The sequence below is a fragment of the Salvelinus namaycush genome, chromosome 16, assembly GCF_016432855.1.
Source record: "Salvelinus namaycush isolate Seneca chromosome 16, SaNama_1.0, whole genome shotgun sequence".
Lineage (NCBI taxonomy): Eukaryota > Metazoa > Chordata > Actinopteri > Salmoniformes > Salmonidae > Salvelinus > Salvelinus namaycush.
Genome location: NC_052322.1, coordinates 5,964,025 through 6,108,203, shown reverse-complemented (window position 1 = coordinate 6,108,203; position 144,179 = coordinate 5,964,025). Strand labels below are relative to the sequence as shown.

Sequence of the window (144,179 nt, the reverse complement as noted above, 5' to 3'; positions counted from 1 at the left end):
ACTATGACAGACAAAATGAGAAAAAAAAATCCAGAAAATCACATTGTAGGATTTTTAATGAATTTATTTGCAAATTATGGTGGAAAATAAGTATTTGGTCAATAACAAAAGTTTATCTCAATACTTTGTTATATACCCTTTGTTGGCAATGACAGAGGTCAAACGTTTTCTGTAAGTCTTCACAAGGTTTTCACACACTGTTGCTGGTATTTTGGCCCATTCCTCCATGCAGATCTCCTCTAGAGCAGTGATGTTTTGCAGCTGTTGCTGGGCAACACGGACTTTCAACTCCCTCCAAAGATTTTCTATGGGGTTGAGATCTGGAGACTGGCTAGGCCACTCCAGGACCTTGAAATGCTTCTTAATGCACTCCTTCGTTGCCCGGGCGGTGTGTTTGGGATCATTGTCATGCTGAAAGACCCAGCCACGTTTCATCTTCAATGCCCTTGCTGATGGAAGGAGGTTTTCACTCAAAATCTCACGATACATGGCCCCATTCATTCTTTCCTTTACACGGATCAGTCGTCCTGGTCCCTTTGCAGAAAAACAGCCCCAAAGCATGATGTTTCCACCCCCATGCTTCACAGTAGGTATGGTGTTCTTTGGATGCAACTCAGCATTCTTTGTCCTCCAAACACGACGAGTTGAGTTTTTACCAAAAAGTTCTATTTTGGATTCATCTGACCATATGACATTCTCCCAATCTTCTTCTGGATCATCCAAATGCTCTCTAGCAAACTTCAGACGGGCCTGGACATGTACTGGCTTAAGCAGGGGGACACGTCTGGCACTGCAGGATTTGAGTCCCTGGCGGCGTAGTGTGTTACTGATGGTAGGCTTTGTTACTTTGGTCCCAGCTCTCTGCAGGTCATTCACTAGATCCCCCCGTGTGGTTCTGGGATTTTTGCTCACCGTTCTTGTGATCATTTTGACCCCACGGGGTGAGATCTTGCGTGGAGCCCCAGATCGAGGGAGATTATCAGTGGTCTTGTATGTCTTCCATTTCCTAATAATTGCTCCCACAGTTGATTTATTCAAACCAAGCTGCTTACCTATTGCAGATTCAGTCTTCCCAGCCTGGTGCAGGTCTACAATTTTGTTTCTGGTGTCCTTTGACAGCTCTTTGGTCTTGGCCATAGTGGAGTTTGGAGTGTGACTGTTTGAGGTTGTGGACAGGTGTCTTTTATACTGATAACAAGTTCAAACAGGTGCCATTAATACAGGTAACGAGTGGAGGAGCCTCTTAAAGAAGAAGTTACAGGTCTGTGAGAGCCAGAAATCTTGCTTGTTTGTAGGTGACCAAATACTTATTTTCCACCATAATTTGCAAATAAATTCATTAAAAATCCTACAATGTGATTTTCTGGATTTTTTTTCTCTCACTTTGTCTGTCATAGTTGAAGTGTACCTATGATGAAAATTACAGGCCTCTCTCATCTTTTTAAGTGGGAGAACTTGCACAATTGGTGGCTGACTAAATACTTTTTTTGCCCCACTGTATAATGAGCATCATCAACAGGGGGAACGTATTAGGTGTACGCTAATAAGCTGTAAAAATAAATGTTCAATTTCTTAGACTTGTTCATATAGGAAAATGTGTTCATAAGAAGGGCCTGAGATCAAAGTCAATATTCAGACCACTAGGGGTCAATGTTTTTAGACAGGATATCCAGTAAGCCTCCCTTTGTAGTAGTATCAAATGTAGGGCCTCTTGTCATTTTAAACAAACAACGATTTATAAAGGGTTTATAGAGCATTCATATAGTCTTCATAAGCACTACATAGGCTACGTCTTTCACAAATCATGTATAAGGCCTAAGCAAAGTCATATGAATGATATAAAATGTCCTTCTGGTGATTTGCCAAATATGACAGTGACACATGCCTTTTTGTGAACCTTTTATACCATAAACAATTGCCTATGAATGATTTCTGAAGCCTCTATATAGGCCTAATTTGATTATTTTTAAATGACTTTGTTATAGCGAGCAAGGACAACTAACACCATCGATCATAGTTAACGAGTTTTAATGTAATTCCGCCTTTGACACACATATACCACAGGTGTCATAAACCATCACTCAAAACCCCATCAATACATCTTCCTTTTTTTTCTTTATATATTATAATTTTTTATACAAATGTACACATTTCATCAACAAGCAATGTCAATTCACAAATATCAATTCATCTCTGTTTTCAAATAGTCAATCATGAACATATCGAAACCAAAACCCAACAACTCAACGAGTCAGTCTTTGGTCCATTAAACATCACCACTGAATATTCAATCTTTCTAGGGGCCTGCTGGCCCTCTCAGACCTGCGTAGGGTCTTAGGCACTGTGTCCGAAGCTTCTGTCACATCCCCACTTGTTCTCGTTTCTTTTTCCTGTGTGTCCAGTGGCAGTATGCCGGTGTCCTCAAACGTCTCCTGTGTTCTCAAAAGATGTTGTCTACTGCGCCGATACACAGCCCCATCTTCTGACTGTATATGACCGAGGCGCAACCTCCAATACTGTAGCCTTTCTATCCCATGAATCCGGACCCCGAATTCGAACCACATCCTGAGCTGCCAAGGGTAACAACACTCTAGCAGTTTTGTCATAGTATCATTTTTGTCTTGCCTTCAGCTGTATCATTTTTTGTCTTGCCTTCACAGCATAAAGTGCAGTCATTCAGGTAGAAACTTGGCAGCCTGGAACGCAACTTGCGTCCCATTTTTAAGATTTCTGCAGGTGACCGGCCACATTCCAAGGGAGCTGCTCTGTAAGACAATAAAGCCACGTATGGATCAGTCCCACTGTGTGCTGCCTTTTTTAACAGTCTTCATGATTTGCACACCTTTTTCAGCCTTTCCATTACTTTTAGGATATAGCAGACGAGAGGTTAAATGTCTGAACTCACAATGCTCTGCAAACACCTTAAACTTAGGTGCAATACCAGAAATCACCACTAGGGGAATCCCATGCCTAGCAACATTTACATTTACATTTAAGTCATTTAGCAGACGCTCTTATCCAGAGCGACTTACAAATTGGTGCATTCACCTTATGATATCCAGTGGAACAGCCACTTTACAATAGTGCATCTAAATCTTTTAGGGGGGAGGGGGGGGTTAGAAGGATTACTTTATCCTATCCTAGGTATTCCTTAAAGAGGTGGGGTTTCAGGTGTCTCCGGAAGGTGGTGATTGACTCCGCTGACCTGGCGTCGTGAGGGAGTTTGTTCCACCATTGGGGTGCCAGAGCAGCGAACAGTTTTGACTGGGCTGAGCGGGAACTGTACTTCCTCAGAGGTAGGGAGGCGAGCAGGCCAGAGGTGGATGAACGCAGTGCCCTTGTTTGGGTGTAGGGCCTGATCAGAGCCTGAAGGTACGGAGGTGCCGTTCCCCTCACAGCTCCGTAGGCAAGCACCATGGTCTTGTAGCGGATGGGAGCTTCAACTGGAAGCCAGTGGAGAGAGCGGAGGAGCGGGGTGACGTGAGAGAACTTGGGAAGGTTGAACACCAGACGGGCTGAAGTGCAAAATGACAGTCTTTGCTGTTGTGCTGGACAAGAGTGGAATTTCAGGGTAATTTGACAAGTAGTCGATAGTCAACAAATAGTCCTTACCATTGCAGTGAAATAAGTCGACTCCAACCTTCTCCCAGGCTGTGGTGGGTACCTCTCCCATAACCATGGGCTCATTGGGCTGTCCATAATGAAATTTGAGACGTGTCACAATTTCCCACCATTTGCTCAATGTCAGAATTTATATTTGGCCAGTAAAGGGACTCTCTGGCCCTTCTCTTACATGTCTCAGCTCCCAGATGTCCTTCATGTAATCTCTTCAGCTTCTCCCTACGCATTGAAGTAGGTATCACCATTCTGTTATTCTTCAACAGCACACCATTGACCCCTGACAGCTCTGCGCATAGTGGGACGTATTGCTTACAAGAGCCTTTTTGCCAGCCATTTTCCAGATTATGGATTACCTTGCAAAGAATGGGATCTGTTGTGATCTCTCAGCTATTCTCCTTAGTTGTTGCTCCGAAACAGGAAGTGACTCCATGACCATATCCACATGCAAGGCAACCTCCTCCATAGACTCCTGATTGAAGCTGATTTGGGCCACCACTGGTGGAGCCCTTGAGAGGGCGTCTGCTTCGCAGCATTAGTCAAAGAATGGGTTGCATAAGCCACAGGCTTCCACACACCTTGCTGCTCCTGAAGCAGCACTGCTCCAATGCCATCTTTGGAGGCGTCCGTGGACACCTTAGTAAGCCTGTCAGGTTAAAACAAGTTAGCACTGGCTCTTCAGCCAAAATGTTCTTTACATTGTTCCACTCTATTTCATGTTCTCTGTTCCACAATAACTATGTCTTGTCCTGGAGGAGTGTCCTTAAGTTCACTTTTTTAGCTGACAGATTTGGTCCAAACTTCCCCAAATAATTGACCATACCCAAAACACGCTGAATGCCTTTCCTATGTGTGGGATTAGCCATCTCCCTCGCCGCTTTGACCTTTGCATGATCAGGCTGCACACCCTCTGTGATTTCCTTCACACAGAACTGACATTTAAGCCTGATTTAGCTTCAAACCATGCTTCTGAACCCTCTGCAGAGTCTTTTCCAACCGTTCATTGTGTTCCTGAATAGTGGACCCCCAGACCACAAAATCATCCACATACACTCGAACTCCCTCTAACCCCTCAATGACACTTTCCATGGTCTTGTGAAGTCAGGGGCAGAACTTATGCCAAAAGGTAACCTCTTAAAGGAATATCTTCCAATAGGGGTATTGACTGTACAAAGCTAGGTGCTGGCTGCATCCAACCTCATCTGCCAGAATCCATTTGAAGCATCCAACCTGGAGAAATCATTTGCGCCAGCCATTTCACACAATATCTCCTCCCTTCTGAAAATGCTCCCTTTTGATACATTTATTAAGGTCCTTGGGGTCCATACAGACTCTCAGATCTCCATTCCTTTTCCAAACACACACCATGGAATTGACCCAGTCTGTTGGCTCCTCTGTTTTCACGTGCACATCGAGTTTCACCATTCTTACCAACTCCTTCTTTAGATCCTTCCGTAGTGGCACCGGAACTCTGCGTGGTGCATGATTCACTGGCTTGGCATTCTCTGTGAGGGTAATAGAGCGAATGAGAGGCAATGCTCCAAATCCTGTGAACACATCCGAATATCTTTGCGCAATCTCCTCACCATTTGGATTACTTGTCACCCGTTGAACACTGTGCAGCCAGTCAAAGTCATTAATGGTGTACACTCGCTTAACCAGTCCCAACGACTCACATGCTGTATCCCCCAAAAGAGAATCATGCCCCTCTGGTACAATCACAAACATAAGTGTGTGGCTTCTTGTTTTCCCCTTTACAGTTAGCCGACACAAACCTTTAGTCTCAATTGCTTGGCCATTGTACGCTTTGAGAGCCACAGCCTTTTGCATGATGGCTGGTTTGTGATTTAACTCATGAAAATCCCTCATATTCATTAGGTTGGCTTTAGCTCCTGTATCCAGCTTTAAGGTCAAAATTGTACCATTGACTACTAGTGGTACAACCCAGTGGTCACTAGCTACAGTATGGACCTGTGATGGTTCTTGCCTGTCCTCCATGCAATCCACAGTGCACACAAACAATTCACTTTGTTCATTCTTCTCCTTTTCAATGATGTGAACATTTTGTCTCCAATACTTGTCCTCTGCAAAACCTCCTTTTTTCCCTTGCACTTGTAGCACAATTTCCCAAACCAGGACACCTCCTGGTCTGGTGCCACACCTGATACAATCATGTTGCTTGTGAATCCTTTGATGAAAGTCATATTGCTTGTGGCTCCTTTGCTCATAGCGCCCCCTTGTGTCTTTCTCTACAAAATCCAATTGCCTATGAATGATTTCTGAAGCATCTATATAGGCCTAATTTTAAATAGTTAAATTTGTATTCTTTGTAAATGGCTTACACGAGCTTGTTAGCTCCCTCCATAATTGCCTGATAATTGCCTGATCAGGAGGAGTCAGAAGAGGTGGGTTCCAGGGTGGCCTCGTGAATGTCAAGTGTTCTTCTGTTCTGTCCCAACATTTTAGAAAAAGAGTGCCATAGAACAATGCAGGCTATTAGTCAGTTACTGTATCCTTGTAGGAATGTCTGTAGTTGCTGACATCAAATCTAAATAGCAAATTATTCTATGAGCCATTCTGAGTGAGCCATTCTCAAAGGCTATTTCTAAATATTTCCAGACTTTTCTGGAATTTCTTACACTTATTACTGTCAAGTGGGGAAGCGACTTTTAGCTTTTACACCACAAACCTCTGGAATGCCGTACCACGCCATACCAGGGACCTTTTCACACAAAGTGAAGATTCACCTCTTTAGTTTGGCTTGTAATTAGCCTGGCTAGCTTTTGTCTTTCTTTTTAACATCTTTGTCACTCCCGTGTTTGTGCTTGTCTCCACCCCTCTACAGCTGTCGCCCATCTTCCCTGTTATCCATTCTGCCTGCCTTGAGCCTGCCTGTCTGCCGTTCTGTACCTTTCGTACTCTGCTCTGGACTACTGACCTCTGCCTGCCCTTGACCTGTCGTTTGCCTGCCCCCCTGTTTTTGTAGTAAACTTTTGTTACTTCGAAACTGTCTGCATCTGGGTCTTCTCCTGAGCCTTCACAATCTTATTCCTATGTGTTTGTATTCATTTTTGTCATTCTATGCTGCTTTTGTTTGACATTTCTTTGTAATTTTATATATTCTTTATTATAGTTATTTATAATAATAGTTGTGGTCTGTATGACATTTTACAAATAAAGTGTATTATTCAATAGCAAATATACGTTAAGGCACATCTCTATCATATTCAAGTTTTTCTATATCTTTTTTGGCTGATGTGTATGTCAATTGCCTTATCTTTAGTCTGTAGCAGCACCAAGAGACATTTCTATCCAAAAATATTTATTCTATCTTATTTTAACAAATCAAATTGTATTTGCCACATGCTTCGTAAACAAGTGTAGACTAACAGTGAAATGCTTACTTACAGACCCTCCCCAACAATGCAGAGAGAAAGAAAATAGAGAAATAATAGAAAAGTAAAACACATAATAACAAAAGTAATAATAAATACACAATGAGTATTGATAACTTGGCTATATACACAGTGTACCAGTACCGAGTTGATGTACAGGGGTACGAGGTAATTGAGGTAGGTATGTACTTATAACTAATAATAAAGTGACTAGACAACAGGATAGATAATAAACAGTAGCAGCAGTGTATGAGGAGTCAAAGTTAGTGCAAAAAGGGTCAAGGCAGATAGTTAACCAAATAGCTACCCGGACTAACTATTTAGAAGTCTTATGGCTTGGGGGAGGAAGCTGTTCAGGCTCCTGTTGGTTCCAGACTTGGTGAATCAGTACCGCTTGCCGTGCGGTAGCAAAGAGAACAATCTATGGCTTGAGTGGTCTTTGACAATTTTTAGGGCCTTCCACTGACACCGCCTGGTATAGAGGTCCTGGATGGCAGGGAGTTCGGCCCCAGCGTCTTATCGTCAGCAAACTTAACGATGGTGTTGGAGTCAAAAATGGCCACGCAGTCATAGGGTGAACAGGAGGGGAAAAAGCATGCACGCCTGAGATAAGATATACTTTATTAGTCCATACCGGATAGAAATTTGGCTTCTGCTTTTTATCCAACCCCCCCAGATATAGCCACACATTAGGTTGGAGAAGAGAGCACCTGCAGTGCAGCGCCCAATGAGCAGATTAGGGGTTAAGTTCCTTGCTTAAGGGAACATCGGCAATAGGTGGCACCCTGGACATTCACCTAGATTTTTGCCCCCTTCAGCAGTGGGGGATTAGTGTCCCACCGGATTAGTGTCCCACTCCTTGAAAGCGGCAGCTCTTACCTACAGTATATCAGTGCGGATGTTGCCTGTAATCCATGGCTTCTGGCTGGGATATGTACATACGGTCATTGCTGGGATGACGTCGTAGACGCACTTATTAATGAAGCCGGTGACTGATGTGGTGTCCTCAATGCCATCGAATGAAGCCTGAGCGCAAGAGCCCCAAACTACCCCAATCCTTTGTCATGTTAATGCCCTGCTGGCACTGTTTGAGTACTGGTTGATGTGTGAAGAGCTTGTTGTTAATGGCCAGGCCCTGTTGTCCCACACAAAGAAAGGCTTTAAAGTGAACCTCCAGTCTCATTTTCACCTAATTTAAGATCTGATTTACTTAGCAAAGGCTGATAACAGGGAAGGAGGTCTCCCCACTCAGGGAGGGGAGAAACCGTTAGGCTTGCGGAAGATTGTGTAACATGTTGCAGGATATGATAAGCAATGTATGTGTTGGAGAAAAGTTTTAAACAGCATTGACAGTGTTAGAGAGGAGGAGGGGCATTTATAAGACCAAATGTGAGGTATAAAAGGCTATGTGCATTGTATGATTTTTAGCGCTCTCGCGAATAAACTTCCTGATTATTGTAGGCTGGGACTCTGTCTGTTTCACTCAACTAGAATCTTACAAATTCCGGTTTGCAGACTAAGCAGTTGAATTGAAGTTCAGTTTATGAACATTGATAACATAATTCTCGTAACAGAATGATACCTTGTGCAGTAAGGCAAGAAACAGGGCATACCTTTTTTTGGCGACTTTTTCAAATCATAGTCGCACACCTCATCTATCCTAGCCCATAGGCCTATATGTTTGAATAAGGTTTGTATCACAACTAAAGTGGCCAAATTACTTCTTAAAATTAAGCACATTAATCTGCTTTATAACCCGCTGTAGAGCCTAAGTGGCATACATAAGCTGCGCCCGAGTTTCAAGTTTGGGGAAGAACATTTTCACCATAAAAAGGCACCTTTATAATAAAGCATTACATGCATCATCACATTTGCCGTCACGTTCGAGAACATTCGCACTTATCGCCTACTGCCGTGTGCGCATTTCTGTGGTTATAATGTGAAAAAATAGCCGAATAGCTTATCAACATTTTAAGCTAAACGATCAGTCCTCATTGCTTTTCAAATTTTGGGGATGCGTGGTTGTATTAATCTGGGATCTATATCGCGTCCCACAACAGTCCCAGAGTATGTTTGGAATATTTATTTCTTACACAGAAGGACAAGTTGACCAATAGAATAGGTCAACTTTTGTACTATGCGGGATAGTAGATTGACATAAGCTAGTGCTTTTGCTGTTCGTTGGGCCCACTCATCTTGTTGGCTGAGGATAAGTAGGCTAAATGTGGACAGTTCTTACATCTCCAATATGCGCCTTGGAATTCAATAAGAGGGACGGGCGCAGTTGCCTCCCAGATGTGTCTGTCTTCATTCACTTGTAGCCTACTTCTTAGCTGAAATGCCTGTGAGAAGGACCCAATCACTTGAAGGCATTGGCTACATCTGAGAGAGCCATGTGAGTTAGAGGTGCTTCGGAGCACGGCAGCAGGGAGAAGGAGATTATAATTAGCCTATTATATTCAGCCCAAGGGCACAACGGCCACTTTGGCCGCAAAAGGCGTGGATTTTTTAGGGGGCGTTACGGCCACACAAGGGGGATGACACCGGGAAATTCGATGCCTGGTGAGAATATTATCAAGTGCTTGTCAAATTGTGAATGAGAGACTGATGAAGTGTGTGCAGCTTGCGACCTTTTTTCAAATCATCATTAGAGTCCCATCATGCAGCCTTAGAATGTATTTAACATCAAAACATAGCCCAACGTTTGTATCACAACTAATTAAGTGATAATGCCCTCGAAGCCGGTGTTTGGAGGATATATTGGCATGCCAATATATCCTCCAAACACCGGCTTCGAGGACATTATCACTTTTAAACAATGGGTTATCAACATATTCAAATAATGATTGACATATTTTTATTAAAATGCAAATTAATTACTTAAAAATCATACAATGTGATTTTCTGGATTTTTGTTTTAGATTCCGTCTCTCACAGTTGAAGTGTACCTATGATAAAAAATTACAGACCTCTACATGCTTTGTAAGTAGGAAAACCTGCAAAATCGGCAGTGTATCAAATACTTGTGCTCCCCACTGTATATGTAATAGTGCCAGACATGCACACAAACATATACAGTTGACATTGCTGTTATGATTTTAGTTGTCCTTGATGTCCTTTGTTTTAAATTGATTATTAAAAAAAAAAAATGCATTGTTTGCTGTTTTCTTCTGTCTTTTCCTTTTGTCTCTCTAGTTCATTCTCTTGGTTGTTGGTGCTTTGGGGGGTTCTTGGGGGTGGGGAATGGAATTAATTGTATTTTTTTTTTTTCCTGGGGAGTGTGGGAGGGGTCTCGAATGGTTGAGGGACAGCTATTGGGGAACTGTGGGGGGATCTTGGAGGGTTCGAGTTCACGTTTTTTGGCCTGGTGGTAGATTGGTCAGCATGCCTTTGAGCAAGGCATTGACCCTGGATGCTTCTGTTTGTCGCTCTGAATGGGAATCTGTTAGATGACTGGTATGATGTAGTTATTGAGCGGCTTCACTGCAAGTATATTGTATGTTTCGAATATTCAATAAATAAATAAAAAAATCTCTTAGTGCTTTATATTACCTAAAGTTCTCTGCCCTCTTGGGAACCACAACCGGAAAAGAGCTCTACCTTCATTCTCCCAACTTCCTGGAAAACAGTAAGTCAAAGGCTGGTCGTTTGAAAAGGGTTGATGACTGTGCTAACACTCCACATGCAAACATGGACAGGAGAGAGACCACAATGGTCATATAATGAAAGCATCACCTTGCATCACAATCTGGTTTTGAAAGCCATTTTTGCCCTCAGTCATATTTCCCCCATGCTTAGCTATTCGTATTTCTAAGCTACACTCATGGTTTTATATGAGGAATTATTCCAAAAGCTATGTAAACGTTAGACGTTTTAGTAAGGGGTGTCATTTCAACCTCTCCAAAGTGTCCGAATGAATTCCACTGCTATTACACATTGAATAAGCATAAAAGATCCCACATTAATAAGAACTATTTCAAATAAAAATTATGAAAACAGATACACATTATACATTTTACCGGGCCTGACTCTTGCGATACAATCATACCCTGCAGTCCCCTTCATTCTCCTCATCCTTCTGTGGGTCACTCATGTGAAGAGTACTCTTGCGATACAATCATACCCTGCAGTCCCCTTCATTCTCCTCATCCTTCTGTGGGTCACTCATGTGAAGAGTACGGTTGATGGCAAAGAAAAGGTTTTCACTTATGATGGAGGTGGGGAACTTGAATCGGTAGGGCGGAGACTTGCTCCACTAGTCAACTAGTCTTATACCTTCGCCAGTCCCATGTACAGCACCAGGGAAATGTACGATAGCATGTCGCCCATCGTGACGTTTCCAGTGCATCTTCTTTCACACAGGATATAGGCTACACAGGACAGGACACTGCTATACTGTAAATACAAAACAAAAAGAAGCAGACTATAACTATATAAAAAAAATACTAAATACATATAGTAAACTATCGATTTTTTATTTTCTAAAATGGAATCCAATCCTTCTAGAAAAGTTTTTTCTCTGCCCCTGTCATAGGTCATTCCCACCGTGTTTTAAATGTATTTATTTAAGTAGGCAAGTCAGTTAAGAACAAATTCTTATTTACAATGACGGCCTACCCCGGCCAAAACTGGACGACGCTGGGCCAATTGTGCGCCGCCCTATGGGACTCCCAATCACAGCCGGATGTGATGCAGCCTGAATTCTAAACAGGTACTGCGGTGACGTTTTAGACCACTGCGCCACTCGAGAGCCCATCTGTGTCTGACTCACTAATAATTTCCTTCAAAGCCTCTTTCTCAGTATACCTGGCTTAAAAAAATGACAAAAACAACACACTGTTGGTGTGCAAAGATATAGTCACTGAGTGGACATTTGATGTTCTAATTCAGCCATACATCATTGGAGAACATTGACAATAGGCTACTTTTGTTCGTAAGAACCTAACGATTCATGTAGCTCTAGTTTAAACACAGACCAAATTGAAACTTACCTTGTAAAATGTTTGTGGTTTAGTGAAAACAAAGTATAAAATGAACTCATTGACTCTCTGGGCTGTGAATCGATATTGATAAGTCACAGGCCAACAGATAACATATCCTTATCATCTGTGGAGTCTACACTTTCAACACATACCAACGTTGTTCAAGATTTGTATAGTTTTAGCTGTATAGTTTTAGCTTCTCCACACCAACAGACCGTCAGTCTCAGCTATCTTGAAATGGGCTCGTGAGTGTGGCCTGCCCTTTTATGGTTTAATGCCCATATATGGTACTAAGTCGCACCAAAGATTGTATGGTTTATCTCGAAATCTAAGATCCCCAGCTTTCAGGAGACACCCTGTATTCACGAATAGGGGCTACTGTTCTCATTTTGGCGACATTGAATTAAAAAATATATATCAAAGTCCCCTATTTAGGGAATCCTACATTTGAAGAAGTTTTTAATGAATACACGTGGGTTCCCCTTGAATAACTAAAGCCCCCATGCAGTGTTTGTAATTTTTTTTCCAAAATCATCAATGTCTAATAAATGAGTGTTTATTTGATGAAAATAACTCCAAAATATATTTTGTATCATTTATTTCCCTGAGTCTACTTTGGTCATTGAAATGCTCAGTTGGATCATGTGGGCGTTAGGAAAAAAATATGGAGATTTACATACAAAGCCCTGATTGGCTGATAGGATGGTCTAGAGCACAACCTCTTACCCAGATGGTCAGTTATTGGTCTATTATAATCAGATCATATAATGTGAAATCGTGATGTGGGCCAAAATTTCCATCCCACTTTCACAGGCTGAAATTCCAGGCATTTTTTTAAACAGATCTTACACAAAAAGGGCATTACCATCATTTCCACAATTTCAGTGTTATTTCGACCTCATAGTGTAAAACACATTTTTTTAATTAATAAGAAAATCACTTTTAATTGCACTGCCCCTTTAAGTAGTACTAACTGTACGGTTGTCACCATTCTCAATTTCCCATGGCTCTTTGATAACCTGCTTTATGTCAAATGTGGTACAGCTTGGAAAATAAACAAATGTGACTCCAAAAGGCTGACAACATAAGGCTGTTTGTTTTTAACATTAGCCTACAGTTCTCAATAAATTAAGTCTGCTTCACGTTTTGTTTGCTTGATATGATACTTCTGAGTATCACAATGCTGGTATATGGTTACAACCCTAGTACCAAGTCCCCTTTAGTTCCAGTCAGGGGTGTAGGAGCGACTCTGACATTTTGCTACAGGAATCCAGATTTAATGTTGTTGAAAAACAGCTTTTAAATGCTAATTTCTAGTGAATTTTTTGAAAGGGATACAAACAAATTTGAACTTCCATATGGGCAAATTTAAATTTATATATGGGCAAACTGATGTTGCCAACTACTTTTAATTATTTTTTCATTGGAACGATTAGCAAACTTAGGCATGCCAGCAACAAATGCTGACACTACACATCCAAGTATATTTTATGAAAGAGAAACATTGTAATTTTGAAATCAGTAAAGTGAGTGTGGATGAGGTAAAAAAATTGTTGTATATCAACAATGACAAACCACCAGGGTCATCTTGGATGGAAAATTACTGAGGATAATAGCGGACGATATTGCCACTCCTATATGTCATAACTTCAATTTAAGGCTACTAGAAAGTGTGTGCCACCAGGCCTGGAGGGAAGCAAAAGTAATTCCGCTACCTAAGAATAGTAAAGCCCCCTTCACTGTCTCAAATAGCTGACCAATCAGTCTGTTACTAACCTGTAGTAAACTTCTGGAAAAAATTGTGTTTGACCAGATACAATGCTATTTTACAGTAAACAAATTGACAAATTTTCAGCACGCTTATAGGGAAGGACATTCAACAAGCACAGCACTTACACAAATGACTGATGATTGGCTGAGAGAAATTGATGATAAAAAGATTGTGGGGGCTGTTTTGTTAGACTTCAGTGCGGTCAAAGTCTGCTGCTGTGTATTGACTACAGTTTGCTGCTCCTTTACACTTTCAACCATCTCAGTAACGCACCTTTCAACAGTTCTGGCAGACACAGGCATGTCTTTTATCTTTGAGATGATTGTGTCTGTTAGGCAATCCATCAAATAAGGCCTGCGAACTACTGAGGAAAGCCTCCTTGATATATTCCCCATCAGTAAATGGTTTTCCATGTTTAGCAATGCACTGTGCAACTTTGTAGCTCACCTATAGGGGCGGGCTCCTGAGTGGTGCAGCGGTCTACGGCACAGCATCTCAGTGCTAGAGGCGTCACTACAGACCCTGGTTCAATTCCAGGCTGTAACACAACCGTCTGTGATTGGGAGTCCCATAGGGCGGAGCACAATTGGCCCAGCGTCGTTAGGGTTTGTCCGGGTAGGCTGTCATTGTAAATAAGAATTTGTTCTTAACTCACTTGCCTGGTAAAATAAATTAAAAGAAAAACCTCTGTAGCTTTTGTCATACCTGGACACTGCCTTATTGATTCCTTCAGCCTTGTCCTCATCCTTGAAGTTTTTCTCATGTCTCGTTTCAAAATAATGCTGTACACTTCATGTCCGACAAACAACAGTTTTACAACAGAGAGCACAAACAGACCAGTCCTTCAGCAAAACAAACCCATATTCCTTTGTCCAAGAGGCAATAAATGAGCGGACACCTGCCTTATTTTTTCTTTGCTGATGACCTTTTGCTCCCTGAACTTTTTTAAATAACAAAAGAAGGCTTACTAGCTGTTAGCCATGTGAAAACGAATCTCTCATCTTCAGTGCTGCCTTGGTTTTGAATTTGGCGGGAGAGGCGAGGGGGGGTTATCTTGCGCTGAACTAATAATATGAAACTGCAGCAAAATCATGAAAGCCCATTGGCTAATCAGGATTGATATACCTTGGGAACTACAACGTTACAGTGAATACCAATGCAGTTTCGAAACCAATGCCTGCAATTTCAATTATTTTCTCCAGTTTTAAAAAATTATAATTATCGGCAAAAAAAAAAGTGAGATAATAAACGTCCAGCAAAGGCTTAGCACGCCACACCAAAAAATAATACAAAAAATTTAAAACATTTTACTAGGAAGAATTTCACTCTGATGAATTTAAAGACAGCTAGTTTGCCAGGGGTGGTGTGCAGGCAGTTGCAGAGAACCTACTTACAGTCCTTTACACTACAGAGAAAATCAATGTGATACATTTTTAGAGACATCTAAGCTTTCAAAGTCCTTTACACTCCTTTGAAAAAAACGATGTCTATTTTATTTTCTCTCTTCTTGACTGGAGGCACATCCATTGCCAACTTGCTGCCCCTATGATGAAGACTAAGACGGTGATTGTGCAAGTAATTCTGAAGCTAGCAAGTATTCTTGGCGTCAAAACAGTCACTATTAGTTTTTCACACAGCCAGAACTACCCAGCTTTAGCTAGTTAGATAAAACCTGTAAAGCCAACTAGCTACTAGCAAAGAGAAAGTTTTAGTTGCTCACGTTCGTTCTAACATATCAAAGTTTATTCTCCTTCATACAGGTTTTACTTAAACTTACTTTGTTGTTACCAACAACAATTACTTTACCCGGTGCAGTGAGTAATGATGGGGGTGCTACACACACTGCCAGACTGCTTGTAACAAATGAGAGTGACAATGAAGCATTTAGTGGGGGCGGGGGGAAGTGACACATTCCAGCAGCGGAGGCCTTTTCAAATAAGAGTCCCTCAACGAATCTGGGGATTCATTTTTCTAAATAAAATTCTTGCAGATTATTATTTGTATTATTGGGGGGAATCGTTTTACCTGGTTTTAACATGGGCATGTCTACCAGGGGCATGTCTACACTTTCCCCCCCGGCTCCTACGCCCTTGTTTCTGGTCAGACCTTGAAGTTACGACTTACCAGCTGGTATATGGGTGTAAAACAAATGGGCCTACATTTCCCTACTTACAGGAACTTATTCAAATACCATATGTAGCATCTAGCCTAACCGGTATGGAGACGTGAGGAGAATCATTGTTGTACTGTAATTTATGGTAATCTATCGCATCATTTAATGAGTGTGTGTGGATTGTGCTGGGCTAGGTCTCTGTCTGCCCACACGCCTCAGAGTGTGGTGCTGGTGGATGAAACGTACACATACCGGACTGTCACTGCGCTGTGGGGGTGGAGGATGGGGGTGGGGGGTGGGGGGTGGGGGGGGGGGGGGTGGAGAGGGAGGACATTCAGCCACCCTGAAAGAGCTGTTTGTACCCAAGGCATCCCTGCAGAAACTCCTTCACCCACCCAATAGTACTGGCCATCAGAGTCAGTCCACCCCATGTATGTCCAGAGTCTCCTGTCTGCACATCTTTGAGGGGGAAGAAATGAAAGCTTGTTATGGCCACAAAACCCCAGCTCATTGTGATCTGGTTGAGAGCTCCTGCTTCAATACTGAGACGCACAAGTTAAGGTCCAGAATTGTGTCCAACCACAGGTAAGATTACTGCATTAAACTTGCTTGAAAATAACATGATTAATAATGTCAATGATAAACAAAATGATGAGACATGCAGTCAGGACAGTGCTTTGAGATTGACTGACATTTTAAAGATACAGTATGTTTCCAGTGATACGTGCATAGGGCTAGTACAGGGGTTCCCAATTATTTTTGGCCTGCAACCCTGTTTTGATGTTTCTTTCAAATTGCACCATGTAAAAAAAGGGGTGCAATCACCATGTAAAAAAAGGGGTGTAATCAACGGCCAATGTTAACTTTTTCAATTGGGGCTATGACAGTCTATTACAAATCAGTTTGACAGTACTTCAATCTAAGGGAAGTATAGTTTGAAGTGACGGAAATTCATGTATTGGGAAGTTCACAAAGTCATAGGCAATCATTGTATATGATATTCTGTGTGTAGAAAATAAAATCATTATTAACCAGGTTTCCATCCAACCTTTATATGTGAGTAAAGTACATGTCGAATAAAAAAATGTCACGTCAGGCTCGATGGAAACAGAACATTTATCGGTAACCTTTCCATATGTCGACAAAACAAAATACGCTAGACGAGGTGCAATGTTTTTGTGTTAGTGAAGCTAATTATGCGAGAAATGTTGGTGGAAACGCTTTTATGCGCAAATATTGATATAATAACCATGATATTGAAGTTGACTTGCAGTGGTGTAAAGTACTTAAGTAAAAATACTTTAAAGTACTACTTAAGTAGTTTTTGGTGGTATCTGTACTTTACTTTACTATTTAAATTGTAACTACTTTTACTTCACTACATTCCTAAAGAAAATAATGTACTTTTTACTCCATTCATTTTCCCTGACACCCAAAAGTACTCATTACCTTTTGAATGCTTAGCAGGACAGGAAAATAGTCAGATTCATGCACTTATCAAGAGAACATCCCTGGTCATCCTACTAACTCTGATCTGGTGGACTCACTAAATACACATGCTTCCTTTGTAAATTATGTCTGAGTGTTGGAGTGTGGCCCTGGCTATCCGTAAAAATGAAATAAAAAAAAAGGTAAATGGTGCCGTCTGGTTTTCTTAATACAAGGAATTTGAAATGATTTATACTTTTACTTTTGATACTTAAGTATATTTTAGCAATTACATTTACTTTGATACTTTAAGTATATTTAAAACCAAAAACTTTTTGACTTTTACTCAAGTTGTATTTTACTGGGTGACTTTCACTTTTTCTTGAGTCATTTTCTATTAAGGTATCTTGACTTTTACTTGAGCACTTTTCCACCACTGTTAACTTGGAGTCACGCGATGACTTTGTATGGTCGTCCCACTACGACTTGTCTGGAAAGCATGCAGTTTATTAGGCTACAGATTAAATCAATTATGATGAACTTCACAGAGTGGTGAAAGTAAGTTCACAGAGTGGTGAAAGTAAGTGGATGAGCTTGATGCTCATTTCCAATAAAATATTGAGGGCCTTATTCTGGTGACATGATCATCAATGCTTGGCTGCTGTCATGAAAAGGTATTTTATGACATCTAGCGGCTACCAGAGGTTACTGATGTAACCCCGGTTCTACGAACCAAGTGCATTTTTTATTGCCCCTACACTCACTTCTTGAATGACCAATGGCCCCACACACTACGCTTCGGTATTTTTCTGCTACCCCTGCAATATCCATGCTGATAACTGGTTTCCAACCTGCCATCAAAGCAGACGTACCCATTCTATCAATATACTCACATACCCAAGCTGTGTTCAAATACCCATACTAATATACCATATACTACATGCTTGATGAGTATATACTTCATACTATATACTATTAGTTCATTTTAGTATATTGTAAACAAACGATAACCTTTCAGTTGAGCATTACATGTCTACTGGAAGTTGATGCTGTTGCTATGCAGCCTCTTGCTAGCTTGTTAGCATAACAAATTACTAGTTAGACATTTTACGACTTTGTGTGTTTTGGAAATTCGGACTGTTTAGAGCACACACTGCCCGCTCTGGCCAAGGAGCAGGGTTGATCCAAGTTCTCTGACCTCACAAAGGCAGTCAAGCACCCAAGCTAACTGGCTAAAGTTGGCTAATTTGCTTGCTACTTCCAGACACAAATACATTTCTGGGGGGAATGGCCCTAGCCCTCACCCTCCGATCCAACAGGTCCCAGACGTGCTCAATGAGATTGAGATCCAGGTTCTTCGCTGGCCATGGCAGAACACTGACATTCCTGTCTTGCAGGAAATCATGCACAGAATGAGCAGTATGGCTGGTGGCATTGTCATGCTGGAGGGACATGTCAGGATGAGCCTGCAGGAAGGGTACCACATGAGGGAGGAGGATGTCTTCCCTGTAATGCACAGCATTGAGATTGCCTGCAATAACAACAAGCTCAGTCCGATGATGTTGTGACACACCGCCCCAGACTATGACAGACCCTCCACCTCCAAATCGATCCCACTCCAGAGTACAGGCCTCGATGTAACGCTCATTCCTTCGACGATAAACGCGAATCCGACCATCACTCCTGGTGAGACAAAACCGCGACTCGTCAGTGAAGAGCACTTTTTGCCAGTCCTGTCTGGTCCAGCGACAGTAGGTTTGTGCCCGTAAGCGACGTTGTTGCCGGTGATGTCTGGTGAGGACCTGCCTTACAACAGGCCTACAAGCCCTCAGTCCAGCCTTTCTCAGCCTATTGCGGACAGTCTGAGCACTGATGGAGGGATTGTGCGTTCCTGGTGTAACTCGGGCAGTTGTTGTTGCCATCCTGTACCTGTCCCGCAGGTGTGATGTTCGGATGTACCGATCCTGTGCAGGTGTTGTTACACGTGGTCTACCACTGTGAGGACGATCAGCTGTCCGTCCTGTCTCCCTGTGGCGCTGTCTTAGTCGTCTCACAGTACGGACATTGCAATTTATTGCCCTGTGTAACGGCAGTCTAGCTCTTCCTCCTCCTCGGACGAGGAGAGGAGAGAAGGATCGGAGGACCAATGTGCAGCGTGGTAATTTTCCATGAATTTAATTAACACAAAGACAAGATACTGACAAACTAATACAACACACCAAACGACTGTGAAGCTACAAACGAACGTGCAATACACAAACTACTAACGTTAGACATAGACACTATACAAAATAACAAACAAACTAACCGTCACAGTCCTGTGTGGCACAAACACTGACACAGGAAACAACCACCCACAATCCCCAACACAAAACAAGCCACCTATATATGATTCTCAATCAGAGACAACGATTGACAGCTGTCTCTGATTGAGAACCATATTAGGCTGAACACAGAAACAGACGAACTAGACACACAACATAGAATTCCCACCCAGCTCACGTCCTGACCAACACTAAACAAGCAAAACACATAAGAACTCTGGTCAGGACGTTACACCCTGGCCACATCTGCAGTCCTCATGCCTCCTTGCAGCATGCCTAAGTCACGTTCACACAGATGAGCAGGGACCCTGGGCATCTTTCTTTTGGTGTTTTTCAGAGTCAGTAGAAAGGCCTCTTTAGTGTCCTAAGTTTTCATAACTGTGACCTTAATTGCCTACCGTCTGTAAGCTGTTAGTGTCTTAACGACTGTTCCACAGGTGCATGTTCATTAATTGTTTATGGTTCATTGAACAAGCATGGGAAACAGTGTTTAAACCCTTTACTATGAAGATCTGTGAAGTTATTTGTATTTTTATGAATTATCTTTGAAAGATAGGGTCCTGAAAAAGGGACGTTTCTTTTTTTGCTGAGTTTTGTATGGTTAGTGCGGTTATGCTGAGTACATTTACGAAACTTGGTTCTGTCGGGTTTTTCTCCTCTGCCTATAGAACGGTGACATCAAAACACTGATATCGATTTTTCTATTGTGTTATTGACTGTGCTTTTGTTTATCCCATGTGTAACTCGGTGTTGTTTTGTGTCGCGCTGCTTTTCTTTGTCTTGGCCAGGTTGCAGTTGTAAATGAGAACTTGTTCTCAACTGCCCTACCTGGTTAAATAAAGTTTTTTTTTTTTTGAGCCTTAGACTTTCATTTCATGTCATTGTGCCAACTCACAATAGCATCTGAATTCTTTATTAGATTTGAATTTTCCATCAGCAGGGAAATGCTGCCGAATTTTATCCAGAAATAAAAACAATTCTCCCCATATTCTAGCCGAATTGGTAGAATATGCTTGCTCTTCTTTTAGTGCCTCTATGGCTTTGCTATAGTTGACCTCTTCCTGGCTGTGGCCTGTGTTTAGATTTACTCACTCACTGCTCTAATATATGCCAATTTAACCATTATCTAAAGTAGTGATACACACTTCCCTGGAGAGTAGTTATGGTTCTTGTGCCTTTTAATTGGTAACGGTTTTGATACCTTGTATTAGAACCAATACTAGAACGTCTTCTAGTTAACTACTGGAGAATGTGTGTTCCTTTATTCAGTCACACAGTGCAGCCAGTCGGGCTGATAGGGTCCATCGTCCGTCCATAATATACATCTCTCGTTAATACACACTCTGGAAACAAAAACAGACACACAAAACAAACAGTATTTGGTTAGGAATGTCTTCCTTTCTAATTTGAAAACAGTAATTTCTCCTCCATAAAATGTTTTTTTAATTACTCTATGTAATTTTAAATGTTGTACCCACATGGTAGTTCCTCCTATGCACATTTTCGTGTAGGGTTTAACTTTATAGCTGGTTTCCCAATCATAACCAACTGTTTTACCAGTACACTGATTACTAATTACTCTTTTACAATGTTTATATTTTTGTATATTTTTCCGTTATTTAAAAAAAAAAGTTTTTTAAATGTACCTGTAGGAATATTTGTATTTTTTCTCAGGATTGTGCCCTGGAATCACATAGCTTTTAACTGTGTCATATCATCCCATGGCTGTTTCTCTGCTTCAACAGAGAAACACAACCCCTGTCTCTAAACAGGATACTTCTGCTTCAACAAAAAGATGCCAATCGGAGATGTCCCCTGCTCCTACAGGGTCACCCTGCTTCAACAGGGGTCTAGGACTTTCCCCATTCAGAAATAACTCTGCTAGCACAAAGTTTCTAACTCGGGGTGTCTTTGCTACAACAAATACATCATGTGCACAGCCTGATCTTAGAACAGGATTTTCTATGATGTTTAAAAGAAAATCAGTCTCACCCTGAATTTCTCTTATCTGTCCGGAATGACATATCTACTGACTGACACTCCCGGCAGGTCCAAGGTGGGTCCCCCTCTGCTCCGTTTTAGTCCGAGTGTGTGGTACCCTGAGCCACATCTAACGGAGCCCCTGCGCACAGTTTAACCTAGGTCTCTTGGGAGCAATCTGCAAGCGGAGTTAGCATCCCACCACTGTCACTAATTTGTCGTGGAATATCTAATCCAAGGGAAGAGAGACTGCAGATTCTTTCAAACACTTTATCATGAGATTTGCAAAAATGGAGAATCAACTACCCACTCAACAGCGCATAGTTGAAAAGCTCAACAAACAGTGCCGGTTCAATGCCTTTATAGAGAAAATACATACAACCCCTTTCTGTATTCGTGGCAGTCAGAAGATAGTGTATAAAAGGTAATTCGTTGTCTGTGTAAACTTAAGATAGGACAAGGTTGATAGCCCGAGGGCTCAGCCGTCTACCTGCATTCACAACAACAAACACTATAATGTACTCCTTTCTGCAAGGTTCCATACATGTGACTTTCTGTAGATAGTAAACCCACTGGATTTCACATGCTGCGGTCGCACCCAAACATCTCTTAGCTGTAAGCCCAGTCTTATGACTAAGTGACACCAAGACAAGTTTGTATCAAGTTAGAAAAAACACTAGCATATAACAAGAGACTATTCTTTAAGCAGTAAAACACGGGATAGCATGACTAATTATGCAATTTTACACGACAGCACCCACTTTTATAAAATAAGAGATTGCTTCTTCTATGCAAACGAAAGATGCCCAACGATTGAACAGAGCAGTAGCTGAGTTTAAGTGCCATTCTGGGACTTTGGCTAATACAGCTTTTTAAAAATGTTGTGGTAACATTCTGATATCGAGTATCATGATGGTATCGAGTATCATGATATTAAACCTGGTATCGAAGTCAGAATTTTGGTATCGTGACTCCACTACAAAGACGATCATCAACATCACCCAACAGTTATACCTACAGTCATCCTGCAGAGTAATACACAATGGACACCTCACTGATAGCTTCCCCGTAAACACAGAAGTTTGACATGGCTGCCTGTGGTTCCCCCTTCTCTTTCCAATGGCAGTCAACTGGATAATGAAGGAAACCACCACAGGAGAAAACCTTGGATCCTCTGGTCCCAATTAGCAGACCGAGACATTGTTGACAACATAGTTCACATAAAACATTTGCAGAACAAGATGTACTGGAGGAAGTGACAGGAAGTGATATTATCAAATCAATTCTCTATGTGTAATTTAATTATGCGATTAAACTAATCATTAAACTACTTTAATCAATTAGGATGCCAGGGCACCACGGAAAATATGTTTATAGAGTGTCAATTTCCCGAATATAACTCTTCAGATATTGTCAAAACAGTCACTTATTAATGTATTATTATTTTCAAAACAGTGCTTATTAATATATTATAATTACCTCATCAGTTCTCATTACTGAATGTCGCAAACCCTTGGATATCAGCACGAACCCTAGCATAAATTATGAATAAGTGTCACGTTCCTGACCTATTGTTCCTTTTTCTTTTATTTGTTTAGTTGGTCAGGGCGTGAGTTGGGGTGGGTTGTCTTTGTGTGTTTTTGTATTGTCTAGGGTGTTGTATGGTTTAGGGGGTTAAGTAGAGTAGATGGTTTAGTGTTCAGTGTAGGTGTCTAGGAAAGTCTATGGTTGCCTGAATTGGTTCTCAATTAGAGACAGCTGGTTATTGTTGTCTCTGATTGGGAGCCATATTTAAGGCAGCCATAGGCTTTAGCTGTTGTGGGTAATTGTCTATGTGTAGTGTTTGTGTCAGCACTATTTATATGTATAGCTTCACGGTCGTCAGTTTGTTATTTTGTTAGTTTTTGTATAGTTGTTCGTTTCTTGTTTTTTCTCTCTTCTATAATAAAAGAAGATGTATTTTGCACACGCTGCGCCTTGGTCCTCTCTCTCTTGTCAAGACGATCGTGACAGAATTACCCACCAATCTAGGACCAAGCGGCGTGTCAAGCGGCAACAGGACCCACCTACACAGGATTCATGGACATGGGAGGAGATACTGGATGGTAAGGGACCTTGGGCACAACCGGGAGAATATCGCCTCCCTCGTGAAGAGCTGGAGGCAGCTAAAGCCGAGAGGAAGCGATATGAGGAGGCAGCACGGAAGCAAGGCTGGAAGCCCGTGAGTACAACCCAAAAATTTCTTGGGGGGGGCCTTAAAGGGAGTGTGGCGAAGTCAGGTAGGAGACCTGCGCCTACTCCCTGTACTTACCGTGGAGAGCGAGAGTACGGGCAGACACCGTGTTACGCAGTAGAGCGCATGGTGTCTCCTGTACGCGTGCATAGCCCGGTTCGGTACATTCCAGCTCCACGTATCGGCCGGGCTAGATTGAGCGTTGAGCCGGATGTCATGAAGCCGGCCCAACGCATCTGGCCACCAGTGCGTCTCCTCGGGCCGGCTTACATGGCACCAGCCTTACGCATGGTGTCCCCGGTTCGCCTACATAGCCCGGTGCGGGTTATTCCACCTCCCCGCACTGGTCGGGCGACGGGGAGCATACAACCAGGTAAGGTTGGACAGGCTCAGTGCTCAAGGGAGCCAGTACGCCTGCACGGTCCGGTATTTCCGGCGCCACCTCCCCGCTCCAGCCCAGTACCACCAGTGCCTACACCACGCACCAGGCTTCCTGTGCGTCTTCAGAGCCCTGTGCCTCCTCCACGCACTAGCTCTATGGTGCGTGTCTCCAGCCCTTTACCACCAGTGCCTACACCACGCACCAAGCCTCCTGTGTGTCCCCAGAGTCCTGTGCGTCCTGTTGCTGCTCCCCGCACTAGCCCTGAGATGCGTGTCCTCAGCCCGGTACCACCAGTTCCGGCACCACACACTAGGCCTAATGTGCGTCCCCAGGGTCCAGCATGCCCTGTTCCTTCTCCCCGCACTAGCCCTGAGATGCGTGTCCTCAGCCCGGTACCTCCAGTTCCGGCACCACGCACCAGGCCTACAGTGCGTCTCAGCCGGCCAGAGTCTGCCGTCTGCCCAACGGCGCCTGAACTGCCCGTCTGCCCAACGGCGCCTGAACTGCCCGTCTGCCCAACGGCGCCTGAACTGCCCGTCTGCCCAACGGCGCCTGAACTGCCCGTCTGCCCAACGGCGCCTGAACTGCCCGTCTGCCCAACGCCGTCTGAACTGTCCGTCTGCCAAGCGCCGCATGAACTGCCCGTCTGTACTGAGTATTCAAAGCCGCCCGTCTGTACTGAGCCTGCAAAGCCGCCCGTCTGCCATGAGCCTTCAGAGCCGTCCGCCAGACAGGAGCCGCTAGAGCCTTCCGCCAGACAGGAGCCGCTAGAGCCTTCCGCCAGACAGGAGCCGCTAGAGCCTTCCGCCAGACAGGAGCCGCTAGAGCCTTCCGCCAGACCGGATCAGCCAGAGCCTTCCGCCAGACCGGATCAGCCAGAGCCTTCCGCCAGACCGGATCAGCCAGAGCCTTCCGCCAGACCGGATCAGCCAGAGCCTTCCGCCAGACCGGATCAGCCAGAGCCTTCCGCCAGACAGGATCAGCCAGAGCCTTCCGCCAGCCATGAGCAGCCAGATCCGTCAGCCAGCCATGAGCAGCCAGATCCGTCAGCCAGCCATGAGCAGCCAGATCCGTCAGCCAGCCATGAGCAGCCAGATCCGTCAGCCAGCCATGAGCAGCCAGATCCGTCAGCCAGCCATGAGCAGCCAGATCCGTCAGCCAGCCATGAGCAGCCAGATCCGTCAGCCAGCCATAAGCCGTCCAGCCAGGATCCGCCAGAGCCGTCATCCAGCCAGGATCCGCCAGAGCCAGCCAGCCAGGATCCTCCAGCCAGCCAGGATCCGCCAGAGCCAGCCAGCCAGGATCCGCCAGAGCCAGCCAGCCAGGATCCGCCATCCAGCCAGGATCCGTCCCTCAGTCCGGAGCTGCCGTCCCTCAGTCCGGAGCTGCCCCTTATCCTGGTGCTGCCCCTTATCCTGGTGCTGCCCCTTATCCTGGTGCTGCCCCTTAGTCCGGTGCTGCCCCTTAGTCCGGTGCTGCCCCTTAGTCCGGTGCTGCCCCTTAGTCTGGTGCTGCCCCTTAGTCCGGTGCTGCCCCTTAATCCAGTGGGGTTAATGTGGAGGGTGGTCATTTGGAGGAGGCTACGAAAGCGGGTAGTGACTATGGTGGGGTGGGGACCACGACCAGTGCCAGAGCCGCCACCGTGGACAGACGCCCACCCAGACCCTCCCCTAGACTTTATGCTGGTGCGCCCGGAGTTCGCACCTTAAGGGGGGGGTTATGTCACGTTCCTGACCTATTGTTCCTTTTTCTTTTATTTGTTTAGTTGGTCAGGGCGTGAGTTGGGGTGGGTTGTCTTTGTGTGTTTTTGTATTGTCTAGGGTGTTGTATGGTTTAGGGGGTTAAGTAGAGTAGATGGTTTAGTGTTCAGTGTAGGTGTCTAGGAAAGTCTATGGTTGCCTGAATTGGTTCTCAATTAGAGACAGCTGGTTATTGTTGTCTCTGATTGGGAGCCATATTTAAGGCAGCCATAGGCTTTAGCTGTTGTGGGTAATTGTCTACATTTACATTTAAGTCATTTAGCAGACGCTCTTATCCAGAGCGACTTACAAATTGGTGCATTCACCTTATGACATCCAGTGGAACAGCCACTTTACAATAGTGCATCTAAATCTTTTAAGGGGGGGGGGGGGGGGGGGGGTCAGAAGGATTACTTTATCCTATCCTAGGTATTCCTTAAAGAGGTGGGGTTTCAGGTGTCTCCGGAAGGTGGTGATTGACTCCGCTGTCCTGGCGTCGTGAGGGAGTTTGTTCCACCATTGGGGTGCCAGAGCGGCGAACAGTTTTGACTGGGCTGAGCGGGAACTGTACTTCCTCAGTGGTAGGGAGGCGAGCAGGCCAGAGGTGGATGAACGCAGTGCCCTTGTTTGGGTGTAGGGCCTGATCAGAGCCTGAAGGTACTGAGGTGCCGTTCCCCTCACAGCTCCGTAGGCAAGCACCATGGTCTTGTAGCGGATGCGAGCTTCAATTGGAAGCCAGTGGAGAGAGCGGAGGAGCGGGGTGACGTGAGAGAACTTGGGAAGGTTGAACACCAGACGGGCTGCGGCGTTCTGGATGAGTTGTAGGGGTTTAATGGCACAGGCAGGGAGCCCAGCCAACAGCGAGTTGCAGTAATCCAGACGGGAGATGACAAGTGCCTGGATTAGGACCTGCGCCGCTTCCTGTGTGAGGCAGGGTCGTACTCTGCGGTCTATGTGTAGTGTTTGTGTCAGCACTATTTATATGTATAGCTTCACGGTCGTCAGTTTGTTATTTTGTTAGTTTTTGTATAGTTGTTCGTTTATTGTTTTTTCTCTCTTCTATAATAAAAGAAGATGTATTTTGCACACGCTGCGCCTTGGTCCTCTCTCTCTTGTCAAGACGATCGTGACAATAAGTGATATACAAATTGGCTTAATTATTTATTTACTAACTAACTAACCAAATCACAGAAACACATGAAAACACACACAATTAGTTCATACATGGGGTATGACATGATACAAAGAAAAAGTCCCTAGCGGACGAAACCAATATGATTGCTTGGTAGACAAAGAAAAGGGGGTGTGGACCGCTCAATAGCGGGAAACTCATAGCTGATAACTATACTCATAGAAAATGCTAATACTTTACATTAACGACCGCTCATTCTAAAATAAATTGCAATTGACATATTTACGAGTGTATGTCTTGTTGTCTCTCTGTGGTCGCCGGTCCGTCTGCTGGAGAGAGTCGACAGAAAGTCTCTGGTTATAAGGGCACAGGTCGAGACCCAGATGCAGACACGGGAGGCAGATGGTTCGAGTCTCTGATATTTATTATAATCCAAGGGGCAGGCAAGAGAATGGTCGTGGACAGGCAAAAAGATCATAACAAGGTCAGAGTCCAGGAGGTACAGAGTGGCAGGCAGGCTCGAGGTCAGGGCAGGCAGTATGGTCAGGCAGGCGTGTTCAGAGTCAAGGCAGGAAAGGGTCAAAACCGGAATGACTAGCAAAAACAGAGAAAAGGGAAAAGCCTTATAAACTGCATGCTTTCCTGAGTTGTAGTGGGACGATCATACAACATATCGCGTGACCAAGTTTACTTCGATATGATGGTTATTATATCAATATTTATGCATAAAAGCACTTCCACCGCCGTTTCACGTATAATACATTTTACCGACACAAAAAGATCCCACCTTGTCTAGCATGTTTTGTTTTGTTGACATCTGGAAAGCTTACGGACAAATCAGCGGTTTCCATCAGGCCTGTCGTGACATTTTTTGATCCAACGTATTTAACTCGCATAAAAAGTGTCACGTTCCTAACCTTATTTCCTTTGTTTAGCCTTGTTTAGTTGGTCAGGACGTGAGCTGGGTGGGCATTCTATGTTATGTGTTTCTATGTTGGGTTCATTGTATTAGCCTGATATGGTTCTCAATCAGGGGCAGGTGTTTTACGTTTCCTCTGATTGAGAACCATATTAAGGTAGGCTGTTCTCACTGTTTGTTTGTGGGTGATTGTTGCTGTGTCTGTGTTGTTCAGGTCTGTTCACGTCGTTTTGTTATTTTGTATTTTGTCAGTGTTCTGTTGAGTTGGATAATTCATTAAAATTCAACATCATGAACATTCACCACGCTGCGCCTTGGTCCTCCTCTCTTCCACATAAAGACGAGCGTTACAAAAAGGTTGAATGGAAACCTTGTTACTGTAAAACAACTATTCATTTAAAAAAGTGAATAAGTTAAAGGCAGCCCTGTCGCTTGGTTTGAAATTCAATCATGCTCAAATCCATAGATGGAGCTATGAATGCAATAACACTTGATTTTGGTGGAATCCAAACAAAGAGTGTTGAGGCATGATACATCCATTAAAGGGAAAGTTCACCCAAAATACTAAATTACATATTGGTTTCCTTACCCTGTAAGCAGTCCATGGACAAGATATGACAGCAATCCATGCTTTGGTTTAGTTTCCTGGCACCGTTTCCAAACGTTTTAGCATTTGTGGCACAATTCCCAATCAAGTCATAGTACAATATTAGCATTCTTTACAGGGTAAGGAAGCCTGTGTCATTTTGTAATTGTTTCTTATTTCTTATTTTTGAAATCCCTAGGGTGTAGTTGTTTCTGTAAACAAGTCACAAGAGGCCAGGTAGTACTGATAACACAAGAAACATGTTTAATTGCTTGGTAGAAGCTGTTTGTAAATTGCTGCTAACTGTTCCGTATGTCACTCTCTCTTCAACAGCTTTTCCCTGAGCATGGTGACATCGGGTGGAACGTCACAGACCCAGTAGATGACTTCTGGAGCTGGGCTCAGTCCTAACGGCAAAAGCTTCAACATGCTGGCCATCATTGAGTCCTGGGAAGAGGAGGGGAGCTACTACGAGGACAGCACCGGTCAGTTTCTGTTCGTCTTGCTGTTAAAGGTGGGCCTGGACTGTCTGGTCCTGTCGATGTGCTTGCGTTGGCTGCACACCTCCTTCATGGGCGTCTGTGGCCTCTCCATCTTCCTGGTCGATGTGGTGTTGGTGTGCGCTGTGGCGGCTGTGTGGTTCCTCGGACCCACCCGCTCCCCGGTGTCCATCTGTTTCCTCTTGGCCCATGCCTCAGTCGTGTTCAACGCGCTGCCTCTGCCCATGCTGGGCCTGGGGCTGCTGGACTACGCCTCCGAGCCACGCTACACCACCTGCCACGTCGCTCCCTGTAGGGACCTATGGAACTATGCCCTGACGCTGCTGGTGTGGGTGCTGGCCGGTGTGCACTCCTGCTGCTCAGCCGTCACCAACCTCCTAGAGGTTGAGTACGAGGGAGGGAGGAATGCTTTAGGGTGCGCTGTGCAGGAGTCTGTGTTTGTGGTACATTTCTCAGTGGGGATCTCCGTGGCCATCTGCTGTGTAATGCTGCTCCACTACAAACAGCTGCCTTTGTGGCTGAAGGAGGCCAACAGGCGGTCAGAGCAGAGGGATAATGTTAACCCAATGCTGCAGAGCCACTCGAGATTCAGGTATGCCAAGTTACAGCAGCTAGGGGGTGACGAGGACGAGCAGAAAGCACTGGCAGTGGAGACCGAATGGCAGAGGCCCCCCCTTTACCTCAGCCTGACTTTGGACTTTGGCACAACGTGGGCATCTTACCTGGTCATGTGCATCGCCTGTGAACTTTTGGGCCTTGCAGTCCCTGCCTACATCAGCATCAATCTCCTATGGTTGGAGTGCGCCAACAGCGTATTGGTGGGGCTGGTGTTCTGGCTCAAGAGCGACTGACTGGGGCCTTACACCGTCAGTGGCATGTTTACTGGCACTTATAGTAAAGATTCACCATTTTTGTTTTTCAAATATTTTATTTTACAATCTTACAATTCAAGCAGGCAGAAATTCTGCCCGTATGACGTAGCATTGAGATAAAGCCACTCTCAACACTGGAAGTCAATAGGAATAGGACTTTTAGATTATGAAAACGTCTATCATACATGTCAGTTTTCAGGGTCTAAAGTGGGCACCTGATCGGGTTGCACTCCATTGCATTGGCTTGGCAGGTGACTCGTTTGGAGGTAAGACATGTTCAAAAATATTACTACATCTTGCTAGGTTCTAATTATCAGAGTAAGAACTCGATGGACGCTATGAAAGCTTAAACCAAGTTTATTTATCCCAGAGGGTCGAACAGCTGAACCGACCAAAATACATTTCCAATAGTGGTGGTGTATGTACCCCAATTTGGGGTGGAATCTTCTCCTTCTCTCCAAACACTAAATCTCTGTTGCTAGGCAGGAAATTAAGTGGCAATAAGCTGTGTCTTCTCCCTTAACGTGACCTGAACCCCCTTCATCACTAATCCACAGCTCTCTCCCCTTATCAGTGCTGCCACATCTGATCGTTTTCCCTCCACTCAGCACATTCCAAGCTTAATTGCACCCACCCCATATACCTTTCTCCTACAGATAACCATTAACCTCTGGTGTAGACCCTCTAACCCTAAGCACTCAATATTTCAAAAGGATACCTGATAATTAACCCTATCCCAAGTTTAGGAGTTAGAACCCAGAATCCATCAGTCCCCCGTTTTGAACATTTAACTCCATACTGTTCAACATTACATAAGCTTGGGAATTACTTATAGATGGACAAACAATAATAATAAAACACAAACAAAAAATAGACATGATTGACATTCACCATGAGGTTTACAAACCCAGAGACTTATGGCCTCTGTTCTATGATCACACCATTTCTCATAGAAACTGATAATAACGTGTCCGCTGGAGTTGATGACCCCTTCCATTTCAACTTTCTCCTTCTGGTTCCTAAGTGAGGGATGATACAAGACATGAAAATCAACGAGAAACACAAAACATTATATATGCAAAGAAATCCCAAAGTTTGATAACATGACAATTCCTACTCTCTCTTCGCCTGATTCTATGCCTTCAGAATTTTGGATTCTGCTGGATTCCACAATAATGAAGGCCCTAGAAAACCTCATCATGCTTTCATCCAGTCTTCCCCATCAGGCCACAGGTTATAAGAGGTGTTCCCAAGCCATGTCATTTTCACTTGATAGGCACATCACCTGATAGGCAAGTGCCGCCCTTTCCCACCTGGACAATAGGAACACCTATGTGAGAATGCTATTCATTGACTACAGCTCAGCGTTCAACACCATAGTGCCCACGAAGCTCATCACTAAGCTAAGGACCCTGGGACTAAACCCCTCCCTCTGCAACTGGATCCTGGACTTCCTGACAGGCCGCCCAAGGTGGTAAGGGTAGGCAACAACATGTCTGCCACGCTGATCCTCAACACTGGGGCCCCTCAGGGGTGTGTACTTAGTCCCCTCCTGTACTCCTTGATCACCCACAACTGTGTGGCCATATACGACTTCAACACCATCATTGAATTTGCTGATGACACAAAAGTGGTAGGCCTGATCACCGACAATGTGTCAGACCTGCTCCCGCTCTTCCCCCCGAGCGCCAGGCTGCCCTGCATTACGCACTCCTGCCACCATCATTTACGCACACCTGCCTTCCCTCGTCACGCGCTTCAGTTATAATGGACTCACCTGGACTCACTCAATCACCTGTTTATTACCTCCCCTATATTTGTCAGTTCCCCGCTGCTGCATTGTTTGTTGTATGTCATTGTGTATCTGTGTTCTGACGCTGTTTCTGTCTTGCTCTTTGTCTGTTCATAATTAAATGTCAACTCCCCATACCTGCTTCTCATCTCCGGCGTCGGTCCTTACACAATGTGAGACAGCCTATAGGGAGGAGGTCAGAGATCTGGCAAAAGTGGTGCCAGGACAACAACCTCTCCCTCAATGTGAGCAAGACAAAGGAGCTGATCGTGGACTACAGGAAAAGGCGGGCCGAACAGGCCCCCATTAACATCAACGGGGCTGTAGTGGAGCGGGTCGAGAGTTTCAAGTTCCTTGGTGTCCACATCACCAACGAACTATCATGGTCCAAACATACCAAGACAGTCGTGAAGAGGGCACAACAACAACTTTTCCCCCTCAGGATACTGAATATATTTGGCATGGGTCCCCAGATCCTCAAAAAGTTCTACAGCTGCACCATCGAGAGCATCCTGACCGGTTGCATCACTGCCTGGTATGGCAACTGCTCGGCGTCTGTAAGGCGCTACAGAGGGTAGTGCGTATGGCCCAGTACATCACTGGGGCCAAGCTTCCGGCAATCCAGGACCTGTATAATAGGCGGGGACAGAGGAAAGCCCATAAAATTGTCGGAGACTCCAGTCACCCAAGTCGTAGATTGTTTTCTATGCTACCACACGGCAAGCGGTACCAGAGCACCAAGTCTAGGACCAAAAGGCTTCTACTCTCAAGCCATAAGACTGAATGACACTTGATCCAGACCGGTACCGAGTCAGTGTGCAGGGGTACAGGTTAGTCGAGGTAATTTGTACATGTACAGTTGAAATCAGAAGTTTACATACACCTTAGCCAAATACATTTCAACTCAGTTTTTCACAATTCCTGACATTTAATCCTAGTAAAAATTCCCTGTCTTAGGTCAGTTAGGATCACCACTTTATTTTAAGAATGTGAAATGTCAGAATAATAGTAGAGAGAATGATTTATTTCAGATTTTATTTCTTTCATCACATACACTCAATTAGTATTTGGTAGTATTGCCTTTAAATTGTTTAACTTGGGTCGAACGTTTTGGGTAGCCTTACACAAGTGTAACGGATGTGAAATGGCTAGCTAGTTAGCGGGTACGCGCTACTAGCATTTCCATCAGTTACGTCGCTTGCTCTGAGACTTAAGTAGGGTTTCCCTGCAAGGGCCGCGGCTTTTGTGGAGCGATGGGTAACGACGCTTCGTGGGTGTCAGTTGTTGATGTGTGCAGAGGGTCCCTGGTTCGCGCCCGTGTCGGGGCGAGGGGGCGGTTTAAAGTTATACTGTTACACAAGCTTCCCACAATAAGTTGGGTGAATATTGGCCCATTCCTCCTGACAGAGCTGGTGTAAATTGAGTCAGGTTGACACGACTTCTGCCGAAGTCGGTCCCTCTCCTTGTTCGGGCGGCGTTGGGCGGTCGACGTCACCGGGCTTCTAGCCATCGCCGATCCACGTTTCATTTTCCATTTGTTTTGTCTTTGTCTTACACACCTGGTTTCAATTCCCCAATTACTTGTTCATTATTTAACCCTCTGTTCCCCCATGTTTGTTTGTGAGTGATTGTTTTTATGAAATATGGTCCGCTTATGCTCGCTTATTTTGTATTGTATTTGTCTATTTTGAGTAAAATACGTTTATTTACTCATATCTGCTGTCCTGCGCCTGACTCCTCTACACCAGCTATACACAGACTACATTACACAGGTTTGAAGACCTCCTTGCGTGCACACACTTTTTCAGTTCATCCCACAAATGTTCTATAGGATTGAGGTCAGGGCTTTGTGATGGCCATTCCAATACCTTGACTTTGTTGTCCTTAAGCCATTTTGCCATAACTTTGGAAGTATGCTTGGGGTCATTGTCCATTTGGAAGACCCATTTGCGACCAAGCTTTAACTTCCTAACTGATGTCTTGAGATGTTGATGTCATCTATTTTGTGAAGTGCACCAGTCCCTCTGCAGAAAAGCACCCCCACAACATGATGCTGCCACCCCCGTGCTTCACGGTTGGGATGGTGTTCTTCGGCTTGCAAGCTTCCCCCTTTTTCCTCCAAACATAACGATGGTCATTATGGCCAAACAGTTCTATTTTTGTTTCATCAGACCAGAGGACATTTCTTCAAAAAGTACGATCTTTGTCCCCATGTGCAGTTGCAAACCGTAGTCTGGCTTTTTTATGGCGGTTTTGGAGTAGTGGCTTCTTCCTTCCTGAGCGGCCTTTCAGTTTATGTCGATATAGGACTTGTTTTACTGTGGATATAGATATTTTTGTACCTGTTTCCTCCAGCATCTTCACAAGGTCCATTGCTGTTGTTCTGGGATTGATTTGCACTTTTCACAACAAAGTACGTTCATCTCTACGAGACAGAACGGGTCTTCTTCCTGAGCGGTATGACGGCTGCGTGGTCCCATGGTGTTTATACTTGACTACTGTTGTTTGTACAGATGAACGTGGTACCATCAGGCATTTGGAAATTGTTCTCAAGGATGAACCAGACTACAAGGTCTATAATTTTTTTTCTGAGGTCTTGGCTGATTTCGTTTGATTTTCCCATGATATCAAGCAAAGAAGCACTGAGTTGGAAGGTAGGCCTTGAAATACATCCACAGGTACACCTCCAATTGACTCAAATTATGTCAATTAGCCTATCAGAAGCTTCTAAAGCCATGACATAATTTTATGGAATTTTCCAAGCTGGTTAAAGGCACAGTCAACTTAATGTATGTAAACTTCTGACCCACTGGAATTGTGATACAGTGAGTTATAAGTGAAATAATCTGTCTGTAAATTACTGAAAAATTACTTGTGTCATGCACAAAGTAGATGTCCTAACTGACTTGCCAAAACTATAGTTTGTTAACAAAATCATTTGTGGAGTGGTTGAAAAACGAGTTTTACTGACTCCAACATAAGTGTATTTAAACTTCCGACTTCAACTGCATATTTACGTCACCAAATAATTGTTTAAAATACAGTTTTGCAGTGAAGGTCTACAGTAGCCTCAACAGCACTCTCTGGGGTAGCACCATGGGGTAGCATGAACTTGCAGTATGAACTGACATGTTGTCCACCCAATCAAAGGATCAGAGAATGAATCTAGTACTGAAAGCATAAGCTACAGCTAGCTAGCATTGCGGTGCTTAAAATGTGGTGGGCAGTTGACTCAAAGTTGACTCACTTTCACTTAGCAAATGTAGCTATCTAGTTAAACCTACACAAGCACCTGGCTCAAACAGAGAGCGATGCTAGGTTAGCTAGCTGGCTATGGCTATCCAACACTGGAATTCTTCCAAGTCAAGTTAAAAGCTATGTTGACTATTAGCTAATATGGTGACAACAGTGTAGGCTGTGTGTAGCGGTAATGATATGAAGGTTTGGCTTGGAAAGGTTTTTTCACCTGGTCACAGACAGTTGTGTTGCGCACTGAAGACCACAAGCGAAGGAAAAAGGTGTGAGGAGGATAGTGCGTAGATGGGATTCAGAATTATACAACGAGCAAAGTGATCATGCTGTTTGTATGTGAAAGTGAACTGTGTTTGCAGGTGATCAAGGGTGATTTCATTCCGCTGATTCTATTGAAAAATGTTTCTTAAAACGGAATGTAAACAGAATGTTTGATTGGTGGAGTGCTGCAGAGATGGTTGTCCTTCTGAACGTGGATGTCGATTAAGGCAGCCCCCCGCACCGCTGTGATTCAAAGGGGTTGGGTTAAATGCGGAAGACACAATTCATTTGAAGGCATTCAGTTGTACAACTGACTAGGTAACCCCCTTTCCTTTCCCTTCTGGAAGGTTCTTCCATCTCCACAGAGGAACTCTGGAGCTCTGTCAGAGTGACCATTGGGTTCTTGGTGACCTCCCTGACCAAGCCCCTTCTCACCCGATTGCTCAGTTTGGCCAGGCGGCCAGCTCTAGGAAGAGTCTTGGTGGTTCCAAACTTCTTCCATTTAAGAATGATGGAGGCCACTGTGTTCTTGGGGACCTTCAATGCTGCAGAAATGTTTTGGTACACTTCCCCAGATTGGTGCCTCGACACAATCCTGTCTCGGAGCTCTACGGTCAATTCCTTTGACCTCATGGCTTGGTTTTGGCTCTGACATATGCTGCCAACTGTGGAACCTTATATAGACAGGTGTGAGCCTTTCCAAATCATGTCCAATCAATTAAATGTACCACAGGTGGACTCCAATCAAGTTGTATAAGCATCAAAGATGATCAATGGAAACAGGATGCACCTGAGCTCAATTTCTTATAAGTTTTGTGCTATGATATAATAGCAGTCAGTTAACATGACCTTCTTGAATTATGAAGTCTTTATGTATTGTTTTTGTATTATTACATAAATTATTCAATTCACAAAAAGTGATGTTAGCTGATTAAGATGATCTCATTAAACAAAATGTATAAAATCTCCTAAGCCTGTGTATACCACAGACCTTATTTTCAGCATTTATCCAAAAACACCATTCATTTTCTTCATAGGCTTTGTCCAACGAACCTTGGCGGAGTTAGTGCCTACAAAAAGACACTGTCTTTCTCTCTATTACTGACTGCACCCACTCAACCTAAGGTTAAATACTATTTTTAGCACTGTTACACCATCCTGATAAATATTTTACCAACAACTCTTCCCCTTGTTATCACCAGACTACATAAACAAAAAGGCAACAAAGTCAGAAATAAGTAATTGTTGAACATTTTATTTGTATCAATAAAATAGTAGCTCAAAATTACACATGAAGCAAAGTATGCTCTACTTAAAAAAAAAAAAAATACTAACAGAACAGTGACTGCAATGAATATTCTACTGACATCTTTAAGAACCATGATCATAGGGGGTTGCGACAGTGTAAGACCAATTTCCTATGTGAAGTAATGAGGTTTCTTTACGTTGATGCCATACTCAGAAAGGGCAGGGGAGAGGTCCTCCATGGTCAGTGTGTACTTCTTGTCATGCTTTGGGAGGAAAGAGGTGGGAGGACAGAGTGAGAAACCAATCAAAAAGATCCAAACAGCATTCATACTTGTGCATCTCACATTAACAACAGTTCATGTGTTCATTTCATGGGAAATGGAAAAAGAGCCTGTGACGAGACTTCCGGTTTTGGACGTTAACCAAGGCGACACTCCATCTTAACATTTACTGGATTGGGCAGAAGAGAACCTCCCGACTGTTTTTCTCTCTCTGGACCAGTAAGAAAGAAACGCTGCTCATGTGTTTCTTTTACGCCTGCAACGTTAGGTTAGAAATGTACTAACCTTTGTCTTGTTCCTGGAGCTCCCCGAGGCAGTTCCCTTCATTTTACAGTGCTGCAGGGCATCGTTAGCGATGTCTGAGATGAACTTCTGAGCCGCGAGGGAGACTAGACGGATTCTGAAAATGATGGACATAAATAATGTTTACGTTTGGCGCTCACGTGGGTTAGTATTGAATTGAACTGGTGTAAAAGCTGAAATAGATGGAGAGGACTCTTGGCAGTTAAGGAGCTAAGAGACATGCTTACATTCGCGGATCAGACGCCTCAAAGCCGGCCCGGTTGAGATAGTAGCCTGTCACTGCATCAGGGATCTGGCGAAAACATGGTAGAGGTTGAACTGAAGTCATTCCAATGCGTATTTTTATTTTTTTGGTACACTAGCATCTCACAATTGACCAGAGGACATTTACATGCTAAGTGAATCAGAGGCACCTGTTAACTACATAACCCAAATATGCATTATGTATATGGACCAAGCGACTGTTGACATCAGCCTAGGTATGTGAAAAAAGTAATGTACATTTGTATTTTGTTGAACTAACATTACTCCAATTAAGGGGGTTTGACTCACTGTAGGAGTGTAGTCCTCCAATTGCATAAGAAAGTCAGCCAGTGGTGTGGTTGTGATTACAGGCTTCACATCGCCGTTGGCAATGCCACTAGGCACATACACGCCGTTGGACACGGACGTGCCAGATGGTGTGGCCATGGCAGCTGTGGTTGGGGCTGAAACAAATAAAGAGAAATACATGGTTTAATATCTTTCTAAATGTAGCTAATATGTTGATAGCCAAGGTGGTCTAAGCCGTTGTTTCACAAAGCAGCAAGCAATGAACAGAGCTAGCTCTAAGATGGTTCTCAAGTTCTGCACAGGGCTATATGGTATGGGCTACTGTACTTAAAGAATTTCGACAAAAGTTCTAACCTAACTACAGTAGATAGCAGACCATAAATTAGTGTAACCATGTATTAAGCCAGCTCATAAAGCTGTTCATAACCTCAAAACTCGTCTGAATACTTACAATTACTTATGGCAACCGAGGGTATGCTGCTGACGTTAATTTCTGCATTGTTGTTAGTGAGGCAATTATTGGATGTCGAGGAATTTGAAGAGCCCCCTGTTATGACTGGCTGTGGAGTATCAACGTTCATGTTTATTGCTGGCTGCACCGCAGTTCGCTTGGTAAAATGGCCAAAGTAACAAAATGAAGTTTGCTTGCTGAAGTGAAAGGGTTCAATTGAGTGCCAAAAATACAATTTTACGATAGTTTATAGGCAAATAAAGAAAAGTAAGATCATTCATCCACTATAACCGTGTTAGCCTGCGAAACAGTTTTTCTTATTTTTTTTCGCGTTCGTGTGCTTCGAATTCAAAGTCCGGCGTAAACATGTCTTGTGCTTCTAATAGTTCCACCCAGGAAAATATGCGCAGACTTTCATTCACCATGGCGAATCGATTGGACACACTGAAGAAGACACCACGTCAAGGTAGGTCGTCTATCAGTTTATCTACTGTAGCTTATATTGTATGCAAACGTTTCTAGAATAAATATATAGATTAAGATCGTTCTGATTTTCACGTTTTATGAACACAGTCAAAGATAAACTCTCCCTGGCATGTAGCCCAAAGGCCGGTAGGTGGCGATATTGAGTCGTACGATGAAACGACCTAATAGAGCGCGACAGTTACTAGTCCTTTAAAATGATGTACCTCTCAAATCACATTTTATTTGTCACATGCGCCGAATACAACAGGTGTAGACATTGCCGTTAAATGCTTACTTGTGAGTAAGAATAGTTGCAATAAAGTAAATACTAAACTCTTGAGAAGTTTGTCTCTTTATTTAACAAGTCAGTTAAGAACACATTGTTATTTACACTGACGGCCTACCCCGGCCAAACCCAGACGATGCTGGGCCCATTGTGTGCGGCCCTATGGACGGTCGGATGTGATACAGGTTTCCTCAGTGGGTCGCGGCAGATAGGTTGCCAGCATCCTCCTTTATATGGCCTCACAGGTCTCCATAATGCACTGAGACACTGTCTGGAATCCAAGATGATAGGTAAAGGCCAGGTTGCAAATAGAGTCTCCAGATGCCAAGTACCTGTAATGACAAAATAAATGTTTTGCCATTGGTTAGCATTCATGTATATTTTACTCTTCATAGATGTTGAATTGCGCAAAACCAGATGGAAGTCCCTCTGTGTCACGCCCTGACCTTAGAGAGCCTTTTTATTTCTCTATTTGGTTAGGTCAGGGTGTGATTTGGGTGGGCATTCTAGTTTGTCTATTTCTTTGTTGGCCGGGTATGGTTCCCAATCAGAGGCAGCTGTCTATCGTTGTCTCTGATTGGGGATCATACTTAGGCAGCCATTTTTCCCCACCTTCATTTGTGGGATCTTGTTTGTGTGTAGTTGCTGTCTGCACTGCATATAGCTTTACGTTTGTTTTGTAGTCATTTAAAATAAAAGTATAATGTACGCCTACCACGCTGCACCTTGGTCTCCTAACAACGGACGTGACACTTTTTTAAGGCATCTACGGAAGGCCCCATTTATTTAAAAAGATTGCAGTCAGAGTAGTATAACAGCAGTACACTGCAATATAACTGCAGTATGCTGCAATACTGCGTCCAATTGACTGAGGCTAATGACTGAGGCAAATCAGCATTTGCAAGACTGAGGTTGCCTCGAGTGGAAAATAGGTCAGCATAAAAGTAAAATGTGTTTTAGTAAACTTTTGCAATCTCAGCTCAGGCTCAATACCACTGCCACCATGGCTCTTCAGTGCTCTGCATGGAAGAGGTGGACTGCAGCCTATGATGTACAGCCAGCCCAGGCATTAATCCTCTTCCTCACCAGGACCTAGGTCTGGAAAAGATAACTGAGATGACCAGCAGGTAATACCACTGCCACATCCTCCACCATGGCTCTTCAGTGCTCGTGTTGATTTTTGCAGCAAGACAAATGACTTCGGGCAAATCAAATCCAATTGTGTATACATTATTCTTAGATCCACAGCCATGGTGTTGAACGTTCGTAAATTCCTCAGTTATTCTGCGCTCTGGCACACTCAGATGAGAGGGCTCTGAAATCGGAGCATTTAGCCAGAGCGAATTTACTATCGACAGTTGTCACAATGACATTATGAACATTCTATTGAAATGGTTACTTGCATAGTGGAGTCTTTTGTTTAGACATGTAGCAAGCTAAACAATGAACCACAATCCGAACTGATAACGTTACTACCCTGCATGAATCTGCAGGTAGCTAACCAACCAGGTTCAACTAGCAATGCAAATGGCTCTAAGATGCAAACAATATAACTACACAGATCCTACACGTGCCGTTAGTTAGCTAGCTAACAGTACACTTTACCTTGAAATCAAAACTACTTTCTGACAAAATTAGAAACGTGTAATATCTGAAAATGTAGCTAGCTAGACTATTTTACCCATACACATGGATGGACGCTTCTCCCTCGGTCACAGAGGCCATGGTTGCCTTTAGTTTGACGTTTTAATCCGGAGACAGGTGTTTTATACAACAGCCTTCTGTGTGTTCTCTTTTTGACTCCATCTGCATATTTGCAATCAAACGCCAGTATTTTCTCCATCTCCTACGTGATCATACTCTAATTAGGTTGGAGTCATTAAAACTCATTTTTCAACCCCTCCACAAATTTCTTGTTAACAAACTATAGTTTTGACAAGTCGGTTAGGACATCTACTTTGTGCATGACACAAGTAATTTTCCCAACAATTGTTTACAGACATATTATTTCACTTATAACTCACTGTATCACAATTCCAGTGGGTCAGAAGTTTACATACACTAAGTTGACTGTGCCTTTAAACAGCTTGGAAAATTACAGAAAATGATGTCATGGCTTTAGAAGCTTCTGATAGGCTAATTGACATCATTTGAGTCAATTGGAGGGGTCCCTGTGGATGAATTTCAAGGCCTACCTTCAAACTCAGTGCCTCTTTGCTTGACATTATGGGAAAATCAAACGAAATCAGACAAGACCTCAGAAAACAATTGTGGACCTCCACAAGTCTTGTTCATCCTTGGGAGCAATTTCCAAACGCCTGAAGGTACCACATTCATCTGTTCAAACAATAGTACGCAAGTATAAACACCATGGGCCACGCAGCCGTCACACCGCTCAGGAAGGAGATGCGTTCTGTCTCCTAGAGATGAATGTACTTTGGTGCGAAAAGTGCAAATCAATCCCAGAACAACAGCAAAGGACCTTGTGAAGATGCTGGAGGAAACAGGTACAAATGTAAGGAAGAAGCCACTGCTCCAAAACCGCCATAAAAAAGCTAGACTACGGTTTGCAACCGCACATGGGGACAAAGATCGTACTTTTTGAGGAAATGTCCTCTGGTCTGATGAAACAAAAATAGAACTGTTTGGCCATAATGACCATCGGTATGTTTGGAGGAAAAAGGGAGAGGCTTGCAAGCCGAAGAACACCATCCCAAACGTGAAGCACGGGTTGGCAGCATCATGTTGTCGGGGTGCTTTGGCGCAGGAGGGACGGTGCACTTCACAAAATAGATAACATCATGAGGAAAGGAAAATTATGTGGATATATTGAAGCAACATCTCAAGACATCAGTCAGGAAGTTAAAGCTTGGTCGAAAATGGGTCTTCCAAATGCCACGAGGCATTGTGTGGATCTAAGAATAATGTATACACAACTGGATTTGATTTGCCCGAAGTCATTTGTCTTGCTGCAAAAATCAGTTCTAACTTGTAAATAAAATTCAACAAATCGTCTATATAATATGGAGTATGATTTTTTACGTTCTGAAAAATAAAATACGAATGTGAAAATTAATCACTGTCAATTAGTGTTGACTCTCCATAAATCATACCCCACTAAGCATTTGACGTCAGGCGACGTCTTTGGGACGTCTTTCTTTGGTCCGGACCAAATCTGAACCAATCATAGATGTCCAGAGACATCGGGTCCGGACCAGCCTATATTTGGCACAATCATAGACGTTCAGATTTGGTCCGGACCGGACTTGATTTAGCCCAGACATAGACATCTATAATTGTTTCAGATTTGGTTCAGACCGGATTTGGTCATTGCCATCTATGTTTCACAAGTTTGGACAGTACAGCACAGTATACTACAGTAGAGCACATCAGAGTACATTACAGTACACAGTACAGTAAAGAAAAGTAGAGTATAGTACAGTACAGTACAATACAGTAGAGCACACTAGAGTACAGTAAAGTGTACTGTATTGTACCCTACATTACTCTATTGTACTGTACTCTATTGTACTCGACTCTACTGAATTAAACTCTACTGTACTATACCGTACTCTACTGAATTAAACTATACTTTACTGTACACTACTGTATTGTCCTTTACTGTACTCTATTTTAATGAATTAAAGGCTATGTACTGTACCATACTGTACTGAAATGTACTTACTGTACTCTACTGAATAAAACTCTACTGTCCTGTCATATACCATAATGTACCATATTGTACTGTACTCTTCTGTTATACTGTGCTCTACTGTACTAAACTGTGCCGTACTGTACTGTGATGTTCACACCTATGATTCGTTCAAATTTGGATCTGGTCCGCACCCACCAAATGTGTACTTGTTTGGGGGCAGAGCTCATTAGCATAATAACCAGCATACTTGGCAAGTATTTCAACATTTACATTTTGTTCATTCAGCAGATGCTCTTATCGAGAGTGACTTGGAGGCAGTGCATTCAACTAAGTTAGATAAACAACAACAACATATCACAGTCAAATAAGAAAAACAATTCTGTATCCGTTACTCAGAATGTTATTGAAGTCGAAGTGGTCAGTTGGTCTCCTCTAAATGTTGTATTAATTTAAACATAATTGCTGCCAGTTTTAAAGCTTTAGAAACGTGGTTTTGCTAAATGGGAGCAATAATACATTTTTTATGTAATTTTCAGTTGGCTCTTCTATCCAATTAACTTAATTTAGAATATATAGCAGTTGAAATTTGGACATAGAATTAATGACAGAAAAATACATATTATTTACCTTTCATTCAGTACCTAAAAATACCTTTTATTCAGCACCTAAAATGCATGTGAGGTCAACATCTTTGATGTCTAAAATATGTATTTTTACAATGCACTTAAAATACTCACTCTTTTCACTGCATTGTGAGCATGAGCTCATGTGTAGCCTATGATCAATAGGGTTGAATAGGAGCAGCCAAAGGTTTTGGTGTCTATAGCCCTGTTTATATCTGGTTCTAATTTGCATCCTTTGTCCTGATCTTATCCACATTCTGATTGTGCCCACATTTTTAGACATGTGTAGACAGTCAAAATACACATTTTGATCTGATTGTGATCAGATCATCCTGCCCACCTCCGGAGGTCGTCAGACTCGCATTGTGTGTAGACGGTGACTTATGGCAGGGATGGGCAACTCCAGTCCTCAGAGGCTGGGGTGCTGACACACTTTTTACCCATCCCTAGCAAACACAGCTGGTTAAACTAATTGCATTCTAAACTGATGATCATGATTAGTTGATTATTGGAGTCAGGTGTGTTAGCTGGGACTAGGGCAAAAGTATGACACTAATCAGGCCCCCGAGGACTGGAGTTGCCCATTCCTAAATTATGTCATCGATATTTGTCTTAAAATAAATAAGTATTATTGTGAAAGAATCGCTGTTTAATATTTTGCATACAGGGAGGGACCAGGAAATCTGCTCACAATGCGGACACAGTGGATGGATATGAGACACATTTTAATACCATGTGTAGACGCATTTCTGAAAATGTGGGCACAATCAGAATGTGAACAAGATCAGGACAAATGGGTTTTGGAGTGCCAGGTATAAATGAATCTACCTTAAAATAAATAAATATTATTTTGAAAGAATAACTGTGATGTAATTTGCATAAAGGAAGGGATTAGGAAATCTGGTCACAATGCAGACACCGTAGACGGATAACAGACATATTTTAATACCATGTGTAGACACATTTCTGGAAATGTGGGCCCAATCAGAATGTAGACAAGATCAGGAAAAAAGACCCATGTCAGCACCAGGTATAAACAGGGTTTATGTTTGAGTGTAGACATTTGAGTGGTTTGACATTTGAGTGTATGCATTCTCTGAAAATGTTCTTCCTGCAGGTGACCAGTGCTACCTGTAGCAGACTGGTCTGGGCTATCACTTTTGTCTCAAACCCCTGTACCACTGACCATGACCAGGATGGATGAGAATATGGGAGTGGAAGTTGACTGCCAGGACTGGTTGTTGTATTAGCAGCAGTCATTTATTTAGTTTATTTGGACAGGGACAATATACAACAAAAACATACATTTTTTTGAAGTGAAAAGTGATGAGTTGCACCAGTTAGCTAACAGCTCATTCACATCTGCAGCCCCCTTAGATTTGGCAATACAAGGCCTGTGTTAATTACCAGTAATTATATAGTATATAGTTTGGAGATCATGAGGGGCACGCACAGTTTGTAGAGCATGAGGGGCACGCACAGCCTATATGCCTATATGCCTACCTGCCTCTGTCCCAACAGGGCAGGATGTCAAGATTAGAGGAAGATTACTTTTTTTCCATTGTACACAAATGGAAACTTGTTGTGCTTTGTACCTTCCCCTCTGAAAAAAAATGCATAGGCCTTACACAGAGGTTGAAGCAAGGGCGCACATGGAGCAATTTTAGGGGTGAACTGAGGGATTCGAACCGGTGACGTGGATCACTGACCCGCCTCTCTAACCTCTAGGCTACCAGTCGCCCAAATACAATTTGCAAAATATAATTCAACCCACATAATTACAAAATTTTCACAATTCAGTGTAACAGTGATTATTCAGTGTGACCAAAGATTATTTATTATAATGACAAGATAGTCGAGTAACCACTCTAACAATTGAAAAACATGTCCTCAAAGATAGAAGGCAAGCGGGAGGAGGCGAGATCAGGTGGGACCGTTCTTGCCAATGAGCGGGCAGAATCTCACAGTGAAGAACAGGCACAACTCCGATACAAAGTCGTTTTTTTATGTTGCCGAAATGCCACGTGCGTCCACTTATATCAGTGCATTCATAACAACCTAAACATTACGACACTTCTATTCGATCAAATAAGCCTCACGTAGAAAATGTGAAGTAAAAAATTGTGTTGATGAAATTCGACACGCATTGATTCCTCACTTCGTGGTCTTATTTTAGTGGACAGCTTTTGTGCGGAGTACACCCTCTTGCTTTGCCTCTTCCTCTCTGAGCCCCCAGTCATGTGACATCTGATAAAAATGGCCACCTTCGTGTTTTGATTAATAATACTTTTATGTTTGTTTCATTCTTCGTAGAATTTGAATAGATAACACACATTTAGTAAACTGTTTTTCCCCCTTTAAATTTATGACAATCAATACAAACTGCTATTTGTTATACGAGTTAGACTATGCACATTTGTGTATATTATATAGAAAGCTAGCTAGTTGGCTGGCACAATAGGTAAGCTAAAGCTAGCTGAAAGTAAAGGATAAACGATGGAGTTGAGTGCCGACGAGGTAAGGTAACGTCTAAATGTTGTTAAAACTACAATTAGTTTAATACAATATGTGCCAACGAAAGTTACTGCTTGTGGTCGTGATTATCTGTGCAAGACCATGTCGTTATCTTTTCAAAGCCTAACGTTAGCTAACTAGCTGATATTAGCTTGGCTAACTAGCTGAGTCTGTAACGTAACGCATGAAGGATCCACAGATGTAGCGCTTCGAACACACCGACTGCGTCGTTGCGTTTCGATACACCAGAAGTACATTCATTTCCAATGGAACGCTGCATTTGCCTTGCAGCATTGCGTTGCAGAGGCAGTTGCAGTGCGTTCTGTGTGGTGCATACGTTCGATAAATCGAACGTATGCATCAAATTGTATGAGTGGACTTGACAGAAAGTAGCAAAATATGAATGTAGATTTTTTTTGTTGCACACATTCAGTAAAAATTTGGGATTACATAAAAACAGTTTGATTGCATAATTTCTTTACATTTTTTATTTATTTATTTGCCAAGTATATTATTTATTCGATGACATCCTCAAATTAATTGTGAGAGCCTATAATATAATTTCCCTCCAATGCAGTTTTGGAGCGAAATGCAATAATAAATAGTCAAGATAGGCAGAGTAGGCTCTTTCAACAATGAGACCAACGTTGAGGAAGGTGGTCTTGATCGCGCTGTTGGGCCGGGACCAGCCCCGCCGAAAGCTAGCTAACGCTAACTAGCCACATCTAGCACAAGCTCACTACTAAACTGACCTGGCAATCCTACTATCGTGGACACTTGTCTCCAAGCAGCATTTTTTGTGTTTATGTCCCTGTAGCTGTCAGCAGTTGTGTCAAAAAGACACGGTTTTGAGGATATTGCGAAAATGATTCTCTCCTCCATGTGTCCAACCGCATGCGACCATTTGCAAAAGGTACCTGCATCAGTATAGTTGCCTAGCTGCGCAAAATGTTATGCAGCAGTGATGCAATGACGCTGTCGGTGTGTTCGAAGCGTTAACTGTTAGCCAGCAACACGCATTTTCGCATGACACGAGCCTTTTCGATAATAATAAGGGTTTGGATACCTTGACGTCTATTAATGGGACATACCATCGTAATACTGGATATTTAGCTAGTTAGCCCACCTAATCTAGCTAGATAACATATTAACTAACAGTATCTAACACAGAAGGCCACCATGTGCAACCCAATCAAGCCAGTTTAGCTGCTTGCCGATTAGGTATCTAACTAGTTCTGTAACTAGATAGATGCCATTTTCTATCAGTGGTGGCTAGATTTATATGACCGTTTTACCTGCTAGCCGGTGTTATAGCCAGCTGCTCGCTAGCCAACGTTCTTGTTTGCTGTAATGGTAACGTTAGTGAAGATAAATGAGCATAAACTGTATTAATTTCAATCTAGCTGGCTAGCTAGTTATGTACGATCTAAAAACGTCAATATTAAAATTCCCTATCCAGCGTTACCCATGATTTAATCCACATGTTTTATGTATACTAAATATGTATCACACTGATTTAATCATTATGGTTTCTAAAAAAATATCCCTGAGTGTCTCTCATATTTGGTCTGTTATACCGGTAGATAGTTAATGATGATTCAGTCTGACTAACATCTGTTCATTGCAGATCCGCAGGAGGAGACTGGCAAGACTGGCAGGAGGACAAACATCCCAGCCCAGCACTCCCCTGACGTCCCCACAGAGAGAGTCCCCCCCTGGGCCCCTTCCTGGGACCTCAGGGGCCACACCCCAGCCCTTTCCACCAGCTGCCTCACACGCACTGGGACTCAATGTCCAGAGTGTCACCCCCGCCACCTCTCCTATGGGCGCCTCTGGTATGAGCACAGACAGATTATGTTTAAAGGGATAGTGTGAGATTTAGGCAATTATGCCCTTTTTCTACTTACCCAGAGTCCAATATGTTTTTTATTTTATTATTTAACTTTTATTTAGAAGAGGGGTCACAATTGAGACCAGGGTCTCATTCTCAAGGGAGCTCTGTGAACATGAACACACAATTCAACATCATTACAATAAATACAAAAGATGACTCAACTATTACATCCCTCAAAATTGATCTAAACTGTCCAATGGAGACCAGCAAGTTCAGCTTCAAGCTGGCCTGAAGGCTATTCCACGAGCTGGAGGCATGAAAACTAAAAGCATTTTCCCTCAGCTCAGTGGAGACCCGTGGGACCGCCAGAACCAGCCAGTCCAGAGAGCGGGTCTGAAAATAACTGCTTTATACACCAAAAAGCATCCAATTCTGGGCCCTTCTGTCAGAGACTCCAAGCCAATGGAACTAGATAAAATGTAGTGATGTGTATGAAAATTGTCCCCAGTGCTGAGTAATAGATTGAGTCTAAAGGTTTTAAAACGGAGGCTGCCGCATGTGGATTATATCACCATAATGAAGTGCTGGGAGAAGTGTTCAAGCAACAATCTGCCTTCTACTTTTCAAAGTGAGGCTGGTTTCATTTATTGAAATAGGATTTATCTTAATTCTGCCCCCCCCCTGTTTTTCATTGTTTTAAAAGAGCTTATCGTAAATCAGAATACCCAAGTATTAATAATGGGGATATTGCTCAATTTGGTCACCTTTTAATGTGCAAATGCGTATGTCCTTTGCTAAAATCGACCCCAGCGGCACACCTTTCATAATATTGAGGAAACTGTCCATTAGTTATTGATACAATTTCAAGATGCATGATCTAGGCCCATTTCAGACAAGGCCAACTGTATCAAACTCCTTCAACAGGTCAATAAATAAGGCAGCACAATGTTCTTTATGGTCTAAACAATATAGCACATCCAAGACAAGTGTAGCCGCTGAAGCGGTTAGAATTGTATGAGTTAAAGTTCTAAGCTGAGAGTTGGCCAGGGACTCAAACATTTTGGCAAGGCAAGATTGCTTGTAAATTGGACAGTAGTTATTCAGGTCGGAAGGATCGCCGCCTTTGTGTAGAGGGAGGACTTGTGCCGTTTTCCAGATCTTAGGGATAACGCCAGAAACACTTGTCATGCACTCATGGATACCATTTGTTTGTCTCTGCGTGTAGCTTGAAGGAAGTTGAAGGTCGTTTCATGAGCCATTGCTAACTATCTAGCTGTTCCCATGGACTTAGTCATTGCACACAAGTTCCTTCAAACTGCACGCGGAGACAAAGATGTTATCCATGAGTTCATCTGACTCTGGGGAAGTAGAAAAAAGGGCTTAATTGCCAGGACAGCGCTATCCCTTTTAAAGACGACTACAATTGATCAAAACATTCAGCAAAGCCTCAGTCTTTTGGCTGAATTTCTATAGTGCGTTATTTAGCTAGCTTTCACACAATCTCCTACGTTGGAAGTCAAACAAGTTTTGTCAGACTGCTATTTCTTGGTGTAAAGGCATTGGTGTAGGCTAAATAGTGAATTAAATGGACAGCACACATGAGGCTAAACTTCAATAAAATTCCTTTATTTGCCCTGTATGGATGTTTCAGCCTCAGCCTTCTACGTGCAGAGAATGCCTGTGTTTTTGTTGTCAGCCATAATTAGGAAAATGGGTCAAGTTCACAGACGTCACTGGCTAGTAAAAAGCACCACTAGGACAAAGTACTTCACTTCTTAGCCATGTTGTATTGAGTGAACATGCTTATATACAAATGTGTACTTTCCACTAGTGTTACACGTTATACCAGTACCAAAACATCATGATACTTTTAATACCAACATTTTAGAACACCGTTGTACCGTTTCATATGATACTATGCATTTTGTTTTCTTTTTTTCTGTTTATAAATTCAGTTGAATTGAAGCAAGAGCCACGAGTCTCTTGAATGTGCCGGTCCAATAATATCCACTTCAATTTCATGCGCATATCACATGTGGCAGCTGTAATCAGCTTATGTTTGCATATATTTCTTCATCAGTTTTTATAATACAATTTAGCCATACTGGCGGGCAGGTATGCAGACCCTGCTGAGCCTTCTATTGTTAGATTTGTTACGTTGGAGCAGAGCGAGCGAAGTTGATATATTGTATCATTTCATCGCCTGTTATAACCAGTCTGAGTAGACTTTGCAAGGGGGGAAATGGCGCAAAGGCATGCTTGCAGCTTTACAACAAAAACGGCTTGTCTCTAGCTTAAACATTAAAAAAATTACTCATTACTGTAGAGCTTTTTTCTTTCTATTATTTGTACCCATTTGATATAATTTCACAAAACAAGTCGTTGACCTTTAAAAAAACAAAAAAAGAATAATCCCGGTTTGCTAATTATTGTTTTGATAAACGTTGTTCAATCATGTTACCTAGCTAGCTAACAACCTGTTAACTTGACCGTAGGCTAGGCTTGGGCGGTATCCAGATTGTCATACCTTCATACCGACCTCGTGCCATGCTGGGATATTCAGTAATACCGGCACTGAACACAAGGGGTGCTATTGTAATCTAAAGGTTAGTAATGCTAACAAGTACATGTAAAATTACATTTACATTTAAGTCATTTAGCAGACGCTCTTATCCAGAGCGACTTACAAATTGGTGCAAATCCCATAGAGAATGCTAATGAGCGCATTGCAAACATTTTATAGTATCTGACCTGAAGTATTTGCAGGACAGACATCCCAGCTCATAAAGTTATACTAGTAACACAAAAAATGTTACTCAGTTTGCTGCTTGCTCAAAGCAAACATTAGACATCAAGACTCTTAATCCAGGAGGGGATTCTCTGCTGTTACCAAGCAAACTTGGTTTGGAAGAAGCTAACCACTTAGCTAGACAGCTAACTAGTTTCTAAATGAGCACCGCATTTAGCACATTTTGGACAGTTAACTTATACAATATCTAGCTGCGAGCTCGGGTGCATCCTGTTTCCATTGATCATCCTTGAGATGTTTCTACAACTTGATTTGGAGTTCACCTGTGGTAAATTCAATTGATTTGACATAATTTGGAAAGGCACGCACCTGTTTTATATAAGATCCCAAAGTTGATAATGCTTTTAGAGCAAAAACAAAGCCATGAGGTCGAAGGACTTGTCCGTAGAGCTCCGAGACACTGTGGCCTCCATTCTTAAATGGAAGAAGTTTGGAACCACCAAGACTCTTCCTAAAAGCTGTCTTCGGTCAGGTAGATAACCAAGAACCCGATGGCCACTCTGACTGAGCTCCAGAATTTGTCTGTGGAGAAGGGAGAACCTTCCAGAAGGACAACCATCTCTGCAGCACTCCACCAATCAGGCTTTTTACGGTAGAGTAGCCAGACAGAAGCCACTCTACAGTAAAAGGCACATGACAGCCCGCTTGGAGTTTGACAAAAGGCACCTAAATGATTCTCAGACCATGACAAGACTCTCTTGTCTGATGAAACCAAGATTGAACTCTTTGGCCTGAATGCCAAGCAGCACATCTGGAAGAAACCTGGCTCCATCCCTACGGTGACGCATGGTGGTGGCAGCATTTTGCTGTGGAGATGTTTTTCAGCGGCAGCGACTGCAAGACTTGTCAGGATCGAGGGAAAGATTAACAGAGCAAAGTACAGAGAGATCCTTGATGAAAACCTGGTCCACTGCGCTCAGGACCTCCGACTGGGGCGAAGGTTCCCCTTTCAACAGGACAACGACCCTAAGCACACTGCCAAGACAACGCTGGAGTGGCTTCAGGACAAGTCTCAATGTCCTTGAGTGGCCCAGCCAGGCCCCAGACTTGAACCCGATCGAACATCTCTGGAGGACCTGAAAATAGCTGTGCAGTGACGCTCCCCATCCAACCTGACAGAGCTTGAGAGGATCTGCAGAGAAGAATGGGAGAAACTCCCCAAATACAGGCGTGCCAAGGTTGTAGGGTCACACCCAAGAAGACTCGAGGCTGTAATCGCTGCCAAAGGTGCTTCATCAAAGGACTGAGTGAAGGGTCTGAATGCTTTTGTAAATGTAATAAGTCTGTTTTTTATTTAATACATTTGCTGACATTTCTAAACCTGTTTTTGTTTTGTCATTGTGTGTTAATACAAATATATTATATATATATTTAGAACATGGCTGTAATGTAACAGTTGAAAAAGTGAAGAGCTCTGAATGCACTGTAGTGCTCTACTTTTGACCACGGCCTATATTATACAGGGAATTGGGTGCCATTTGAATAAAATAAAAAATGGTTTCATTCTGTTGCCCTTGCTTATTTGTTTTTTCTTCCTGTCGTTCCTGTCTCAGGTGTGGTGTACCGCAGTCAGAGCAGCGAGGGTGTGAGCTCCCTCTCCAGCTCTCCCTCCAACAGCCTGGAGACCCAGAGTCTATCCAGATCTCAGAGTATGGACATCGACACTGCCTCCTGTGAAAAGAGGTGAGCACCTCGGATCGATCTTTTCAAAACGACCCTTAGCCCCTATACTGCCAAGCCGAGTGGGTTAGGTAGGATGTGGAAGAAATATAGAGACTCAAAAATATATCATGCTATTGCCAATCATACAGTGTGAGGGATCAACGTCCACCTCATGTTTGAAATGTTTTTTTTTAGTCACACTGAAACAAAAATAAATCCTTTAAAGAATGATAGCAACAAGCTTTGGAGTACATTTTTAAATGACATTTTGGGGGAAAAACGCAAACTTTGCTCCATTCATTGAATCAGATGGCTCATTCATCACACAACCCACTGATATTGCCAACTACTTTAATGATATATTTTTTTCATTAGCAAACCTAGGAATGACATGCCAGGAACACATGCTGACACTACACATCCATGTACAGTACCAGTCAAAAGTTGACACACCTACTCATTCCAGGGTTTTTCTTTATTTTTACTATTTTCTACATTGCAGAATAATACTGAAGACATCAACTATGAAATAACACACCTGGAATCATGTAGTAAACAAAAAAGTGTTAAACAAATCAAAATATATTTGAGATTCTTCAAAGTAGTCACCCTTTGCCTTGATTACAGCTTTGCGCACTCTTGGCAATCTCTCAACCAGCTTCATGAGGAATGCATTTCAATTAACAGGTGTGCCTTGTTAAAAGTACATTTTGTGCAATTTCTTTACTTCATGCATTTGAGCCAATCCTTTGTGACAAGGTAGCGGTTGTATGCGGAAGATGGCCCTATTCTGTAAAATACCAAGAACAGCTCAAATAAGCGAAGCGAAACGACAGTCCATTACTTTAAGACATGAAGGTCTTTGGTTATCTACACAGGATGGTGTTTTACCCCCAACCCGGCTTAGTTTCCCAGATGCCAGGAAGATGAGACAATGAGGCATTGTTCTAAACTCTTCCAGGCTATCTCTCTCTCTCTCGTCACACAAACCACATCTTGTCAATGGATGACAACTTTAGGTTTTTATCACCAAGCCATTGTCAGCTCAAGCTGTCTCTAGGAAAAAACAATTTCCCTTGACCATACGCCCAGACTATCTGCAGGAAGCTAGAGTGGAAACCATCTCTTTAACAGTTGCCAGCCCACGCTTCAAAAAGACTCCTCTCAGTTAACTCAAAGGGAGAGAGTAGGTCCTAAGAACCTTTCTCTATTTCATAAAACAATCATTTGGTGCATAAATATAACAATCTTCTAATCCTGCGACCACAAATCAGTTAGGTGAGGCATTGCTTTGGTGGCCAATACAGGGATAGAGCCAGCACTGGTGGCTGACATGTAAACAGTATGGCATGTTGCCAAATGAGATGGCCTTATAGCGGAGTGTTTTAGTAAAAAATAAAGGCGCTTCCTTTTTTCTGATAACATTAGAGTGAAAAGCTGTAATCCGATGGAGGTTTCAATAAGAGTGGCACTTCAGTCTGACAGCCATGTTGCTGGGACTGGAGCACTACTAGACCCTGTTCTTCAGTCTCTAAAACAGTTTGATGTTGCTGGGACTGGAGCACTACTAGACCCTGTTCTTCAGTCTCTAAAACAGTTTGATGTTGCTGGGACTGGAGCACTACTAGACCCTGTTCTTCAGTCTCTAAAACAGTTTGATGTTGCTGGGACTGGAGCACTACTAGACCCTGTTCTTCAGTCTCTAAAACAGTTTGATGTTGCTGGGACTGGAGCACTACTAGACCCTGTTCTTCAGTCTCTAAAACAGTTTGATGTTGCTGGGACTGGAGCACTACTAGACCCTGTTCTTCAGTCTCTAAAACAGTTTGATGTTGCTGGGACTGGAGCACTACCAGACCCTGTTCTTCAGTCTCTAAAACAGTTTGATGTTGCTGGGACTGGAGCACTACCGGACCCTGTCTGTCAGTCTCTAAAACAGTTTGTTGCTGTGAAAATGTTCCGAACCCTTTCAATAACACGAGGGGGCCAGCGAAAATGATTCCCTTCCCTCTGCAAATGAGGGTGTTGAATAATTTAGTGGTATACTCCCAGTGCTGACTCCTGGGGCTGGTACGTCCGTCTCAAGCGGGGCAAAGCTATTTGATAGCTGGATTGGATCTTATCTGAGTTGAGCTGAACATCTGTTGGATTGGGACAGATCAATGCTGCCTTACTCATCAACAGCTTTGCTATAACTGAGTTTCAGTTTGTCTTGGCAATAGCAAGGTCGGTGAACTAAGAAAGGTTATGCTTTTCTCGCAGCCGAGCGAGCAGCCGGAGGATCTCTTCCCTAAGGTGGTGCATTTATGGCAGGCCAATCCCTGTTCGATCATCTTGCGATTGTGTGGATATCAGCTTGCACTTAAATAATTTGTGCCCAGCCTTGGATAAAAACACAGGTGGGCTTGCACTGCTAGCATTAGCCTGCTCCTTTTTCATGACGGCTAGCAGCTAACTCCTACTTAATAGGGATCCGGAACACAAACTTGCAGTCCCAGCTGTAAAGGCTAACCGCATCACGGAATCTGTAGCAATAAAAACTTTAGCTATGATAAGAAACATTTAATGAAAACTATTTCATAAAACAACAAACCGAGTGTAGACAGTACACTGTTCTGTTGCGTGCTCTGATGACGTTTGTTGCGTGATGACATCAAAGCTAACCCCGAAAGCTTATGGCTACATACTGTGTGTGTGTAAGATGAGTGGAATGGCACAAAACATGAAAGCACTTAAATGCAGAAAAGAGGCCTAAGGATTTGTTTTCCTGAACGTTCCAGTAATAGCAGGCCTTAAGGACAAAACTTTCCAGATGAACAGTTAAAACCAGTGGAAGGTCAGTGTGCAAGCAATCAACTGCTGGGTGTCGCCGAATAGTAGCAATTCAACATGTAGAATTGTCCGTGCATAAATCAAGTAACATAATTTTAAAAATCGCAATCAGAAACCGTCAGTTTAAGCTACTACGTGTGTTATTTTTATTAAGGTCCTCATTTAGCCGACGCAAATGGCGATAGCTAGCTGACGGTAGTCCGACCAAATGGAAGAAAACATTATAGACAAAAGACTTCACTCTTAGTGCATTCGGAAAGTATTCAGACCCTATGAATTTTTTCACATTTTGTTACGTTACAGCCTTACTCTAAAATGTATTAAATCGTTTTTTCCCCCCTCAGTCTACACACAATGCCCCCTAATGACGAAGTCAAAACAGGTTTTTAGAAATTGTGGCAAACTTATTAAAAAGAACAAACTGAAATATCACACTTACATAAGTATTCAGACCCTTTACTCAGTGCTTTGTGAAGACCCTTCGGCAGCGAGTCTTATTGGGTATGATGCTACAAGCTTTGCACATCTGTATTTGTGGAGTTTCTCCCATTCTTCTCTGCAGATCTTCTCATGCTCTGACAGGTTGAATGGGTAGCATTGCTGCGCAGCTATTTTCAAGTCTCCAGAGATGTTAGACTTGGTTCAAGTCTGGTCTCTGGCTGGGCCACTCAAGGACATTCAGAGACTTCTTCCGAAGCCACTCCTGCGTTGTCTTGTTGTGTGCTTAGGGTCGTTGTCCTGTTGGAAGGTGAACCTTCGCCCCGGTCTGAGGTCCTAACCTGCTCCAGTTCCTTCTCACTTCATATGACCTGACCTCGGGCCGAATTCCTCACTACTTTTTAATCCACGGCTGTCCTACCTTCAGGTGACTAAAAGCAGACTGTCACATCCGACGAGCGGCGGAGCTGGTGCAGTATGATTCGATCTTAGTCCTGTATTGATGCTTTGCATGATTGTTGATTTTTGTCGGAGGACGTAGCGGGATTTTTTATAAGCTTCCGGGTCAGAGTCTAACTCCTTGGAAGCGGCAGCTCTACCCTTTAGCTCAGTGCGGATTTTGCCTGTAATCCATGGCTTCTGGTTGGGGTATGAGAGTCAATGTGTGGACGACGTAATCATTGATGATCCAGTCTCTGATGTGGTCTACTCAATTTCATCGGAAGAATCCCAGAACATTTTCCAGTCTGCTAGCAAATCAGTCCTGTAGCTTAGCATCTGCTTCATCTGACCACTTTTTTTTATAGACCAAGTCACTGGTGCTTCCTGCTTTAATTTTTGCTTGTAAGCAGGAATCAGGAGGATAGAATTATGGTCAGAGTTGCCAAATGGAAGGCGAGGGAGAGCTTTGTACGCACCTCTGTGTGTGTGTGGAGTAAAGGTGGTCTAGATTTTTTCCTTTCTGGTTGCACATTTAACATGCTGATCGGAATTTGGTAAAACTGATTTAAGTTTCCCTGCATTAAAGTCCCCGGCCACTAGGATCGCCGCCTCTGGATGAGCGTTTTCCTGTTTGCTTATGGCGGTATACAGTTCATTGAGTGCATTCTTCGTGCCAGCATCGGTCTGTGGTGTTATGTAGACGGCTACGAAAAATACAGGTACTCTCTAGGTAGATAGTGTGGTCTACAGCTTATCATAAGATATTCTACCTCAGGTGATCAAAACCTCGACACTTCCTTAAATATCGCGCACCAGCTGTTTACAAATATACGTAGACCGCCACCCTTTGTCTTACCAGAGGCTGCTGTTCTATCCTGCCGATGCAGTGTGTAACAAGCCAGCTGTATGTTGATCACGTCGTCGTTCAGCCACCACTCGGTGAAACACAAGATATTACGGTATTGTCCCGATGGTAGGATATACTTGCATTAAGCTCGTCCAATTTATTTTCCAGCGATTGTGTGTTGGCCAGTAGTACGGATGGCAAGGGCAAATTAGCCACTCATCGGCGGGTCCTCACAAGGCACCCCGATTTTCTTTTCCGTCTCTTTCTCCAGCGATTGACTGGGATAAGGGCCTCTTTGGGTGTCTGGAGTAAATCGCTCTCGTCCAACTCATTAAAGAGATTCTTCATCCGGTTCAAGGTGAGTAATCGCTGTTCTGATTTCCAGAAGCTCTTTTCGGTCATCAGAGACAGTAGCAGCAACATTATGTACAAAAAAATAAGTTTCAAAAAATGCGAAGGAACTAACAAAATAGCACGGTTGGTTAAGAACCCATGAAACGGCAGCAATCCTCTCCGGCGCCATTTAATACTGACGAACAACAGATGTATTGTCTGTATAGATGTGCAAGGAGTTGACTCCGCCTCCTTGGAGGGGGGTATAACTATTCAGTACCAGTCAAGATTGGACAATCTAGTTGATTATCTCTGGGTTAGGACGTTCGTCATTGGTGCTGGTAGACCTGATTCAAGAGCCTACAAGGGATTCACCCTACTCTAACATTCTTAGGAAAATACACTACCGGTCAAAAGTTTTAGAACACCTACTCATTAAAGGGTTTTTCTTTATTTTTACTATTTTCTACATTGTAGAATAATAGTGAAGACATCAAAACTATGAAATAACACATGGAATCATGTAGTAACCAAAAAAGTGTTAAATATATCAAAATATATTTCAATTTTTTTGATTATTGTGGAAGTCAAGGGGTGTGAATACTTTGCACTGTATATACCCCCTAATAGACTTTTAGAGGTTAAAAGAAAATGACAGCAAGTGTTGCGATAAGACGGCCACCCGCTGCATTTAACTGTTCTTCGCCACTGTGTGTGTTGTCCTTTTGTGTTGGTAGAGTACAGTTGATAGCCTGTTACTGTGATTTGATGCAGGGATGAATTCATTGACCATGTTGCTTTTCCCCCCCTCTCTCTCTCTGTGGCCCAGCAGCATATCCCAAGTGGATGTGGACTCAGGGATAGAGAACATGGAGGTGGAGGACAGTGACCGCAGGGAGAGGAGGAACCTGGCTGAAAAGGTAGGCAGGGCTCCCAATCCACCCTCTTCCTTCCGGTATGTACTTTGATCAGTCGCTCTTTGGCTGTGTTCAAAATGGCACCCTCTTACGCACTACTTTTGACCAGAGCCTTCAGACGCAGCCTCTATCACGAAAAGGGTCTGCCAAATGAATGGGAGATAACAGAACTCTTTTTCTGTTTTGGTGCGAGTTGGTATATCAATACTTTGGACCAAATGAGCTGGGGATTCATGTACTCTAAATCAAATAAATGTGTGTTTGTCACGTGTCAATACAACAGATGTAGGCTTTACCGTGAATGCTTACTTATGAGCCCTTTACCAACAGTGTAAAGTTAAGAACAAATATAAGTAAAGGACACAATAGATAACGAGGCTATATCAAATCAAGCTGTATTTATACAGCACATTTCCAACACGTAACGTAATAGATAACGAGGCTATATCAAATCAAGCTGTATTTATACAGCACATTTCCAACACGTAACGTAACACAATAGATAACGAGGCTATATCAAATCAAGCTGTATTTATACAGCACATTTCCAACACGTAACGTAACACAATAGATAACGAGGCTATATCAAATCAAGCTGTATTTATACAGCACATTTCCAACACGTAACGTAACACAATAGATAACGAGGCTATATCAAATCAAGCTGTATTTATACGGCACATTTCCAACACGTAACGTAACACAATGTTCACAGGAAAAAACAAAAATTTAAGTAGAAATATTTACTGCACAACAAAAATGCGATTAAAAAGACAAACTGAATGACTTTAAAAGCACCCCAAGGAAAGTGACGCTAAAAATGTTTTAAGATCTGTTTTTTAAATGTGTCCACAGTTTTGGCCCCCCTCAAGTTCTCTGGCAGGCTATTCCAGAGGCTGCCTCTCCGTGCCTCTTGGTCCTAGGCTTTGGGATAGTTAAAAGGACAGTGCCAGAGGACCTGAGTGACCTACTGGGTACATAACTTAAAAGCTTTTCTGACATATATTGCGGTGCACAGTCTAGGATTTCTTTATGCTGCAGCATTCTGTATGGTTTGCAGTTGACCAATGGCTTTCTTGGGTAGGCCAGACAGAGCATTACAGTAGTCAAGCCTGCTTGTAATAACAGTATGGAAGAGTCTCTCTCTGTTTCAGCCAGAAAGAGAAACTGATGCACCTTGGCAATGTTCCTGAGGTGGTAAAAAGCTATTTTGGTCACATTCCTATTGTGACATTATTATTATTATTTATTTTTTACATTTAGTTCAGTATCTAAAATATAATAGTTTTTTACTTGGTGTTTTATCTTTATAGCCCGTGAATAAAAAAAAATGTGGCTAGATTGTCTCTGTGCATTGGCTCAAACAATAAGTACCTCAGTCTCCACTTTCTGGAGGACCGAGTTTTGAAATCAGTGGAATGCCCAGTGGAATTAGAGTGTGATAGCTAATGGAGAAAATTCTAGAGTTTTGATTGCAAATATGCAGAGGGAGTCAAAGAGAACACACAGAAGACTATTGTAATACGGAGACAGGTATTTTATACATCTTCAAACTAAGGGCAACCATGGCATCTGTGACAGAGGGAGTGGCGTCCATCCATGTATACAGGTAAGAGGCTAGCTAGCTACATTTTCAGATATGACACGTTTCTAATTTAGTCTGTCGTTTTCATTTCAAGTTAAAGCGTACGGTTAGCTATCTAGGTGTGGAAATGCAAATAGTCTGGGTAGCCATTTGATTATCTGTTCAGGAGTCTTATAGCTTGGGGATAGAAGTTGTTTAGAAGCCTCTTGGACCTAGACTTGGCGCTCCGGTTACGCTTTCCGTGCGGTAGCAGAGAGAACAGTCTATGACTAGGGTGGCTGGAGTCTTTGACAATTTTAGGGCTTTCCTCTGACACCGCCTGGTATAGAGGTCCTGGATGGCAGGAAGCTTGGCCCCGGAGATGTACTGGGCCGTACGCACTATCCTCTGTGGTGCCTTGCGGTCGGAGGCCGAGCAGTTGTCATACCAGGCAGTGATGCAACCCGTCAGGATGCAGTGGTGGTTCATTTCTTCACTATCAAATGAGAAGAGACAAACTTATCACACAAGTCAGAGTTATACTTAAACTAAAACTTGAATCACTTATTAATAAGGGAGCAGGTCAATACAACGCACACATATAAAGTGAATCGATTGAGTGCTCTACAATAATGATGGCTGGTCATGGCTGGTCGACGATTCACGCTCAGATGATTCGTGGAGAGCCCCGAGACAAAAGTACAAAGGTCTTTTATAGCCAAGATACACCTCTTTCAACCTACATGACGATCAACCGATATATGGAATGGCTCACAAGGTTAAGATCTGTTTGTAAGATACCTATAATACATAGCAGACAGTATCTGCTGTGTCAACAGTTTTCATTGTATAGAGACCAGTGTCTGGTCCTCTGACTCCAAACATCTCTCCCTGGTACGGTATAGAGAAACATGCTCTTTAGGTTTTATCACCCAAAAGACAGTGTACATTTCCTATGTCAGTTATCTCCCAGAGGCCCATCCTCAGTAGAACACACACACAATAGTTAGAAGAATATTCTATTCTGCTGCATAAAACAACCATTTAATGCAATAAAAGTATTATAACAATCTTGCAACTTTTCCACTTTAATGATCTTGATGGTGCAGCTGTAAAACCTTTTGAGGATCTGAGGACCCATGCCAAATCTTTTCGGTCTCTTGTGGGGGAATAGGTTTTGTCGTGCCCTCTTCACGACTCTTGGTGTGCTTGGACCATGTTAGTTTGTTGGTGATGTGGACACCAAGGAACTTGAAGCTTTCAACCTGCTCCACTACAGCCCCGTCGATGTCAGTGGGGGCGTGCTCAGTCCTCCTCCTCCTGTAGTCCACAATCATCTCCTTTGTCTTGAAAACGTTGAGGGAGAGGTTGTTGTCCTGGCACCACACGGTCAGGTCTCTGACCACCCTATAGGCTGTCTCATCGTTGTCGGTGATCAGGCCTACCACTGTTGTCATCAGCAAACTTAATGATGGTGTTGGCGTCGTGCCTGGCTGTGCAGTCATGAGTGAACAGGGAGGGGACTGGGAACGCACCCCTGAGGGGCCCCCGTGTTGAGTATCAGCGTGGCAGACGTGTTAACTACCCTTATCACCTGGGGGCGGCCCGTCAGGAAGTCCAGGATCCAGTTGCAGAGGGAGGTGTTTATTCCCAGGGTCCTTAGCTTAGTGATGAGCTTTGAGGGCACTATGGTGTTGAATGCTGAGCTGTAGTCAATGAATAGCATTTTCACATAGGTGCCCCTTTTGTCCAGTTGGGAAAGGGCAGTGTGGCGTGCAATAGAGATTGCATCACCTGTGGATCTTTTGGTGCGGTATGTAAATTGGAGTGTCTAGGGTTTCTGGGATGATGGTGTTGTGAGCCATGACCAGCATTTCATGGCTACAGACGTTAGTGTTACGGGTCGGTAGTCATTTAGTTATCTTAGTGTTCTTGGGCACAGGGACTATGGTGGTCTGCTTGAAACATGTTGGTATTAAACACACAGCCAGGGAGAGGTTGAAAATGTTAGTGAAGACACTTGCCAGTTGGTCAGCGCATGCTCGGAGTACACGTCCTGGTAATCCGTCTGGCCCAGCGGCCTTGTGAATGTTGACCTGTTTAAAGGTCTTACTCACATCAGCTGCGGAGAGCGTGATCACACAGTTGTCCGGAACAGCTGATGTTCTCATGCATGTTTCAGTGTTACTTGCATATAAGTTTTTTTTTTTTTAGCTCGTCTGGTAGGCCCGTGTCGCTGGGCAGCTCTCAGCTCTTGGCTCTCAGCTCTCTCTTTTGTAGTTTTAATAGTTTGCAAGACCTGCCACATCCAATGAGTGTCGGAGCCGGTGTAGTATGATTTAGATCTTAGTACTGTATTGATGCTTTTCCTGTTTGATGGTTCATCAAAGGACATAGCGGGATTTCTTATAAGCTTCCTGGTTAGAGTCCGCTCCTTGAAAGCGGCAGCTCTAGCCTTAAGCTCAGTGCAAATTTTGCCTGTAGTCCATGGCTTCTGGTTGGGGTATGTACAGTTGAAGTCAAAAGTTTACGTACACTTAGGTTGGAGTCAATAAAACTCGTTTTTCATCCACTCCACAATTTTCTTGTTAACAAACTATAGTTTTGTTAAGTTGGTTAGGACATCTACTTTGTGCATGACACAAGTAATTTTTCCAACAATTGTTTACAGGCAGATTATTTCACAATTTCATTGGGCCAGAAGTTTACATACACTAAGTCGACTGTGCCTTTTTAAACAGCTTGGAAAATTCCAGAAAATGATGTCATGGCTTTAGATGCTGCTGATGAGAGGCTAATTTACATAATTTGAATCAATTGGAGGTGTACCTGTGGATGTATTTCAAGGCCTACCTTCAAACTCAGTGCCTCTTTGCTTGACATCATGGGAAAATCAAAAGAAATCAGACAAGACCTCAGACAAAAAAGTGTAGACCTCCACAAGTCTGGTTCATCCTTGGGAGCAATTTCCAAACGTCTGAAGGTACCACGTTCATCTGTACAAACAATAGTACGCAAGTATAAAACCATGGTACCATGCAGCCGTCATACCGCTCAGGAAGGAGACGTGTTCTGTCTCCTAGAGATGAACGTACTTTGGTGTGGAAAGTGCAAATCAATCCAAAGAACAACAGTAAAGGACCTTTTGAAGATGCTGGAGGAAACGGGTACAAAAGTATCTATATCCACAGTAAAACGAGTCCTATATCGACATAACCTGAAAGGCCGCTCAGCAAGGAAGAAGCCACTGCTCCAAAAACACCATTAAAAAAGCCAGACTACGGTTTGCAACTGCACATGGGGACAAAGATCAAGAAATGTCCTCTGGTCTGAAACAAAAATAGAACTGTTTGGCCGTAATGACCATTGTTATGTTTGGAGGACAAAGGGGGAGGCTTGCAAGCCGAAGAACACCATCCCAACTGTGAAGCACAGGGGCTTGATCAATGTCTTTTTATTTAACCTTTATTTCATCAGGGAGTCTGAGACCAAGGTCTCTTTTACAGATGAGTTACAGAAAATATACAAAATGCAAGCAGAAAGTCAGAATTATTTTGTTGTACAATGAAGGCAGAGTAGTTCAGATGGAGCCTGGTCAACCATGGGTCTAATAGCAGACACAACAGTATCATAATACAATGAAGGCAGACTGTAGTTCAGATGGAGCCTGGTCAACTGTGAGGGAAATAGCAGACACAACAGTATCATTGGCATACAATTGCGAGTTACAATTTTTTTTATACAGACAAGTTAATATTGTTAATGTAAACAGTAAAAAATATAGGACCCAAAATTGACCCCTGCGGGACACCTATCGTAATATCCAGTAATCCTGATTTAACACCATCAGTTGAGTTATATCACATTGAGTTATATCTGTCATCTAATTTTTTTAACCAGTTACATGCAGCCTGGTTCAGGCCAATTGAGGAAAGCCTCTGAATTAGCAGTGCGTGATCAACCGTATCGAAAGATCCATGAAGAGGGCAGCACAATGTTGCTTTTTATCCATACAAATAACCACGTTTGTAATTAGGGATGCCGCAGAGATAGTGCTATGACCTGGTCTAAACTCGACTGATGTACATTTAGAATACATTTCAAAGATCAGAAAGATCTTAGCTGAGAATTAATCAACGATTCTAATATTTTAGCTAGGCAAGAAAGTTTAGAAATAGGGTGATTTTTATTTTTATTCTATTTTTTTTAATGTATTATTTGGGTCACGGGTCACCACTTTTGTGATGGGGGTAGTGTGCCGGCTTCCAAACCTGGGGATAGTACTAGATATAATCATCAGCTCAAAAATATGGGTTAATGATTCAGCATTCGGGGGGAAATTGGATCAAGCATTTCATCTAGCACAGTAGATGGTGAATCTGTTTTCATTTCAGCAATTTACTATGAGTTGACGTGTTAACCGTTGAGAGGCTGGTAGAGGGAAGAGCAGTCGATTTGACTGTCAAAAGCCACCGTTTCTCTCAAATAAAAAGTCGGCAGAGATTAAAATTATTTTAAAACGTCACTTATCCCCTTCTCAGTTATGCCAGAGTCAGACAGAACTTGCTTAGGCAGGTAAGAAGAGGATCACCAGCAGTCCGAGAGAGCTTAAACAGTAGCTTGATTTAGCATTTCTTTTTTTTGTTGAGATGGTACATACGTTTCTCAATTGTCTGAAAAATTGCCAGTCCACTACAGTCAGTTTTCCTGGCTTTGGCCCAGGCCTGATTTCTCATCTGAACGAGCTCAGATCTAACCCTTGGCATTCTTTGGAGCTATCGTTCACTCTGAATTCTTTAAAAGGGTGGTGTTTTTCTTTCATATTTCCTAAATTCACCAAACTTGCTTCACAGAAACAGGCTCATTCATCGAGGTGAGTTTTACTTCAAACTAATTAATTCAAAGGCATTATATTTCCATGTGTTCAATTGTGTAAGATGGCTGAACTCATCAATTGGATAATCTCTTACTGGTAAATATACAGTGCATTCAGAAAGTATTCTGACCTCTTGACTTTTGCCACATTTTGTTACGTTACAGCCTTATTCTAAAATTGATGAAATTTCACATTTACGTAAGTAATCAGTACTTTGTTGAAGCACCTTTGGCAGCGATTACAGCATCAAGTCTTCTTGGGTATGACGCTACAAGCTTGACACACCTGTATTTGGGGAGTTTCTCCCGTTCTTCTCTGCATATCCCCTCAAGCTCTGTCAGGTTGGATGGAGCGTCGCTGCACAGCTATTTTCAGGTCTATCCAGAGATGTTCAAGTCCGGGCTCTGGCTGGGCCACTCAAGGACATTCAGAGTCTTATCCTGAAGCCACTCGTGCGTTGTCTTGGCTGTGTGCTGAGGGTCGTTATCTTGTTGGAAGATGAACCTTCATCCCAGTCTGAGGTCCTGAGCGCTCTGGAGCAGGTTGTCATCAAGGATCGGTCTGTACTTTGCTCTGTTCATCTTTCCCTCGATCCTGACTTGTCTCCCAGTCCCTACTGCTGAAAAACATCCCCACAGCATGATGCTGCCACCACAATGCTTCACCGTAGGGAGGGTGCCAGGTTTCCTCCAAACGTGACGCTTGGCATTCAGGCCAAATAGTTCAATCTTGGTTTCATCAGACCAGAGACTCTTGTTTTTCATGGTCGGAGAGTCCTTTAGGTGTCTTTTGGCAAACTCAGAGGGCTGTCACATGCCTTTTTACTGAGGAGTGGCTTCCTTCTGACCACCCTACCATAAAGGCCTGATTTGGTGCAGTGCTGCCGAGATGGCTATCCTTCTGGAAAGTTCTCCCATCTCCACAGAGATACTCTGGATCTCTGTCAGTGACCATCGGGTTCTTAGTCACCTCCCTGACCAAGGTCCTTCTCCCTCGATTGCTTAGTATGGCCGGGCGGCCAGCCAGCTCTAGGAAGAGTTGTGGAGTTGTAATTTACCACAGGTGGACTCCAATCAAGTTGTAGAAACATCAAGGATAATCAAAGGAAACAGGATGCACCTGATCTCAATGTCGAGTCTGATAGCAAAGGGTCTGAATAGTTTTTGTAAACATTTCTAAAAAACAGTTTTTGCTTTGTCATTATGGTTTATTGTGTGTAGATTGAGGATTTTTATTTATTTAATCCATTGTAGAATAAAGCTATAACGTAACAAAGTGGAAATGGTGAAGATCGATGAAAAAGTTAACGGCATGTTTAAATGAAGTATTTCTCTGTCCAAGGTCCTGAACGTGAACATTGATGGGCCCTGCCCTACTGTGTTCTCCAGACGACAGCTCTGTCCATTGTGCTAACCCCAATAGTTTGATTTAAGATGAATGGACTGTCACTTGGTTGATGTTAATCCAAATTTGTTCACATGTCGGCCTCTTGGCCTTCGTTTCACACATTGAACCCTGATCCCCCTGCATTTACCCAAGGGTATATAAATGTAGTTTTTTACCGCCTATCGGTACACTCAACATGGCCGCAGGTCCACCTGTCACTTGAACAGCATTGTCCGCTCTAGCTAGTCCTTGTAACTCTCCATGGGTGTGCCTGTCCCAGGAATCCGCTGAAACCTCAGATGTCTCTGAAGAGCAGGCTCTGCAGCTCATCTGTAAGATCCTGCGTGTCTCCTGGAAGGAGCAGGACAGAGATGTCATCTTTCTCCCCTCGCTTGCCACAGAGTTCCACCAGAGCAGCCCCAAAGAAGGTAGGGCAAAGATGCAGGGGAGTTGATATGATTTTTCTCCTTCAGTTGTATAGCTTTTTGCAGAAAAGTCCTAGATTAGTGCTTTATGATATTGGCATCTGATTGTAATAGCTATACAAAATCTATGTCTTCTAACCCAACGTTTCTGTTGAAATTTGAAGAAAATATTTGTATTAAATTGAAATGCAAATAGTTTTCTCTCATGTATACTATTGTACGTTGCACTGCAATGACAAGTCACAAATTAAATGTGTGTGTGCTATTTCTCTTCCTCCTCCCAGTCTACTCTGACTTCAAAGACCTGATTGGCCAGATCCTGATGGAGGTTCTCATGATGTCCACCGTGTCGCACATCCACAACCCCTTCGGCAGCCTGACTGCCACGTCCCAGCCAATTGCTGCTGCCAAATCTCCCGACCACCACCTGACGCTGGTTCAGCCCTCTAGCCAGGGTGGCAGTCCCATGGCCACCTGTGCAGGCTCATTTGGGGCCAGCTCTCTGTCCAGGCAAGTACGCCCCAATGACCCCACAACTAGCCCCCAGACCTGGGTAAATACAGTAGGACTGTGTCCCAAATGGCATTCTATTCCCTATAGAGCTCCCCTACTTTTGACTAGCTCCCATAGGGCTCTGGTCAAAAGTAGCACACTGTATAGGGAATAGGGTGCCATTTGGAGCTCAGCCTAAACTTACCATTTTCACATATGGTTGTTCAAATTCAACCAGTGCCATTTAACTCATTCTCTGATTAGAAAGCGTCCAAGACACCCTGATGGAATCCATTCAAAGTAGTGTCTAATGGAATTCCTATATTGAAATTGACAAAGATTGAATTGTTCCCTTTCTTGTAATTGTGGCCTACTCAGTAGGACATGCTGTCTTTTTTGAACTGGCATAGTCATGGTATCGTTCTGTGTTCTTCGTTAAGTTTTATATAACCCCTTTGTTTTGCCATGTTGTCCACAGCCTATACGGGTGTAGTCCACACCCACTGGCTTTGAACCCAGCCAGGATGACCTCTCCACCTCTACCTGCCTCCACCCCCTCCTCTCCACATCCAATGGTAGCCCCAAGTCCCCCTACTATGGCCAACCCCTCTAGGCTCTCTCTCTCCGCCCCCCTGCCCGTCTCCCAGCGCTACCGGCCCTACTCTGTCACCTCTCCCTCAGGGTTCTCCACCCCCCCTTGCCCCACTCTGGCTAGCCTCCCTGGGTTTTCCTCCGTCCCTGGCCCTGTCCCTGCATGTTTCCCAGTACCGCCCATCGCCCTGTCCCAAGCCCCAGCCCCAAGACTACCAACCTCTCCCCAGTCGGTTCTCCTTCCCTCCCCCAGACCTCGCCCGCCCAGCTCCATGCCCCTCCCTCTGGTGCCCACCTCGCCCAGAGCAGCTTCCCGACAAGCTGTCCGGATCCCGTCTAGGTACCTCCTCAACCACCTGTGTGACAGTGACATGCAACAAGCTACCTTACTAAAACATTAATCCTCCGCTGCCCATGATATATCCCCCCTAACACAATTGGATTGGGGTATGAACTGAAAAGCTTGCTCTGTAGATTTTAAAGGTGATTGCATACGCTGTCAAATGAAATGAGAAGTAAAGCCCTTTCCACCAAGTTAGAATTTAAACGTACTCCCTTGTGCTGCATGCCACTTCCTGAAATATGCCACTAGACACTTGGGGTGTGTCCCAATTGGCACCCTATTTACTGTATAGTTCCCTACTTTTGACCAGGGCCCATAGCGAATACGGTATGGTGCCATTTTGGACGCAGCCTTTGTTTGGTGGGTGATACTAGTCTCGTGGGGCATCCTTCCAAATCTCGTCCGGTACTAATATAACACTTGACCTGAGTACCTCTTATGTCTGTGGTGTAAGAAAAGCACGTTTAGCTAGCTTGTGTATTGCTACATGATGATGGGCTACTTGTGTAGGCCTATTGCGTAAATTAATATGGGCGTTTTCCCAGACGCAGATTAAGCCTAGTCCTGGACTAAAAATTGAGTTTCTCCATTGAGTTGCTTTTTTGTCCAGGACTAGGTTTAATCTGTGTCTGGGGAAGAAGTCAGAGTAAAGGTTTACATATAGTTCCCACCCACAAACCTTCAATTCTCTGATTAGAACAATTTACAATCGCTGTCATAAAAAAATAGTGTGTATGTGTAAATAAAATGCTCAGTGTTGGTGACAATGGCCCAGTTCTGACGAATAAAAACTTGGCGCTGGAACAGTGTCATTGAGAAACCAGGAGAAAGACCCTTTATTTTGCTTGCAAATGCATTGCTTGTCCTGCATGTTTTTGTGTGAAGCATAGCTTTGGTACTCTTTGTCTATGGTGGCTGTAGGAGCCCATGTGTCCTTGTATCTTCATATAACATGTACTGATGGACATGGAATAAGGTCAGCACTAGGGGAGTGGTCTGGTGTTTTATTCCACAGTGAATCACAATCGGGGTTCAGCTGAAGCCCGAGAGGCGTGCTAGTCATATCACTTCCTTCCTACGTTCTTTCCTCAGTGCTACCCTCTTCCTTCCCTACCCCACCCTCTCTTATATATGACCTGTGTGTCTAAACTGTCCATCAAATCCCCATCTTAGTCTTCGTGTTTTTCCACCCTGACCACCTATCTTATCCCTCCTTCTTCCACGCCAGCCCCCTCTCCTTTCTGTTCTTCACCCTCTCTGACATGTCTCAGGACAGCAGCGACGAAGAGGATGAACAGGAGGAGGATTTTTCGCAGTTTCAGTTTGGGTCCAGGTAGACACCGCTGCACGGCCTGTGTGTTCAGTAGACTCACCGGCAGGTAGGCCTGTACCCTACCTGCCCTAAGCTCTCTCCTGGCCCTTTACACTAAGTCTGAATTTGTCCTGGTAGGTGACCTAAACTGGGACATGCTTAAACAACCTGACCGAGTCCTAAAGCAATGGGACTCCATAAATCTATCTCAGATTATTACCAATCCCACAAAGGTATGACTCCAAACACCCAGATAAGGCTACTCTCCTCGACGTTATCCTCACAAATAATCCTGATAGGTATCAGTCTGGTGTTTTCTGTAATGACCTTAGTGATCACTGTTTTACAGCCTGTGTTCGTAATGGCTGCTCAGTGAAACGACCTGTCCTGATTTGTCATAGATGCTTGCTAAACAACTTTAATGAGCAAGCCTTCCTTCATGACCTGGCCTCTGTAACATGGTATAGAATCAGCTTGATCCCCTTGGCGAAGATGCTTGGACCTTCTTTTTTTCAGTGGTATTGTTAACACGCCCCCATAAAGAAAATGAGAATTAAAAACAGGTTCAGCCCCTGGTTCGACTGCGATCTTGCAGAGTTACTCCACCTCAGGAATTGCATTTGGCGAAAGGCTCGGCACACACATACTCAGGCTGACTCTAGTTCAGGCAAATGAGAAATAAGTGCGCTCAGGCTATCTGGAAGGCCAAAGTTAGTTACTTTAAGGAGCCATTCTGTAAGTCAGGATTCCTATTTGACTCAGCCATGCCTCTTTGCCCGTCCAACATTTCCTCATCTCCCAACCCTTCTAATGCGGCTATCCCCGATGCTTCTCCCTCTTTTCCCCCTTCTCCCTCTTTTCCCCCTGCCCCACAACAAAGTTTCTCCCTGCAGGTAGTCACTGAGTCCAAGGTGCTGAAGGAGCTCCTGAAACTTGACCCCCAAAAAACATCTGGGTCAGATGGTTTAGACCCTTCTTTAAGGTTGCGGCCCATAACATCACCAAGCCTATCACCAAACTTTTTAACCCGTCTCTCCTTTCTGGAGAGGTTTTATTTTTAATCCCAGCCCCCGTCCCCACAGGAGGCCTTTTGCCTTTTTGGTAGACCGTCATTGTAAATAAGAATTTGTTCTTAACTGACTTGCCTAGTTAAGCAAAAAATGTAAAAAAATGAACGGCATGCTTCAGCAGTGTGACAAGCCTAGCCACTGACCGCTGATTTGCGTCCCAAATGGCACCCAATTCCCTACTTAGTGCACTAATTTTGACCAGAACCACAGGTCCCTGGTCAAATGTAGTGCACTATATAGGGAATAGGATGCCCTTTGGGACGTAACCAGAGTTAAACCACTGCAGGCCAGCTGCAGCAGGAACAGGTTGAGAAATGTAGAGGCTGTAAACACTCGCAGAATTTACGGGCCTCGGCTGTATTTGAAGCTCAGCTTTGGAACTAGTTTATTCCAGTACAGATTGAGGCAGGGTGCTCCGCTTTGGAACTAGTTTATTCCAGTACAGATTGAGGCAGGGTGCTCAGCTTTGGAACTAGTTTATTCCAGTACAGATTGAGGCAGGGTGCTCAGCTTTGTTGTCTGAATTGCAGTTAAGTGAACAAAACAAAAACTATGACTAGGCTAGCACTGCAGTTAGTAAGTAGCCTGATATCAGGTACTCAAGCACTAGGATCCTGAAGGTCTTGGAAATAATCAGCATGAGTTTGGCCCAGGATTGTAATTTCCCTGTGAATTAGGCCTGTCATGGACTGTAGCTCAGATGGCCAATTTCTCTAGCTCTCGGATCAAATTTGTGGAAAGGATCCAAGTTTAGTTTGTCAAGACCAGGCAAATAAGTCTTGGAAGTGCATGTCGAAGATGCTGTTTAATCTTTCTGCAAACAATATTCAGATCAAAGACGACAACAGGTTTGATCTTGTCTTCAGATGGTGTCTGTTGCTGCAAATGCTGCTTGCTGCACCCCGGATAAACAATCTGCTGGATTGAAAGTGCAAGTTCTTAACCAATATCACAAGACAATCAGTTCTCCGTTCTGTGCATTCAAGTCTCTGCTAGAAATCTGTCAAGCACCCTTTGGCAGAATAATTATTCACATTATTCCTGCAGTCACTGAAAATTTAGATTTCTGCGGTATTGGCAGAACATTTTTTGCAATACGTGTGCAAGCAGCCCTGGTGTCTCCTAGCGATAGTTTGTCACAAAAACCTGTGTAAATGTTTTTTTTAAATTAACTTTTAATGTCTGCAACTGTAGATTACATGACTAACGGTATAGCCAGGGGTTTGTGGTGGTGTGAAGATGCTCACAGGTTACCCACCAGTCTGTCTTCTGAAACAGACCACTAGCAATGCATTAGCTTAGACACCTGTGAACCCTTGTGGTCAATGGATATCTCTGTAGAATCCATTACCTGTATTGTGTTCATTAGGCACCAAATGGAAGAACATTAACTAAAAATGGACTGAAACAAACCAGGAGGGAGCAAGCGACTACATGGAGTTGAACAAAAAGAAACAAAAGGTTTTCCGTTGCGTGCCCTATTAAACACGACCAAACTTCAAACTGCTATTGAGGGAAATTATTGAAGGAATTTTGTCAAATCGAAGAGTTAAGTTAGTTAGATTTCAAACTCAAGAGTTGTGGATAAAAAATGCTGAAACACTACGTTGCAGTACTGTAGCTAACGTTTGACATTTCTTTCAGGAGAACCTGAAAGGTCGCTTATTTACCACATTTGTCGACGCGGCTTGTTTCTTATGGTGCCCTGGTTCTGCTCCTGTTCTGTTAAATGTAATGACTTTGTCTCTGTTTTACCCTCCGTCTCTCTGTGTAGTCTGGGTGTGTCTGCAGGGGGAATGGACTCGCAATCCTGCAGCGACTGCTTCTCCATCGAGGCGTGCATGGAGACTGAGATGCTCAACTACCTCATCGAGCGCTTCGACAGTGCAGGCATGGAGGAAAGTAAGGCGCCCAAGGTAAACTGGAAACACCCCGAACATATGTGTTATCTACTCATTTGGAAGTATGGTTTTGTAATTGCCGGGGACCTCACGATACGATATTATCACCGTACTTGGGTGCCGATTTTATTGCGATTCGATACAGCGATTTTTTTTTTGACGATGTTCCAAACATATTGCTCACTATTTGTCTGCGGCAGAGAGAAAAGTGAGCGCATGAGAAAGTTAGTTTTGATCAGTCATGGAAATAGAAGTACTGAAAACATGTTGGTTCACAATTTAAAAATAAGATGTAGAACAAGCTATAGGATGAAAAATACCGGCGTTTTGCCGCAGGTACAGCCCACTAGTGCTAGCTGATGCTACTTAGCACATTTTTTTGTTGCGTTTTTCCAAACAGTACATGGGAGTTCAAGTAACATCGTCCAAAAAATAATATAGCGATGGGTTTCTATCATACTATTTGAAGCATTTGGAAACACCATTTTAAGATAGTGTCCCCAAACAATACTTACTTTTCTGCCATGCGTGGTGTGCTATGCCTAAAACCTTGTCCTGAGATGAGGCAAAGTTACATTTGCACATCGGAACGCTCTTTTCTGATTAAAATGCGTGTTATTTAAAAGAGATGGACAATACACATGAACATAAACCCCTCGCTACACAAATCAGGTAATACCCAATTGAGTTCAAAGAGCCTGACCACAATTAGGGCTGTGGCGGTCATGACATTTAGTCAGCCGGTGATTGTTAAGCTAATAACTGCCGGTCTCACGGTAATTTACTTTTTTAATGAACATAAACACATTTAGCATCTCCTGGCTTCCACGCACAGCCTACAAGCCACTGGTGCTGACCTTTGGAACATATACATTTTTAAAAGTCTACTAAATACATGTAATATAGCCTACACCATCGCAATAAATCCATAATTTATTTTAGACAGGTCTAAAGGAAAGAAACAAGTCCTCCTATATGCTTAATTTAGTTATTTATGCAACTTTAGTTGTGATACAAACGTTGGGGTATAGGTTTTGATTTTTAATACATTCTATAGACAATTGCATAGCCTATAGAAATGTTACGCAACATGAGCTCATGGGCTCTCATGAAGTGTTTGATTTAGATTTTCTAAAACATTTGCATTGATGTAAGAGTGATTAGAGAGACAATAGAGTGCTGAGTACCAGGCAGTTAGCAAGTTTGGTAGGGTACTAATGACCACCAGCAGCATCAGAGAACAGTTTTGGAGAAGCCTAGTGTTGGAATCGGCTAAACTTTGAACATTGAGATATTCAATAAATGATCGAGCCTTGAATAGGAAGAGTGGAAGAGACTGGGTTGTGTGTCAGAAGTGAATGGTTCTCTGTGGGAAGACGGATAGCTTTGGAATGCGTTGGGTGGAAGGGAGTAGAGCAACGGTTGAGATGGGGGAGACAGATAGACATCTGTGGACTGGGGGAAGGAGGGGTTGAGATCAGTTCCCCTTAAGGGAGTTATCAGGGTTTAGTATCTGGTTACCTTTCTGTTGAACCATAAGATGTAAGGATTGGAGAGAGGAGGAGGAGGAGTGTCCTACAGTGGGATGGAGAGAAATGTTAAAATAATTAAACTTGGTTAAGCTTCTCTAGTGTCCGTGAGTTATTTACTCTGAAAAATAAGAACCTAACACTAGTTACATGACTAAACGGTCAGATGGAATTTGTCTGCGGTCATGACTTGTGACCAGTGGTGTGGTGGTAATGCGGTCACCGTAACAGCCCTAACCACAATACCGCTCACGATGAGAGGAAGCGCCACTCCTCTGTGACCAAATTATGATTCTGCAGAAGAATGTGGAGACAGGGTCACCTTGACATGAGCAGCCCTGATGGTGTCAAAACAAACTGAACTTGTACTTCTCTCTCCTCCTCTTGTCTTCTCAGATTTGCAGCCACCCCGGTGTCAGCCAGCTCCTCAGCAACATACGCTCACAGTGCATTTCCCATGCCGCTCTTGTCCTTCAGGGCGCCCTCACGCAGCCCAGGTCAGTCTGACACCTTCCTGTCACCTCTTCCAATACTGTGGTCATAATACAGTCATTTCTATTATTCTGTTCATCAGTGTTTCCCCTGCCATTGAATAGGAGTGTCTAGCTGCCTAGGTCTGTTGCATGTTCGTTTCAGATGACCCATTTATTTCCAATAGATATTTTTTTACAGCCCAATTATCTATTCGTAAACACATGGAAGAAAACAGCAGTTAAACTATGGAAAATACATGTTTTGTTTTTTTTGTCTGCTATTTCATCACCCCTAGCAGGAGCTACTGTTCGAGCACCATAGCAACTCATTTATTTATCATTGGGTTCACATATACACATTATTTTGCCATGCCTTTTACACCTTTGCTCCCACACTCTAGAGTTTCCTCTCACCATTCTCTGAGCAAGTTAGTTAGCATGCATGCTACCACTTGTTAAAGGGCAGAATACAAGTATATGACGCAAGAATTTGGTCATTAATACGTTTGTTCCTCCAAATAGTATTGGCCAGGAGACTCGTTCCAGGTCTGTTGTGTGTCTGAGTAAAGCCTAAGTTATATCCTACGCAATACGCATTGCAAGAAAGAAAATTAGCTACGCAAAATGGCCAGCTTGCATAGTAGCAAGCGTGTGTAGCCTCAGTTTAGTAACTTGACGCAGTCAATCAGTACAATGTATTTATAAAGCCCTTTTTACATCAGCAGATGTCACAGTGCTTATACAGAAACCCAGCCTAAAACACCAAAGAGCAAGCAATGCAGATGTAGAAGCATGGTGGCTAGGAAAAACTCCCTAGAAAGGCGCAAACCTAGGAAGAAACTTAGAGCAGTCAGGGTCTGAGGAGTGGCCAGTCTTCTTCTGGTTATGTCAGTGAAGATTGTTGTTCAAGATGTTGAAATGTTCATAGATGACCAGCAGGGTGAAATAATAATCATAGTGGTTGTAGAGGGTGCAACAGGTCAGCACCTCAGTCAGTTGGCTTTTCATAGCCGGGCATTCAGACAGAGTATTTGTATCTATTAGGGATCCAACACATAATTACAGATTAAACATAACATTAGTTTACCACTTCATATCTAAAATGTAGAATACCATCATACAACAATATTACACCGTGTGTTTAGAGTTTGTGTGCTAGCTCCTGTGTGCATATGTGTCTCTGATGTGGAAGTTCCATGTAGTCATGACTCTATGTAGTATTGTGGGCCTCCCATAGTCTGTTCTGGACTTGGGGATTGTGAAGAGACCTCTGGTGACATATGCATGGGTGTCCGAGCTGTGTGCTAGTAGTTTAAACAAACGCCTCGGTGCATTCAGCATGTCAACATTTCTTACAAAAACAAGTAGTAATGAAGTCAATTTCTCCTCCACTTTGAGCCATGAGAGATATACATGCATCTTTTTATCATTCATTTCTCTCAGCCAATCATCAGTCATTTGTGTAAGTGCTGTGCTTGTTGAATGCCCTTCCCTATAAGCATGCTGAAAGTCTGTCAATTTGTTTACTGTAAAATAGCATTGCATCTGGTCGAACAAAATGTTTTCCAAAAATGTAATAAGGATTGGTAAAAGGCTGATTGGTCGGCTTTTTGAGCCAGTAAAGTGCGCTTGACTATTCTTAGGTAGCGGAATTACTTTAGCTTCCCTCCAGGCCTGAGGGCGCACACTTTCTAGTAGGCTTAAATTGAAGATGTAGCAAAATAGGAGGGGCAATATCATCCATTATTATCCTCAGTAATTTTCCATCCAAGTTGTCAGACACCGGTGGCTTGTCATAGTTGATAGACAATACTTTTTTTTTACGTCTTTTAAACTCATTTGAAGGAATTCAAATGTACAATGCTTGTCTTTAATAATTTGGTCAGATATACAGTACCAGTCAAACTTTTGGACACACTTACTCATTCAAGGGGTTTATTTTTACTATTTTCTACATTGTAGAATATTAGTGAATACATCAAATCTATGAAATAACACATATGGAATCATGTAGTAACCAAAAAAGTGTTAAGCAAATCAAAATGTATTTTATATTTGAGATTCTTCAAAGTAGCCACCCTTTGACTTGATGACAGCTTTGCACACTTTGGGCATTCTCTCAACCAGCTTCATGAGTCACCTGGAATGCATTTCAGTTAACAGGTGTGCCATGTTAAAAGTTCATTTGTGGAATTTCTTTACTTCTTAATGTGTTTGAGCCAATCAGTTGTGTTGTGACAAGGTAGGGGTGGTATACAGAAGATAGCCCTATTTGGTAAAAGACCAAGTCCATATTATGGCAAGAACAGCTCAAATAAGCAAAGAGAAACAACAGTCCATCGTTACATAAGACATGAAGGTCAGTCAATCTGGAAAATGTGAACAACTTTGAAAGTTTCTTCAAGTGCAGTCGCAAAAACCATCAAGCGCTATGAAACTGGCTCTCATGAGGACCGCCACAGGAAAGGAAGACCCAGAGTTACCTCTGCTGCAGAGGATACGTTCATTCGAGTTAACTGCACCTCAGATTGCAGCCCAAATAAATGCTTCACAGAGTGGAAGTAACAGACACACATCAACTGTTCAGAGGAGACTGCATGAATCAGGCCTTCATGGTTGAGTTGCTGCAAAGAAACCATTACCAGGACACCAATAAGAAGAAGAGACTTGCTTGGGCCAAGAAACACGAGCAATGGAAATTAGACTGGTGGAAATCTGTCCTTTTGGTCTGATGATGCAAAATTTGAGCTTTTTGCTTACCACCGCCGTGTCTTTGTAAGACGCAGAGTAAGTGAACGGATGATCTCCGCATGTGTCGTTCCCACCGTGAAGCATGGAGGAGGTGGTGTAATTGTGTGATTTATTTAAAATTCAGGCATACTTAACAAGCATGGCTACAACAGCATTCTGCAGCAATACGCCATCCCATCTGGTTTGCGTTTAGTCCCACTATCATTTGTTTTTCAACAGGACAATGACCCAACACACCTCCAGGCTGTGTAAGGGCTATTTGACCAAGAAGGAGAGTGATGGAGTGCTGCATCAGATGACCTGGCCTGTATAATCCCCCGACCTCAACCCAATTGAGATGGTTTGGGGTAAGTTGGACCGCAGAGTGAAGGAAAAGCAGCAAACAAGTGCTCCGCATATGTGGGAACTCCAAGACTGTTGGAAAAGCATTCCAGGTGAAGCTGGTTGAGAGAATTCCAAGTGTGCGCAAAGCTGTCAAGGCGAAAGGTGGCTACTTTGAAGAATCAAAAATATATTTTGATTTGACACTTTTTTGTGGTTACTACATGATTACTTATTTGTTATTTCATAGTTTTGATGTCTTCACTATTATTCTACAATGTAGAAAATAATACAAATAATGAAAAACCCTTGAATGAGTAGCTGTGTCCAAACTTTTGACTGGTGCTGTACTTAGATGTGTAGTGTCTGCATTTGTTGCTGGCATGTTATGCCCAATTTTGCTAATCATGCCAATTTAAAAAATCATTAAAATAGTTGGCAATATCAGTGGGTTTTGTAACGAATGAGCCATCTGATTCAATGAATGTTGGAGCTGAGTTTGCCTTTTTGCCCAAAATTTCATTGAAGGTGCTCCAATGCTTTTTTACTATCATCCTTTATATAATTTATCTTTGTTTCATAGTATAGTGAGGCAGAAGCAGGTCAGGGTTCCATAGCTGCAGTCAGAACAGCAGAAACTGGGTCAGCAGCCCAACCAGGTGAACTGGGGACAAAGACAGTCAGGAGTGGCCAGGTAGTTCTGAGGTATGGTCCTCCGGGAAGGAAGAGCGAAAGTCTGGAGAAATCGAGGTAGCATCCTTAAGATCACACAGGAGAAATACATCAGATATGACTGATTGACCGTAGCCCCTCGGCACATACACTACATGACCAAAAGTATGCGGTCACCTGCTTGTTGAACATCTCATTCCAAAATCATGTGCATTGATATGGATTTGGTCCTCCCTTTGCTGCTATAACAGCCTCCATTCTACTGGGAAGGCTTTCCACCACATGTTGGAACATTGCTATGGGGACTTGCTTCCATTCAGCCACGAGCATTAGTGAGGTCGGGCACTGATGTTGGGCGATTAGGCCTGGCTCGCAGTCGGCATTTCAATTCATCCCAAAGGTGTTTGATGGGGTTGAGGTCAGGGCTCTGTGCAGGCCAGCCAAGTTCTTCCACACCGATCTTGACAAACCATTTCTGTATGGACCTTGCTTTGTGCACAGGGGCATTGTCATGCTGAAACAGGAAAGAGTCTTCCCCAACTGTTGCCGCAAAATTGTAAGCACAGAATCGTCTAGAATGTCATTGTATGCTGTAGCGTTAAAATTTCCCTTCACTGGAACTAAGGGGCCTAGCCCGAACCATGAAATACAGCCCCAGACCATTATTCCTCCTCCACCAAACTTTACAGTTGGCACTATGTATTGGGGCAGGTAGCGTTCTCCTGGCATCCGCCAAACCCAGATTCGCCTGTCGGACTACCAGATGGTGAAGCGTTATTCATCACTCCAGAGAACGTGTTTTTACTACTCCAGAGTCCAATGGCAGCGAGCTTTACGCCACTCCAGCCGACGCTTGGCATTGCGCATGGTGATCTTAGCTTTCTGCCGGCTGCTCGGCCAAAGAAACCCATTTCATGAAAGTCCCAGCGAACATATTGTGCTGATGTTACTTCCAGAAGCAGTTTGGAACGCCGTAGTGAGTGTTGCAAACGAGGACAGACTATTTTTAAGGTCTATGTGTTGTTGCTCAATTTCATTCAAGTCCGCAACGGGTGTGGCTGAAATAGCCGAATCCACTAATTTGAAGGGGTGTCCACATACTTTTGTATATATTGTGTAGACTATTGCAGCATAGATACTGGGGACTGAGACGGGGGTCGGGGGACACCGTGGTCCCGTCTGACAATTCTCCTGGACAGGACAAACCAGGCAGAATATAACCCCACTCACTTTGCCGAAGCACAGCCTCCCACCACCAGAGAGATATCGACAGAAGAACTTACTACCCTGAGATAAGGCAGGGTACAGCCCTCGATCTCCCCCACCACACGAGCCCGAGGGGGCGCGAGACCGAACAGGAAGATGGCAGTGACTACCACTCAAGTCGAGTATAGTGAAAAAAGCCTGGCAAGACGTGATGCACTCCTTCTAGGGACGGCATGGGAGAGCACTAGCAACCCAGAGAATCCCAGTGGAGAGAGGAGCCGGCCAGGCAAAGACTGCAAGGGTGGTTCGTCACTCCAATGCCTTGCCGTTCACATTAGCACCTTTTGGCCAGACTGCTCAATCATTGGACCTACTGAAGAGATGAGTCTTCAGTAAAGACTTATCGATTGAGACCGAGTCTGCGTCTCTCACATGGATAAGTAGAATGGCGATCTCTACGAGAAAGCCCTGCCTCCAGCTGTTTGCTTAGAAATTCTAGGGACAATGAGGCCTGCGTTTTGTGACTGCAGCATACACATACATGTAGGTATGTACGGCAGGACAAAATCGGAGAGATGGGTAAGAGCTTGTCAATGTAATGAGGTTATCAGTTAAACCTTAATTAGCCCTAGCCTTAACATCAAGCCAGTGTAGAGTGGCTAGCCCTGGAGTAAAATGATAGATTTAGATGATCATTTTGGGGTTCTAGTCAAGATTCTAGCAGATGTATTTAGCACTAGCGGAAGTTTATTTAGTGCTAGCTGGAGAGTAGAGCATTGCAGTGTTTAATCTTGAAGTGACAAAAGCATGGATTCGTTTCTGACAAAGTTTCAGATTTTTTTGCAGTGTTATGAAGATGGAAAAAGCTGCTCTTGAAATATTTTTTATATGTTCGTTATAGTAACTCGCCGCTTTTAGTAACTCGGCGCAAACATACGCACAGTATAAAATAGGCTTTTGTTAGAATGCCTGTTCTGCCAAATGTTAAATGGTAGAAAACAAGAATACAATGCACACTTTCTTATTCAAAATACTCTCCTAATTTGGTCTCAAAATAGTACTTGGCCAGGTGACATGGTTCAGGTTATGTGTCTGAGTAAAAGCGTTTTTCCTCCCCTTGCCCCTCCACTCAGGAGCCCCCTGCAGCAGTCCCTGCTGCTGCCCTACATGCTGTGCCGAAACCTGCCGTATGGCTTTATCCAGGAGCTGGCCTGTATGACCCACCAGGAGGAGGTCTTCAGACAGGTGGGCTCAACCGACAGACTGACACACAGACTATGCTTTTATTAGTGTGATGTTGTCCAAGCTAGTAATAGGTAAGACTGATCATTTAAAGGTCAATTAGAAGACATTTGGTAATTGAGAATTCGATCAAACACTTGAGAAAAACCATGTGAAATGCAGAAGATTTTTTCCCCCCTATTATACCAAGTTATCCTGTACATTTCACCATGTTGATTTTTCAGCTATCTTTACTGTGGTGCAATCCTCATTTGCTCACCTGCTCTTATGTGCCTTTCAGATCTTCGTTCCAATCCTTCAAGGGCTGGCTCTGGCTGTGAAAGAATGTTCCTTCGACAGTGACAACTTTAAGTTCCCCCTCATGGTAAGGTGGCAGCGGAGAAGTAGTGCAGCCTGTGAGAGAGCCTGTCTATTTAACTGATGGGGGGGAAGTTTGAGATGTGCCAAATGGATTATGTTCCCGGCATAGCTGAACCTCTGCTAGCGTGACGAGCCAATAAACCCTGAGCGAACCTTATAGGCTCCCACCATAGAAATATATATTCAAGAATGGGAATTTTCCCATTGAAGTCAATGGTTCTGTTATTGGTGGGCCGGTTGCCATATTGAGTGTGCACGTGTGTTCCATTCAAATTGCCGTGGTCTGAGTGGCTAGTAATTATATTTCTATGGCTCCCAGTACTCAAGGCTTGGTAACAACATAATTTGACATTTTTACACACACCACGTCTTGTCACACCTGCCATAAGATGACATCGGGTATTTTTTTACACCAGGTGACGGAAACTTAATTGAAGGTCACATTTTGAATATGGTCATTTAACAGTCAATGGTCAATGTTATGAGGCTATTTTGGATGGGTGTTTACTTACGTTCACTTACGACGTGTTTTGTTTTCTACAGGCTTTAGCTGAGCTCTGTGAGATCAAGTTTGGGAAGACTCACCCCATGTGCAATGTGGTGAGTATGTTCGGAGAGACTGAGACAGCTTTCTTATCTCTTCATCTATTACTTAATTTGTAGGCGTTTTAAAGGTACTTTTTTTCGTACTAAACCATTCGGTACAGGGACCTCGGTTCGGTCCACACTGAACATGAATTAATACATTAAAACATTAAACACTAGGCCTCGGGGCTATGCCTTCGCTGCATTGTATGCTACTTGAGTAAATCTGATCTAAAAAGCATTTCAGGCTATTCCGTTAAAACAACTAGAGTCTATGCGCACGTTGTAATCAACATTTTAATCTTAATTGTCGCACTTCAAGCTGTCCTTTTGTGAGGTGCAGCCGGGAACTAGTTCTGTACGATGGTGAGGTAGATAAACCAGGAGAATTATCCATCGTCATTTAAATCTTCCGTTTGGGAACATTTTGGCTTCCCAGTAGATTACTACGGCGATGGACAGAGAGACCTCAAACATGTTGTCACATTTACGCCGACATCACCGCAGTATTCCTACCAAGACAGAAACACAAAACAACCACACAACTACATCTTCCCCGTCTGAAGCAGCCCTTTGCAGCTGATTCTGACCGGGCCAAAGAAATTACAAGAGCGATAGGTATGTTTATAGCCGTGAATATGCGCCCATTCTCATTGGTTGAGAAGAATAGGGGGTTTCAGCACCTCGTGAAAGTGCGCGAGCCACGATACAAACTTCGCCCTCTCGCACCCATTTCAGCAAACTGGTACTACCCGCTCTATATAATCAAGCAAAATCGAAGTTGCCAATGAATTGGCCAATGCACTGTGTGTTGCGCTTACTACAGATGGATGGCCCTCCAGGGCTACAGTGCTACTTAACAGTGACATCTCATTACCCCAGAGTGGGAAAGTAGAAGTACGGTGCTAAAGAATCACCCCCTTTAGGAGAGTCACACATTTTTCTTTGTTAGAAAACATTCTAGCACAGGCCAATACAATGTCATAGCCATGTTTACATATTGATTTCACATGCATATTGCACTTTATTTTAGTGTTGAGTAATTGTTTGTTTTTTCATGTAAAAATATCCAAGGTGTTGGTGTTCTTGATTGTGCTCTCATCAGGCATTATGACTCGTAACCATATGGAATTAGGATTATCAACACTTTGTATTTTCTTAAATAAACATAAGTTAACTACAGTAACTAATTTTCCCGCTGTACCCGAAACCGAACCATGACCCCAAAACCACAATACGTACCCGAACCATAGGTTCACCGTTACACCCCTTAGAATTAGCTAACACTCTCCTCCATAGCACCTCATAATCCAAAGTGTTGACTCTCTTCTTCCCCATGGGAAGACAAAGGATGCGTCCCAAATGGACCCCTATTCCCTTTGTAGTGCACTACTTTTAACGTGGTGCTGTGGTCAAAAGTATTGCACCATAAAGGAAATTGGGTGCCCTTTGGGACATAGACAAAATCCCCTTATGCGTAAATAAGGAATATATGCCTTCAGAAAGTGTTCAGACCCCTTGACTTTTCCCACATTTTTAGGTTACAGCCTTATTCTAAAATGTATTTTTTTTTAAACATAATCTACACACAATACCCCATAATGACAAAGCAGAAATAGGTTTTTCATTATTTTTTTGCTAATTTATTAAAAAAAAGAAACATCACAGTTACATAGGTATTTATACCCTTTACTAGTACTTTGTTGAAGCACCTTTGGCAGCGATTACAGCCTCGAGTCTTCTTGGGTATGATGCTACAAGCTTGGCACACCTGTATTTGTGGAGTTTCTCCCATTCTTCTCTGCAGATCTTCTCATGTTCTGTCAGGTTGGATGGGTAGTGTTCCTGCACAGCTATTTTCAGGTCTCTCCAGAGATGTTCGATCGGGTTAAACTCCGGGCTCTGGCTGGGCCACTCAAGGATATTCAGAGACTTGTCCCGAAGCCACTCCTGCGTTGTCTTGTCTGTGTGCTTAGGTTTGTTGTCCTGTTGGAAGGTGAACCTTCGCCCCAGTCTGAGGTCCTGAGCGCTCTGAAGCAGGTTTTAATCAAGGATCTCTTTGTACTTTGCTCCGTTCATCTTTGCCTCAATCCTGACTAGTCTCCCAGTCACTGTCGCTGAGAAACATCCCCACAGCATGATGCTGCCACCACCATGCTTCACCGTAGGGATGGAGCCAGGTTTCCTCCAGATGTGACGCTTGGCATTCAGGCCAAAGAGTTCAATCTTGGTTTCATCAGACCAGAGAATCTTGTTTCTCACAATCCTGTCTCGGAGCTCTACGGACAATTCCTTCGACTTCATGGCTTGGTTTTTGCTCTGACATGCACTGTCAACTGTGGGACCTTATATAGACAGATGTGTGCCTTTCCAAATAATGTCCGATCAATTGAATTTACCACAGGTGGACTCCAGTCAAGTTGTGGAAACATCTCAAGAACGATCAATGGAAACAGGTTGCACCTGAGCTCAATTTCGAGTCTCACAGAAAATGGTCTGAAAACTTATGTAAATATGTTGTTTTTGTAGATTGCTGAGGGATTATAATTTTTAAGGCTTTAACCTAAAAAAATGTGGGAAGTTAAGGCGTCGGAATACTTTCCGAAGGCACTAAGCTTATACTGTTTTTAGCGACACTAGAATCGTGCCCATCAGAGTTTGAAATCAGTGCGAACCATGATGTAAGGCAATTCCATTCGTAATAGTGCCTTGGTGAGAAATAAGCATAGGTGGTGTCCTCATCCTACTTTGAACTTGAGCTGGGTTGCGTTACAAAGATCTACAATATGCAGATAACACAAACATTGTTTCACATTGTGAAGGGGTGTTGTACAGGTCACATGCAATTTGAATTGTCAGGGTAGTGGTATTGGTGACCGCCGTTACCAATCAAGTATGGCTTAGTAATGTAATAGTCACCATGTTAGCTCAGCAGAAAAAGAAACGTCCTCACTGTCAACTGTGTTTATTTTCAGCAAACTTAACATGTAAATATTTGTATGAGCTTAACAAGATTCAACAACTGAGACATAAAATGAACAAGTTCCACAGACATGTGACTAATATAAATGGAATAATGTGTCCCTGAACAAAGGCATTAAGTACTGCAGTGCATCTCCTCCTCATGGACTGCACCAGATTTACCAGTTCTTGCTGTGAGATGTTACCTCACTCTTCCACCAAGGCACCTGCAAGTTCCGGACATTTCTGGGGGGAATGGCCTCACCATCCAATCCAACAGGTCCCAGACGTGCTCAATGGGATTGAGATACGGGCTTTTCGCTGGCCATGGCAGAACACTGACATTCCTGTCTTGCAGGAAATCACACACAGAACAAGCAGTATGGCTGGTGGCATTGTCATGCTGGAGGGTCATGTCAGGATGAGCCTGCAGGAAGGGTACCACATGAGGGAGGAGGATGTCTTCCCTGTAATGCACAGCGTTGAGATTGCCTGCAATGACAACAAGCTCAGTCCGATGATGCTGTGACACACTGCCCCAGACCATGACGGACCCTCCACCTCCAAATCGATCCCGCTCCAGAGTACAGGCCTCGGTGTAACGCTCATTGCTTCGACGATAAACGCTAATCCAACCATCACCCCTGGTGAGACAAATCTGTGACTCATCAGTGAAGAGCGCTTTTTGCCAGTCGTGTCTGGTCCAGTGACGGTGGGTTTGTGCCCATAGGCGACGTTGTTGCCGGTGATGTCTGGTGAGGATCTGCCTTACAACAGCCCTACAAGCACTCAGTCCAGCATCTCTCAGCCTGTTGCAGACAGTCTGAGCACTGATGGAGGGATTGCGCATTCCTGGTGTAAATCGGGCAGTTGCTGCTATCCTGTACCTGTCCCGCAGGTGTGATGTTCGTATGTACAGATCCTGTGCAGGTCTGCCACTTCGAGGACGATCAGCTGTCCGTCCTGTCTTCCTGTAGCGCTGTCTTAGACGTCTCACAGTACGGACATTGCAATTTATTGCTCTGGCCACATCTGCAGTCCTCATGCCTCCTTGCAGCATCCCTAAGGCATGTTCACGCAGATGAGCAGGGACCCTGGGCATCTTTCTTTTGGTGTTTTTCAGAGTCAGTAGAAAGGCCTCTTTAATGTCCTAAGTTTTCATAACTGTGACCTTAATTGCCTACCGTCTGTAAGCTGTTAGTGTCTTAACCGTTCCACAGGTGCATGTTCATTCATTATTTATTGTTCATTGATCAAGCATGAGAAAGTGTTTAAACCATTTACAATGAAGATCTGTGAAGTTATTTGGATTTGAAAGACAGGGTCCTGAAAGTGAGTTTATTTTTTTTGCTGAGTTTATGTGCCTGTCATGTGTGTCCTGTCCAGATGACATCTCTGTCCCTGTGGTGTCCCAAGTCTCTGGGCCCGGGGATGGGCCGAGAGGTTCAGAGACTGTCCTTCCTGGGAGCATTCTTCAGCCTGTCTGTCTTTGCAGAGGATGACGTGAGTAATAGGGGTAGAGTGAAGTTGCCCCTAGATGCTGATCCTGGGTCAGTTGAGTTTTCTACTCTAATGGTTAAGGTTGGAATTGTGGGAGAGGAAGCTGATCCTAAAGCTGTACATTGAGGAAACTTCACCCTGGAGCTAGATGAATGTGTGCTTGTGTGACTCAATGCAATTTGGCCAAAAGAAGAAAAGGAATGTAGCCCAGCAGCAGTGCTTGTCCCTTGGAATTTTGTGAATTCACCAATTTTGCTGATTAACATCTTTCTGGTGGTTCCTGTTGTATTGCCTAAGTTTACTTCACAAAATGCTTTTTTTTTTTTTAATTGCTCACAGATATGCAAATGACCATGACAAGTTTATATTATGTTGCCATTATATTTTACCAGCAAAAAAATTACTTTGTTTGGGGTCTTTTCCTACTCAGACCAAAGTGGGTGACAAGTACTTCTCGGGCCCAGCCATCACCATGGAGAACACTCGCGTGGGTAGCCAAACCCTGCAGCACTACCTGGAGTCAGCCCGGGTAAGTCCCACCCACCTGACAGGGCTGTACAGTGCGACCATTCTACTTGCGTATGCGGCTAAATATTTTACTGCGCGACCTGGAATTTTTATTTAGGAGCACCAGTGTGCCGAGAACAATTCAGGATTCTAGCTTTGTTAACTCAAATATTTTTCATTGTGCTCCTAAGTTTGGTTGTGAGCCTACATTTTTTTTTTCTTTGTCAGGGTGACTTGTTTAAGATTCTCCACAACATCCTACTAAATGGAGAGACAAGAGAGGTAGTGCTCAACTACATGGCAGCTCTGGTCAACCGCAATGTGAAGAAAGCCCAGTTGCAGGTAAAAGGCTTAAAGCTTAGTGATCCTAATTTAATCTGTAAAGCATCTGTATTGAGGGTTTCTAATGCGACCATTTCAAGCTAGAATGTCTGAAGAGACCCACTGCTATTCTAGCACACACTGCGATCCCCCCCCCACCTTTGCTGTAATTCTTTCACTGTCATATCGGATACAAATCCATATGAAAGGAGTGGGACTGCCCCACTCCTTAAATAACAGAACTAATAAGGGAGTTATTGAGCAGTTCTTTATTTCATATTATATGTTCCCCTCCCACCTCCTCCCCTACTCTCGCAGACAGACGACAAGCTGGTGTCCACGGACGGCTTCATGATTAACTTCCTGTCGGTGCTGCAACAGCTGAGCATGAAGATCAAGCTGGAGACGGTGGACCCGTACTACATTTTCGACCCCCGCTGCCGCCTGCAGGTCAGCCGTGAGGAGACCCGGCTCAAGGCCACCATGGAAGAGCTCAACACCTGGCTGGCCGAGATACGTGAGTGGACACACACAGATAATATAACAGTAAATATGCCCGATGTCATAGATTTCCTATGCATCAGAATGGAACAATTTGTCAGCTCCATTTTTCTGTTCTATCTATGTGGACACCACCGTTGTCGTCATAATAATGTTTCAAGTGTACAGTGAAATGCCTTTTCTTTCAAGCTCCAAACCCAACAATGTAGCAATATCAATGTAGCACAAAATAATTACAAGGTAGAACAAAAACACACCAGAAATAGAAATAAGAACACGAGAGAATCACGGTCACCAACGTCAACCTACCAGACGACACCTTTTTCTCAAGATTTGAGCACTATGACCCTGAGCTGCCGAGGAGAGCCCCCGATGACAACGTGGGCCACACACGGTCTCCACTGAGGACATATGTAAGTTCAACGACTACAGCTCGGCCTTCAGTACCATAGTGCCCTATAGGCTCATTACAAAGCTCACAGCCCTGGGTCTGAACTCCTCCCTATGCAACTGGGTCCTGAACTTCTGACAAGCCGTTCCCCAGGTGGTGAAGGTAGGCAACATTACCTCCTCGATACTGATCCTCATCAACGGGGCCGCTGTGGAGATGGTCAATAACTTCAAATTCCTCGAGGTACACATCTCGGAGAAGCTGAAATAGTCTGACCACACGGACACCGTAGTGAAGAAGGCACGACAGCGACTCCTCAACCTCAGGATGCTGAAGAAATTTGGCCTGTCCCCGAAGGCCCCAAACGGTCTTCTACAGGAGCACCATGGAGAGAACACTGTCGGACTGCATCACAGCCTGATACGGCAACTACACCTCCACGCAAGGCTCTCCAGAGGGTGTTACGTGCAGCCGAACGCTCCGTTGGGTGCACGCTGCCTGGCCTACAGGACACCGACAACACCAGGTGTCACAGGAAGGCCAAGAAGATCATCAGCCACCTTGTTCTCCTCGCTTCAATCATTTAGACACGGGCAGTACAGGAACATCATGGCAAAAACTGAGACTGTCCAATGGCTTCTACCCTCAGATCATCAGGCTGCTGAATAGTTGGCTACCTGCTCCACCCTCGCCCCGCTACTCCCCCTATCGATTTTCATTGTACCCTGCAGTCACACCTGCAACCCTGTGCATGTGACTATTAAACAATCTGAATCTCTGAATATATACAGGGTCAGTTCAGTACCATATTAACAATGTGCAGGGATACTGGAGTAATAGAGGTAGATATGTGTAGACGTAAGGTGACTAGGCATCAGAAGATATGATAAACGGAGTAGCAGCAGCATAAATTATGTGAGTGCATGTTGTGTGTGTAGAGTCCTGTGAGTGGCTTGGGGATAGAAGCTGTTCAGGAGCCTGTTGGGTGTCAGAATTGATGCACCAGTACCGCTTCCCGTGCGGAAGCAGAGAGAACAGTCTGGCTTGGGTGGTTGGAGTCTTTAACGATTTTCCGGGCCTTCCTTTCACACAGCTTGATATAGAGGTCCTGGATGGCAGGGAGCTCGGCCAAATAATGTATTGGGCTGTCCGCACCACCCTCTGTAGCGCCATGCTGTCGAGGGCAGTGCTGAACTTTTTGAGGATTTGAGGGCCCTCACAACGATGATGATGATGATGAGTAATGTATTTCATTGAGATCACAGCTGGGTTCATTTGGTATTTGTTTCCTTTCAAATGCTTTAGCATTGGATTGAGTCGGCCCAGAGTACCAAAAGATTGGAACTATTCAATTGTTTCTGTTGTGCCAGGCAAGCTCAATCGAGCACAGCTAAGCATTTGCAAGAAAACAAATGCCATTTGAACACAGGTCTGGTTGAGATTATGCATAGAAACACTGAAGATTTGTAGGCACACTGCTAATGGCTATACAGAACGTTTGCCTCTAGGGGTTCTCTTGAGCCAACATAGGTCTCCTAAATGGATAGGGGAAAGGGGCACACCTCTCCACACATGAACAAAAGCTTATAGGCCTATTTTTTGCATAAAACAAAGTATTTCTGTGGTTAACTGCAATAAGCAATAATGCATCTTTAAAGGCGCGATATGTAGCTTTGTTCACGACCCAACCAAATGCACATAGGAATGTGAGTTACAGATCTGTCTTTCTCATTGAAACCAAGTCTAATAAGCGCCATGGTCTCATGTCAGATCAGCGCGACCGCCGTCTGCACTGATCTGTCTAACTTGCAAATACTCCTGGGATAGCGAAAAAGAACTTTGGTTACAATATGCTGTCTTAACATTAGAAAATGTCATCAAGATGACATCGTCCACTGAACCCCCTTACATCCTCAAGTCTGAGTTAATCTCACCTTAAAACTAAACCTGTAACAAATATTTGACGTTTTTTTTTCATGAGCAGGTCTTCACTACCTAATTGTACATCTAGCAGTGGTAGAATCAGTATTAATGAAATTTGAAATGTGCACGGAAATTAGCTAGCAAACGTTAGCTAGCTGGTGTCTGCTTGCTGGCTGAACCAGTCTCAAATCAATCCATATGAAACTCATTCTGGGATGCGTCTTTAGTATAATTAATGTGATGGCATATTTTATCAAATCGATTACCTAACGTTTAATTGATTACGTGATTGAATAAAATAATGCAACAATTAACTCAACCTGGGGCACCACGGAGAAGTTTATTTAAGGAGTTCCGTCTTCCCAATGAACTCTTAGAGATCTAAAGATCTGTTACATTTCAGTTATCAATCAGTCATTAATTATTCTTTACCTTCTATCAGTCTCATCTGAAAGTTGTAAGATCTATCTGCACAAACCCTAGTCTACAGTCGTGGCCAAAAGTTTTGAGAATGACACAAATATTATTTTTCAGTCTGCTGCCTCAGTTTGTATGATGGCAACTTGCATATACTCCAGAATGTTATGAAGAGTGATCAGATGAATTGCAATTAATTGCAAAGTCCCTCTTTGCCATGCAAGTGAACTGAATCCCCCCAAAATATTTCCACTGCATTTCAGCCCTGCCACAAAAGGACCAGCTGACATGACAGTGATTCTCTCGTTAACACAGGTGTGAGTGTTGACGAGGACAAGGCTGGAGATCACTGTCATGCTGATTGAGTTTGAATAACAGACAAAGCTTCAAAAGGAGGGTGGTGCTTGGAATCATTGTTCTTCCTCTGTTAACCATGGTTACCTGCAAGGAAACACGTGCTGTCATCATTGCTTTGCACAACAAGGGCTTCACAGTGGGCATTGTCACCTACAGAGAGGGGGGGCTATGATCCTCCCCCCCCAGGGCACGTCATGACTTATGCTAACAACGCCAGATTGCACACTCAATGCTGAATACTCCCTCTAGCTAGCTACTGTAGTGAAGTTCTTGCTAATGCACAAATTGTTCTTATTTTTTTACCTTTATTTTAGCAGGGAGTCCACATTGACACCAGTGTCTCTTTTTCACTGGAGCCCTGCATATACAACTTCATAGAACAAAAAAATCGAATGCAATGTAAAACAAATAAAATACAGCTCGATACAAACATACATATACATATACACAATCAACTAAAACAAACACATTCTTCATTATAAAATTCCTCTGTCCACTCTCTAAACTAACCCACGGACACTAAGGCCTCTTTTTGTACTGTTTTTCCAAACATATGGAGTAGAAAAACTAAATGCCGATTTGATATAAGTCTGAAGACTCCTTTGGTGTCTTCAGTGTTAACCAACCTTGTGAACGGGTTTGATTGCTTGGAATTTTAAATCTTAATAGTGTTAGTTAAGCAAGTCGGAAGCTTCTAGAGCAGGTTTTGTAAACAAAAGGAGCGTAATGATGTGAAGAGCACACTTATCCAGTGGCCATCGAAGGTGAACATTTGCCCACTGAAGTCGGTTACGACGCCGAACTACAGTCGGGTCAAAACCCTGGTGCGGATGACAAGCACGCAGACGAGCTTCCCTGAGACAATGTTGTGTAAAAAACACAACGACCGGAGTAATAATGAAACAGTACTCTAAATTTGTCCAATTCAATTTTTATATATCAGGGGGTTTCGCTGGCAACTCTATTTCCAGCGGCCATGAAAGTGCCAGCTGTCAGTCAGACACTTTTTTTTTTTTTGACCTTTTTTTTAACTAGGAAAGTCATTAAGAACAAATTCTTATTTTCAATGATGGCCTAGGAACAGTGGGTTAACTGCCTTGTTCAAGGGCAGAACGACTAACCACAAGGCTACCTGCCGCCCATGACCAAAAGTATGTGGACACCTGCTCATCGAACAACAAATTCCAAAATCATGGGCATTAATATGGAGTTGGTCCCCCCATTGCTGCTATAACAGCCTCCACTCTTCTGGGAAGGCTTTCCACTAGATGTTGGAATATTGCTGCGGGGGCTTGCTTCCATTCAGCCACAAGAGCATTAGTGAGGTCGGGCACTGAGGTTGGGGGATTAGGCCTGGCTCACAGTCAACGTTCCAATTCATCCCAAAGGTGTTTGATGGGGTTGAGGTCAGGGCTCTGTGCAGGCCAGTCAAGTTCTTCCACACCGTGCCTTTAAACCGCTTGGAAAATTCCAGAAAATGACGTCATGGCTTTAGAAGTTTCTGATAGGCTAATTGACATCATTTGAGTCAATTGGAGGTGTACCTGTAGACCTCCGAAAAAAAAAATTGGACCTCCACAAGTCTGGTTCATCCTTGGGAGCAATTTCCAAGCGCCTGAAGGTACCATGTTCATCTGCACAAACAATAATGCGCAAGTAGAAACACACTGGGACCACCCAGCCGTCATATCGCTTAGGATGAAAGTACTTTGGTGCGAAAAGTGCAAATCAATCCCAGAAAAACAGCAAAATACCTTGTGAAGATGCTGGAGGAAACAGGTACAAAAGTATCTATATCCACAGTAAAACGAGTTCTATATCGACATAACCTGAAAGGCCGCTCAGCAAGGAAGAATCCACTGCTCCAAAACCGCCACATAAAAGCCAGACTACTGTTTGCAACTGCACATGGGGACAAAGATTGTACTTTTTGGAGAAATGTCCTCTGGTCTGATGAAACGAAAATAGAACTGTTTTGCCGTAATGACCGTCGTTATGTTTGGAGGAAAAAGGGGGATGCTTGCAAGCCGAAGAACACCATCCCAAACGTGAAGCACAGGGGTGGCAGCGTCATGTTGTGGGGGTGCTTTGCTGCAGGAGGGACTGGTGCACTTCACAAAATAGATGGCATCATGAGGAAAGGAAAATTATGTGGATATATTGAAGCAACATCTCAAGACATCAGTCAGGAAGTAAAAGCTTGGTCGCAAATGGGTCTTCTAAATGGACAATGACCCCAAGCATACTTCCAAAGTTGTGGCAAAATGGCTTAAGGACAACAAAGTCAAGGTATTGGAGTGGCCATCACAAAGCCCTGACCTCAATTCTATAGAACATTTGCGGGCAGAACTGAAAAAGCGTGTGCGAGCAAGGAGGCCTACAAACCTGACTCAGTTACACCAGCTGTGTCAGGAATGGGCCAAAATTCACTACTTATTGTGGGAAGCTTGTGGAAGGCTACCCAAAATGTTTGACCCAAGTTAAACAATTTTATAGGCAATGCTACCAAATACTAATTGAGTGTATGTAAACTTCTGACCCACTTGGAATGTGATGATAGAAATAAAAGCTGAAATAAATCATGCTCTCTATTATTCTGACATTACACATTCTTAAAATAAAGTGGTGATCCTAACTGACCTAAGACAGGGAATTTTTACTAGGATTAAATGTCAGGAATTGTGAAACTGAGTTTAAATGTATTTGGCTAAGGTGTATGTATACTTCCAAATTCAACTGTATATGCCCTGTTAATGTATGCACTCATGACTGTAGGTCGCTTTGGATAAGTGTCTGCTAATTGGGATTCATTATAATTATTATTACCTGCAAAATTGACTAACTGGATGTGCCATTCACCTACCTGAAATTGTCCTATATGTTGTCCTAATTGTTTTTATCGACAGATGACCCCTCCAAGTTCTATGATCCCAAGTTCCCCACAGAGTGTTTCTTTCTGACGTTGCACACCCACCACCTGTCCATCCTACCAGGCTGCCGACGCTACATCCGCAGGCTGAGAGCCATTCGCGAGCTCAACAGGTACACACACACACACACACACACAATCTGTTTGAAGTGGTCCAATAGAGAGGCTTTTTTCCGTTATCAGTTTTGCTATGGTGTGCCCTAATGAAGATGACCATGTTGTTTGACGTGGCAGGACGGTGGAAGAGCTGAAGAATAGTGAGAGCCAGTGGAAAGACTCTCCCCTGGCCATCCGACACCGAGAGATGCTGAAGAGATGCAAAACCCAGCTCAAGGTTTGCTAACTTTAACTGAAAAAAAAGTGTTTTTGTTGTTTTTTAGTCGTATGGAACTTTACCAATTCTCCCATCTGCTTGTGTTCTACTTTTCATACGTGATACATCTTTGGTGAATTCGAAAACAGTAGAAAATGCAACATTTATCCAGTGCGTCATAGTTTCTTTCCAAATGTTCTTCCATTTTGTGTTTCATACATGCTTTATGCTGAAATTAGTGTTGCAGACAGGAAAATTCAACATCTTAACTTGTCACAACATGAGTGAAGGACAATATTCAGTAGAAACCCTCGATCTTGTGATCTTTGGCCCTGACAGAAACTGGTGCGCTCTAAAGCCTGTGCCGATGCTGGTCTTCTGGACGAGAACCTGTTACGCAGATGTCTGCAGTTCTACAGTATGGTCATTCAGCTCATCCTACGCATGGTGGATCCTGCCTACCCACAGTAAGTTACTATGCCACAATCGGGAACTGTTTTAATGCTGTAATATCAGGTTATATTACGAAGTAAAGTAGGCTACCTGGAGAAATGTTTCTTACTAACCTAAGAATTCAAAGATGTTTATTTTTATATTAGAATCAACTTCCTCATCTTTGTAAGTTTGTATTTTATTTTTTTATAGAGTAGCTTTAATATTGCAGATTGTGGCTTCATCAATGTAATAGTCTGCATCATCCCAATTCCCCATATTTTGTGTGTATAAACTCAGCAAAAAAAGAAACGTCCCTTTTTCAGGACCCTGTCTTTCAAAGATAATTCGTAAAAAATCCAAATAACTTCACAGATCTTCATTGTAAAGGGTTTAAACACGGTTTCCTATGCTTGTTCAATGAACCATAAACAATTAATGAACATGCACCTGTGGAACGGTCGTTAAGACACTAACAGCTTACAGACACTAGGCAATTAAGGTCACAGTTATGAAAACTTAGGACACTAAAGAGGCCTTTCTGCTGACTCTGAAAAACACCAAAAGAAAAATGCCCTGGGTCCCTGCTCATCTGTGTGTATGTGCCTTAGGCATGCTGCAAGGAGGCATGAGGACTGCAGATATTGGCCAGGGCAATAAATTGCAATGTCCGTACTGTGAGACGCCTAAGACAGCGCTACAGGGAGACAGGGCGGACAGCTGATCGTCTTCGCAGTGGCAGACCACAGGATCGGTACATCGACAGATCGATGGTCATAATTATTACATAGTACATACATCCGAACATCACACCTGCGGGACAGCTACAGGATGGCAACAACTGCCTGAGTTACACCAGGAACGCACAATCCCTTCATCAGTGCTCAGACTGTCCGCAATAGGCTGAGAGAGGCTGGACTGAGGGCTTGTAGGCCTGTTGTAAGGCAGATCCTCACCAGACATCACCGGCAACAACGTCGCCTATGGGCACAAACCCACAGTCACTGGACCAGACACGACTGGCAAAAAGTGCTCTTCACTGACGAGTCGCGGTTTTGTCTCACCAGGGGTTGATGGTTGGATTCACGTTTATCATCAAAGGAATGCGCGTTACACCGAGGCCTGTACTCTGGAGTGGGATCGATTTTAGAGGTGGAGGGTCCGTCATGGTCTGGGGCGGTGTGTCACAGCATCATCGGACTGAGCTTGTTGTCATTGCAGGCAATCTCAACGCTGTGCGTTACTGGGAAGACATCCTCCTCCCTCATGTGGTACCCTTCCTGCAGGCTCATCCTGACATGACCCTCCAGCATGACAATGCCACCAGCCATACTGCTCGTTCTGTGCGTGATTTCCAGCAAGTCAGGAATGTCAGTGTTCTGCCATGGCCAGCGAAGAGCCCGGATCTCAATCCCATTGAGCACGTCTGGGGACTGTTGGATCGGAGGGTGAGGGTGTCCGGGAACTTGCAGGACATTCTCCCCAGAAATGTCCGGGAACTTGCAGGTGCCTTGGTGAAAGAGTGGGGTAACATCTCACAGCAAGAAACCCCCCCCTTTGTTCAGGGACACATTATTCCATTTATGTTAGTCACATCTCTGTGGAACTTGTTCAGTTTGTTTCAGTTGTTGAATTTTATGTTCATACAAATATTTACACATGTTAAGTTTGCTGAAAATAAACGCAGCTGACAGTGAGAGGACGTTTCTTTTTTTGCTTTGTGTGTGTGTGTGTTTGTATATATACTACCGTTCAAAAGTTTGCGGTCACTTAGAAATGTCCCTGTTTTTCAAGAAAAGCAAATGTTTTGTCCATTTTTAAATAACATCAAATTGATCATAAATACAGTGTAGACATTGTTAATATTGTAAATGACTATTGTAGCTTGAAACTGCTTTTTATTTTATTTTATGGAATATCTACATAGCCGTACAGAGGCCCATTATCAGCAACCATCACTCCTGTGTTCCAATGGCACGTTTTTAGCTAATCCAAGTTTATCATAAAAAATTTAAAAAACTTTTTGCAATTACATTAACACAGCTGAAAACTGTTGTTCTGATTAAAGAAGCAATAAAACTGGCCTTTAGACTAGATGAGTATCTGGAGCATCAGCATTTGTGGGTTCGATTGCAGGCTCAAAATGGCCAGAAACAAAAACCTTTCTTCTGAAACTCATCAGTATATTCTTGTTCTGAGAAATGAAGGCTATTCCATGCGAGAAATTGCCAAGAAACTTAAGATCCTGTACAACGCTGTGTACTACTCCCTTCACAAAACCGGCTCTAACCAGAATAAACAAGAATAGAAAGAGGAGTGGGAGGCCCTGGTGCACAACTGAGCAATTGAGCTTTTGTTTGTATTGTTTGTGACTTGCATTAAGGGGGTCAATAACGCTCCCTTATATTCCTTCTTTGATTTTTGCAGCATAACTCTACCACTGAATCCCGAGATCCCCAAAAGCTTTGCTGCTCTGCCAGAGTTTTACATTGAAGATGTGGCCGAGTTCCTGCTTTTTGTTGTGCAGTAAGTCGACAGATCGATGGTCATAATTATTACATAGTGCAGAGCCAGACAAAGACAAAAACATTTCTACAAACTTGGGTGTTAAAAGTTTTTCTTTTATGTCATAAAAACTGGGCTGCTGTATCCTTCGTTTTGATTGGCTCCTAAAACAACTTCATTGAAGCTTTAGCCAATCCTAACCAACAGAGTATAATGGGGACCAGCAGAGTGGTATTGATCGTGTTAATTTACCCTGTTTTACCTGAAGCAAATGTTTCAGTCTATCTTTTATACATTTATTGGAGTATTGTATAAATGGTCACTTCAAAGGGATGGGCCAGAAGGATTTCCTAACGATCTGACCCAACCAGAGAAACTCCTGGCCCTGACATGCAGCGGACATTCTCTTTCCTTGTATTAATACATGCATGAGGGGGACCCTCTTCCTCCCTGGACAAGTCTCCTCTGTTTGACTTTTTCTCAGTCTCCCCTCATTTCCTCGCATCCTCTCTGCACCTTCTCAAACCGCATTGCAGGAGAAGTTCAAAGTTCCCTCCCCCAGACCTTCTCCTCCAGTGCGTTATGAGTAGGTGGTGAGCAGAGAGGAAGCAAGAAATCAAGGAAAGAATAATTACATAATTGTTAATTAACACCCCTCCCAAATTGCTGGTTACACATTATGAATTAACAAGGGTATATCTGCAGAACACTTTTAAATAAGAGGGTGTTTGAATGGGGGTCATATAGAAATTACCTTTAAAAAAAAATGTAAAATAATGCATCTTCTGAGAAATGGATTTTGACAAAGTCAGCATCTATTTTCTATGCCCTGCCAGGTATTCCCCTCAGGTTCTGTATGAGCCCTGCGTCCAGAACATTGTCACCTTCCTGGTGGTGTTCATCTGCAGTCAGAACTACATCCGGAACCCCTACCTGATCGCCAAGCTGGTGGAGGTTCTGTTTGTCACCAACCCAGCTGTGCAGCCGCGCACCCAGCGCATCTCTGAGATGATGGAGAACCACCCACTGTCCGTCAAACATTTGGTCCCGGCCCTCATGAAGTTCTACACTGGTGAGACCACTTGGTGCGGGGGGGATCCAGTTTATGCGCCAATAAACTGTGCTGGCTTGGATTTTTTTCTTTTTCACATTTGGTCTTGGTTCCATCATCTACAGTGGATGTGTAGTACGGTTTGGCTCGACTCAGTTGTCTGAAAATGTTAAGTGGACTGATTCTCACAGGCAACTGACTGAGTGACTCCTCCCTCCCGCAGACGTGGAGCACACCGGTGCCACCAGCGAGTTCTATGACAAGTTCACCATCCGCTACCACATCAGCACCATCTTCAAGAGCCTCTGGCAGAACATGGGCCACCATGGCACTTTCCTGGAAGAGTTCAAGTAAGTGGGCTAAAATCAAAGCTTAGTATTCATCTCATGACAATTACTTTTATGGTGACGGCCTGGTCTAAATAGGTGTCCACTGTCCGGTCATGGTTGTATGGTGCGTGTAACATGTACTCGGAACTAGTTCAGACTCATAGTGAATTTTCTGTGTGGCTTCCACAGGCCTCCCAGTCAATCAATACATCTGTTTGTTCCCCTGTAGCTCCGGGAAACAGTTTGTGCGTTACATCAACATGCTGATCAACGACACCACCTTCCTGCTGGACGAGAGCCTGGAGTCCCTGAAGCGCATCCACGAGGTCCAGGAGGAGGTTAAAAACAAGGAGCAGTGGGATCAGCTTCCCAGGGTCAGTACGGAATTTCTGGGGAGTAAACAAATGGGTTGTGAAGTGCTTATAAATGTGTTACCAAGCTCATTTGTAGTGCCTTAAGACTGAAACACTGAGTGTTCCTCCACTTCTCCCTCAGGAGCAGCAGCAGAGCCGCCAGTCCCAGTTGACCCAGGATGAGCGGGTGTCACGCTCTTACCTGGCCCTGGCTACAGAGACGGTCGACATGTTCCACATCCTCACCAAGCAGGTCCAGAAGCCCTTCCTCCGGCCCGTGAGTACCACTCTGACCAGGACAAAAAAATACACATTTGAATCATGCTCTGTTTCCAGGCTACAAAGGCAGAGAGGGGCTCTAGAACACCCCATTTACAAATGTTGTTTTTGGCAAAGATGAGGTTTGCGTGACTTTTACTGGCTGTCAACATAGCCACATACAGCAGCCGACAACAACAATAGAACATTGAGAAGAAGAAACGATGTGCTGTTCTACTCGAATGAATGAAACATTTTAAGGCCTCTTTGAAAAGGGTATCCTATGACTGGCGGGAAAACAAAGGGGATGATGGCCACCACTTAGTAAACGGAAAATGTAGAAAAATGTATTGTGGGGTTTACTTTTCACTATCAAGGCACTCTTGAAGAAAACGCAGGGAATAACTTCTTGATTTAAAGTGTTTATTGTCTTGGCATTACGGTAGAAATATTAATAACCTGAAAAACAAACGCCAAAGTGTTTCGGCCTGGTATGTGCCTTCATCCGTTTTCTTCAAGAGTGCCGTGATGGGAAAAGTAAGGCCCAACATTCATTTGTCTACATTTTTCGTTTACTAAGTGGTCGCAATCATCCCCTTTGTGTTTTTCTTCCCGAGAATAGAACATTGCTGTGCAGCAGCACAAAATACATACAAAATACAAAAGCCAACTGACATTTACTCCTGATTATTATTTGACCATGCTGGTCATTTATGAACATTTGAACATCTTGGCCATGTTCTGTTATAATCTCCACCCGGCATAGCCAGAAGAGGACTGGCCACCCCTCATAGCCTGGTTCCTCTCTAGGTTTCTTCCTAGGTTTTGGCCTTTCTAGGGAGTTTTTTTCTAGCCGCCGTGCTTCTACACCTGCATTGCTTGCTGTTTGGGGTTTTAGGCTGGGTTTCTGTACAGCACTTCGAGATATTAGCTGATGTACGAAGGGCTATATAAAATAAACTTGATTTGATTGATTTAAAATACAGTTGAAGTCGGAAGTTTACAAACACCAACCAAATACATTTAAACTCAGTTTTTACCAATTTCTGACATTTAATCCCAGTAAAACGTTCCTGTTTTAGGTCAGTTAGGATCACCACTTTATTTTAAGAATGCGAAATGTCAGAATAATAGTAGAGAATGATTTATTTCAGCTTTTATTTCTTTCATCAAATTCCCAGTGGGTCAGAAGTTTACATGTACTCAATTAGTATTTGGTAGCATTGTTTAACTTGTGTCAAACGTTTCGGGTAGCCTTCCACAAGCTTCCCACAATTTTGGCCCATTCCTCCTGACAGAGTTGGTGTAACTGAGTCAGGTTTGTAGGCCTCCTTGCTCGCACACGCTTTTTCAGTTCTGCCCACATATATTTTCTATAGGATTGCGGGGCTTTGTGATGGCCACTCCAATACCTTGACTTTGTTGTCCTTAACCTCACTAGGGTATGTGAGACGCTAGCGTCCCACCTCGTCAACAGCCAGTGAAACTGCAGGGCGCCAAATTCAAAACAACAGAAATCCCATAATTAAAATTCCTCAAACATACAAGTATTTTACACCATTTTAAAGATACACTTGTTGTAAATCCAGCCACAGTGTCCGATTTCAAAAAGGCTTTACGACGAAAGCACACCAAACGATTATGTTAGGTTAGAGCCAAGTCACAGAAAAACACAGCCATTTTTCCAGCCAAAGAGAGGAGTCACAAAAAGCAGAAATAGAGTTAAAATTAATCACTAACCTTTGATGATCTTCATCAGATGACACTCATAGGACTTCATGTTACACAATACATGTATGTTTTGTTCATATTTATATCCAAAAATCTGAGTTTAGGCGGGACGCTACTGTCTCACTTGGCAAAAAGCCAGAGGAAATGCAGAGCGCCAAATTCAAATTAATTACTATGAAAGTTACTATAAAAATCTAACTTTCATTAAATCACACAAGAAGGATACCAAATTAAAGCTACACTGGTTGTGAATTCAAATAGGCTTTTCGGCGAAAGCAAACGATGCTATTATCTGAGTTAGCACCATTGTAAACAAAGAGATAAGCATATTTCAACCCCGCAGGCGCGACACAAAACGCAGAAATAAAAATATAATTCATGCCTTACCTTTGACGAGCTACTGTTGTTGGCACTCTAATATGTCCCATAAACATCACAAATGGTCCTTTTGTTCGATTAATTCCGTCGATATATATCCAAAATGTCAATTTATTTGGTGCGTTTGATCCAGATAAACACCGCTTCCAAATTGCTCAAACGTGACTACAAAATATCTCAAAGATTACCTGTAAACTTTGCCAAAAAAATGTTAAACTACTTTTGTAATACAACTTTAGGTATTTTTTAACGTTAATAATCGATAAAATTGAAGACGGGATGATCTGTGTTCAATGCAGGATTAAAACCAACTATAGCCAGCTTTCTGGTCACGCGCTTCTATCTAACAGGACACTTAATGTGACTCTCGTTCAAGATGGCCGTACTTCTTCATTACACAAAGGAATAACCTCAACCAATTTCTCAAAACCTTTGATGATCTTCATCAGATGACACTCATAGGACTTCATGTTACAGAATACATGTATGTTTTGTTCGATGAAGTTCATATTTATATCCAAAAATCTGTTTTTCTCAGTTTGGCGCGTTATGTTCAGTAGTTCCAAAACATCCGGTGATTTTGCGGAGAGCCACATCAATTTACAGAAATACTCATAATAAACATTGCTAAAAGACACAACTGTTATGCATGGAATTTTAGATCCACTTCTCCTTAATGCAACCGCTGTGTCAGATTTCAAAAAAACTTTACGGAAAAAGCACACCATGCAATAATCTGAGTACAGCGCTCAGACAAAAACGATCCATACAGATAACTGCCATGTTGTGGAGTCAACAGAAGTCAGAAATGGCATTATAAATATACACTTACCTTTGATGATCTTCATCAGAATGCACTCCCAGGAATCCCAGTTCCACAATAAATGTTTGATTTGTTCGATAAAGTCCATCATTTATGTCCAAATACCTCATTTTTGTTCGCGCCTTGTGTTCACAAATCCAAATTCACGACGCGCAGAATTTGCCAGACGAAAAGTAAAAAAATTCCATTACAGTTCGTAGAAACATGTCAAACGATGTATAGAATCAATCTTTAGGATGTTTTTAACATAAATCTTCAATAATGTTTCAACCGGAGAATTCCTTTGTCTTCAGAAATGCAATGGAACGCAGGTCACTCTCACGGGAGAGCGCGTGATCAGCTCATGCCAGACACCTGACTCAAAGAGCTCTCTTTCCCTCATTCTTCACAGTAGAAGCATCAAACAAGGTTCTAAAGACTGTTGACATGTATATTCGATAGGCAATGAGTTGAAAAACTACAAACCTCCCACTTCCTGGTTGGATTTTTCTCATGTTTTTGCCTGCCATATGAGTTTTGTTATACTCACAGACATCATTCAAACGGGTTTTAGAAACTTCAGAGGGTTTTCTATCCAAATCTACTAATAATATGCATATTTTAGCAACTGGGCCTGAGTAGCAGGCAGTTTACTCTGGGCACCTTATTCATCCAAGCTACTCAATACTGCCCCCAGCCATAAGAAGTTAACAAGAAATTCGTGGAGTGGTTGAAACACTCAGGTTGGGGTCAGTAACTTATTTATGTGAACTTCCGACTTCAACTATACATGGGACAAATTGCACTGTGAAAAAACATTACTGCAGTGGTCCACATCTGCCAAGCTCGCTGGGCCAGTTAATCAAGCTTTGGCCAGCACATTTTCAAACTCCAAAACAGAGAAAAGGTATTTATATTTGTATTTAATCCTTCTCAATCTTCCCAATGTCTGACGCAATAACAGGGATGCAAGCTAGTCACCTTTCTGAGAAATTCTCCATTTTGAATCCAAAATTGGTGACCTACGTGAATCATGTAGATCCGATGAAGTTTTTTTTGGGGGGGTGGGGGTTCAGATCACTACTGGCTGTAAGCGAACGAGTGATGCGTGTTTGGAGTAATACTGGCTGCTGTATCCAGGGCTCAGCCTATCGTTCACACAACAGAATAGCACCCGACTGAAGAAAGAAGAGACAACCTAGTTAGCCAGGATTTTTCACTTGGTACTGGCCCGGTGTGCCACTGGCAAATTTACCTTAATGTCAAGGCCTGTACGGTGTAAAGCCTACTTCAATAGTAACCTTAAACCATTCCTATTCATCGACGTAGATACACAAATATTTTTCCTGGTGACTGAACTTCCTGCTTTGTGCGTTCCAGGAGTTGGGGCCTCGTCTGGCGGCCATGCTGAACTTTAACCTCCAGCAGCTATGCGGGCCCAAGTGCCGGGACCTGAAGGTGGAGAACCCAGAGAAGTACGGTTTTGAGCCCAAGAAGCTCCTAGACCAGCTTACTGACATTTACCTGCAACTTGACTGTGCCCGCTTCGCCAAGGCCATCGCCGACGACCAGGTAAACTGTAATAGTCGCATACCTGGGTTTTCAAATAGAAAAGTCCCAAAACTGCCCCACCCATCTGGCAAAAATGTTAAGTATTTGAACCCATGTTTGAGTAGAAGTAGGACCCAATACATTTTTGTATGGATGCTCTGCTGTATTTTATATACTGTATAACTTTATGTATCTATGTATGACCAGAAAGATTTAACATTTATGACGAATACATTAATCTCATCTAAACTAAACCCTAAGCCTTGCTAAATAAAGAGCTTTATACATTAAAATAACTCTGCAGGAAAGACCTTACTGCAGCCTGACTGTATATTGAGTGTACCCATAGCAGTGAATCAGGAAGTAAAAACAGTTCTACTGACTCAAATTTCTAATGTTACACACCTACACTCCCCTCCCACAGTAAAGTACATATTTTTTTATTTGGCTCTATACTACAGCTACTCTCCCATAAAGCCCAGATTGGTGAAGGACTGTAGTCCTTCTGGGAGGTTCTCCTATCTCAGCCAATGAAATCTGTAATTCTGTCAGTGGTCATTGGGTTCTTGGTCACCTTCCTGACCAAGGTCCTCCTTGCCTGGTTGCTCAGTTTGGTCAGATGGCCAGCTCTAGGCAGAGTCTGTGTAGTTCCAATGATGGAGACCACTGTGCTCTTGGAAACTTCCAACACTCTAGAAATTGTTTAGACCCTTCCCCAGATACAGTATAGTGCCTAAGGAAAGTATTCAGACCCCTTCACTTTTTCCACATTTTGTTACGTTACAGCCTTATTCTATAATTGATTATATAAATAAAAACTTCTCAGTAATCTACACACAATACCCCATAATGACAGTGAAAACAGGTTTTTAGAAGTTTTTGCAAATTTTTAAGAATAACAAGGGGTGTGAATACTTATGTAAATTAGATTTATTGTGAGTCACAATTGACTCAGTGTCATCCGGGTTAGGGGAGGGTTTGGCCGGGGTAGGCCATCATTGTAAATAAGAATTTGTTCTTAATTGACTTGCCTAGTTATATAAAGTTTAAATTAAATAAAAACTTTAGAAATGAAAGCACTTCATGTACAGTGCCTTCAGAAAGTATTCATACCCCTTTGACTTATTCCCCCCAAAAATGTGTGTTAGTCTGAATTTAAAATAGATTAAATTGAGATGTTTTGTCACTGGCCTAAACACAATACCCCATTATGCCTAAGTGGAATTGTGTTTTTAGTAATTAATTTAATTAATTCAAAATGAAAAGTTTGTCTTGAGCTAATATGTATAGTGTTCAAACCCTTTTTATGGGTAGCATAAATAAGTTCAGGAGTAAAAATGTGTTTAACAAGTCACATAAGTTGCATGGCCTCACTCGGTGTGCAATAATAGTGTTTAACAACATTTTTGATTGACTACCTAATTTCTGTATCCCACATATACAATTTTCTGTAAGGTCCCTCAATCGAGCAGAGAATTTCAAACACAGATTCATCCACAAAGACCAGGGAGGTTTTCCAATGCCTCGCCAATAAGCGCACCTATTGGTAGATGGGTAAAATAATAAACTGATATTGAATATCCTTTTGAGCATGGTGAAGTTATTAATTGCACTTTTGGATGGTGTATCCATACACCCACTCACTACAAAGATGCAATTTACTTTTTGTCCTGAATACAAAGTGTATTTTTGGGGTAAATCCAATACAACACATTACTGAGTACCACTCATGTTTTCAAGCGTAGTGGTGTCTGCATCATGTTATGGGTATGCTTGTAATCGTTAAGGACTGGGAAGTTTTTCAGGAATAAAAAGAAACTTAATGGAGCTAAGCAAAATCCTAGAGGAATACCTGGTTCAGTCTGCTTTCCACAAGGCACTGGAAGGACAATAGCCTAATCAAAAGGCCAAATCTACACTGGAGTTGCTTACCAAGAAGACAGTGAATGTTCCTGAGTGTCTGAGTTATAGTTTTGATCTACTTGAAAATCTATGACCTGAACATGGTTGTCTAGCAATGATCAACAACCGATTTTTGAAAAAGCTTGAATAATTTTTAAAATAATTATGGGCAAATATTGCACAATCCAGGTGTGGAAAGCTCTTAGACTTACCTAGAAAAGACTCTGTTATCGCTGCCAAGGTGCTTCTACAAAGTATTGACTCAGGAGCGTGAATACGTATGTAAATTAGATATTTGTATATTTAATTTTCTATATACACTGCTCAAAAAAATAAAGGGAACACTAAAATAACACATCCTAGATCTGAATGAATGAAATATTCTTATTAAATACCTTTTTCTTTACATAGTTGAATGTGCTGACAACAAAATCACACAAAAATGATCAATGGAAATCAAATTTATCAACCCATGGAGGTCTGTATTCGGAGTCACACTCAAAATTAAAGTGGAAAACCACACTACAGGCTGATCCAACTTTGAAGTAATGTCCTTAAAACAAGTCAAAATGAGGCTCGGTAGTGTGTGTGGCCTCCACGTGCCTGTATGACCTCCCTACAACGCCTGGGCATGCTCCTGATGAGGTGGCGGATGGTCTCCTGAGGGATCTCCTCCCAGACCTAGACTAAAGCATCCGCCAACTCCTGGACAGTCTGTTGGTGGATGGAGCAAGACATGATGTCCCAGATGTGCTCATTTGGATTCAGGTCTGGGGAACGGGCGGGCCAGTCCATAGCATCAATGCCTTCCTCTTGCAGGAACTGCTGACACACTCCAGCCACATAAGGTCTAGCATTGTCTTGCATTAGGAGGAACCCAGGGCCAACCGCACCAGCATATGGTCTCACAAGGGGTCTGAGGATCTCATCTCGGTACCTAATGGCAGGCAGGCTACCTCTGGCGAGCACATGGAGGGCTGTGCGGCCCCCCAAAGAAATGCCACCCCACACCATGACTGACCCACGCCAAACCGGTCATGCTGGAGGATGTTGCAGGCAGCAGAACGTTCTCCACAGCGTCTCCAGACTCTGTCACGTCTGACACATGTGCTCAGTGTGAACCTGCTTTCATCTGTGAAGAGCACAGGGCGCCAGTGGCGAATTTGCCAATCTTGGTGTTCTCTGGCAAATGCCAAACGTCCTGCACGGTGTTGGGCTGTAAGCACAACCCCCACCTGTGGACGTCGGGCCCTCATACCACCCTCATGGAGTCTGTTTCTGACCGTTTGAGCAGACACATGCACATTTGTGGCCTGCTGGAGGTCATTTTGCAGGGCTCTGGCAGTGCTCCTCCTTGCACAAAGGCGGAGGTAGCGGTCCTGCTGCTGGGTTGTTGCCCTCCTACGGCCTCCTCCACGTCTCCTGATGTACTGGCCTGTCTCCTGGTAGCGCCTCCATGCTCTGGACACTACGCTGACAGACACAGCAAACCTTCTTGCCACAGCTCGCATTGATGTGCCATCCTGGATGAGCTGCACTTCCTGAGCCACTTGTGTGGGTTGTAGACTCCGTCTCATGCTACCACTAGAGTGAAAGCACCGCCAGCATTCAAAAGTGACCAAAACATCAGCCAGGAAGCATAGGAACTGAGAAGTGGTCTGTGGTCACCACATGCAGAACCACTCCTTTTTTGGGGGTGTCTTGCTAATTGCCTATAATTTCCACCTTTTGTCTATTCCATTTGCCCAACAGCATGTGAAATTTATTGTCAATCAGTGTTGCTTCCTAAGTGGACAGTTTGATTTCACAGAAGTGTGATGGAGTTACATTGTGTTGTTTAAGTGTTCCCTTTATTTTTTTTGAGCAGTGTATTTGCAAAAATGTCTGAACATGTTTTCACTTTGTCATTAGGGGGTTATTGTGTGTAGATGGGTGAGAAAATATATTTAATACGTTTAGAAGTTGGGCAGTAACACAACAAAATGTGGAATGAGACAAGGGTTATGAATACTTTCTGAAGGCACTGTATATAGTTGACGCCTTGACCCCAAGGGTCGTTGCACCTCAAACAGGATCTCAACAACCAACATCTCAGGTTTTTCTGAAATAGTTTCTGTAGTTAGAATCCGATAAGATTAACATTCATGAAACATTGTTTTGTTTAAATTGAATTTGATCTCTGATTTAAGCTAATTGATTGCACCTAAATTTGACTTTTTTCATTTATAGGATTCATAATATAATGTTCAATAATTATAGTACCTAACATCTGATTTGGACCATAATTCTTCCTAACAATGAGTAAGATATGAGGAATCCAGGAAAATGATCAAAGACCACGGATACCCCAACAAACTGTATACAGTAACAGTTCTCTGTCTGACACGTAGTATGGAGCTGAGGTTTGGAGTATTGCTTCTTCATCCTATGTAATGTATTCCCTCTGCATCTGGTGATGTTTTTTCCACCCTGTTCAGAGAAATTTACCATTGAACTTGCTTGCATTATTTACCATAAATGAATGTTAAGTATCAGGTTTTGCCCACTAAATGCCTCTGTTCCTGCTACTGCCACACCCTTTTATCCATTTTGCTGGTCTCCTGGGTTTAAAATGGATCACAACATTTTCTTTTAAACTTTGGATAGAAAACCAATTGCTTTTGTTCATGATGAAAATGCATTGTGTGGTCATCCTCAGTTTTTTTGTATTTGTGTTTTATTATGTATCCCCATTAGCCGCTTCCAAGGCAGCAGCTACTCCTCCCGGGGTCCAGTAAAATTAATGAAGTTTATACAATAAAAAAAAAAAAAATACAATACATTAAGTGTGTGCCCTCAGGCCCCTACTCTACTACCACATATCTACAACACAAAATCTGTTTGTATGTGTGTGTCTGTGCTTTTGTTTGTGTTGCTTCACAGTCCCTGCTGTTCCATAAGGTGTATTTTGAATCTGTTTTTTAAATCTTATTTTACTGCTGCATGAGTTACTTGATGTGAAATAGAGTTCCATGTAGTCATGGCTCTATGTAGTACTGTGCGCCTCCCGTATTCTGTTCTGGACAGTTCAAGCCATTCCTCCATGAAGGCAATTCAGTTTGTCCTTCTCTTAGGCTTAATCTGTCTCCAGGAAATCTGTGTGTGTTTAAAGCAAACCGTTTGGCTACAGCAGTTCTAATGGTTTCAATATTATGGTCTTGAATAATGGTAAAAGTCCCAAACACCCACAGTATAGTGTTTTGTAATGTTGGGTTTAATGGTAAATGTCACTAATCATACTACATATCGCTATGTTTTAGAATAGTTTTATTGATAAAAATGACTGCAATGCTTTATAATTAGGGATGACTAACCAACCCTAACCAGCCGACTAACTAACCCTCATTAACTGGTCAACAAAATTTCGAACAGTAAAATGATATGACCAACAGAAAATGGCCTACTATCCATGCATACAAGGAACTGACATTTTTAATTAAAAGCTTAATGGAAACATTCAACAATAGCAAGCCTGTCATCTTAGTCAAATGGCTATAGCCAATTGTTGAACATGCAACTCCTGCAATGAAGCAGCTAATAAAACATACGTTTCACATTTTACCAAAAGGCAATTGGTGGGAAAACGCAGTTCTGAACAGCACACAGTGCGTGGTTCCATATGTGAGAGATGAAAATCTCTATTAGAATTTAAAAAGGTGGGGAGTCTAATAGCAACAACTAGTATGGGTTGCTAATATGACTAGGATTGTGGCTTTGTCTTCTGGACAACTAAAGAAACATTTATGGTTAATGGCATGAGGGTCTTTATAAAAGAAATTGCCTCCACGTTTCTATGGTTGGATTTTCGCTAGGCTACTTTGAAGCAAAGACATTTGAAGTAAAACGTTCAGCTTTCAAGCAATTCTACTGCCTCAAACTCACGTTGCAAAGTAGTGGGTGATGCGCTGTTAGCCTGCCTACTGTTGACTAAGACGCTTGAATTACGAGTTGAGATTGAGAACCAAAAATACTAGCTTTTTTTAATCGTGGCCATCCCTCAAAAATGTTTGTCACTTGTTTGCATTTAGAATGGTTATTTGTTGCGCACTGACTGGGCTTATAAAAGCACGTTTTACTCCAGTACCAATTTGTCGTTGCACATCTCACACTACAAGAGAATTGCAGATTTGGTTCCGATTTTAAAATCAAATGTTTGAAAATATTCGGACGTCTGGGACTGCTCAAAGACGAGATCGGTAGCCCTCAGATTGCGTCTCTGACCTGCTCACATTAAACGAGTGTCTGAAGGCCGTGCTCCCTGAGGAGACAAAATCCCTGTCTTTGCCTACTATCTCAAAAACTTGTCGGGACTGCTAAATCGGTGCCAAAATCGTGTTAGTGTACACCCAGCTTCAGAAAGGGGCAAACTGAATTGGTTTCATTGAGGACTGGCTTGACTTGTGAGGATGACCACACAATGTATTTTCATCATGAGCAAAAGCCATTGGTTTTCGACCCCAAGTTGCAAAGAAAATGTTGTGATCCATTTAATAAACACTAGACCAGCTAAATTGATAAAAGGGTATGGCAGTAGCAGGAACATTGGCATATAGTTAGTGGGCAAAACATGGTACTTTAACACTAATTCATGGTAAATAATGCAATTAACTTCCATGGCTATTTTCTCTGAACAGGCAGGAAAAAAACACCAGATTCACAAGGCAGTACATCACATAGGATAAAGAAGCAATACTCAAAGCCGCAGCTCCATACTACTTGTCAGACATAGAGAACTGATACTGTATACCGATTGTTGGGGTGGGGTTCCGTGGGTGGCTTTTCACAATTTGATTCTATTCCACGTCTTGCTCAATGGTCGGATGTTGGGTACAACAGTACCAGTGAAAAGTTTGACACACCTACTCATTTAAGGTTTTTATTTTACTGTTTTCAAAATTGTGGAATAATAGAGAGAACATCAAAACCATGAAATAACACATATGGAATCATGTAGTAACCAAAAATATATTTTATATTTGAGTTAATTCAAATAGACACCCTTTGCCTTGATGACAGCTTTGCCCCCTCTTGGCATTCTCTCAACCAGCTTCACCTGGAATGCTTTTCCAACAGTCTTGAAGGAGTTCCCACATATGCTGAGCACTTGTGGCTGCTTTTTCTTCACTCTGCGGTCCAACTCATCCCAAACCATCTCCATTGGGTTGAGGTTAGGTGATTGTGGAGGCCAGGTCATCTGATGCAGCACTCCATCACTCTCCTTCTTGGTCAAATAGCCCTTACACAGCCTGCAGGTGTGTTGGGTCAATGTCCTGTTGAAAAACAATAGTCCCATTAAGCCCAAACCAGATGGGATGGCGTATCACTGCAGAATGCTGTGGTTGCCATACTGGTTAAATGTGCCTTGAATTCTAAATAAATCACAGACAGTGTCACCAGCAAAGCACCCCCACACCATAACACCTCCTCCTCATGCTTCTGCAGAGATCACCCGTTCACCTACTCTGCATCTCACAAAAACACGGCGGTTGGAACCAAAAACCAAAAATTTGGACTAATCAAATAAAAAACCATATCTCAGACTGGCCAATAAAAATAAAAGATTAAGATGGACAAAAGAACAGACACTGGACAGAGGAACTCTGCCTAGAAGGCCAGCATCCTGGAGTTGCCTCTTCACTGTTGACGTTGAGACTGGTGTTTTGCGGTACTATTAATGACGCTGCCAGCTAAGAACATGGGAGGCGTCTGTTTCTCAAACTAGATACTCTAATGTACTTGTCCTCTTGCTCAGTTGTGCACCGGGGCCCCCCATTCTTCTTTCTATTCTGGTTAGAGCCAGTTTGCACTGTTCTGTGAAGGGAATAGTACTCAGCGTTGTACGAGATCTTCAGTTTCTTTTTCTAATGGTCAATTAGCCTTTTAAAATGATCAACTTGGATTAGCTAACTCAACGTGCCATTGGAACACAGGAGTAATAGTTGCTGATAATGGGCCTCTGTACACCTATGTAGATATTCCATAAAAATCTGCCGTTTCTAGCTACAATAGTCATTTACAACATTAACAATGTCTACACTGTATTTCTGATCAATTTGAGGTTATTTTAATGGACAAAAAATGAGCTTTTCTTTCAAAAACAAGGACATTTCTAAGTGACCCCAAACTTTTGAACGGTAGTGTATTTCTGAACACATGGATAATGATGAGTCAGAAAGTTAGAGGCACAAAGATCATACCCCCAAAAGATGCTTACCTCTCCCCTGTTATTGGTAATGGTGAGAGTTTAGTGTGTTTTGTTGTAGCCTCTGAACGGCATCTCACTCATTATTCATGATTTTGGTATTATCAGGATTCATTTGGAAGTGTTCAGAAATGTCTTATCTACTCACTTATTTTTTTTAAATACTCCATTCACCATTGTTACTATTGGGCAATACATAACCCAAAACAAACCGCAAATGCATCCGAGTTTGTGGTCACAAGCAAGGAGTATGGGACCAAATACTAAGCTTTTGACTAATACAGTAAGTGAATTTGTCCAAATACTTCATCTGGGGGACTGGATACATAAAGTGCTTTAATTTCTAAACATTAAAACGGATATGTATGAAAATACCCTGAAATTAAAGTTGACATTCTGTATTGTTGCCTCGAATAAAACATTTGATCTCAAATCCAAAATGCTGGAGTATAGAGCCGAATGTAAAAAAATGTCGCTTCACTGTTCAAATACATATGGAGGGGAGTGTATGTCATTATACCAGATTTGGGTAAAGTACTTAATTGATTATGAAATTCGAGGCACATGGTTGTTAGCACAATACAAAGCCTGGGGAAGAAATGGCAGTGCTAGTGACTTTGCTGTCAGTACCGACCATGCTGACATCTCAATGTAGTTATAATTTGGAAGAATGACACATCCTTAGGCCTCTCATGGAAAATTCCCCCGAAAGGCTGTTTATTTGCTCCCCTTCCCCCCCCCCCTTTCCAGGGATGTATTCACTAGGAACCAAACAGGCCAAAGCGTGGAGGGATCTACTGTTGCAGAACGTTTTGCTATGGTGTGTAGTAATAAATACTCCACAGGCTTACATGGTGTTCTTTCTCTCCCCTTTCCAGCGGTCATACAGCCGAGAGCTCTTTGAGGAAGTGATTTCCAAGATGAAGAAAGCCGGCATCAAGTCCACCATCACCATTGAAAAATTCAAGCTGCTATCGGAGAAGGTGGAGGAGATAGTCGCCAGGAACTCGCAGTCCGAAATGGACTACAGTGACGCACCTGACGAGTTTAAAGGCAAGTGTTCAACTTTTCCAGTGTTCAAACTCGCAAGTGTTTAAATAAACTTTCTAGTGTTCAAACTGGCAAGTTTTGGAACAAAACATATAGATTTTATTTATTGTGTTACTAATTGCCCCTGACCGCAGCGGCATGTTCATTTGGATGCAACGTTGTAGTAAGACTTAAATTACTAAGACTGGTCACAGTCCTCTATTCCACATTAGGCCTGCTACAGCACCGTGTCTGTTCTCTACCTTACATATCTGTCCGCAATGTTCTGAATGTCCGTAGGATTTTTTTCATGAGTCCAGGACTTCGGTCAAATGAGCTGACTTCAAGTCAGTTTGCAGTTTGCACTGCAGCTCAGTGTAAGAGGTGTCACTACAGTCCCTGGTTCGTATCCAGGCTGTATCACACCCGGCAGTGATTGGGAGTCCCATAGGGTGGCGCACAATTAGCCCAGCGTGGTCCGGGTTTGGCCGGGGGAGGCCACCATTGTAAATAACAATTTGTTCTTAACTGACTTGCCTAGTTAAATATAGGTTAAATAAAACATTTTATAAATATGCCTCACTATCCGCAGTGCTCGAATGGAGTGTGCCGTTGATATACAGTGAAAATCCACTCCGACTGAGGATATCCGAAATTAGTATAAGAGTAATACGACCATAATATTCAATCCGACTCCATTATCATATGAATGCTATAGGCCCATAAGCTTATTCCATGGGTCTAGCCAAGGTAGCGAGCCTTGCATCACTCGGAATACTATAAATTACAGTGCATTCGAAAAGTTTTCAGACCCATTGACTTTTTCCACATTTTGTTACGTTAGACTTATTCTAAAATGGATTCAATTGTTTTTTTTTCCCCTCATCAATCTACACACAAAACCCATTAATGACAAAGCAAAAACAGATTTTTTTGACATTATTGCAAATATATTTTAAAAATTAAACATTTACATATGTATTCAGACCCTTTACTCAGTACTTTGTTGAAGCACCTCTGGCAGCGATTTACAGACTTGGGTCTTCTTGGGTATGATGCTACAAGCTTGGATTTGCGGAATTTCTCCCATTCTTTTCTGCAGAGCCTCTCAAGCTCTGTCAGGTTGGATGGGGAGTGTTGCTGCACAGCTATTTTCAGTTCTCTCCAGAGAGGCTCGATCGGGTTCAAGTCCGAGCTCTGGCTGGCCCACTCGAGGACATTCAGAGGCTTGTCCAGAAGCCCCTCCTGCGTTGTTTTGGCTCTGTGCTTAGGATCATTGTCTTGAAAACCTGCTCCAGAGCGCTCAGGACTTCATCAAGGATCTCTCTGTACTTTGCTCCATCTTTCATTTCATCTCATCTTCTCGTGTTGCGTTTTGGGGTTGCGACAACTCGTGGACCTTGGCTGCAGCGCGTGGTCACCTAGTCTGTTCATATGTTTTATACCCCCGGGTCACAAAGGGGCGTTTCCGTCTTTATGGCGTATCTAGTTACGAGGCAAGGTATGGATTTGACTCAGATCCGGTTTAGACAACTAACTTCACATTTCATCTTTAACAAAAACATATTTGATCTGGAGACTTTCCACACAATGCACAGTATGCAAACATTGGGTACTATTATAAACTCTTCAAGTTAAGTTTTTGTTATAATGTCGTCTTAACTTTTAATAACATAACAAAAACGACATTCATTTTCATATTCCATCTATCGTTGTTACCAACATTTTGGCTGAATGGAATATATTGTCCCGAAGTCCATTTATTGCATGTTACCGTCCTGAGGTAGGTTCTCCATAGGACCCACTCACACATTCCAATCCTCCATACTGAGAGGACAAAGGATTCGTCTGCTGCCTTTAAGATTTACAATGGGCGTTAGGTGTCACCTCTGCGGCAGTGAGAGATGTCTCTGTAGGACTGTGATCCATGGTAACATGACCTGAACAGGCCAGTCATGACAGTCCTCACGTGTAACATAAAACCCTCTATTACAGTACAGCAACCTCTCAATATAGGACACAACTTTTAATTTAAAGATAATTGCCTTATCTTAATTAAGATTTATTTTTGCATTTCTAGTCTGCTTTATTTTTAGCATAGAAACTTGCATGCAAAAATAATTGCAGAGAGCGTAATAACAATGTCTGAAGAGAGGAAAGTATATGTTGATTTTATGAATTTAATTTTAATTGAAGATAAAATGTAATTTTATCTTTTGTTTTTGTCTGTGTACGTGTGTGTCCACAGACCCTCTGATGGACACATTAATGACTGACCCTGTGATACTGCCCTCTGGGAACATCATGGACCGAGCCATCATCCTCCGCCACCTTCTCAACTCCCCAACTGACCCCTTTAACAGACAGCCTCTCAACGAAAGCATGCTGGAGTCACGTATGTACACACACAGCATGGTCTTCCAGTCAAGAGCTGGTCACATAAGAATGAAAGAAGGGGACCAGCAATCTAACTGCAATTTAAGTCTGTTTATTTTCCATTTTCTTTTAGGCAACATGTCCTACTAGCACACCTTATTAACTGTTAAGGTCCTCAGGGGTTTGTGGTCACGTTTTGCTGTGTCTTTATTCACAGTCCCTGAACTGAAGGAGAGGATCCAGGCATGGATGAGAGAGAAGCAAGGCCAGGGACGTTTCCTCTAGTAACACCCCCAACTCCGGGGGTAAAGGATGTTATCACCACGACTGAATTCAATACCATCAAGAACAAATTGAAAAAAAGAAACCTGTGATTTTTCTCCCTTTAGATGACGATCTGAGAAAATAAGGATAAAGGCCCTTGGCTCTAAAAATGAAACATAATAAAAATTATGACTTTTAAACATTTTTTCTCATGACTTTGTGTGTGTATATATCTACATATGCATATATTTAAGAGTGAATGCATATAACGCTGCAAGGATAAGCAGTTGTCACAGCCTACAGGTTTAGCAGCAAAATGCAATCAATCGCCTTCATTAATTTTTCCTGAGTTTTGTAAGCCATTATGTATACTTTGTTAGGGAGGGTGATATATTTTTGGATATGGGAATGGAGATCCATTTTGGTTAAGTAGTAAAACTTTCACTGGACAAAAAATATAAACGCAACAGTTCATAAAAAAGATTTGTCTATCAACAATGACAAGCCACTGAGAGCAAATTATGTTCTTCAATAACACAAATTAAAAAGCAAATCGGTTTATTAAGAGGACAAATCAAAATATTATGCTGGGAGTCAGATCTTCAGTCTCCCCTGTCCTCAGCTTTTCACTTAAGTTCACTTAAGTGAAATAATCCGTCTGTAAACAATTATTGGAAAAATTGTAGGCATTCTCAGCTTGTAGGTACTCTCGCATGTTGATACTCAACATTCTTACCCCAATTAGTACCAATAATCGCCTTATACCAATTAACATCTCTCCATATACCCATCATGTCACTCTGGTTAAAAGGAATACTCTAATGGAATACCTGCCCTTGATGTGAATGGAGCAGACGTACAAAACCAACAACTACTTTGATTGTGGCATAGTGTAGCGAGAGATCTTGAAATGTATTGACGCCCGAGTGTCCCTCATCCTGCTGATGCATCTCTGTGTTGGAAATGGAACACCACACAAATCCTGTATTAGGAGGAAACTCACAGGGAAAATCATTTCTAACATCTTTCACATCTCTGCAAGACAATAATATTAAATCATCCTATTGTCAAGGTAATCATTCACAAAGTCCTTTAAAAGTGACCAGCTCTTCCACACTGGTATCAGTCCCATAGATAACTATTAGACATGACCAGCTCTTCTACAATGGTATCAGTCCCATAGATAACTATTAGACATGACCAGCTCTTCTACACTGGTATCAGTCCCTCATAGATAACTATTAGACATGACCAGCTCTTCACACTGGTATCAGTCCCATAGATAACTATTAGACATGACCAGCTCTTCTACACTGGTATCAGTCCCATAGATAACTATTAGACATGACCAGCTCTTCTACAATGGTATCAGTCCCATAGATAACTATTAGACATGACCAGCTCTTCACACTGGTATCAGTCCCATAGATAACTATTAGACATGACCAGCTCTTCATACTGGTATCAGTCCCCCATAGATAACTATTAGACATGACCAGCTCTTCTACACTGGTATCAGTCCCTCATAGATAACTATTAGACATGACCAGCTCTTCTACACTGGTATCAGTCCAATAGATAACTATTAGACATGACCAGCTCTTCACACTGGTATCAGTCCCATAGATAACTATTAGACATGACCAGCTCTTCCACACTGGTATCAGTCCCATAGATAACTATTAGACATGACCAGCTCTTCTACACTGGTATCAGTCCCATAGATAACTATTAGACATGACCAGCTCTTCATACTGGTATCAGTCCCATAGATAACTATTAGACATGACCAGCTCTTCACACTGGTATCAGTCCCATTGATAACTATTAGACATGACCAGCTCTTCTACACTGGTATCAGTCCCATAGATAACTATTAGACATGACCAGCTCTTCACACTGGTATCAGTCCCATAGATAACTATTAGACATGACCAGCTCTTCTACACTGGTATCAGTCCCATAGATAACTATTAGACATGACCAGCTCTTCTACACTGGTATCAGTCCCATAGATAACTATTAGACATGACCAGCTCTTCTACAATGGTATCAGTCCCATAGATAACTATTAGACATGACCAGCTCTTCTACACTGGTATCAGTCCCATAGATAACTATTAGACATGACCAGCTCTTCATACTGGTATCAGTCCCATAGATAACTATTAGACATGACCAGCTCTTCCACACTGGTATCAGTCCCATAGATAACTATTAGACATGACCAGCTCTTCCACACTGGTATCAGTCCCATAGATAACTATTAGACATGACCAGCTCTTCCACACTGGTATCAGTCCCATATATAACTATTAGACATGACCAGCTCTTCCACACTGGTATCAGTCCCATAGATAACTATTAGATATGACCAGCTCTTCTACACTGGTATCAGTCCCATAGATAACTATTAGACATGACCAGCTCTTCCACACTGGTATCAGTCCCATAGATAACTATTAGAAATGACCAGCTCTTCCACACTGGTATCAGTCCCATAGATAACTATTAGACATGACCAGCTCTTCCACACTGATATCAGTCCCATAGATAACTATTAGACATGACCAGCTCTTCCACACTGGTATCAGTCCCATAGATAACTATTAGAAATGACCAGCTCTTCCACACTGGTATCAGTCCCATAGATAACTATTAGACATGACCAGCTCTTCCACACTGGTATCAGTCCCATAGATAACTATTAGACATGACCAGCTCTTCATACTGGTATCAGTCCCATAGATAACTATTAGACATGACCAGCTCTTCAACACTGATATCAGTCCCATAGATAACTATTAGACATGACCAGCTCTTCTACACTGGTATCAGTCCCATAGATAACCATTAGACATGACCAGCTCTTCTACACTGGTATCAGTCCCATAGATAACTATTAGACATGACCAGCTCTTCTACACTGGTATCAGTCCCATAGATAACTATTAGACATGACCAGCTCTTCTACACCGGTATCAGTCCCATAGATAACTATTAGACATGACCAGCTCTTCCACACTGTTATCAGTCCCATAGATAACTATTAGACATGACCAGCTCTTCTACACTGGTATCAGTCCCATAGATAACTATTAGACATGACCAGCTCTTCCATACTGGTATCAGTCCCATAGATAACTATTAGACATGACCAGCTCTTCCACACTGATATCAGTCCCACATATAACTATTAGACATGACCAGCTCTTCCACACTGGTATCAGTCCCATAGATAACTATTAGACATGACCAGCTCTTCCACACTGTTATCAGTCCCATAGATAACTATTAGACATGACCAGCTCTTCCACACTGTTATCAGTCCCATAGATAACTATTAGACATGACCAGCTCTTCACACTTGTATCAGTCCCATAGATAACTATTAGACATGACCAGCTCTTCCATACTGGTATCAGTCCCATAGATAACTATTAGACATGACCAGCTCTTCCACACTGGTATCAGTCCCATAGATAACTATTAGACATGACCAGCTCTTCCACACTGGTATCAGTCCCATAGATAACTATTAGACATGACCAGCTCTTCAACACTGGTATCAGTCCCATAGATAACTATTAGACATGACCAGCTCTTCCATACTGGTATCAGTCCCATAGATAACTATTAGACATGACCAGCTCTTCCACACTGGTATCAGTCCCATAGATAACTATTAGACATGACCAGCTCTTCTACACTGGTATCAGTCCCATAGATAACTATTAGACATGACCAGCTCTTCCACACTGTTATCAGTCCCATAGATAACTATTAGACATGACCAGCTCTTCTACACTGGTATCAGTCCCATAGATAACTATTAGACATGACCAGCTCTTCCATACTGGTATCAGTCCCATAGATAACTATTAGACATGACCAGCTCTTCCACACTGGTATCAGTCCCATAGATAACTATTAGACATGACCAGCTCTTCCACACTGGTATCAGTCCCATAGATAACTATTAGACATGACCAGCTCTTCTACACTGGTATCAGTCACATAGATAACTATTAGACATGACCAGCTCTTCTACACTGGTATCAGTCCCATAGATAACTATTAGACATGACCAGCTCTTCACACTGTTATCAGTCCCATAGATAACTATTAGACATGACCAGCTCTTCTACACTGGTATCAGTCCCTCATAGATAACTATTAGACATGACCAGCTCTTCTACACTGGTATCAGTCCAATAGATAACTATTAGACATGACCAGCTCTTCACACTGGTATCAGTCCCATAGATAACTATTAGACATGACCAGCTCTTCCACACTGGTATCAGTCCCATAGATAACTATTAGACATGACCAGCTCTTCTACACTGGTATCAGTCCCATAGATAACTATTAGACATGACCAGCTCTTCATACTGGTATCAGTCCCATAGATAACTATTAGACATGACCAGCTCTTCACACTGGTATCAGTCCCATTGATAACTATTAGACATGACCAGCTCTTCTACACTGGTATCAGTCCCATAGATAACTATTAGACATGACCAGCTCTTCACACTGGTATCAGTCCCATAGATAACTATTAGACATGACCAGCTCTTCTACACTGGTATCAGTCCCATAGATAACTATTAGACATGACCAGCTCTTCTACACTGGTATCAGTCCCATAGATAACTATTAGACATGACCAGCTCTTCTACAATGGTATCAGTCCCATAGATAACTATTAGACATGACCAGCTCTTCTACACTGGTATCAGTCCCATAGATAACTATTAGACATGACCAGCTCTTCATACTGGTATCAGTCCCATAGATAACTATTAGACATGACCAGCTCTTCCACATTGGTATCAGTCCCATAGATAACTATTAGACATGACCAGCTCTTCCACACTGGTATCAGTCCCATAGATAACTATTAGACATGACCAGCTCTTCAACACTGATATCAGTCCCATAGATAACTATTAGACATGACCAGCTCTTCCACACTGGTATCAGTCCCATAGATAACTATTAGACATGACCAGCTCTTCATACTGGTATCAGTCCCATAGATAACTATTAGACATGACCAGTTCTTCTACACTGGTATCAGTCCCATAGATAACTATTAGACATGACCAGCTCTTCCATACTGGTATCAGTCACATAGATAACTATTAGACATGACCAGCTCTTCTACACTGGTATCAGTCACATAGATAACTATTAGACATGACCAGCTCTTCTACACTGGTATCAGTCCCATAGATAACTATTAGACATGACCAGCTCTTCACACTAGTATCAGTCCCATAGATAACTATTAGACATGACCAGCTCTTCCACACTGGTATCAGTCCCATAGATAACTATTAGACATGACCAGCTCTTCCACACTGGTATCAGTCCCATAGATAACTATTAGACATGACCAGCTCTTCCACACTGGTATCAGTCCCATAGATAACTATTAGACATGACCAGCTCTTCCACACTGGTATCAGTCCCATAGATAACTATTAGACATGACCAGCTCTTCCACACTGGTATCAGTCCCATATATAACTATTAGACATGACCAGCTCTTCCACACTGGTATCAGTCCCATAGATAACTATTAGATATGACCAGCTCTTCTACACTGGTATCAGTCCCATAGATAACTATTAGACATGACCAGCTCTTCCACACTGGTATCAGTCCCATAGATAACTATTAGAAATGACCAGCTCTTCCACACTGGTATCAGTCCCATAGATAACTATTAGACATGACCAGCTCTTCCACACTGATATCAGTCCCATAGATAACTATTAGACATGACCAGCTCTTCCACACTGGTATCAGTCCCATAGATAACTATTAGAAATGACCAGCTCTTCCACACTGGTATCAGTCCCATAGATAACTATTAGACATGACCAGCTCTTCCACACTGGTATCAGTCCCATAGATAACTATTAGACATGACCAGCTCTTCATACTGGTATCAGTCCCATAGATAACTATTAGACATGACCAGCTCTTCAACACTGATATCAGTCCCATAGATAACTATTAGACATGACCAGCTCTTCTACACTGGTATCAGTCCCATAGATAACCATTAGACATGACCAGCTCTTCTACACTGGTATCAGTCCCATAGATAACTATTAGACATGACCAGCTCTTCTACACTGGTATCAGTCCCATAGATAACTATTAGACATGACCAGCTCTTTTACACCGGTATCAGTCCCATAGATAACTATTAGACATGACCAGCTCTTCCACACTGTTATCAGTCCCATAGATAACTATTAGACATGACCAGCTCTTCTACACTGGTATCAGTCCCATAGATAACTATTAGACATGACCAGCTCTTCCATACTGGTATCAGTCCCATAGATAACTATTAGACATGACCAGCTCTTCCACACTGATATCAGTCCCACATATAACTATTAGACATGACCAGCTCTTCCACACTGGTATCAGTCCCATAGATAACTATTAGACATGACCAGCTCTTCCACACTGGTATCAGTCCCATAGATAACTATTAGACATGACCAGCTCTTCCACACTGTTATCAGTCCCATAGATAACTATTAGACATGACCAGCTCTTCACACTTGTATCAGTCCCATAGATAACTATTAGACATGACCAGCTCTTCCATACTGGTATCAGTCCCATAGATAACTATTAGACATGACCAGCTCTTCCACACTGGTATCAGTCCCATAGATAACTATTAGACATGACCAGCTCTTCCACACTGGTATCAGTCCCATAGATAACTATTAGACATGACCAGCTCTTCAACACTGGTATCAGTCCCATAGATAACTATTAGACATGACCAGCTCTTCCATACTGGTATCAGTCCCATAGATAACTATTAGACATGACCAGCTCTTCCACACTGGTATCAGTCCCATAGATAACTATTAGACATGACCAGCTCTTCTACACTGGTATCAGTCCCATAGATAACTATTAGACATGACCAGCTCTTCCACACTGTTATCAGTCCCATAGATAACTATTAGACATGACCAGCTCTTCTACACTGGTATCAGTCCCATAGATAACTATTAGACATGACCAGCTCTTCCATACTGGTATCAGTCCCATAGATAACTATTAGACATGACCAGCTCTTCCACACTGGTATCAGTCCCATAGATAACTATTAGACATGACCAGCTCTTCCACACTGGTATCAGTCCCATAGATAACTATTAGACATGACCAGCTCTTCTACACTGGTATCAGTCACATAGATAACTATTAGACATGACCAGCTCTTCTACACTGGTATCAGTCCCATAGATAACTATTAGACATGACCAGCTCTTCACACTGGTATCAGTCCCATAGATAACTATTAGACATGACCAGCTCTTCTACACTGGTATCAGTCCCATAGATAACTATTAGACATGACCAGCTCTCCTACACTGGTATCAGTCCCATAGATAACTATTAGACATGACCAGCTCTTCACACTAGTATCAGTCCCATAGATAACTATTAGACATGACCAGCTCTTCCACACTGGTATCAGTCCCATAGATAACTATTAGACATGACCAGCTCTTCCACACTGGTATCAGTCCCATAGATAACTATTAGACATGACCAGCTCTTCCACACTGGTATCAGTCCCATAGATAACTATTAGACATGACCAGCTCTTCCACACTGGTATCAGTCCCATAGATAACTATTAGACATGACCAGCTCTTCCACACTGGTATCAGTCCCATATATAACTATTAGACATGACCAGCTCTTCCACACTGGTATCAGTCCCATAGATAACTATTAGATATGACCAGCTCTTCTACACTGGTATCAGTCCCATAGATAACTATTAGACATGACCAGCTCTTCTACACTGGTATCAGTCCCATAGATAACTATTAGAAATGACCAGCTCTTCCACACTGGTATCAGTCCCATAGATAACTATTAGACATGACCAGCTCTTCCACACTGATATCAGTCCCATAGATAACTATTAGACATGACCAGCTCTTCCACACTGGTATCAGTCCCATAGATAACTATTAGAAATGACCAGCTCTTCCACACTGGTATCAGTCCCATAGATAACTATTAGACATGACCAGCTCTTCCACACTGGTATCAGTCCCATAGATAACTATTAGACATGACCAGCTCTTCCACACTGGTATCAGTCCCATAGATAACTATTAGACATGACCAGCTCTTCTACACTGGTATCAGTCCCATAGATAACTATTAGACATGACCAGCTCTTCACACTAGTATCAGTCCCATAGATAACTATTAGACATGACCAACTCTTCTACACTGGTATCAGTCCCACATAGATAACTATTAGACATGACCAGCTCTTCCACACTGGTATCAGTCCCATAGATAACTATTAGACATGACCAGCTCTTCTACACTGGTATCAGTCCCATAGATAACTATTAGACATGACCAGCTCTTCCACACTGGTATCAGTCCCATAGATAACTATTAGACATGACCAGCTCTTCCACACTGGTATCAGTCCCATAGATAACTATTAGACATGACCAGCTCTTCCACACTGGTATCAGTCCCATAGATAACTATTAGACATGACCAGCTCTTCCACACTGGTATCAGTCCCATAGATAACTATTAGACATGACCAGCTCTTCTACACTGGTATCAGTCCCATAGATAACTATTAGACATGACCAGCTCTTCCATACTGGTATCAGTCCCATAGATAACTATTAGACATGACCAGCTCTTCCACACTGGTATCAGTCCCATAGATAACTATTAGACATGACCAGCTCTTCCACACTGGTATCAGTCCCATAGATAACTATTAGACATGACCAGCTCTTCTACACTGGTATCAGTCCCATAGATAACTATTAGACATGACCAGCTCTTCCACACTGGTATCAGTCCCATAGATAACTATTAGACATGACCAGCTCTTCAACACTGGTATCAGTCCCATAGATAACTATTAGACATGACCAGCTCTTCCATACTGGTATCAGTCCCATAGATAACTATTAGACATGACAGCTCTTCACGGTATCAGTCCCATAGATAACTATAGACATGACCAGCTCTTCCACACTGGTATCAGTCCCATAGATAACTATTAGACATGACCAGCTCTTCTACACTGGTATCAGTCCCATAGATAACTATTAGACATGACCAGCTCTTCCACACTGTTATCAGTCCCATAGATAACTATTAGACATGACCAGCTCTTCCACACTGGTATCAGTCCCATAGATAACTATTAGACATGACCAGCTCTTCCACACTGGTATCAGTCCCATAGATAACTATTAGACATGACCAGCTCTTCTACACTGGTATCAGTCCCATAGATAACTATTAGACATGACCAGCTCTTCCACACTGGTATCAGTCCCATAGATAACTATTAGAAATGACCAGCTCTTCCACACTGGTATCAGTCCCATAGATAACTATTAGACATGACCAGCTCTTCCACACTGATATCAGTCCCATAGATAACTATTAGACATGACCAGCTCTTCCACACTGGTATCAGTCCCATAGATAACTATTAGAAATGACCAGCTCTTCCACACTGGTATCAGTCCCATAGATAACTATTAGACATGACCAGCTCTTCCACACTGGTATCAGTCCCATAGATAACTATTAGACATGACCAGCTCTTCATACTGGTATCAGTCCCATAGATAACTATTAGACATGACCAGCTCTTCAACACTGATATCAGTCCCATAGATAACTATTAGACATGACCAGCTCTTCTACACTGGTATCAGTCCCATAGATAACCATTAGACATGACCAGCTCTTCTACACTGGTATCAGTCCCATAGATAACTATTAGACATGACCAGCTCTTCTACACTGGTATCAGTCCCATAGATAACTATTAGACATGACCAGCTCTTCTACACTGGTATCAGTCCCATAGATAACTATTAGACATGACCAGCTCTTCCACACTGTTATCAGTCCCATAGATAACTATTAGACATGACCAGCTCTTCTACACTGGTATCAGTCCCATAGATAACTATTAGACATGACCAGCTCTTCCATACTGGTATCAGTCCCATAGATAACTATTAGACATGACCAGCTCTTCCACACTGATATCAGTCCCACATATAACTATTAGACATGACCAGCTCTTCCACACTGGTATCAGTCCCATAGATAACTATTAGACATGACCAGCTCTTCCACACTGGTATCAGTCCCATAGATAACTATTAGACATGACCAGCTTCCACACTGTTATCAGTCCCATAGATAACTATTAGACATGACCAGCTCTTCACACTTGTATCAGTCCCATAGATAACTATTAGACATGACCAGCTCTTCCATACTGTATCAGTCCCATATAACTATTAGACATGACCAGCTCTTCCACACTGGTATCATCCCATAGATAACTATTAGACATGACCAGCTCTTCCACACTGGTATCAGTCCCATAGATAACTATTAGACATGACCAGCTCTTCACACTGGTATCAGTCCCATAGATAACTATTAGACATGACAGCTCTTCCATACTAGTATCAGTCCCATAGATAACTATTAGACATGACCAGCTCTTCCACACTGGTATCAGTCCATAGATAACTATTAGACATGACCAGCTCTTCTACACTGTATCAGTCCATAGATAACTATTAGACATGACCAGCTCTTCACACTGTTCAGTCCCATAGATAACTATTAGACATGACCACTCTTCTACACTGGTATCAGTCCAGTCCCATAGTAACTATTAGACATGTACCAGCTCTCTTCCATCACTGGTATCAGTCCATAGATAACTATTAGACATGACCAGCTCTTCTACACTGGTATCAGTCCCATAGATAACTATTAGACATGACCAGCTCTTCTACACTGGTATCAGTCCTCCATAGATAACTATTAGACATGACCAGCTCTTCTACACTGGATCAGTCCCATAGATAACTATTAGACTGACCAGCTCTCTACATGGTAATCAGTCCCATAGATAACTATTAGACATGACCAGTACTCTTCCACACTGGTATCAGTCCCATAGATACTATTAGACATGACCAGCTCTTCAACACTGGTATCAGTCCCATAGATAACTATTAGACATGACCAGCTCTCTACACTGTATCAGTCCCAAGAATAACTATTAGACATGACCACCTTCACACGGTACAGTCCCATAGATAAACTATTAGACATGACCAGCTCTCCACACTAGTACGTCCCATAGATAACTATTAGACATGACCGCTCTTCACACTGTATCAGTCCCATAGATAACTATTAGACACATGACCAGCTCTTCACACTGGATCAGTCCCATAGATAACTATTAGACATGACCAGCTCTTCTACACTGGTATCAGTTCCCATAGATAACTATTAGACATGACCAGCTCTCTCACACTGGTATCAGTCCCATAGATAACTATTAGACATGACCAGCTCTTCTACACTGTATCAGTCCATAGATAACTATTAGACATGACCAGCTCTTCTACACTGGTATCCACCAAAAAAACCAGACCAAACTCACAAATCCCATAGATAACTATTAGACATGACCAGCTCTTCTTACACTGTATCAGTCCCATAATAACTATTAGACCATGACACTCTTCTTACAACTGGTATCATCCCATAGATAACTATTAGACATGACCAGCTCTTCACACTGGTATCATCCATAGATAACTATTAGACATGACCAGCTCTTCCACACTGGTATCAGTCCCATAGATAAACTATTAGACATGACCAGCTCTTCTAACGGTATCAGCCCATAGTAACATTAGACATGACCAACTCTTCACACTGGTATCAGTCCCATAGATAACTATTAGACATGACCAGCTCTTCATACACTGGATCAGTCCCATAGATAACTATTAGACATGACCAGCTCTTCCATCACTGGTATCAGTCCCCATAGATAACTATAGACATGACCAGCTCTTCTACACTGGTATCAGTCCCATAGATAACATTAGACATGACCAGCTCTTCACACTGGTATCAGTCCCATAGATAACTATTAGACGACCAGCTCTTCCACATGGTATCAGTCCCATAGATAACTATTAGACATGACCAGCTCTTCCACTGGTATCAGTCCCATAGATAACTATTAGACATGACCAGCTCTTCTACACTGGTATCAGTCCCATAGATAACTATTAGACATGACCACCTTCATACTGGTATCATCCCATAGATAACTATTAGACATGACCAGCTCTTCCACTCGGTATCAGTCCCATAGTAACTATTAGACATGACCAGCTCTTCTACACTGTATCAGTCCCATAGATAACTATTAGACATGACCAGCTCTTCATACTGTATCAGTCCCATAGATAAACTATTAGAACATGACCACTCTTCTACACTGGGTATCAGTCCCATAGATAAAACTATTAGACATGACCAGCTCTTCATACTGGTATCAGTCCCATAGATAACTATTGACATGACAGCTCTCTACACTGGTATCAGTCCCATAGATAACTATTAGACAGACCAGACTCTTCTACACTGGTATCAGTCCCATAGATAACTATTAGACATGACCACTCTTCCACACTGTATCAGTCCCATAGATAACTATTAGACATGACCAGCTCTCCTACACTGGTATCAGTCCCATAGAATACTATTAGACATGACCAGCCTCTTCATACGTGGATATCATCAGTCCACATAGTGATAACTATTAGACATGACCAGCTCTTACTGTATCAGTCCTAGATACTATTAGACATACCAGCTCTCTATGTATCAGTCCCATAGATAACTATTAGACATGACCAGCTCTTCTACACTGGTATCAGTCCATAGATAACTATTAGAATGACCAGCGTCTACCACGGTATCAGTCCCATAGATAACTATAGACATGACCAGCTCTCCACACTGGTATACAGTACCATAGTATAACTATTAGACCATGACAGCTCTTCTACACTGGTATCAGTCCCATAGATAACACTATTAGACATGACGAGCTCTTCATACTGGTATCAGTCCCATAGATAACTATTAGACTGACCAGCCTCTTCTACACTGGTATCAGTCCATAGATAACTATTAGACATGACCAGCTCTTCACACTGGTATCAGTCCATAGATAACTATTAGACATGACCAGCTCTTCTACAGTATACAGTCCCATAGATAACTATTAGACATGACCAGCTCTTTACTGGTATCAGTCCCATAGATAACTATTAGACATGACCAGCTCTTCATACTGGTATCAGTCCCATAGATAACTATTAACATGACCAGCTCTTCATCACTGGTATCAGTCCCATAGATAACTATTAGACATGACCAGCTCTTCACACTGGTATCAGTCCATAGATAACTATTAGACATGACCAGCTCTTCCACACTGGTATCAGTCCCATAGATAACTATTAGACATGACCACTCCTTCCAACTGGTATCAGTCCATAGATAAACTATTAGAATGACCAGCTCTTCTACACTGGTATCAGTCCCATAGATAACTATTAGACATGACCAGCTCTTCTACACTGGTTCAGTCCCATAGATAACTATTAGAACTGACCAGCTCTTCTACACTGGTATCAGTCCCATAGATAACTATTAGACATGACACAGATCTTCTACACTGGTATCAGTCCCATAGAATACTATTAGACATGACCAGCTCTTTCTACACTGGATCAGTCCCATAGATAACTATTAGACATGACCAGCTCTTCCATCACTGGTATCAGTCCCATAGATAACTATTAGACATGACCAGCTCTCCACACTGGTATCAGTCCATAGAAACTATTAGACATGACCAGCTCTTCACACTGTACAGTCCTAGATAACTTAGACATGACCAACTCTTCCACACTGGTATCAGTCCCACATAGATAACTATTAGACATGACCAGCTCTTCACCACTGTATCAGTCCCATAGATAACTATTAGACTGACCAGCTCTTCTACACTGGTATCAGTCCCATAGATAACTATTAGACATGACAGCTTCTTCCATACTGGTTCAGTCCCATAGATAACTATTAGAATACCACTCTTCACACTGGTATCAGTCCATAGATAACTATTAGACATGACAGCTCTCACACTGGTATCAGTCCCATAGATAACTATTAGACATGACCAGCTCTTCACACTGGTATCAGTCCCATAGATAACTATTAGACATGACCACTCTCTCACACTGTATCAGTCCATAGATAACTATTAGACATGACCAGCTCTTCAACACTGGTATCAGTCCCATAGATAACTATTAGACATGACCAGCTTTCAACACTGGTATCAGTCCATAGATAAATATTAGACATGCCCAGCTCTTCACACTGGTATCAGTCCCATAGATAACTATTAGACATGACCAGCTCTTCTACACTGGTATCAGTCCCATAGATAAAAACTATTAGACATGACCAGCTCTTCCAACTGGGTATCAGTCCCATAGATAACTATTAACATGACCAGCTCTTCTACACTGGTATCAGTCCCTACGATAACTATTAAATACCAGCTCTTCATACGGTATCAGTCCCCATAGGAATAACTATTAGACATGACCAGCTCTTCTACACTGGTATCAGTCCATAGATAACTATTAGACATGACCAGCTCTTCATATGGTATCAGTCCCATAGAATAACTATTAGACATGACCAGCTCTTCCCACTGGTATCAGTCCCCATAGATAACTATTAGACACTGACCAGCTACTCTACACTGGTATCAGTCCCATAGATAATATTAGACCATGAACAGCTCTTCCACACTGTATCAGTCCATAGATAACTATTAGACATGACCAGCTCTCATACGGTATCAGTCCCATAATAACTATTAGACATGACCAGCCTCTTCCACACTACTGGTATCAGTCCATAGATAACTATTAGACATGACCAGCTCTTCTACACTGGTATCAGTCCCATAGATAACTATTAGACATGACCAGCTCTTCATCCCTGGTATCAGTCCATAGATAAACTATTAGACATGACCAGCTCTTCTAACTGGTATCAGTCCATAGATAACTATTAGACATGACCATTCTTCTACACTGGTATCAGTCCCATAGATAACTATTAGACATGACCACTCTTCACACTGGTATCAGTCCCATAGATAACTATTAGACATGACCAGCTCTTCACTCACTGGTATCAGTCCCATAGATAACTATTAGACATGACCAGCGCTTCCACTGGTATCAGTCCCATAGATAACTATTAGACAGACACTCTTCCACACGTATCAGTCCCATAGATAACTATTAGACATGACCAGCTCTTCACACTGGTATCAGTCCCATAGATAACTATTAGACTGACCAGCTCTTCCTACACTGTATCAGTCCCATAGATAATATTAGACATGACCAGCTCTTCACACTGGTATCAGTCCATAGATAACTATTAGACATGACCAGCTCTTCTACACTGTATCAGTCCCATAGATAACTATTAGACATGACCAGCTCTTCTTACACTGGTATCAGTCCCATAGATAACTATTATTTTGACTTCTTTCCTGTTTTTTTTTTTTTCTTTTTAGTTTTCCATTTATTGACATGACCAGCTCTGTCTACACTGTAATCAGTCCCATAGATAAACTATTAGACATGACCAGCTCTTCCACACTGTATCTAGTCCCATAGATAACTATTAGACTGACAGCTCTCTCACACTGGTATCAGTCCATAGATAACTATTAGACATGACCAGCTCTTACACTGTATCAGTCCCATAGATAACTATTAGACATGACCAGCTCTTCTCACACTGGTATCAGTCCATAGATAACTATTAGACATGACAGCATCTCTTCTACACTGTATAGTCCCATAGATAACTATTAGACATGACCAGCTCTTCACACTGGTATCAGTCCCATAGAACTATTAGACATGACCAGCTCTTCACACTGGTATCATCCCATAGATAACTATTAGACATGACCAGCTCTCCATCACTGGTATCAGTCCATAGATAACTATTAGGACATGACCAGCTCTTCACACTGGTATCAGTCCCATAGATAACTATTAGACATGACCAGCTCTTCTACACTGGTATCAGTCCCATAGATAACTATTAGACATGACCAGCTCTTCACACTGGTATCAGTTCCATAGAAACTATAGACATGACCAGTCTTCCTACACTAGTATCATCCAATAACATTAGACATGACCAGCCTCTTCACACTGTTATCAGTCCCATAGATGAACTATTAAGACTGCCAGCTCTTCCACACTGGTATAGTCCATAGATAACTATTAGACATGACCAGCTCTTCTCACTGTATCAGTCCCATAGATACTATTAGACATGACCAGCTCTTCACACTGGTATCAGTCCACATAGAATAACTATTAGACATGACAGCTCTTCTACACTGGTATCAGTCCCATAGATACTATTAGACATGACAGCTCTTCTACACTGTATCAGTCCCATAGATAACTATTAGACATGACCAGCTCTTCTTCACTGGTATCAGTCCCATAGATAACTATTAGACATGACAACTCTTCACACTCGGTATCAGTCCCATAGATACTATTAGACATGACAGCCTCTTCTCACACTGGTATCAGTCCCATAGATAACTATTAGACATGACCAGCTCTTCACACTGTGTATCAGTCCATAATAAACTATTAGACATGACCAGCTCTTCTACACTGGTATCATCGTCCATAGATAACTATTAGACATGACCAACTCTTCAACACTGGTATCAGTCCCATAGATAACTATTAGACATGCAGCTTCTATGACAGTCCCTATAACTAGACATAACTCTCATGGTATCATCCCATAGATAACTATTAGACATGACCAGCTCTTCTACACTGGTATCAGTCCATAGATAACTATTAGAATGACCAGCTCTTCTACACTGGTATCAGTCCCATAGATAACTATTAGACTGACCAGCTCTTCCACACTGGTATCAGTCCCATAGATAACTATTAGACATGACCGCTCTTACACTGGTATCAGTCCCATAGATAACTATTAGACTGACCAGCTCTTCTACACTGGTATCAGTCCCATAGATAAACTATTAGACATGACCAGCTCTTCATCCTGGTATCAGTCCACCATAGATAACTATTAGACATGACCAGCTCTTCCATCACTGGTATCAGTCCCATAGATAACTATTAGACATGACCAGCTCTTCTACACTGGTATCAGTCCCATAGATAACTATTAGACATGACAGCCCTTTCTACACTGGTATCAGTCCCATAGATACTTTAGATGACCAGCTCTTCATACTGGTATCAGTCCCATAGATAACTATTAGACATGACCAGCTCTTCTACACTGGTATCAGTCCCATAGATAACTATTAGACATGACAGCCTCTCATCACTGGTATCAGTCCCATAGATAACTATTAGACATGACCAGCTCTTCTCACTGGTATCAGTCCCATAGATAACTATTAGACATGACCAGCTCTTCCATACTGGTATCAGTCCATAGATAACTATTAGGACATGACCAGCTCTTCTCACACTGGTATCAGTCCCATAGATAAACTATTAGGACATGACCAGCTCTTCTACCAACTGTATCAGTCCCATAGATAACTATTAGACATGACCAGCTCTTCATCACTGGTATCAGTCCCATAGATAACTATTAGACATGACCAGCTCTTCCACACTGGTATCAGTCCCATAGATAACATATTAGACATGACCAGCTCTTCATACTAGGTATCAGTCCCATAGATAACTATTAGACATGACCAGCTCTTACACTACGGTATCAGTCCCATAGTAACTATTAGACATGACCAGCTCTTCACACTGGTATCAGTCCCATAGATAACTATAGACATGACCAGTCTTCTACACTGGTATCAGTCCAAGATAACTATTAGAATGACCAGCTCTTCCACACTGTATTCAGTCCCATAGATAACTATTAGACATGAACAGTCTCTTCATCACACTGGGTATCAGTCCCATAGATAACTATTAGACATGACCAGCTCTTCCATCACTGGTATCAGTCCCATAGATAACTATTAGAACATGACCAGCTCTTCTACACTGGTATCAGTCCCATAGATAACTAGTTAGAATGGACCAGCTCTTCCTACACTGGTATCAGTCCCATAGATAACTATTAGACATGACCAGCTCTTCATACTGGTATCAGTCCCATAGATAACTATTAGACATGACCACTCTTCTACACTGGTATCAGTCCCCAATAGATAACTCATTAGACATGACCAGCTCTTCACACTGGTATCAGTCCCCATAGATAACTATTAGACATGACCAGCTCTTCACACTGGAATCAGTCCCATAGATAACTATTAGACATGACCAGCTCTTCAACACTGGTATCAGTCCCATAGATAACTATTAGACATGACAGCTCTTCCTACACTGGTTCAGTCCCATAGATAACTATTAGACATGACCAGCTCTTCACACTGGTATCGTCCATAGAAACTATTAGACATGACCAGCTCTTCACACTGGTATCAGTCCCATAGATAACTATTAGTACATGACCAGCTTTCTACACTGGTATCAGTCCCTAGATAACTATTAGACATGACCAGCTCTTCCACTACTGGTATCAGTCCCCATAGATAACATATTAGACATGACCAGCTCTTCACACTGGTATCAGTCCCATAGATAACTATTAGACAGACCATCTCTTCTACATGGTATCAGTCCCATAGATAACTATTAGACATGACCAGCCTTCCAACTGGTATCAGTCCCATAGATAACTATTAGACATGACCAGCTCTCTTCCACACTGGTATCAGTATAGATAACTATTAGACATGACCAGCTCTTCCACACTGTATCAGTCCCATAGATAACTATTAGACATGACCGCTCTTCTACACTGGTTTCCAGTCCCCATAGATAACTATTAAGACATGACCAGCTCTTCACACTGGTATCAGTCCCATAGATAACTATTAGACATGACCAGCTCTTCATACACTGGTATCAGTCCCATAGATAACTATTAGACATGACCCTCTTCCACACTGGTATCAGTCCCATAGATAACTATTAGACATGACCAGCTCTTCTACACTGGTATCAGTCCCATAGATAACTATTACATGACCAGCTCTTCACACTGGTATCCAGTCCCATAGATAACTATTAGACATGACCAGCTCTTCTACACTGGTATCAGTCCCATAGATATAACTATTTAGACATGACCACTCTCTCACACTGGTATCATCCCATAGATAACTATTAGACATGACCAGCTCTTTACACTGGTATCAGTCCCATAGATAACTATTAGACATGACGCAGCTCTTCCATCACTGGTATCAGTCCCATAGATCAAATATTAGACATGACCAAACTCTTCTACACTGGTATCAGTCCCATAGATACCATATTAGACAGACAAGACCTTTACACTGGTATCAGTCCCATAGATAACTATTAGACATGACCAGCCTTCTTACACTGTATCAGTCCCATAGATAACTATTAGACATGACCAGCCCTCTACACTGGTATCAGTCCCATAGATAACTATTAGACATGACCAGCTCTTCTCACTGGTATCAGTCCATAGATAACTATTAGACATGACCAGCTCTTCCACACTGGTATCAGTCCCATAGATAAACTATTAGACATGACCAGCTCTTCTACACTGGTATCAGTCCCATAGATAACTATTAGACATGACCAGCTCTCTACACTGGTATCAGTCCCATAGATAACTATTAGACATGACCAGCTCTCTACATACACTGGTATCAGTCCCATAGATAACTATAGACATGACCAGCTCTCCATACTGGTATCAGTCCCATAGATAACTATTAGCATGACCGACTCTTCCACACTGGTATCAGTCCCATAGATAACTATTAGACATGACCAGCTCTTCTACACTGGTATCAGCCCATAGATAACTATTAGAACATGACCAGCTCTTCCTACACTGGTATCAGTCCAATAGATAACTATTAGACATGACCAGCTTTTCCTACACTGGTATCAGTCCCCATAGATAAACTATAGACTAATGACCACTCTCTACACTGTATCATCCCATAGAATACTATTAGACATGACCAGCTCTTATACACTGGTATCAGTCCATAGATAACTATTAGACATGGACCAGCCTTCTACACTGGTATCAGTCCCATAGATAACTCATTAGACATGACCAGCTCTTCTACACTGGTATCAGTCCATAGATAACTATTAGACAATGACCAGCTCTTCTACACTGGTATCAGTCCCATAGATACTATTAGACATGACAGCTCTTCCACACTGGTATCAGTCCCATAGATAAACTACTTAGACATGACCAGCTCTTCTACACTGGTTCAGTCCCATAGTAACTATTAGACATGACCACTCTCTTCTACACTGGTATCAGTCCCATAGATAACTATTAGACATGCCAAGCCTCTTTTCACACTGTATCAGTCCCATAGATAACTATTAGACATGCCAACTCTTTCTACACTGGTATCAGTCCATAGATAACTATTAGACATGACCAACTCTTCTACACTGGTATCAGTCCCAAGATAACTATTAGAATGACCACTCTTCTACACTGGTATCAGTCCCATTAGCATAACTATTAGACATGACAAGCTCTTCTACACTGGTATCAGTCCCATAGATAACTATTAGTACATGACCTACACTCGCTCCTACTACACCTAGCTAGTATACTCAGTTACCTGGTATAGCCATAAACTATTAGACATGACCAGCTCTTCTACACTGTATCAGTCCCATAGATAACTATAGACATGACCACTCTTTACACTGATCAGTTCCCATAGATAACTATTAGACATGACCACAGCTCTTCATACAACTTGGTATCAGTTCCCATAGATAACTATTAGACATGAACCCAGCTCTTCTACACTGGTATCAGTCCCATAGATAAACTATTAGACATGACCAGCTTCTTCCTAACACTGGTATCCAGTATCCCATAGATAACTATTAGAACATGACCAGCTCTTCTACCACTAGGTATCAGTCCATAGATACTATTAGACATGACCAGCTCTTCTACATAGTAGCAGTCCATAGTATAACTATTAGACATGACCAGCTCTCTTCACATGTACACATGACCAGCTACTTCTACACTGGTATCAGTCCCATAGACTCTTGACACCCCCCCCCCACCCCCCAATAGAAACTATCACCCCCACTCCTCAACATCAGGCCCATAGATATTCACACCCTCCGCCTCTACCTTAACACCCCTCCCCACCAGTACATCTACCACCCCACCCCCCCCCTGCCGCCTCAGTCACCCATAGCTTAGCTATCACCCCCCACCACCGGCTCCCATACAGTCCCCCCCTACCACCCCATCAGTCCCCTCCCCCATATTCGACATCCATCATCTCCCCTCACACCCCTATCAGTCCCCCCCCATAGATCATAGACCCCCCAACCTCGTATTCCATCCCCGCTCGCACCTCCTCCCCATAGAAACCATTAGAATGACCAGCTCTTCTACATGGTATCAGTCCCATAGATAACTATTAGACTATGACAGCTCTTCACACTGGTATCAGTCCATAGAGGTAACTATAGACATGACCAGCCTTCATCACTAGCAGTATCAGTCCCATAGATAACTATTAGACATGACAGCTCTTTCCAACTGATCAGTCCCATAGAAACCTCTTAGACATGACCAGGTCTTCACACAGGTTCAGCCCTAGATAACTATTGACATGACCAGCTTTACACTGTATCAGCCATAGATAACTATTAGTACATGACCAGCTCTTCTCATGGTATCAGTCCCATAGATAATATTAGACATGACCAGCTCTCAACTGGTATTCCCATAGATAACTATAGACATGACGCTTTAACGTATCAGTCCATAATAACTATAGACATGACAGCTCTTCTACACTGTACAGTTCCATAGATACATTAGACATGACAGCTCTTCTCTGTATCAGTCCATGATAACTATTGATATCTGAGTCTGCGTGAGGATATTCCTCACTGGAAAGGACGAGATACGTTGATCATTCAGAAAACAGTCGAGGGTATTGCTGCAGGCTCAGTACAGTAGATTCAGGAACAGTCGAGGGGTATTGTCTGCAGCTCAGCCAGTAGATTCAGACAGTCGAGGGGTATTGCTGCAGCCTCCAGTGCGACAGTGAGGGATTCGAGCTCAGACTGTAATTCGAAAGGAGGTGTAGTGCTGGCACCTCACGTAGGATTCAGGAAACAGTCGAGGTATTGCTGCAGCCTCAGGCAATAGATTCAGGAAACAGTCGAGGGTATTGCTGCAGCCCTCGGCAGTAGATTCAGGAACAGTCGAGGGTATTGCTGCAGCTCAGGTCAGTAGATTCAGGAACAGTCGAGGGGTATTGCTGAAGCCTCAGAGTAATTTCAGGAAACAGTCAGAGGTATTGGCTGCAGCCTCAGACAGTAGAATTCAGGAACATCGAGGGGTATTGCTGCAGGCCTCAGGCAGTAGATTCAGACAGTCGAGGGGATATGCTGACAGCCTCAGGCAGTAGATTCAGGAAACATCGAGATGTGTATCTGCAGGATCAGACAGTCGAGGTTGCGCAGCTAGCAGTAGATCAGGAACAGTCGAGGGGTATTGCTGCAGCTCAGACGTAGATTCAGGAACCAGTCGAGAGGTTATTGCTGCGCCTCAGACAGTCAGATTCAAGGAACAGTAGAGGGTATTCCTGCAGCCTCAGACAGTAGATTCAGGAACAGTCGGGGGTATTGCTGCAGCCTCAGAGTCAGTAGATTCATGAACAGTCGAGGGGTTTGCTGCAGCCTCAGACAGTAGATTTCAGGAACAGTGAGGGGTATTGCTGGCAGCCTCAGCAGAGATTCAGGAACAGTCAGGGTAATGCTGCAGCCGCAGGCAAGTTAGCATTCAGGAAACAGTCGAGGGTATTGCTGCAGCCTCAGCAGTAGATTCAGAACAGTCAGAGGGTATTGCTGCAGCCTCAGACAGTAGATCCGGAAACACTCGAGGGGTACATGCTGCAAGCCTCAGCAGTAGATTCAGGAACAGTCGACAAGCGGGTATTTGCTGGCAGCTCAGCAGTAGATCAGGAACAGCGAGGGGTTTGGTGCAGCCTCAGGCAGGTAGATTCAGGAACAGTCCGAGGGTATTGCTGCAGCCTCAGACAGTAGATTTCATGAAACAGTCGAGTGGTTATTGCTGCAGCTCAGACAGTAGATCAGGACAGCGAGGGTATTGCTGCAGCCTCAGGCAGAGATTCAGGAACAGTCGAGGGGTATTGCTGCAGCCTCATGCAGTAGAGTTCAGGAAACATCGAGGGGTATTGCTGCAGCTCAGGCAGTAGATTCAGGTAACATTCGAGGTATTGCTGTCAGCCTCAGGCAGAGATTCAGGACAGTGAGGGGTATGTGCGTGCAGCCTCAGACAGTAGATTCAGGAACATTCAGGGTGTATTGCTGCAGCTCAGACAGTTGAATCAGGAACGAGTCGAGGGGTATTGCTGCAGCCTCAGACAGTAGGATTCGGAAAACGTCCGAGGTATTGCTGCAGCCTCAGGCAGTAGATTCTAGAAACAGTTCGGCGTATTGCTGCATGCCTCAGGCAGTCAGATTCAGACAGTCGAGGTATCTGCGTAGCGTGCAGAATCGACGTGCTCCAGGCAGTAGATTCAGGAACAGTCAGGGTGCAGTGGATAGCATAGGAAAGTCGGGAGCGGCCTCAGACAGTAGATTCAGGCAACAGTCGAGGGGTATTGCTGCAGCATCAAGACAGTAGATTTCAGGTAACGTCGAGGGGTATTGCTGCACCTCAGGCAGTAGATTCAGGAACAGTCGAGGGATTTGCTGCAGCCTCAGGCAGTCGATTCAGGAACATTTCGGAGGGGTATTGCTGCAGCCCAGCATAGATTCAGAACAGTCGAGGGAGTATTGCTTGCAGCCTCAGACAGTAGATTCAGGAACAGTCGAGGGTATTTGGCTGCCAGCCTCAGGGTAGATCAGAACAGTCGAGGGGTATTGCTGCAGCCTCAGGCAGTAATTCAGAACAGTCGAGGGGTATGTGCTGCAGCCTCAGACAGTAATTCAGGAACAGTCGAGGGGTTTGCTGCAGCCTCAACAGTAGATTCAGGACAGTCCGAGGTGTATGCTGCGCCTCAGACTGTAGATTCAGGAACAGTCGCGAAGAGGGTATTGCTGCAGCCTCAGGCAGGTAATTCAGGAACATCTCGAGGTATTGCTGCAGTCCTCAGATCAGTAGATCAGGAAAGTCGAGGGGTATGGCTGCAGCCTCAGGCAGTAAGATTCAGGAACAGTGGAGGGTATTGCTTGGCAGGCCCTCAGGCAGTAGATTCAGAAACAGTCGGGGTATTTGCAGTCAGTCGAATAGGAGTCTATCGCGCTCAGCAGTAGATTCAGGACCAGCTCGGTGGTATTGCTGCAGCCTCAGACGTAGATTCAGGAACAGTCGAGGGGATTGCTGCAGCTCAGACAGTAGATTTCGTGAACACCGTCGAGGGGTATTGCTGCAGCCTCCAGGCAGTAGATTCAGGAACACTCGAGGGGTATTGCTGCATTCCTCAGGCAGTAGATTCAGAACAGTCGAGGTGTATTGCCTGCGCCTCAGCTAGTAATTCAGAGGAGACAGTCGAGGGGTATTGTGCAGCCTCAGACAGTACGATTTCAGGAACAGCCGAGGGAATTTGCTGCAGCCTTAGGACATAGATTCCAGGAAGCAGTCGAGGGTATTGCTGCAGCCTCAGGCAGTAGATTTCAGGAAACAGTCGAGGGGTATTGCTGCAGCCTCACGTTAGATTCGGAACAGGTCGAGGGGTATTGCTGCAGCGTCAGACAGTAGGATTCAGTGAACAGTCGAGGGGTATTGCTGCAAGCCTCAGGACAGTAGATTCAAGGAACAGTCGAGGGGTACTGCTGCAGCCTCAGCATTAGATTCAGAACATCGATGGGGTATTGCTGGCAGCCTTCAGGCGGCAGTTAGATTCAGGAACACTTCGAGGGGTATGTGCTGCAGCCTCAGACGTAGATTCAGGACATCGAGTGGGTATTGCGCAGCCTCAGTCAGTAGATTCGAAAGGGGGGGGGGGAACAGTCCGAGGGGTATTGCTGCAGCCTCAGCAGTAATCAGGAACAGTCGGGGGTATTGCTGCAGCCTCAGAAGTAGATTCGGAACGTCGAGGGTTATTGCTGCAGCCTCAGACAGTTAGATTCCAGGAAACAGTCCGAGGGTATTGCTGACAGCCTCAGACAGTAGTATTCAGGAACAGTACGAGGGTAGTTGCCCCTGCAGCCTCAGGCAGTAGATTCAGGAACAGTCGAGGGGTATTGCTGCAGCCTCAGGCAGTAGATTCAGGAACAGTCGAGGGGTATTGCTGCAGCCTGCATCATGGATTCAGGAACAGTCGAGGGGTATTGCTGCAGCCTCCAGAGCAGTTAGATTCAGGAACAGTCGAGGGGTATTGCTGCAGTCCTGACAGGAGTAGATTCAGGAACAGTCGAGGGGTATTTGCTGCAGCTGCAGCCGTAGATTCAGGACACAGTAAACGTCGAGGGTATTGATGCAGACTCACAGTCAGATTCAGGAACAGTCGAGGGGTATTGCTGCAGGCCTCAGACATGTAGATTCAGGAACAGTCGAGGGTATTGCTGCCAGCCTCAGACAGTAGATTCAGGAAACATTCGAGGGGATTGCTTCCAGCCTCCAGACAGTAGATTAGGAGCAGTCTAGGGGTATTGCTGCAGCCTCAGACAGGATTCAGGAACAGTCGAGGGTATTGCTTTGCAGCCTCAGACAGTAGTATCAGGTAACGTCGATGGGTATTGTGAGCCTCAGACAGTAGAATTCAGGAAAGCGTCGAGGTGTATGCTGCAGCCTCAGACAGTAGATTCAGGAACAGTCGAGGGGTATTGCTGCAGCCTCAGACAGTAGATTCAGGAACAGTCGAGGGGTATTGCTGCAGCCTCAGACAGTAGATTCAGGAACAGTCGAGGGGTATTGCTGCAGCCTCAGACAGTAGATTCAGGAACAGTCGAGGGGTATTGCTGCAGCCTCAGGCAGTAGATTCAGAACAGTCGAGGGGTATTGCGCTGCAGCCTCAGACAGTAGATTCAGGGAACAGTCGAGGGGGTATTTTTGCGTTTTGGCCCCAGCCTCAGGACAGTAGATTCGGAACAGTCGAGGGTATTGCTGCAGCACTCAGACAGTAGGTTATTCAGGAACAGTCGAGGGGTATTGCGCAGCCTCATGGCAGTAGATTCTAGGAACAGTCGAGGGGTATTGCTGCAGCCTCAGGCAGATGATTCAGGACAGTCGAGGGAGGTATTGCTGCAGCCTCAGGCGGCAGATTCAGGAAACGTCGAGGGGGTATTGGCTAGCATGCCTCAGACAGTAGTTCAGAACAGTCGAGGGGTATTGCTGCAGCCTCAGACAGTAGATTCAGGAACGTGTCGAGGGGTAATTGCTGCAAGCCTTCAGACAGTAGGATTCAGGAAAAACAGTCGAGGGGTATCTGCTGCTGTGGACCAGCAGGGCTCAGCCGAGCATCTCAACCCGTAGATCAGGAAACGAGGATTAAGCTGCATAACCTAATGCAGGAGTCTGGGGATTGCTCAAGCATCAACAGTAATTTCGGAACAGTGGTATTGTGGCCCGCGTAGATCGAACGTCGGGATGCTGCATCCTTTGGAAGATCGAGGTAATTGCTCACTACGTAGATAGAAATCAGGGAATTGCTCCGGTCAGACAGTGCTTCAGACCACAGTGAGTATCGATCACAATTCAGGCAAGTATGCAGCTCAAAGTAGATTAGAAAACTGGGTATTGAGCTCAGTGACTCGGAACAGCGAGGGTATCCTGCAGATCGGCATAGTTCAGACAGTCGAGGTATTGTCATAGCTAGATAGCAGTCGGGGTATGCTGATACATTAATCGCAGTCAGTTTCTTCAGCACGTAGATCAGACAGTCGAGGGATGCGAGCCTAGAGTCGTTGAATCGTATGCTGCACTACAGTAAGTAGGACGCAATGCAGCTCCCGTAGACTCCTGTACAATGAACAAGTACTAAAGTCGGTTCAAAGAATTCCAGATTAGTTACATCCGATTTGTACGTGACATTACTAGATACCCAAAACTGAGTGACAGAATCCGTCTGATCTTACAGCTTCTACGAGATGATAGCAAGGGCATCGCTTACTCCATCCCGCTTTGCCGAATGAACCCTTGCAGGTCATATCATCGTGGATTCCTGTTTTACTGCGACTCGTATGAGGAAAACTTGATAAGGATCTTCCCATTTGGACCCTATGCTGGCTGTCCATATTTCTTTACATCACCCACTGTCCGGCACTAACGTCATGTCCCCCCTGCTGTTTATTCCCCACTAGAGGAGTTATCCCCCCTTCGAGTTATCCCCACTAGAGGAGTTTTATCTCCCACCTAAGAGTTGAGCCCGTTTTATTCCATCGAATACCCACTCGGGGAGTTATTCCCACCCTCGGGTTAGTCCCCACTAGAGGAGTTATTCCCCACTCGGCGTTTTTCCCCCCTCGGGGTTATTCCCCCCTCGGGAGTTATCCCCACCTAGAGGGTTATTCCCCACTAGAGAGTATCTGCATAGAGTTAGTCCCCACTTAGAGTATTCCCCCGGAGTTATTCCCAAATAGAGAGTTATTCCCCCGGATTATCCCCACTAGAGGAGTATCCCCTAGAGTATTCCCCCTAGATAGTTATTCCCCCCTAAGGGTATTCCCCCTAGGAGTTATTCCCCCCTCGAGGAGTTATTCCCCCCTCGAGGAGTTATTCCCCCCTCGAGGAGTATTCATCGCAGTGCACGGAGTTCCCCCGGCACCCGAGGAGTTATTCCCGAGCACCCTCGAACGAGTTATTCCCCCAGGGAGTTATTCCCACTAGAGGAGTTTATTCTCCCCTAGGGGTTATTCCCCCCTAGGGACGTTTTCCCGCCTAAGGGGAGTTTATTCCCCCCTAGAGGAGGTTAATTCCACCCTAGGGAGTTATTCGCTAAGAGTTATTCCCCCTATAGAGTTCCTAGATGGTAATTCCCCCCTAGAGGAGTTGTATGCAATAGTTACACATCGTGTCACTCATAAAGTAAACGTCTGCTTTTCTCAAATCTAATCTGCCTGGTATTATCACCTTGTCCATTGTGGTAACTACCCAGCCTGCCTCCCCCCCTCCACCAGTGTTTGAACCGCGCGGTATGGAAGAAAACTCTGGGTTTTCAACGGACTCCTCATGTGAATACCCACAGAGACGCTGATCCAAAACCAACTCTAAAACCCCTAAGAGAGCGATCCAAACCACACTCTATAATCCCCATCAGAGAGCTGATCCAAAACAACTTATAAACCCATCAGAGAGCTTATCCCAAAACCAACTCTATAACAACCCATCAGAGAGCTGTCCAAACAACTCTATAACCTCAGAGAGTGATCCAAACGCACTCTATAAACCCATCAGAGAGCTGATCCAAAACCAACTCTATAAACCCATCAGAGAGCTGATCCAAAACCAACTCACTACAGTCGTGTTTAAGTAATGTGGTATCTGTAGGATACATAGCTTCAACTATACCCATGTCCCATAGACCTTTACTCACTACTTTAGTAGTGTCCATAGCTTCCTGTTCAACTATACCCATGTCCATATGACCTTTACTCACGTACTTTATAGTGTCCATAAGCTCTCCTGTTCACTATACCCATGTCCCATAGACCTTTAGTAGTGTCCCATAGCTTCCTGTTACACTATACCCATGTCCCATAGATCTTTAGTAGTGTCCATAGCTTCCTGTTACACTTATACCCATTGTCCCTAGACCTTTACTCAACTAATTTAGTAGTGTCCCATAGCTTCCTGTTTCAACATACCCATTGGTCCCATAGATCTTTACTCATACTTTAGTAGTGTCCATAGCTTCCTGTCAACTATACCATGTCCATAGACCTTTAGTAGTGTCCATAGTCTTCCTGTGTCAACTATACCCATGTCCCATAGACCTTACTCAATACTTTAGTAGTAGTCCTAGCTTTCTGTTCAACTATACCCATGTACCCATAGACCTTTACTCACTACTTTAAGTAGTGTCCAATAGCTTCCTGTTCAAACTATATCCCATGTCCCATAGACCTTACTCCCTACTTTAGTAGTGTCCATAGCTTCCTGTTTCAACTATACCCTGTCCCATAGACCTTTAGTAGTGTCCATAGCTTCCTGTTACACTATACACATGTCCCATAGTCTTTATAGTTGTCTATAGTTTCATGTTACACTATACCCCATGTCCAAAGACCTTAGTAGTGTCCTAGCTTGCCCTGTTACAACATAGCCCATGTCCCATAGACCTTTAGTAGTGTCCATAAGCTTCCTGTTCCACTATACCCAGGTCCCCATAGACCTTTACTCACTACTTTAGTAGTGTCATAGTCTTCCTGTTCAACCTAATACCATGTCCATAGACCTTAACTCACTACTTAAGTAGTGTCCATAAGACTTCAACTATACCCATGTCCCATAGACCTTTACTCACTACTTTTAGTATGTCCATAGCTTCTGTTTCAACTATACCCTGTCCATAGACCGTTAGTATGTCCATAGCTTCTCTGTTCAACTATACACCATAGTCCATGGACCGTTAGTAGTGTTCATGCTTCCTGTCAACTTATACCCATGTCCCATAGACCTTTACTCACTACTTTAGTAGTGTCCATAGCTTCCTGTTACATATATCCATGTCCCATAGACCTTTAACTCACTACTTAGTAGTGTCCAAGCTTCCTGTTACCTATAACCATGTCCCATAGATCTTTATAGTGTCCATAGCTTTCATGTACACTATACCCATGTCCCCATAGACTTTAAGTAGTGTCCATAGCTTCCTGTTCACTATTACCCATGGCCCCA

At 43.0% G+C, this 144,179-nt stretch overlaps 2 protein-coding genes across 5 annotated transcripts; one reads left to right on the top strand and one right to left on the bottom strand.

Annotated features, from left to right (window-relative positions):
• Window positions 1–36,514: 36,514 nt before the first annotated feature.
• On the bottom strand, window positions 36,515–38,480 carry LOC120060589 (transcription initiation factor TFIID subunit 10-like). The gene is made up of 5 exons (XM_039009965.1): window positions 38,115–38,480; window positions 37,664–37,818; window positions 37,339–37,403; window positions 37,094–37,208; window positions 36,515–36,790 (listed from the first exon to the last, which is right to left on the bottom strand). Exons 1-5 carry the CDS (start codon window positions 38,242–38,244, stop codon window positions 36,698–36,700), a joined length of 558 nt encoding a protein of 185 aa, XP_038865893.1. The 5' UTR covers window positions 38,245–38,480; the 3' UTR covers window positions 36,515–36,697.
• A 6,900-nt stretch (window positions 38,481–45,380) lies between these two features.
• Window positions 45,381–114,393, top strand: LOC120060932 (ubiquitin conjugation factor E4 B-like). Of its 4 annotated transcripts, none has more exons than XM_039010368.1 (28): window positions 45,381–45,660; window positions 47,285–47,492; window positions 51,854–51,983; window positions 57,686–57,773; window positions 65,877–66,024; window positions 66,306–66,531; window positions 66,992–67,444; window positions 71,604–71,745; window positions 73,656–73,756; window positions 79,816–79,927; window positions 80,205–80,288; window positions 80,828–80,884; window positions 85,217–85,333; window positions 85,761–85,859; window positions 86,066–86,179; window positions 86,477–86,675; window positions 92,654–92,789; window positions 92,911–93,010; window positions 93,329–93,456; window positions 95,849–95,947; window positions 96,763–96,998; window positions 97,201–97,327; window positions 97,536–97,680; window positions 97,802–97,936; window positions 102,209–102,400; window positions 111,401–111,575; window positions 113,800–113,946; window positions 114,145–114,393. In XM_039010368.1, the coding sequence occupies exons 1-28, from the start codon at window positions 45,640–45,642 to the stop codon at window positions 114,210–114,212; spliced, it is 3,987 nt and encodes a 1,328-aa protein (XP_038866296.1). In that variant the 5' UTR covers window positions 45,381–45,639; the 3' UTR covers window positions 114,213–114,393. The 4 variants fall into 4 exon arrangements, with proteins under 4 accessions (XP_038866296.1, XP_038866295.1, XP_038866298.1 ...); XM_039010367.1 differs by having other exon boundaries at window positions 57,683–57,773; XM_039010370.1 differs by lacking the exon at window positions 66,992–67,444.
• The last annotated feature ends 29,786 nt before the right edge of the window (window positions 114,394–144,179 follow it).

Coding starts and splice junctions, on each gene's coding strand:
- LOC120060589 (XM_039009965.1), bottom strand. CDS start 38,244: ATGAACGTTGATACTCCACAGCCAGTCATAACAGGGGGCTCTTCAAAT. Junction 37,404..37,663: donor TGGAGGACTACACTCCTACA/GTGAGTCAAACC, acceptor TGTTTTCGCCAG/ATCCCTGATGCAGTGACAGG. Junction 36,791..37,093: donor GCTCCAGGAACAAGACAAAG/GTTAGTACATTT, acceptor TTCCTCCCAAAG/CATGACAAGAAGTACACACT.
- LOC120060932 (XM_039010367.1), top strand. CDS start 45,640: ATGGAGTTGAGTGCCGACGAG. Junction 47,493..51,853: donor CTCTCCTATGGGCGCCTCTG/GTATGAGCACAG, acceptor TTCCTGTCTCAG/GTGTGGTGTACCGCAGTCAG. Junction 97,681..97,801: donor AGTGGGATCAGCTTCCCAGG/GTCAGTACGGAA, acceptor CTTCTCCCTCAG/GAGCAGCAGCAGAGCCGCCA.